Source organism: Musca autumnalis, unplaced genomic scaffold (genome assembly GCF_047663935.1).
Source record: "Musca autumnalis isolate F117 unplaced genomic scaffold, ASM4766393v1 scaffold_5, whole genome shotgun sequence".
Classification (NCBI taxonomy): domain Eukaryota; kingdom Metazoa; phylum Arthropoda; class Insecta; order Diptera; family Muscidae; genus Musca; species Musca autumnalis.
In genome coordinates, this window is record NW_027412088.1 from 74,972,600 (window position 1) to 75,084,405 (window position 111,806).

A 111,806-nucleotide genomic window follows, 5' to 3' on the forward strand; every position below is an offset into this window, starting at 1 on the left:
ATATTCCTCAGTTCCTCTGAGGACTGTTTTTCTATAGAAAAATATTCCTCAGTTCCTCTGAGGACTGTTTTTCTATAGAAAAATATTTCTCAGTTTCTACGAGGACTGTTTTTCTATAGAAAAATATTCCTCAGTTCCTCTGAGGACTTATTTTCTATAGAAAAATATTCCTCAGTTCCGCTGAGGACTGTTTTTCTATAGAAAAATATTCCTCAGTTCCGCTGAGGACTGTTTTTCTATAGAAAAATATTCCTCAGTTCCGCTGAGGACTGTTTTTCTATAGAAAAATATTCCTCAGTTCCGCTGAGGACTGTTTTTCTATAGAAAAATATTCCTCAGTTCCGCTGAGGACTGTTTTTCTATAGAAAAATATTCCTCAGTTCCGCTGAGGACTGTTTTTCTATAGAAAAATATTCCTCAGTTCCGCTGAGGACTGTTTTTCTATAGAAAAATATTCCTCAGTTCCGCTGAGGACTGTTTTTCTATAGAAAAATATTCCTCAGTTCCGCTGAGGACTGTTTTTCTATAGAAAAATATTCCTCAGTTCCGCTGAGGACTGTTTTTCTATAGAAAAATATTCCTCATTTCCGCTTAGGACTGTTTTTCTATAGAAAAATATTCCTCAGTTCCGCTGAGGACTGTTCTTCTATAGAAAAATATTCCTCAGTTCCGCTGAGGACTGTTTTTCTATAGAAAAATATTCCTCAGTTCCGCTGAGGACTGTTCTTCTATAGAAAAATATTCCTCAGTTCCGCTGAGGACTGTTTTTCTATAGAAAAATATTCCTCAGTTCCGCTGAGGACTGTTTTTCTATAGAAAAATATTCCTCAGTTCCGCTGAGGACTGTTTTTCTATAGAAAAATATTCCTCAGTTCCGCTGAGGACTGTTTTTCTATAGAAAAATATTCCTCAGTTCCGCTGAGGACTGTTTTTCTATAGAAAAATATTCCTCAGTTCCGCTGAGGACTGTTTTTCTATAGAAAAATATTCCTCAGTTCCGATGAGGACTGTTTTTCTATAGAAAAATATTCCTCAGTTCCGCTGAGGACTGTTTTTCTATAGAACAAGTAAGAAAAGAGTTAAGTTCGGCCGGGCCGAACTTTTTATTCCCTCCACCACAAATTTCAGCCATTTCGGTGGATTAATGTGACCACAACCTTCAAAAAACCGAAATCCGGAAGGTACCGTTCTATGGGGGCTATATGACGGCGTGGACCTATACCTAAAAATTTCTGGGGGAAAGTTGTATAAGCCTAAAGAAGACTAAATACCAAATTTCAGCCATCTCGGTGTGATAATGAGGCTAAAACATTCAAAATATCGAAAATCGGGAGATATCGTATTATGGGGGCTATATCAACACGTGGACCTATATAAAAATTTTATAGTAGAAATGTTTCTTAGTCTCTGGAAACACAAATACAAAGTTACAACCGACACTTTGGTCAAATGGGTCGGACACATTCAAAATATATTAAAATGACGCGTACTATAAAGGGGGCCTTATGTGGGGGCTATACCAAACCGTGGACCTATATAACCCAACTTTGGTAGGAATGTTTTCTGGCCTCTGAAGACACAAAGTACCAAATTACAACCAATTCCGCGGTCAAATGGGTCTAATACGTTCAAAATATACTAAAATGACGCGTACTTTATATGGTGCCTTATATGGGGGCTATACCAAAACGTGGACCTATATAACCCAACTTTGGTAGGAATGTTTTTTTGCCCTCTGGAGACACAAAATACCAAATTACAACCAATTCTGTGGTCAAATGGATCTAATACATTCAAAATATACTAAAATGACGCGTACTTTATATGGGGCCTTATATGGGGGCTATACCAAAACGTGGACCTATATAACCCAACTTTGGTAGGAATGTTTTTTGGCCTCTGGAGACACAAAGTACCAAATTACAACCAATTCGGTGGTAAAATGGGACAAATATCTTAAAAACTCCTTAAAACGACGACGCGTCACGCGTCATTTTGTATGGGGGCTATACGAAAGCGTGGACCTACATAGCCCGCTTTCAATACCAAAAGTACTACGTAAATATAACATATTTTCCCAAAGTTTCGTCAACCTACGTCAATCCGTTCGGACGCTAGAGTGATTTCCACAGACGGACAGACGGACAGACGGACAGACGGACGGACATGGCTATATCGATGTAGAATTGCACGCTGATCAAGAATATATATACTTTGTGGGGTCTACAATGATTATTTCGAGTAGTTACAAACGTAGTGACAAACTTAATATACCCCCATCCTATGGTGGAGGGTATAAAAATATTCCTCAGTCAGTTCCGCTGAGGACTGTTTTTCTATAGAAAAATATTCCTCTGTTCCGCTGAGGACTGTTTTTCTATAGAAAAATATTCCTCAGTTCCGCTGAGGACTGTTTTTCTATAGAAAAATATTCCTCAGTTCCTCTGAGGACTGTTTTTCTATAGAAAAATATTCCTCAGTTCCTCTGAGGACTGTTTTTCTATAGAAAAATATTCCTCAGTTCCTCTGAGGACTGTTTTTCTATAGAAAGATATTCCTCAGTTCCTCTGAGGACTGTTTTTCTATAGAAAGATATTCCTCAGTTCCTCTGAGGACTGTTTTTCTATAGAAAGATATTCCTCAGTTCCTCTGAGGACTGTTTTTCTATAGAAAGATATTCCTCAGTTCCTCTGAGGACTGTTTTTCTATAGAAAGATATTCCTCAGTTCCTCTGAGGACTGTTTTTCTATAGAAAGATATTCCTCAGTTCCTCTGAGGACTGTTTTTCTATAGAAAAATATTCCTCAGTTCCTCTGAGGACTGTTTTTCTATAGAAAGATATTCCTCAGTTCCTCTGAGGACTGTTTATCTATAGAAAAATATTCCTCAGTTCCTCTGAGGACTGTTTTTCTATAGAAAAATATTCCTCAGTTCCTCTAAGGACTGTTTTTCTATAGAAAAATATTCCTCAGTTCCTCTGAGGACTCTTTTTCTATAGAAAAATATTCCTCAGTTCCTCTGAGGACTGTTTTTCTATAGAAAAATATTCCTCAGTTCCTCTGAGGACTGTTTTTCTATAGAAAAATATTCCTCAGTTCCTCTGAGGACTGTTTTTCTATAGAAAAATATTCCTCAGTTCCTCTGAGGACTGTTTTTCTATAGAAAAATATTCCTCAGTTCCTCTGAGGACTGTTTTTCTATAGAAAAATATTCCTCAGTTCCTCTGAGGACTGTTTTTCTATAGAAAAATATTCCTCAGTTCCTCTGAGGACTGTTTTTCTATAGAAAAATATTCCTCAGTTCCTCTGAGGACTGTTTTTCTATAGAAAAATATTCCTCAGTTCCTCTGAGGACTGTTTTTCTATAGAAAAATATTCCTCAGTTCCTCTGAGGACTGTTTTTCTATAGAAAAATATTCCTCAGTTCCTCTGAGGACTGTTTTTCTATAGAAAAATATTCCTCAGTTCCTCTGAGGACTGTTTTTCTATAGAAAAATATTCCTCAGTTCCTCTGAGGACTGTTTTTCTATAGAAAAATATTCCTCAGTTCCTCTGAGGACTGTTTTTCTATAGAAAAATATTCCTCAGTTCCTCTGAGGACTGTTTTTCTATAGAAAAATATTCCTCAGTTCCTCTGAGGACTGTTTTTCTATAGAAAAATATTCCTCAGTTCCTCTGAGGACTGTTTTTCTATAGAAAAATATTCCTCAGTTCCTCTGAGGACCGCTTTTCTATAGAATATTCTTCAGGTCCTCTGAGGACTGTTTTTCCGCCGTAATATTCTGGATCATGGAAAAGCAGATTGGCAAGGGTTCAGAGAATTTACCAATCACTGCTTCAGAGAATTGCCGATTCCTTCAGACCCTCATGTAGCTGAGAGAATTTTCCGGGACAGCACCACTACACCAGACAAAAATTCTCAGCAGAGAATGAGAGTGATGAACTTCTTCGTAAGAACCCTGTAGACCCAAGAGTTAGAGAACTTGAAGCCAACAGGCTAGTAGGCGAACATTAGCGGAACAAATGGCTAGACCACCTGAAGCAATGTAACATTGGTGCAGGATTAAGTAAATTATGGGCAACGGTTAAATTACTCTCGAATCCGCGAAAGAAGGATGATAGAACGCTGTTACTTTTAACGGCGTGAAAGTGACAGATCAGAAGAGGAGCACGTGTTGATTTAACGGACAGTCCGAGCAAGAAGAGCCCTTCCAAGCTAGGTGGTACCACCACAATACGATGAGCGAGCTTGGAGATGTCTTCTGAAACGCGAAATCACCCAAAGTGATCTTGAATACAATAATCGATATCGAGTAAAATTATCGAGTTATTGAGCATACATTTGCGAGTAATTACTCATAGCTACATTGCCTATCGTAAACCAACAAAATGAAAGACTTCCTCTTGTCTTTTTGTTTAAAATGTAAAAATTGTTTTTTTGTTGTCGGTATATGGAAGAATAAAATTAGTAAATAAATCTCAGCATTTTTTACACTAATGCTTGGTTTACATTTACGAAATCCACTCGATTTCAACTGTCAATTCCTTTGGGTATACGTCAAATGAAAACTCATCTGAAATCCATTGGATTTCATTTGACGTTTAAGTAATGGAATTGGCAGTTGAAATCGAGTGGATTTCGTAAATGTAAACTTACTATAAATAACAAGAACAATTTGGAAAAGTCCTTTGCACTCGTTTGAAAAATCGTAATAAAATTTTTTCAAATAATTTTGATATATGTAAATGCTTCGACAATTTTGAAAAAAATTAAGACTTTTCGTTGTCTCCTCCTGTTGACCTTTGAAAGGACATTCAAATTCCAAAGGACAACATTTTCCAAAAAAATACACTTCATTTGTTTCTAGGATTTCGTAAAACGGAATCATTTAATGTGCATATGTAAATTGGACTTTACCGTTCTATGGGGGCTATATGATGGCGCGCGGACTCTACCTACAAATTTCTGGGGGGAAGTTTTATACCCCCAACGAAGACTACATACCAAATTTCAGCCATCTCGGTGTGATAATGAGGCCAAAACCTTCAAAATACCGAAAATCGGGAGATATCGTCCAATGGGGGCTATATCAAAACGTGGACCTATATAAACATTTTATAGTAGAAATGTTTCTACGCCTCTGGAAACACAAAATACAAAGTTGCAACTGATTCTGTTGTCAAATGGGACTTATACATTCAAAATATATTAAAAGTGACGCGTACTTTATATGGGGCGTTATATGGGGGCTATACCAAAACGTGGACCTATATAAACCAACTTTAGTAGGAATGTTTTTTGGCCTCTGGAGACACAAAATACTAAATTACAACTAATTCGGTGGTAAAATGGGACAAATGTCTTAAAAATTCCTTAAAACGACGACGCGTCACGAGTCATTTTGTATGGGGGCTATACGAAAGCGTTGACCTACATAGCCCGCTTTCAATACCAAAAGTTCTACGTACAAATAATAGATTTTCCCAAAATTTCATCCACCTACGTCAATCCGTTCGGACGCTAGAGTGATTTCCACAGACGGACAGACGGACGGACATGGCTACATCGATGTAGAATTGCACGCTGATCAAGAATATATATAGTTTGTGGGGTCTACAATGATTATTTCGAGTAGTTACAAACGTAGTGACAAACTTAATATACCCCCATCCTACACGCAGAGAAAAAATATTTTTCGCTTTTGTTGGAACAAAAATATATGTTTTGGTTCCAAAAATGTATTTGTTTTGTTCAAACATTGTAATCCAAATCCAAAAATACCATTTTTTGTTCCAAACATAGAAAACAAAAACAACTTTCGAATTTCCGCAATATTGTTAAAATCGTTAACAATACCGATTGTAGGAACTATCATAGGCCCGTTTTTACATGTTGTCTTTAAAGTCCATTTTTGTTATACCTTACTTTAAGAAAAGTAAGGAATAAAGTTCGCATTACAAGGGATTTGTTATTACATCTTCCATTTAAACTAAATATTATATTTTGTAAAAATATGGCAATATCAAGCAAAAAAATCTGTATACCTCAAGTTTTCTCAAACCTGATTGGTTGATTTGAATTTGCTGACAAGTTTTTCTTGCTCCTGGTGCAGCATACTCTCGGGCGCAGTTTAAATTTTAAAAGGAACACAAAGTTCCTTTTAATTTATCTGACACTTATTCTTAAAGTAAACATGTAAGAATAAAAAAGGGTTATCTGACCGATACCGGCCAATATTTAACTACAGAAAGGATGTAATAACGGGCCATAATCTAATTTTGTTTACAAAAAGTATTGTCAATACAGAAAACCAGCCCAGAAATTTTTGATTTGAGTGCATATACTTCTCATATACACATTTCGCATAACTTGGATATAAATGTCGCGTATAATATTGCAATCATTGATGAACACAATACATGGTTTGCTGCATTGGCTGACAACAAAGACAAACAAAAAGCCACAAGAACCCACCACAACATAAAGAATAATTAAACACCATAACAAAAACATGAAAAGGAAAGAAGAATGAAACAAAACAGAAACAAATAAAAACAAGAGTCTCACAAGTACATACACACAAAAACAAAGGTAAAGGCAGCATGTCATACAAACACACCACAACTCACCAAAATTGTTTTTTCAACACGGAATCGAATAGCGAGAGAAGAGAAACAAATTTTCGAAGAAAAGAGAGAAATATTGTTCAGTTGACACAAACTATTTTTGGATTTACAATACTACATGAGGAATCCAACAATATGTTAACAATACATATTTTGCTCTTGGAATATTGTTGGATCAAACATATTTTTTTCTCTGCGTGTATGGTGGAGGGTATAAAAAAGTATCAGTCGGCTTTGCCGACGGAGATATACCATCAGCCTGTGTGGATTAAAATACATTTTTCCCAAAAAATACTTAGGTATTTAGGGGGGGAACCGACCAAGTATGGATAGGATTAAATCTCACTATTCTACGAAAGACATAGTATCGCAGTAAACAGGCCACTAGGAAAACCTTCGGTAAAAATGTCCAAAGGATCCTCGAACAGACCCTTAACCACACAAAAATGTTGAACATTTGTGTGTGTGGTACCACAAGGATTGGACAGATAGGGCCCAAATTTGAACATAAACTAAGTTTTGACAATATTTAGATCCAACGTTTGGACCAAATCGGTTGCTACGTCTATGAGAAATTGCGCGTACCATTTTAGCGAATAGTTTCGAACTTTTGTGGGGGAGGTACTGAAAGGAGTGGACCTATGAGCACCACCTTCGAATTTCATCTAATATTAGAAGAAATATTACAATATCCAAAGTGTGAACCAACGCAGTATTCGATTCGAGCCCTCCAGCCAATACATATGGTGCCACAGGTGTTTTTTTACAAATGTCGGGCTGTTTTCTCAAGAAGTATGGACTTGCCCCTGAAGAAAACGTTTACTGTCGTAATTGAGACAGCGAATGTATGTTGCTTCAACAAAAAACAAAGTGATTCGAGAGCAGGTCTTAAAGTGAACTCATCCGAAATTTTGTGTGATAGGTACCAGAAGGAGTGGACAAATATAGTCCATATTAGAACCTGATCTATATCTGGTAGATATATTAGGATGTGTAAAGTATGGACCAAATTGGTCACTCCCATCAAGATTTATCATGCGCACAATTTTTCCGAACATTTTTGAGCTTTTGTGGGAGAGGTACCTGAAGGAGTGGACCGATATGGCTTATCTTCGAACTTAAACTAAGCTTGGACAAAATATTACCAAGGCCAAATGTTGGGCAGAATCGGCAGATGCGTTCAAGAATTATCTTGCGCTCCAACCACTACACACAGTGCCATAGGGTTTTTTTTTGCAACTTTCAGGTTATTTTCTCAGGAAGTATGGACTTGCCCCTGATGCAACTTATACCGTCGTATAGGTGGCAGTGAATACAAGTTGTTACAATAAAAATCAGAGCGATTCAAGAGCTGGTCCTAAACAGAACTTTTCCGAAACTTTGTGTGGAAGGTACCCGAAGGAGTGGACCGATTACGTCCATACTAGAACCTCATCTAAGTCTGATAGAAATTTCACGTTGTGCAATGTATGGACCAAATCGGTTACTCCCTTCAAGAGTTGTGGTGCGCACAAATTGTCCGAACATTTTCGAACTTTTGGGGGGGAGGTACCGGAAGGAGTGGACCGATATAACCCATCTTCGAACTTAAACTATGTTTGGACATAATATTACGAAAGCAAAATTTTGGACCAAATCGGTTCTAGAGTTATCGTGCGCACCATCCAGCCAGACAAACAGACGAACGAACATGGCTAAATCGACTCCAAATTGTCTGAAACGGATTTTGTCCAAACATACCCCATTAACCATTATTTCAATGAGTAACATTTTGCCCGTATGAAAGTGTATACACCCTCGTTAGCGTAAATGCTGAGGGTATAATTATAAGATTTTTGTATGGAGTCCAATCGAAGATATTTTAGAAAATGTGTTGGTGCAACTTATTTTCAAACATAGCAAAACCGTTAGAACCAACATTGTTGTCGTATCGAGCCTCAGAGCTTTTTTAACAATAAAGCTTTTTTGCTTTTCTAAACAACCACCTGCCTTCTTACAAAGTGGTCGTCACATTCCGTTGGCCGTTCTCCCAATTCTCTTTAGCATACTTATTATGATGCGGGGTATAACTGTCGATGTAGAAAAATTTCCCTTTTAGTGTCGTCTAAGCACCGAACGTGAAAAATACTGAATAGAGCCAAACGCTGGATGAGCATACGGGCGTCGTGAACTTGAAAAGTAAAGCAAAAAAGAAAGAATATTTCACACATCATAACATATAATGCTGATGATAATAATAAGAGCAGCAGCATACACATAAACTAGTTTGTGGTGAATCGAATCGACAAGCGAAAAATTAAATCAAAATTTATTTTGAATAAATGTGCGTTTTGAAAAATAAGGCATTTTAGTTTAAATGAAAAATATAGTGCATTGAATAATTAAGCTAACGACATATTATACCGAGTATATCAAAGAAAAAAACGGGTTTATACTATAGAAAAAGAAAATACGAATGCTGACCCGAAAAGTCTGTGTGAAAAGAAATCATAAAATTTTGCATGCGAAGAAAAAAAAAGAAATTATTTTAAATCAATTTTGTAATTTATTAATTTGTTTGTTATTGCAAATAAAAAAAGATTATTTTCTGTTCTGTGAGAAAGAAAAGTGTCAGAAAATTATTTGATATTTATGTGAGATTGTTTTTCTTGTTGCAAAATCAATGAAGTGAAACAAAAATTAGTTCAGTGGTTCACAGTGCTGCTTTTTTATGCTTTGCGCTGTGGACAACCAAAAAAGAATTTGTCACAAGTGTGAATGTGTGTGTGTTCGCGTGTATGGTGTTTTTGTTTTGTGTGCAGTGCTACTGTCTGTGGAAGCTCTGACTTTGTCTTATAACATTTGACCAAATTTACATTGTAACATTTACCTTTTTTAATCAGTAAAGAAAAATTATATTGATTTTTTTTTATTTTATCTTAAGCCACCTTAAAAATATTACCTTGACTGATTTTTAATATATTTTCATAATATATACCACTTTGTAAACATTGTGAGAAAAGTTTTAATAATTGTTAACAGTGAGGGCCTAAAAACTACCCTGTGTACATCCCTGATAGGTACCATACTTAACTTTAGGATACTTTTGGAAGATTTTATTGATTTATTGATGTTGTAGCAATAAACAAATATGTCCGTTCGTCTATCTATTCAGTTATATGCTTCCGGTTCCTCGGTTTCCGGATTCAACTATTCTGCAACATGGGCCGGATGCGTCTATAAAGAATGGGGTGACAGGTGAGAGGTTTGGCGGGGCAGTTAAACAAATGCATCGTGTCGTGCGGTCCCAAGCCACATGTGGGTCGTGTGTTTGGTATCACTTAGGGCCCAATACGAATTTGGCGGCTGCATCGTCCAAATCTTAATTGGGCTGAAACTACTCGTGTTTTTCTTGACAGCTAGCGGTCTTCTGCTGCGAACGCTCTCTTCTTCAGCTCTCTCTCTCTAGATCATGAAGATCTTTCCTGATGTGCTGGGTGTGGGATTCATAACCACTACACCATTTTCACATGTAATTCGAAGAATTTCAGTTGTAATTTGATTATTTCATTTGAAATTCGAAACATTTCACTTGTAATTTGAGAATTCCAATTGAATTTGGAACAAATGAAATAATGTAATATGAGAATTGCATTTGAAATTCGAATTATTTAATTTGTAATTTGAATTTTTTCATTTGTAATTCGAATTATTTCATTTGTAATTCGAATTTTTTCATTTGTAATTCGAATTATTTCATTTGTAATTCGAATTTATTTATTTGTAATTTGAATTTTTCTATTTGTAAATCGAAGTTCTCCATTTGTAATTTCAAATGAAAAAAAAAATCAAATTACAAATATGTACACCATTTTCACTATAATTCGAATAATTTCAGTTGTAATTTGAGAATTCCAAATGAAATAATTCAAATTTCAAATGAAATTCTCAAATTACAAATGAAATAATTCGAAATTCAATTGGAATTCTCAAATTACAAATTAAGGGTCTGTTTATGTATGTCGATAAGAAAACGAATGCGCAAGAAAAACTACCAAATTTGAGTGTGTTTTTCAAATTTGTTTTTTGTTTTGAAGCAAAAGCAAATGAAATAATATTTCAAAAACTAAAGTTTGGGTGTCTTTCATGCGCACACATTTTCGTTTCGAAATACATAAACTGGGGGTAAATGTTTCGAATTACAACTGAAATTTTTCGAATTACATGTGAAAATGGTGTAGATTGTGGCAGGGATTCTCACGGCGATAAGACCCAACATTGGAGTATTGTAGGTTTAACCGTTGCCCACAATTCACTCTCGAACCCTGGAATAAAGTAAGATATGGCCTCAGTCACGTTTGGCGACGTTACGCTGACTGATCCGAAGAGGTACACAATTCATTTTAATCGACAGTTTTTCTAGCACCCCGGGTTTGACAGGGCGAAGAGAAGAGTACTACATTGCATCAGATCTCTTCCTGCCGAGGATGAACCATCACAATTGTCAATGGATGATGTTTCGAATGTCATCAGGAACGTTAAATCATCCAAAGTGTTGGGTCCTGATGGAATCTCCATGGTAAAGCTGGATGTGCCGAGAGTCTAGTATCTCACTAAAGATCTCAAACTGTCACTACCCACCAACTTCGTTCCCGTAGTCTGGAAAATGGGCAGGATGGTCCTGCTACTGAAGCCAAGGATGCCGGCAAAGGTTAATCATACGGACACATTTCGACCTTCACAGCTTCAGAAATAGCTATGCAGCTGCCGATCATCAACATGGGTTCCGAAAGCAGCACAGCACCACAATAGCGCTGCACGCCAATATTAAAATAGGCCTTAACAAGAGCAAGCCGTGTGTAAGAAAAGTAATGGTAGCGCTTGACTTGTCAAAAGTAGTTGATGCCAGTCGTACGTAGAATTCAGGAACAAGAAGTCCAAGCTCCGTAGAGTGAAGCAGGGAGTTCCCTAAGGTGGTGCGAATCTCCCGAACTGTTTAACTACTACCTTTTCACTATCTCTCCACCCCCTCCAGATGGCATTGATATCGTAACGTATGCCGATGATTGTACGATCTTGACATTAGGTACCTTCCCTAATGTCATTTGTGAAAGGCTGAACTCCTATATGACTGATCCTGCTACCTTTTTCCAGACGAGAAATAGCCAATATCAGCCACAAAATCAACGGCCGAGCAGACTACCCCCGGCCAATTTTGAAATGTTGGCTAGTCAAATATATGTGTAGATGCCAGTCCTACGTGAAATTCAGGAAATCCAAGCCCCGTAGAGTGAAACAGGGAGTTCCCCAAGGTGGGATGATAGCTCCGGAACTGTTTAATCTCTAACTCTCCTGTATTCCACCCCCTTCAGATGCCATTGAGATCGTAAAGTATGTGGATGATTGCACGATCTTGACGTCAGGTACCTTCCCTGGTGTCATTTGTGAAAGGCTGAACTCCTATTTGACTGATCTAGTCACCTTTTTCCACACGAGGAATATGCAAATATCCGCCACTAAATCTACGGCCACTCCGTTCACCACATGGACGGCATAGGTGAGTACTGAGTTAAAGGTCATGGTCGATGGCAGCAGAATTCCCACCAACTTACCCAAGGGGTCACATTCGGTTGCATGTTCAAGTCGCCCGTGCATGCCTAAGCTATCTGCGACAAGCTGAGATGTCCTCAAGTCCCTTGCCGGCAGCCCTTGGCATGCAGATAAAGAAACCTTGTTGAGAACATATGTATAACGCCATAGGTCGAAATGTGGTAAGCTATGCGGCGCCAGTGTGGTCCGCGAATATAAATGCAACGCGATGGAAAAATATTCAGACATGCCAACCTTACAACTGCAACAGGGTGCCTTCTCATGTCTTCAGGGGACCATCTACATTAGGAGAAAAAGATTCTTTCAGTACAGCAACATAATGGCATGTTCTCGTTGCAGTACTTGCTTGGGTGTTACCGTGAGAGCCATCCGAGTCACCATATGGTGGTTTCACCCCCACCCAGGCATGTCAGAAGGTATCTTCATGATCTAGAATGCGTGGTCCAAAGTTACAAGAGAGAGCACCTAGATCAGTCTATAAAGCAGATTTAAATGGGATTCACACATAAACAACTATCCTGAGAATGCGCTCCTCCGAAACATCCCTCACCTATCGAGGCTTAGGAGCGTCAACTGCCACAACAAAACGGAGTAGTTTTGGCTCAACTAAGTTTCGGATGGTGCCGTCGACTAAATTCCAATAGGCCAAAGATCGAAGACGCCGTGCAAAACATTTGCCTAGCAAATACACACTACACCTCTTCAACTGCCTGCCAAACCTCTTCAACTAACTCTAGTAGCTTTGTGGTTACATCCCATCGAAGCAGCCACATTCCTAGGACTGGAGATAGACCCAGAGCCAAATTAACCAGAAAAACGAACATACAAACATATAAAATACTGTTACAACAACAACAAGAAGGTTCTACATTAACAACAACTTTGTGTGCTGATGAACCAGTAAAGTCTTCCTCTCCTAATGAAGATGGTGTTATGAAGAGGCACCCCGCACAGTCCTCAGAGGACCTGAGGAATATTTTTCTATAGAAAAACAGTCCTCAGAGGACCTGAGGAATATTTTCTATAGGAAAACAGTCCTCATAAGAACTGAGGAATATTTTTCTCTAGAAAAACAGTCCTCAGGAGACCTCCTCAGAGGACCTGAGGAATATTTTTCTATAGAAAAACAGTCCTCAGAGGACCTGAGGAATATTTTTCTATAGAAAAATAGTCCTCAGGAAACCTGAGGAATATTTTTTTATAGAAAAACAGTCCTCAGGAAACCTGAGGAATATTTTTCTATAGAAAAACAGTCCACAGGAAACCTGAGGAATATTTTTCTATAGAAAAACAGTCCTCAGAGGACCTGAGGAATATTTTTCTATAGAAAAACAGTCCTCAGAGGACCTGAGGAATATTTTTCTATAGAAAAACAGTCCTCAGAGGACCTGAGGAATATTTTTCTATAGAAAAACAGTCCTCAGAGGACCTGAGGAATATTTTTCTATAGAAAAACAGTCCTCAGAAGACCTGAGGAATATTTTTTCTATAGAAAAACAGTCCTCAGAGGACCTGAGGAATATTTTTCTATAGAAAAACAGTCCTCAGAGGACCTGAGGAATATTTTTCTATAGAAAAACAGTCCTCAGAGGACCTGAGGAATATTTTTCTATAGAAAAACAGTCCTCAGAGGACCTGAGGAATATTTTTCTATAGAAAAACAGTCCTCAGAGGACCTGAGGAATATTTTTCTATAGAAAAACAGTCCTCAGAGGACCTGAGGAATATTTTTCTATAGAAAAACAGTCCTCAGAGGACCTGAGGAATATTTTTCTATAGAAAAACAGTCCTCAGAGGACCTGAGGAATATTTTTCTATAGAAAAACAGTCCTCAGAGGACCTGAGGAATATTTTTCTATAGAAAAACAGTCCTCAGAGGACCTGAGGAATATTTTTCTATAGAAAAACAGTCCTCAGAGGACCTGAGGAATATTTTTCTATAGAAAAACAGTCCTCAGAGGACCTGAGGAATATTTTTCTATAGAAAAACAGTCCTCAGAGGACCTGAGGAATATTTTTCTATAGAAAAACAGTCCTCAGAGGACCTGAGGAATATTTTTCTATAGAAAAACAGTCCTCAGAAGACCTGAGGAATATTTTTTCTATAGAAAAACAGTCCTCAGAGGAACTGAGGAATATTTTTCTATAGAAAAACAGTCCTCAGAGGACCTGAGGAATATTTTTCTATAGAAAAACAGTCCTCAGAGGACCTGAGGAATATTTTTCTATAGAAAAACAGTCCTCAGAGGACCTGAGGAATATTTTTCTATAGAAAAACAGTCCTCAGAGGACCTGAGGAATATTTTTCTATAGAAAAACAGTCCTCAGAGGACCTGAGGAATATTTTTCTATAGAAAAACAGTCCTCAGAGGACCTGAGGAATATTTTTCTATAGAAAAACAGTCCTCAGAGGACCTGAGGAATATTTTTCTATAGAAAAACAGTCCTCAGAGGACCTGAGGAATATTTTTCTATAGAAAAACAGTCCTCAGAGGACCTGAGGAATATTTTTCTATAGAAAAACAGTCCTCAGAGGACCTGAGGAATATTTTTCTATAGAAAAACAGTCCTCAGAGGACCTGAGGAATATTTTTCTATAGAAAAACAGTCCTCAGAGGACCTGAGGAATATTTTTCTATAGAAAAACAGTCCTCAGAGGACCTGAGGAATATTTTTCTATAGAAAAACAGTCCTCAGAGGACCTGAGGAATATTTTTCTATAGAAAAACAGTCCTCAGAGGACCTGAGGAATATTTTTCTATAGAAAAACAGTCCTCAGAGGACCTGAGGAATATTTTTCTATAGAAAAACAGTCCTCAGAGGACCTGAGGAATATTTTTCTATAGAAAAACAGTCCTCAGAGGACCTGAGGAATATTTTTCTATAGAAAAACAGTCCTCAGAGGACCTGAGGAATATTTTTCTATAGAAAAACAGTCCTCAGAGGACCTGAGGAATATTTTTCTATAGAAAAACAGTCCTCAGAGGACCTGAGGAATATTTTTCTATAGAAAAACAGTCCTCAGAGGACCTGAGGAATATTTTTCTATAGAAAAACAGTCCTCAGAGGACCTGAGGAACATTTTTCTATAGAAAAACAGTCCTCAGAGGACCTGAGGAACATTTTTCTATAGAAAAACAGTCCTCAGAGGACCTGAGGAATATTTTTCTATAGAAAAACAGTCCTCAGAGGACCTGAGGAATATTTTTCTATAGAAAAACAGTCCTCAGAGGACCTGAGGAATATTTTTCTATAGAAAAACAGTCCTCAGAGGACGTGAGGAATATTTTTCTATAGAAAAACAGTCCTCAGAGGACCTGAGGAATATTTTTCTATAGAAAAACAGTCCTCAGAGGACCTGAGGAATATTTTTCTATAGAAAAACAGCCCTCAGAGGATTTGAGGAATATTTTTCGATAGAAAAACAGGAGAAATGAGGAATATTTTTCTATAGAAAACCAGTCCTCAGAGGACCTGATAAATATTTTTTTATAGAAAACCAGTCCTCAGAGGATCTGAGGAACAGTCCTCAGAGGACCTGAGGAAATTTTTCTATAGAAAAACAGTCCTCAGAGGAATTGAGGAACATTTTGCTATAGAAAAACAGTCCTCAGCAAAACTGAGGAATATTTTTCTATGGAAAAACAGTCCTCAGAGGACATGAGGAATATTTTTCTGTAGAAAAACAGTCCTCGGAGGACCCGCCTTTTAATCGACGAACAGGTCGAATATGTCGCCCCAATTTTCATAGCGTTTTTATTGGCCATTGTCTTCAGTGTTACACGCACCATTTTTTAAGCTGAGGTTACAATAAGTGGATATAGTTTGCTAACCTAAGTTGTGCTAATCAGATCAGGTATACTCCTTATTACATATATATATCCTTTAACGGTTCTGCATGAAGCCTAACAAAATTGTTGCATAATTTTGTCCATATTTAATACATTAGTTGCTTTAAGAATGACTCATGAAACATTGTTGTATGTTTCGCCTAGTTGGCATCATTTTGTTTACATAAGTAGGAAGTAGAGCCTTACAGGTAATAATGATGGAGCCTGTTTTTACTCCATTTTATTTTCAATATTTCTGTATTTTTTTTCTCATACATAAAATCCCATACTCCATTTGCTTTTTGCAGTCATTTAATTCCACCATCAAAATAAGTTGTCAGAGCTTTCGTGATACAAAGGAAAAAAGACATTCGTAATTCTCTTAATAAAAACCGGAAATAGAGAGTGTGTTTTGGTATATGTGAATGCCTGAGAGTTTTAGCATAAAGAGTGAATAAAAGTGCTTGAGAGTGTTGTATTTACAACAGTAAAATAGAGCAAAAATAAAACAACATTCATACAAACCCCCATCAAATAACAAAAAAAAAAACGAACGAAGGAAGGAACGAGCAAAGGAACAACAATAATGAAAACCTAAATAGGATATAAAAATCAAAACAAAAACAACAAAGTTGCCACAACAAAGTCAACATTCAACATCACCACTGTGTGACAGTAATAATAAGAAGAAGAACAAAACAACAACAACATTACATCAACTACTGTTGTCAACTCTACCCAGCAGCTGTGCTACTAAAGTAATAAAACCTAAATTAAACATTACCGTAATTCTTCTTTCTCTATTTTTCCGTTCATTTGTGTGTTTCCGTGTATCCTGCATCTAAGTGTGTGTGTCTTAATACTTTTAATTGATTTATATTTAGGTTAATTTGCTTCTGTTGGATTTATTTTTAACGCTATATTTAAATACATTGTATCAACACATATCTACATACATATAGACATGTACATATGTATGTATATTTTTTTATCGACGCGTTTTGATATACGAGTATCATTGGTTTTTTGCTTATATTTTGAATAGTTTCAGTTCCTTAGTTTGAAAGGTTCTTCCTCTTTTTTGCTTCTTAATGATTTAATTACAACCTAAGCGGCTTATTATCCTCTAGTTTACATCGTAAGAACGTTATTGACTTGTTGTGGTCTGTCATGCCATCGATAAGCATTTTAAAAGATGCTTATAAAACATGATATGTAATTATTTTACATTTACAAGGCTTCAATTAAAATATCACAAAGATTTTAAACGTTTATCGTCATTGTATGTAAGTACTAGGATGCATACATATGTATGTACTTGTGTCTGAAAAAGTTATCTGATTCACACTAGAAGGTCGAAAGAAAGCAAATATTAACAAAGAGTAAGGACTTTTCAGGATTAGATAAAAACACTTTTTATATTTTTGTCATAACAAGAAAGAAACAAACATCTGTGGGAAACGCATCTACAACATATTTTCACACGCCATAACACCAACTGATCTGGCCTGTGTGTATTTCAGTATTTTTAAAGTTGTCATTTCGTTTGTAACACATATACAGTGTCGGCCAAAACTAGAGCACCCCCTCAGTACATTTTTTTTAAATGATAATCTTTTTAAGAAAACAAAGTGATAAATTTATTTTTTAATTTTTCTTTTTATACCCTCCACCATAGTATGGAGGGTATATTAAGTTTGTTTTTCCGTTTGTAACGCATTGAAATACTCATTTGCGACCCTATAAAGTATATATATTCTTGATCAGGGTAAAATTCTAAGTCGATCTGAGCACGTCCGTCCGTCCGTCTGTGGTAATCACTCTAGCATCCACAAAAATGGAGATAGGACGCTGAAATTTTGGGAAAATGTGTATTTTGTTTGCAGGCAGGTCAAGTTCGATGATGGGCTATATCGGTCCACGTTTTGGTATAGCCCCCATATAACGGTACCCCCCGATTTACGGTATTTTGACGTTTCTAGCTACATTTTCAGACCAATTTAGCTATAATTTGACATTTAGGGTTCTTAAGTATCAATAAACTTATATAACAAAAGTTGTGGACATAGGTCCACGTTTTGGTATAGCCCCCATATAACGGTCCCCTTCGATATACGGTATTTTGACGTTTTTAGCTACATTATCAGACCGATGTATTTATAATTTGACATTTAGGGTTATTAGGTGTTAATAAAGTTATACATTAGAAGTTGTGGACATAGGTCCATGTTTTGGTATAGCCCCCATATAACGGTACCCCCCCGATTTGCGGTATTTTGACGTTTTTAGCTACATTTTCAGACCGATGCAGCTATAATTTGACATTTAGGGTTCTTAAATGTCAATAAACTTATATAACAAAAGTTGTGGACATAGGTCCACGTTTTGGTATAGCCCCCATATAACGGTACCCCCCGATTTACGGTATTTTGACGGTTTTTGCTGCATTTTCAGACCGACTTAGCTATATTTTGACATTTAGGGTTCTTAAGTGTCATTAAACTTATATAACAAAAGTTGTGGACATAGGTCCACGTTTTGGTATAGCCCCCATATAACGGTACCCCCCGATTTACGGTATTTTGACGTTTTTAGCTACATTTTCAGACCGATGAAGCTATAATTTGACATTTAAAGTTCTTAAATATCAACAAACTTATGTGACAAAACTTGTGGACATAGGTCCACGTTTTGGTATAGCCCCCATATAACGGTACTCCCCGATTTACGGTATTTTGACGTTTTTAGCTACATTTTCAGACCGATATAGCTATAATTTGACATTTAGTGTTCTTAAGTGTAACTATACTTACATAACAAAAGTTGTGGACCTAGGTCCACGTTTTGGTATAGCCCCCATATAACGGTACCCCCGATTTAGGGCATTTTGACGTTTTTATCTACATTTTCAGACCGATATAGCTATAATTTGACATTAAGGGTTCTTAAGTGTAACTAAACTTATATAGCAAAAGTTGTGGACGTTTTGGTATAGCCTCCATATAACGATAATGTTCGGATATAGCTTCCATGTAACGGTACCTCCCAATTTTCAGTAATTTGGCAATTTTAGCTACAATTTGTAACAGAACTAACTGTAATTTGACATTTAAAGGTTGTAGTGGTCACCACACATCTGCATCAACAATTTTCAACATAGCCCCAATATAACGATACTTCCCGATTTTCGGTACTTAAAATGTTAAAATGTTTAACAGAACGTAGGTCCATGTTTTTGTATAGCCTTAGCTTTATTTTTTGGACGAACTTTCTGTAATTTGTTCATTTAAGTTCATATTTTCGTATAGCCCAGATACCTCCGAACTAGCTGTTAATGACATTTGAAGTTCCCACGTTATGCACCGATTTTCGATATTTTGGGGATTCTAGCTAAATTTTTTAACCGAATTAGGACCTATTTGACATTAAAGGCTCCCATCAAAAACTGTCAACATAGGCCCATGTTTTATTATAACCCCTATATAACAGTACCTTCCAATTTCTAGCCCACCAAAAATTGTCAACAGTTAGATATAGGCACCATAAAAAAGGACCTCCCGAATGAAGCATTTTATGTACATTATCTGACATTTTAACGTACTCACTTAAAGTTGGGGACAGGAATGAATATTTTATGGTGGAGGGTATGAAAAGTTCGGCCCGGCCGAACTTAATACTTTTTTACTTGTTATTTATTTATTTATATCTTTATTGTTGGAAAACACAAAAATAAGTAATTCAAAACTTAATAAACAAAAGCTAAAATTAAACAAACACTTTAGGCCGGAAATATAGCAGACAAAACTAAAGCACTCCCCGATTTGAGGTACAACCATGGTAGAATGATAAAAGGAAACCCCGTGCTAACAGCTGATTAAAATTTTTTTCAATGTATTTATTGTGAAGTACGTTCATTGTCAAATTGAATCAATAAAGAGAAGTTCCGTGCGGTTTGCGACTGTTCTGTTGTTTTAATCAAGGACTTACGTGGTACTGCTTACACAAAGAATAATTGTTGAAAGGACTGGATGAACTGATTTCGCACAACAAAGAAAGTGATTTTATGTTTTGAAACATTTTTATTAATTAATAAAAATAAAACAAAACAACTAAAAAATAAGATTTTTTTATTCTGAGCCACAAAGAATCATCATCTATCAATTTATGTCCCTTCACCCTATTACTTCGGTGTCCGCGGAAATATTTAGAGGTTTCCTTTGGTTAGAAATGTTGATTAATCGACTGAAAGATTCGGCGCTAATATATCTGCCAGCAATAATACAAAAATGAATTGATTTGATTGTTCACAGAAAATATCTATGCATTTCAAAAACTAAACAAACTTGTTTTTTTTGTTATGACATGCTCCCGTACAGTGTAACGACACAAGTTCCCTTTGATTGCTTTCGGAGGGCCAGAGTCTGTCACAGAAATTTATAAAAGTGACCGAGAGAGAGAAAACACGGTTTGTTTGGGTTTTAACCAATTTGTGGCTTTATTGTTTAAGATTGATTGGCGGATTTTTGATCGTATATATATTGTTGAATAAATATATGTCGGCTACGTCTTCCAAGTCAGCACTATCGGAGCGACCTAGATAAGTACGCCCAGCTGATGGTCTTCTCGTCGTTCTCTGCCGTTGTGGGAGACCTGGATAAGTACTCCGGTAGATTGTTCCACGTAGCCCTGAATAGATACTCTTTCTCGTCGTTCCCTGCCGCTGTGGGAGACCTGGATAAGTACTCCAGTAGACTGTATAACGTAGCCCTGGATGGATACGATGGGATGCTCGCCGAAGAATGAGTACTCCTTGCCAAGACGTTAACTTTGCTGGCCCTGATGGAGACCTGGATAAGTACTCCCTTCTGTTTCGGAGATATGGCCTGCCGGAGACCCGGTCCGGTGGTTAATATGGGGTTGGGATTTGCTGGAGATCCACTGCCGATCCTAAGGTCAGACGAGGGTTTACGAAGGGGAACCCGAGAGTTACGAACACTACTCAGATTGGCACGAGGGAAGCGCGAGAGTTACGGACACTACCCAGGTTGACACGAGGGGAATCCGAGAGTTACGGACGCTACTCAGATTGGCACGAGGGAAGCCCGAGAGTTACGGACACTACTCAGATTGGCACGAGGGAAGCCCGAGAGTTACGGACACTACTCAGGTTGACTCGAGGGGAATCCGAGAGTTACGGACACTACTCAGATTGGCACGAGGGAAGCCCGAGAGTTACGGACACTACTCAGGTTGACACGAGGGGAATCCGAGAGTTACGGACACTACTCAGATTGTCACGAGGGAAGCCCGAGAGTTACGGACACTACTCAGATTGGCACGGGGGAAGCCCGAGAGTTACGGACACTACTCAAGTTGACACGAGGGGAATCCGAGAGTTACGGACACTACTCAGATTGGCACGAGGGAAGCCCGAGAGTTACGGACACTACTCAGGTTGGCACGAGGGAAGCCCGAGAGTTACGGACACTACTCAGGTTGACACGAGGGGGATCCGAGAGTTACGGACACTACTCAGATTAGCACGAAGGAAGCCCGAGAGTTACGGACACTACTCAGGTTGACACGAGAGGAATCCGAGAGTTACGGACACTACTCAGATTGGCACGACTGTAAAAAGAATAAATCACCACTCTGACTCACCTGGTTTTACTTCGACTGGACACTCGGGATATATTCGCGCACTGTACACTTCGACACTTGTTCACCGACTGATCCCCCTTGTAATTCCTCCTGCCCTTTTATAGGAAAAACTGGTGGTACCTATTACCTCTAATAAATTCATAAATTCATTTAAGGGTAGGGATAATCTTGGTGATAGGTTCACCTGTTACCAACTCAAGAAGTTCGCCAACACGTGGCCTTGACCCGATCGGTCAATGAACCTAACGGTTAACAGTGAAACTATACGAGGACTGTTAAAAGGAGAAATTCATTAATTTATTGTCAAAAAATATAATCCAACGTATGTATATTAACAACAAAACAAAATATAACATCAATGGTGGGGACGAAAACAAGTGTAACGACTTTCGTCGTCACAACAGACATACAGGGTTGTATTAACCCAAATTTGACAGATGCGACTACCTTTTATCATTCTACCATGGGTACAACCAAAACTATTGAAATCAATATTTCGTTGCGAATCATCTATTCTGGATAATACAAACACATTATTTAGGCATAGGGAATACTAAATAATTAATTGGAGGCGAAATAATTGATTTTCGGAAAATTTAGCTTAAATCCTCAAAATACTGAAAATCGGGAGGTACCATTATATGGGGGCTATACCCAAACGTGGACTAAGGTCCACAACTTTTGGTGGAAGTGGTTTGTGAGCACTAGGAACCCTAAGTACTAAATTACAGCTAATTTTGTAGGAGCATGTGGCTTAAATACTCAAAATACCGAAGATCGGAAGGCACCGCTGTAAAACATTAGCAGATATTGTTCATGTTCATCCAAAAATGATGCTACAGCAACTTCTGGTCAAATACAAAACCGCTTAGATTTAAAAATTAGCAAAATAACGATTCACAGAAGAAAGGTAGAATCCGGCTTATTCAATCGACGACCAGCAAAAAAACCTTTCATATCGACAAAAAATTAAGAAGCCAGACTGGAATTCGCCAGGACCCATTTGAACTGGTCTGTCAAAAATGGAGGATTGTACTGTTTTCCTATGAATCTATGTTTAATTTAAAGTATTCAGATGGCAAAAGGCGCGGACCAAATGGGCAACGGTTAAATCCCAAATATTGCAAAGACCCTGTGGTCACATGGGGAAGGAATATTATAGTCTGGGATTTTTTCTCAGGGCAAGGGATTGGACCAATTCATAAAATTAATGGAAGTATGGATTGTTTCAAGTATCGTAATGTATTAAAAGCGTGATATTGCGTTATGCTGAAGAAGAGATGCCACTTAGAGGACCTTCTAGGAAAATAATGAGCCAAATCATGTATCGAATGTGGTTAAGGAGTGATTCCAATCCCCTCATCTTAGCTCTCGATTGGGACTTGTGGGAGATCGTAACCTCAAAACTCAACCGAAAAAATTGCAAAACTAAATAATATTTATTTGAAGCTGAAAAGGTAGCCAGGGAAGCGATATCGCCTGCAATAATTAATAATTTTATATCCTCTATGCCTAAAAGATGTGCTTGTGTCATCCAGAATAAAGGATACACAACGAAATATTGATTTCAATACTTTTTGTTGTACCTCGAATTGGCGGGTGCTTTAGTTTTGTCCGCTTATATTTGCAACCTAAAATATTTTTTTTTTTTTAATTTTTACTTTGTTTGTTAATTTCTAAAGTCCTTATGTTTATATTTTCTAATCGTAAAGTTATACCGATAGCAACAAGTGGTGTCAACTTTTACTTGAACTTTTAATTCATAATTTTGCGTTTTAATTTTACCGATTTTTGTCAGTAACTCAAAAAATGATTGGCCTATTGGGCAGGCCTGAATAGCATTCAGACTGATACATTTGCGCAGGCTTTACAATGGTACAGTGTGAATGCCGTAATCGGAGACCATCTCCCATCTATCGCAGCAGAAGAACAATAGCTGCCAAAGCAAACACGTATGGTTTTTAGCACCGTATAGGCCATTTTCAATACCAAAGATCTTATCATTTATCAACATTTGCATTCATTTATCTTAAATATTGTTGACAGACATCTTTAAATCGACTTAGGATGGTATGCTGATAACAAATATATGCTTTACGAGTTCCAATCCAATCTTGGCACCTCGTAATATTTTGTCCAAACATAGACCAAGTTTGAATATATGTACGCCATTCGGGAAACTTTCCCACAAAAGTTCAAATTTAGCTAAAATGGTGCGCACTATAACCGATTTGGCTCAAACTTTCGTAATATTTCTTTCAGATATATTAAAGGCTCGAATATAAACTATATTGATCCACTACTTCGGGTACCTCTTCACAAAAGTTGAAAAATTTTCATATTTTTTGCGTTTTGAATTTTTTTACATTTTTTTTTTTGTTCACGAGGCTCTTACTACTACGGTGCAATTTTTTTCGGTGGCAAATCCATAAGGTCCAAAGCATAAAAACCCCTATAGTATCCGACTCTTTGACTTCGTAAAATTTCTCCCAAGTGAACTTCAAGTTCCAAAGAGTTCTATATCGGGCAACACATTAGGGCACATCTCTCACAAAAGTTCAAAGTTGTCGCTTATATGCAGTTAAAGGGCACGGTACTCTTGAAGCAACTCTAAATGAAAGTTGCTTACACTTGGGAAGTTTTTGCGGATTCTGAAACTACAATGTTCATAGATGAGAAAAATCAAAAAACAAAAAAATCGGCAGAGCGCTTTTTAAATAAATCGCGATTCGAGTTGACATTTTTAGGTTTCTTTAGGTTTTCACGATTTTGCTTGGAAACCGCAAGTTCTATCGGAATAAGACTAAAGAAAATAAGGTAAGGTATAAGGTAGCGATACAGTCAACGCATTGTCTCAATTTGAACTTCTATATCTCAATAACGGTAAAACCTACGAAATTATCATAGCTACAACATTTTCTTTAGTCCCATTTCGATAGGACTTGTGGTTTTCAAGCAAAATCTAAAAAACCCCTTATTTATTTTTCTCATAAATGAACATTGTAGTTACCGTGAGGGCTATTCGAAGTTTGTTTTGAAAATATTACTGTTGGGGTTCTCCCCTGTAAACATGACAGCGTGGTCAAGAGCACCGTGAGGGCTATTCGAAGATTGTTTTGAAAATATTAGTGTTGGTTCTCCCCTGTAAACAGGACAGCGTGGTCAAGTCTATGCTTTCGGATATAATGGTCCGAAATATCTAAAAAATCCTACGCTCACCAACTAAAATGGCTGGGGCAAGAAAGGAGTGACTGACATTGGTCGTACTCGTAAATTAAGTTCGACGATGAACGATATCGGACAAATTTTCGCTTAAGTGCAGTTTAAGTGCTGTTTGAGAATTCTTGTGAAATGTTCAATAAATGTTGTCCTTGAGATTTTGATTACAACGATATAATTTCTTTCGTGGGCAAGTCCGTTTTTCCTCACTTGATGATCTAAAGCTCTAAAAATCCTATGGTGTCCAACTAAAATTACTGGTTGGCACAATCACTACCGACATGAATGACTCCCACAATTAGATCGTGCTTCAAGATGGACAATTTCTTCAGGCACCTCCTCTGCAAAATTCCGTTCTCGGATCGTGTTTTAATAGCAGGTAGTATTTTTAACTGTGTTAAGCAAATGCTGCTTTAGATATAAGAGAGGAAACGTCCCAATATTTAGGGTCGCTCGCTCCTTCATACATAGCACAAAGTTTTTTGTAGTCTTTGTGGTCTTTTTACAACTCTATAGTTTTATTCTTCGTACTTCTCTTGACAATGGCCCGAATGTTCCAAAAACCCCACTCAAGTGGTATTCTTGCAACATAAGAAGGATTAGGAGTGGATACTGTGTTGATTGGGTCTGTTAGTGAAATAATAAGACCCAATTGTTTGGCCGGATCTACATCCACATATAAAAATATTCAACAAAATATTGCAATTTAACCCAAAACATTGTGCAATTAAGTAAAAAGACTGCGTACATTTACATTGCTACTATACATCGGCAGATGGTGCTGGAGGTCTAACATAATGTTATGTTCCAATATGGTGACATAAAATTATGTTATACTTGTTTTTGTTGCCGTCGTGTTTTGTTAGTTGTATGTTATACACAAACACCCTCTACACAGAAAAAAAATCCGGCGATAAAAAAAAATTATCATATTGACGAAATTCGATCAAATTATTTGATCACAAAGTAATAATACAACTGATAAAATATTTCACATATTGACTAAAATATTTATCGATTTTTTATATTGAACTGATAAAATGGAAATATTTGGAATATTTTGATAAATATTTTTGTCAATATGTGAAATATTTTATCAGTTGCATTTTTACTTTGTGACCAAATAATTTGATCGAATTTTGTCAATATGACAATTTTTTTATCGCCGGAAAATCGATAAATTTTTGATTGAATCTTTGAATTTTTTTATCAAATGCCGAAATTTTTTTTCTGTGTATGGTTTAATAGCAAAATTGAACTGCATTTGCACTATGTCCAATCTTTACAGTTCTATGTCTTTGTCTATGATTTAGGTGAACCAAGGTAAATTGAAGAAGGTAGAAGTTACTGTTAAAAATTCGAAATTTGCTACAAAAAAATGCTTGGTTTCATCCTAAACTTGTAATAAAAAGGACATACCACAGTTCCGAATGCTTTATTTTTACATCTTGATTCAAACCTGTTATATTTTAGAGGTATTTCGAAATATATTTATGTTTTTCCTCATAGTACAATCATTACAAGGTAGGACATAGGAAACATATGATTAAAATTTTTCCTTGAGGTCCTCCTATTGTGTCAAAACAGTTTTGACAAGGTTGACAAATGATAAAATAAATTTATTGAAAATTAGAAAAAAATAGATACGTATGTATATGCATGGTATAATGAGAAAGGTATGGCAGAGCTCACAGCTGATTACAATTTTTTTTGTCGGCGACCGACTTGTTTCAAACTCATTTTGATATGTTTTGATTTTTATGTTCCAATCAGGGCGAATTTAACAAGGTGACCCAATAGTTGACGTTAGGTTGTAGTCTTCATTTGCTGTCAAATTTTTTTTGCGCGAAATATCCACAAATGTTAGAAGAAAACGTTAAAATATTATTCGCGAAGCTTAAACAAAGATGTGGTACACAGATATTTTTTATAGAAGCGAAATATTTGTTATTTATTTTTGATTAAAAATTTGTTTTGACAGCAAATGAAGACATAGGTTGCTATTATTGTATCACCTTCTTTCTTAAGCCTTTACCTAATTAACTGCGTGTTGCGTGTGCGTTCAAAAATACAAAAACAAAATACATTTCAAATTGAAAACAAAAACAAATACATGTATTTTGTTTTTGTATTTTTGAACGCACACGCAACACGCAGTTAATTAGGTAAAGGCTTAACACCATGGTTCCAATTATGACAAATTTCAATTTCATAAACACACACATACACAATTTTTATCGTAATAATTTTTTTTGTATCCTTTATTTGCAATCTATTTTATAATATTAAGCAAATATGTTCATTTTTTACATAATATAACAGATGTCTCCATTCTTTCTTTAGAAAGGAGACTTTATACTTACATATACATATTACGAATATTTATGATATACGTAATAAAAATAAAATGAAAACAAAAGCCGTTGTATTTAAATAAAAATGAGAAGATGCCACGTGTGACACCCTCAGACGGCATTGAGGCTGTAATGTATGCGGATGATTGTACGATTTAGCGTCGGGTCCTATCGTCGGTGACATATGTGATAGGTTAAATGTTTACATAGATGACCGCCGCAAAATGCATTGTACAGTACTTTCATCTGAAAATATCCGCCACTAAATCCACCGCTACTCTGTTCAGCACATAGACGGCTGAAATGGGTTTCCCGAAAGATATTGGGCAATAATTCCGACCACAAACTCCCCTAAGATGTTGGGTTTAAATTTCCATAGCATGTTTAAGTCGTCCGTGCATGCCACAGATCAGAAGCAGAAACAAGGCCTCAGATCGATGGCCGGCAAAACAAAGAAACCTTGTAATTTCTTACAAAACAATCGACCGATCTGTGGTAAGTTATGCGGCGCCAGCGTTATATGCAAATGTTACGCTAGGCAGTAGAAGAATATTCAATCGTGCCAGAATACCGTCTTAAGAACTGCAACAGGGTGACTCCTCATGTCACTATTGGCCTAATTCGTAAGGAGACGAAGCTTTTATCCTAGTATCAGCACAACAAAATGTTGTCAATGCAGTACCTGATTGGGTTTTATCGCCTTGAGCATCATTGCCACGATATAGTGAACAGGCTTCCCTCGCTAAGGCACGTCAAGATCTTCAAGATCTATAGAGAAGTATAAACGATGACATCTGTGTCAATGAGACTATCAGGCAGACTTGAATAGCATTCATACTGATGCAGTTGAGCAGGATGCAGCCGTTTCAATTCGTATCGATACCCAACACATGTCTGGCATGTGAATTGGGACCACTACTACGCGCTGCATTTGTTTAGCTCACTCACCACTGTCTCCTGATTCTTTATGGACGCAACCAGTCCATGTTGCAGAATTTTTGAGTCTAAATACAGAGGAACCAGCACCAGATAACTGAAATATGTACATATTTGCGTTGCTATAACACAATAGCATCTATAGCAGCAACGTTTTCAGCATAAAAAAATATTTGTTTTTCTTTACAATGTTTCATTTATTTTTTATTCGTTTTATTAATTTGGAAAACAAAAAACAAAACTTGAAGTTTGTCACCATTGGCAATTTTGAAAGAAAGCGGGCATAGGTGTAGGTTTGATTTTATGGTTTTTTCGAACCTATTCTACCTTTCTTAAGGCCTGGGTACATAAGCTGCCTCGCTTGGCTGCCTTGCTTTCCTACTTCATTTCTGACATAATAAAAATAAAAGAATAAAGAAGGCCGAACGAATTTCGGACTGGGTTGCCCTTTTCTTTTTTATTCTTTTATCAGAAGCAAGCAAGGTAAGCAGGCGAGGCAGCCTGCAGGCCTTTATTCTACCATGTGTATATGTATGTATACATAAATATTCGACAGCAAGCACGACTTTCAACATTATGGAGGAGTTCTCGATGAGTGGAATATGATGAGTGGAATATGCTGTGTCTGTTGTGATTGCTGCTTACCGATGTCCAAGTTTCGTATCTGTCTGTTCCTGCAACAACATGGTGGTCCGGACGATATTTGCTTCTCGGGACGATCGTACACCCAACGCGCTAGATGAATGCCTTTCACATATCAACGTGATCAATTTTATTTCTTGTTTTTCGATCTGCTGACAGCCACGTTACCTTATGAAAGTCAAGATGCTTGTCGCTGCGAAGTCTCTCACCTCATTCCGTTGTATGATGTACCATTGTGGCGACTGCATTTTCCAACTGTTGTTCCGAAAATATTCTCTCATTCAATTTTGGCATTAGAGTCGCATAGAAAAGTTTTAATGTCATAGGCAGGACACCGGTCATACGTTTTTTCTAAGCACTTGTAAATAGATCTTTGGTGTGTTCCTCCTTGTCTTCTGTGGGAACATGAGCGTAAATAAAAATAAGGCAAAAAATAGCGTTTTTTTCGAATTGTAGCAGGTATTTTATACATCCTGGGGTGAATCTGGGGACCAGATGTTTTAACCTTCGACTAACTGCAAATAAACAACTTAAGCTTTATATCATCGCAGCTATAATACAGTGCGTCACCTTAAGAAGTTGTTGTGACCATTTCCCTATCTATTATATTTCCTTTATAGCTATAAATCGGTCTTGTACTTTGCAAACACATCTGCCAGTACGTAATGTGCATCTTCTCTATAGAGAGTCCAATCAGTCCTTGGACTAATATCGTATGTACCAAATTATAAAGTTCTTTCTAAAATATTGCTTTTTATTTCATGTAAACATTTAAATTAACGAAAATGGCCAATGGCTCTCAAGTCATGCTCTCCCGAGTGGTAGATCCTGAGGATGCTTGCACTTTGTAGTGAAGGCGAAGGAAGTTATCATCACCAATTTTCTTAATTTCAAAGTCCAGTACGGACATCCTTTGCAGTCAATTCTGACGGCTGTGCAAGCACGGCCAATGCACAAATTATCACTTTTGCGCAAATGTCTAATTGGGCTAATACAAATAATATTAAAAAAATGTAAACAATACGATAGTTCAAATGAACAAAACTTGTTGCATTTGTTATTATTTGAAGTTATAAGCAAACCAACTTCAGAGTGTTTTTTTTTTTTTTTTTGAAATTTTATGGACCTGCCCAACCTTATAATTGAACCATGGTTTTTCCTAAGAACATTTTAAAAACGATTCTATTATTGAATATTTTCTTTGACATTTTATTTTCAATAACAACAATTTTGTTTTTTATTTTTGCCTTATTAATTATTATGTTTGTTGTCAAAAACATTATTGTGATTTAAAATAAAAAGTTGTTAACAGGCATTGGCAACTACCTTGTATAAATATGACTTGAGGTGAGCTACCTTTTTTATACAGCTATAGGATGAGTGGTAAAGTATGACTGCAGGGTTGTTCTCTATACCAGGGGTGCTCAGAATAGTTGGTGTATTAGTAGTGGTAAGACACTCTCCCCATTGCTAAGCAATGGCAAATCAGAGATAAAGAGAGAATACGTGTGGTTTGTTTTTACGCTACCGTAAGGAAGCGAGCACCAATGCCCTGTACCGCCTTATTCTCTTCCAGTTCCATTGTAAGTTGGAAGACATTAGGTGTGTCTTTTTACGTGATAATTTGTAAAAATTATTACGAAATGTTACTAAATGCTGTCTTTTTACACAAAAGTTCAGTAAAAGAGAGCGAAATGAGGGAAAAGTTTTGACATTTGTTTGTTTGCTGAGAACTTGCTAAAGGTTGCTAGAAGAATTTTTCCCAGCAACATATAGCAAGGTCGATCAGCTGATTTTCAATCACTTGTTAATGGTCAGATTTCCAATGTTAATGTGATTTAGCTATATTTATTGATTATTTTATTAATCTATTAACTATTTTTTATTTATTTTACTTAAAATTGATTAAGTTTTTTACTGCTTTAGATTAAGTTTTTCTTTCATACATTGGCGCCAAAGTTTTTGTTTTGGTAATCGGCTGTTATCTTGCTAAATTTTACTAAATGCTGTCTTTTTACGTTTCCCTCTTTTTTCGTATAATTGTTTTTTACTCTCTGCAAACAAGTTACTGAGTAAATCTTACTGAACAAGTAAAAAAGACACAGCTATTATAGTTTACAAGAAAAAACAATTAATTCTATAAAAAATAACATTGACACTTCTTTTATTTGTTATCGATTTATTTGAAAAATTTGACATATCCCTGACCTGGTATATTTCGGTTTTCGACTAATTTGTATATTATTGCATCAAACACCCAAGTCTAAGCGCATTGATGTATGGGAACAAGTACATATCTATGTACATATGTATTTGTTTGTTTATTTTCTTAAATATATACAAACCTATTTCTCTCTCAGGTTAAAGATGTTATACTTGACGTTTTTATTGTACTTTTCTCAAATTGAAATTGTTGACAATTGTCATCGTTTGGTCTTTTCATTGTTTCCCCCCTCAACTTTTAAACAATATACAAACTACAAGTAGTAAAAAACATATCTCAAATAGCGCCTTGTTACCATTGTCAAGACACTCCAACAGAATGTGAAATGCAAGACAACAACAATTTACCGATTTAGAAATCACAAAGCAACAAACATCACATGAATGGCGACAATGCTGTCGAAACGACAAAATATTCACTTTGCTGTAGTTGGTGTGATTTTGTGTTGTCTTTAGTTTTTTTTTTTGTCTTTTTTGACATTTTGCCAAAGTTCAATGTGAACATTATTATGGCCACTTTTCGCAGTATATAAATTCGGCTAAAAGCGTTTTTCACATTTTTTTATAGTTTTATGCATACGTTCTATTTGTACATAAGCATATACGCGCATATGTATGTATGTATGTGTGTAGTAATTGTGTTAGGGTGTTTCGCTAGGGTTTAGCGAAAATTTTTCTCAAAAATGGTGCGCACGACAAGTTTTGAACGGATCAACCGCCAGACATTAATCAGTAGTGCTATTCTATAACTCATATTTTGAGTTATCGACAAAAGTCGGTAACATTAAAACGCAAAATTATGAATGAAAAGTTCAAATAAAACTTGACAACACTGTTGCTAACGGTATAAGACCCAATTTACATTAAGCCATTTTCCTTGCGGCAATTTTTCTCGTTCTCTTTTAAACTTGTCAAAAACGAAAAATATAAAAGGAATTGCCTGAGAATTGCCGATATGAGCAACTTGTTTCTTCTTCCATACCCCTTACATGTCTCTCCAACAAACCTAGACATGCCACAAGTAAACTTGCCTAATGTAAATTGGGACTAACTTTATGACAAATTTTTATTGGTCGCTACCAAGGTATATCGACCAGTAGTGCGATTCACTAACTCATTTTTTGAGTTAACGACAAATGTCGGTAAAATTAAAACGCAAAATTATGAATGACAAAATTATGTGTTTTCTGACTACTCGGTAATCCGGACAATTCGATAATCCGGACATCGCCGAAACATGTTGTTTCCGGATTATCGAGACTATACTATATTTACCGAAAAATAAGGTATTTTCATGGCACAATTACCCACGTAGTGCCATCGACATATTTGTAATATGTTATTTCGAAATGTTCTTTATGTTGTTGGGGAAATTACAACAAAAATATTTTTTTTATAAAGGGATTTGACTCTTAATATTCGAACAGCTGGTGTGATACCACTACCTTGGTAATTGTGCCATGGTCGCTACCTTACCGAATAACATCATTAATTACCGAAACGATAAGCATTTTAATTTTACCGATTTTTGTCGGTAGCTCAAAAAATGAGTAAAAAAATCGCACTACAGGTTCAAATCGGTTCAAACCTTCGGATATCTCGCACACAAAATTTTAAAATTTTTCGCACAAGTGCAGTTTCAGGACATATCTCAGATCGTTTTGAATTTTTTGCATCAGGTTGTCCTCGCGGACTCTACTACAACTAGTATCGGGGGAAAGACTATATTTCCTGAGATAATGGCCCAAAAGCATTAAAAGTCCTGCCGGCATCAACTAAAATGACGATTCTTCCGAACGTTTATGCAGGGACGTAGTCAGAAATGCATCTCGACACCATTTCGGAGGGGCCCAACGGACAGAATTTGATGATTTGTGAGTAAAATATACAAAAAATGTCTAAAAAAATTAACATTTCAGAGGGCCCCTGGCTACGTAGGTGGTTCAAGGAAGTTCCATATCGGACAAGACCTTCGGGTATCTCCCTCTGAATAGTTCAACATTTTCGCTTAGTAACACTTTAAGAGTAATTCGAAGATCGTTTTGAAAGCTGTACCGAATGCACTCTTTGGTGACCTGTTTATTGCGACATAATGAGTTTCGTGGGTAAGTCCATCCTTCCAAACATAATGGCCAAACAGCTCTAAAAATCCTTCGGTGATCAACTTAAATGGTCGGTGGTCACGATAATGGAAAGGAGTGGCTGACATTGGTACAACCCTTGCACTTCGTAATATTGCTCTTAAACTTAAATCAATTCAAAGAAGGCTTTATCGGACAACCACTTCGGGTACCTTCCTCATGAAAGTTCAAAATTTTACTTATGTGTAGTTTAAACGCAGTTTGAGGATAGTTTTGAAATTTTTATCAAATGTGTAATGTTTTGGTCCTATTTACAGCGTGTTTCGTGGTAAGGGCAAAAGAGGTTCAACAGCTCAAAAAATCCTTCGGTGAAAGGAGCGACTGATATTGGTCAAACCTTGCACATCGTAATATTACTCTCAAACCTACATCAAATTTCAATAAGGTCAATAGCGGACAACACTTTCGAGTACCACAGAAAAGTTCAAAGCGAAGTTAGTCCATGTGATTCTGATAAAAACGAAATATTTTTTTTTTTTTCGTGGAAAAGTCCTTCCTCACATAATGACCCGTGGTGCAATGGTATGCACATGCCTTGCACACCGATTCCCTGGCCAGACAACATCAAATTTTCAATGGTGGCAAAATACGCCTCAGTTTAATTTTGGCGGTATATCCTGACTATTTCTACCGTGTAAAACTTCTCTATAAGTGGTGTCTTAGCTAATATGAATCGGGGTGCCAAAATTGATAACGGGAGAAGCAGAACAATTATATATATATATATATATATATATATATATATATATATATATATATATATATATATATATATAAGAGAAGGTAATATTTCCTGAAATATGGGCCTTGAAATGACGCAATATTTATGGTCACTCCTTCATACATCTCTCGCATTAAAGTTTTTAGAAGTCTTTGTTTCAATACTACAATTTTCTCAACAATTTACACTGATAACTTCCAAAACATTTGCCAAACATTCGACAGTGATAGTAGTTTTCGAAAGTTGTGCCGAACATTCGAATAATATGCCTGTCCGTGAACTCGATAATAGGTCTGTACGATAACCCAAAAGTTTGTGCAAATTTGCACAAACTTTTACAAAATGCTGTTCGATAACAAACTTGCAAAGTAAAAAAGAGAGAATTTGGAGACAGGGTTTAAAAGCCAGCAACTAAAAACATTAGCATTATCTGTACACTTCATCTGCTACACAATATTCACACACACGGCTAAATAAGCAACCGAACGCATATTTATTTTTGTACATTTTTGCTTATTTCGTTTTTTACGCCTAATCTTTTTTTTCGTTAGGCATAATCGACAACCACGCTACATATTTAGCAGTCGGCTGACCATTCGTCGCAGCAAATTAGCCAGAGAGGGTGTTTTTTGTCATTAGAGTTGCCAACGAAGTAATAAAAAAGATGCAATTTAATGTCAAAATGCTCCCATCATATGGTAGAACTTAAAGAATACTAATTATTATTGTTTAAAAATAAAAAATATATTTTGAACGGCTTCACCAAAAATTCACATGTCCTTTGAACGAAAAAGTGGAATTAATTATATCGTGATTTTGAATGCATTACACTGGTAACCCTGATCTCAAAAACAATTGTTTGCTGAAAACATGGCTAAGCCGTTGAAACTTTGTTGCTTATTCTCTTTTCTGATATGTGTTGATCATGTGTGCTGCAAAATATGAATATGCGTGTCCGATGTTTTTTTATTAAAGCGACAATATCAAATAGCATCAGCATTGCTAGTAATATTTGGTCTGTTCCTTTACTTTTGAAAGTGGTAAAACCGGCAAAAGTGGCAAAAGTTGAAAACTGCTCCCATATGAATTGTATGGTGTCTGAAGTAAAGGAACGCTTTTCGAGTAAAAAGTGGTAAAACTTGAAGATTCTTGCACGTAAAGGAACAGAGCTATTTTTGTGAAATTTGTTGCTACATGTTGCCGTTGTTCATTGTTGCTAAACATATTTCGAAGAAATTTTAGCAGGCAAAGCTGCAAATATTCGGTGCTTTTGTAATATGGCGTTAGCATTTAAAATCCCTGTTTGGAGACAATTGTGAGAGAATATTGGAGAGTTTTGTTCACAAGTTTTTGCAAGGAAAATTTTTCTTGTAAGAATTTGCAAGTTTGATCAGCTGATTTAAATTCGATTGCTTTATGGCGGACTTCTTGGCAAAAACGTAAACAAACGTTTGGTTATTAAAATAAATAAAAATAAAAAAGGAAAAAGTATTAAATAAATTTTAAAAAACGATAATGTAAGTGAAATAAATTATTTTGTAGTTTGTGGTGACTATTTTTTTATTTTATTATTTATTTTATTTAATCTTTTCCACCAACTTCTTCTTCTTCTTGTTTATCAAATCAGCTGACTTCTTGCAAGTTTTTGCAAATTGCTGTTCGATAACAATCTGCAAATTTTTTGCTTCGAGAGAGTAAAATTGGTGGAGAGAGGTTACTGAGAACTTGCTGAGTGCTTGCAAGTACTTTTCACTTGCGAAGTTATCGTACACACCTAATTTGTAATAAGTATTACAAATGTTTCGAATTTTGACAGATGTATAAAGGAAAAGTTGCTGGAAAAAAGTGTTTCAACCACATCAAAGACATAAATACAACTAAGACTAGACAAAATGCATGCAACAAAAAATGTTTACGAAACTTTGTATAGAAACATTGCCCTTAACAGGTTTCAGTTTATTCAAAATCGCAACCAAGGAGGAACATTTCATGTAATGGTATCAGAAACGAAATTTATGCATTCAAGGATCTATTCAAGAATAATTCTATGTCAATTGGATCGGTAAATTCGGTTAAATACGTAAAAATGTATAAAAGAAAAAAATGTTATATCACCATATCGTAATATAACATTATGTTAAATTTAAAAGCCATTCACTGAAGAATGATAGCAAAAAATGTCTTATCTTGTTGTATTTATGTCTTTGATAATTACCTCTTATTTAGTATATCTCTGTTTCTTACTTTTGTAGGTGTTTTTAAATCAATACACCCTAATATTTGTATGCAACTATGTTTATTCGCTTGTACAAAATATTACGTCTATTGTGATCTTCACACCAAAACGGTTGTGTATAAATATGCACATACATATATTTGTTTGGGGTCCGTCCATCTGACTGACATATCTATCAATAAACGACAACGTCGTTGTCTTAAATATGTGTTTGTATGTAATTGAAAGTGTGTTGGTTGTTGTTGATGCGCTTAAGAATTTTCTTCTTTAGTTCATTATGGACTGCTACTACTGACCAACTTAAGTCTAATTATCAATAGAACAAGTCTAATAACCCCACAAACATATTTGTCTATAATATAAATAAATAATAATAGTGCTTACAAAATTGCATTTAAAATCAATATAATTTTACAGTAGTACAAATACATACAATATACATACGTTAAACAAATCGAGATAATGCACTTAATCATCGTATAAGTGTTTAGCCTAAACGACGTTCTAATCCCACAATAAAGTGCTAATCACAATTTCTGGGTATTCTGGCTATGAAAACCTACAGTACAAATAATCAAAGACATAGACTGGAAAAGGTGCATAATGCAAATATGTTTATGAAACAAAGTATATAAAATTTTTAACAAGAACAGGGGTATGTTAATGCTAAAAACCCCATTAAAGCGCAATTCGGCTTATATAAATTGTAGGAAGGTAAAGAGTTTGACTCAGGATAATATTCCATAGCAGTTTCCATTTCATTGAGTATGAACTTAGCGGTTAAAATCGGTTATGATATCGTAACAACAGAGCTTAACTCCATATACTGGCAAATGTTAACAATTGACTTTTCCCATCTTAGTATATTTAAATCTTTAAAATATGTAATGTCGAACAAATTTTCTGTCTTGTAAAAGTTGTTTTTTTTTTTTCATAAATTTAAGAATTTTCAAAACCATTTATTAAATGTTATGCAGAGTTTTTCATAATTTATTTTACAGATGTAAAACATATTTATCATGTTTTCCAGAGTCGACAGTTTCTGTTTGTTTTTGTTTTAATATTTTTCTGTTTTATTTATCTCCAATATTGATAAGAAATATTCGAAGTTGGAAATTTTCTTTCACCAAACAATCAAATTACACGTCTTTGTTTACTTCCTCCTTCAAATCATAACAACAAATATGATCAAAAGGAAATGATGCGTTTCTTATAAAAATGTTCGAGTGAATAATAATAATAAATTAGTAATTGTATAACTTTATTTTTAACGTATTGTTTATACATTCATATTTCTAATTGAGTCTTTAATTTGGTCAAAATTTTGCAGTACGAACGAAAATGACCCAAAATAGAATATCATATGAATATCTATGCTTGATCTCGAAGTTTACATATTAAAATAAAATGTTGAAAACTTGTGAATAGACCAAAATTCGTTTCGTCGAAAATTAAATCGGAAACCGTAAGGTTTGTAAGATTTTTGCGTGATTTTTGCATAAATTGTAGTCATACATACAGTTGCGTTCAAAATAATAGGAGTGTTCATGCACAAAAGGGAATGGTATAAAAAACATGGTTGGCTAAACTTCTCCATTTTGGCCAATTTTGTATTTGTTTAACATTGTTGACATCCCAACTGTTAATTCATTAACAGAAATGTGGCAATTTGTTTTAAATTATTTACTATTTACACCAACATAATAAATCGTCTTCAAATTTTTGTTTTAAAAAAAAATAGGAGTGTGGAAGAAAAAGGACAAAAAAAATTATTTTAGTCCAATTTACGACCAAAACTGTAAATACTTTGGTTAATAGTAGTAAATCCAATAGATATGAAGTTTGTTAAAAAAAAATCCGTTGGTGGTACCCAAAAACAGGATATTGTTTTTGCGGCGATTTTTCCCTTAAATTGAGCAATTATTGGGCATTTCAATGGATTTTATAGACGAAACCTTTACTGATTAGAGATGTTTAACACTCTGTCAGCTACATCGAACAATCTATAATGATTGATATCCCGTAAATGTGTGTATTTTTATCCTTGAGCCCAGGTTAAGTCAGTTTCCATTAGTCTGTATGTAAGGATCGACCAAAAAAGCGCATATATAATGCATGTATTAAAAAAACAAAAACTCTAGTAGGGTTTTGTCCTGTCAGATCCACTTCGGATTTTATGGCTTCATCTAAACCGGGCTAAAACTACAGTTTTTTCCATTTATCAGTCCTTTATCTCAGAAACGATTAGGAATTTGCCTTACTGTCTTTGGCAATAGTGTAGCCCTAAACTATTAGAAGTTGTCTTTTGAACAGACCACATAAGAAAAACTCCATCTAGGGCAGGGATGGCCAACAACAACAACTTTCCTATGCCCACGGGCATACGAAACACACGTACACTATAAACACTAGGGTTATGACTTTTTGACTTTTTTTCTCAAAAATGATTTCCTGTAGCAGGGGTGAATGAACTTTTGCCTAATAATCACTACGCTATCGTTTATTCCATTGAAATATAAAAAAAGTTCACGCACAAATCGATTTTAAAAATATAATTTTTTGAAAAAATGTATGAAATGAAATTTTTTTTTTTTCAAAAATTATTTTTTGTTGCACGAATGAATAAATATAAGCCTACTAATAAATATAATAATGTTCATTTCATTCAAATATTGAAAAAGGTCATGCACAAACCACTTTGAAAAAATTTTAAATTTTTTGCTTTTTTGTTAAAAATTATATCTTTAAATAAAAGCGTTTACGATATTTTTACGATTCTCAGAATTGAAGAAAATTAGTGAGAAATACATGTTATGTCAGTTTAATTATCTCATGTGACTCTAAAGTTTATTTTCAATTGTATATCTGCTTACAGTGACTTCAAAAAATTGTCCATAATTTTGATAAATTCAAATTTTAAAATCATTTTGTGCGTGAGGTTTTTTCACCGAATCACCTTATAATTATGATTTTATGTAATCTTATGGCAAAACTCATCACGCTATGATACAGGGATATGAGGTTGTAAAATAGTCATAACCCTAATAAAAACATTCGTTAGGTTGATGCATTGTTTACGTTTCCACTCACACTAGTGCAAGTTATAGTCTGCAAATCTAGGGCATCAAAATCGATAAAATATAGAAAATTTTAATTGCTGAAATTCTGGTCAGTATCCGCTAAACTCTTGGGAGTTGAACCAAGTAACCATTTGCAAAAATATTCCAAATAAAGTTCTTAGCAATTATTCAGAACATTCTGAAACTCTAAAACCTTGCTTCATGTTGTTTCAGCGATATTTTTTTGCATCATATCTTTTACAACACCTATTTCAAACACAGTTCACACCGACAGTTTATTCTCGCATTTCGGATTTCACCACATTATTGGCATATTTATTAAATGGTCATTGAAAAATACACAGAAAACAATGTAATAAAGGCATTTTACAACAATTACATGTTCCGAAGAGTTGTGTATTACATGCTAGCGAATATTTTCCAAAAGAAACATTCAGAAAAAATTAACAGTTTTGGAGATATGGTGCGAAATGAATACACATTATGGACATTTTCGATATTTTATAAAATTTGAGGCAGTTAATGTAGTTTTTCGAATTCATTTTTTCTCCAAAAATTTTATTCTTGCCCTTATCTACAAATTTGCTTCAGAGGTCAGATGAAAATTCACATAGATTTCAGAGATATAGCCCAGAATTGCTTTAAAAGTCAATATTTAACCATGTTTAGATGGGGCCATAAAATCCAAGCTGGATCTGACACAACAGAACACAACTAGGGTTTTTGTCGTTTGGGTCTGTACTTTAAAACAATCCTCAGCTCAAATTGTTTGCACAAGATTACCTTAAAAATGTTGCACAGTGTTACTAAAGAGAAACTAATTATTCAATTTTTTCCATAATTACAATGGTATAGTGACCCGCCCTACTTTGATTCTTTCCTTGCTGGTTTTATATTATTGTTAATTGGTATTGGTCATTTTCTAAAAGTAAACGATATTTACTAGGGTTATGACTTTTTTACAACCTCACATCCCTGTATCATAGCGTGATGAGTTTTGCCATAAGATTACATAAAATCTTAATTATAAGGTGATTCGGTGAAAAAACCTCACGCACAAAATGATTTTAAAATTTGAATTTATCAAAATTATGGAAAATTTTTTGAAGTCACTGAAAACAGATATATAATTGAAAATAAACTTTAGAGCCACATGAGATAATTAAAATGACATAAAATTTATTTCTCACTATTTTTCTTCAATTCTGAGAATCGTAAAAATGTCGTAAACGCTTTTATTCAAAAATATAATTTTTTAACAAAAAACAAAAAAATTTAAAATTTTTTCAAAGTGACTTTTTTTCGCGACTTTTTTAGTACTTGAATGAAATAAACGTTATTATAGTTATTAGTAGGCTTATATTTATTCATTCGTGCAACAAAAAATAATTTTTTGAAAAATTTTTTTTTTCATTTCATATATTTTTTCAAAAAAATATTTTTTAAAATCGATTTGTGCGTGAACTTTTTTTATATTTCAATGGAATAAACGATAGCATAGTGATTAATAGGCAAAAGTTCATTCATCCCTCCTACAGGAAATCATTTTTGAGGAAAAATGTCAAAAAGTCATAACCCTAATATTTACTCTATTTTTCACTGGGAGCATATTCCAAAACCACTGTATGCGCATACGTTTTATAAATAAATAAACACTTTTTATTGATCATACGCTTATGTGTCAACTACAAAAGTTCGCTGGGTGGCATGATTTATACCTTCGCAAACGACAAAAATAAGGTCTCAGTGAAATTAAGTGAATTATTAGCTTATTTATGTTTATTTTTCTACGCAACCAAAATCTAAACAAAAAGAAAACAACTAAATGCATTTCTTAAGATATTTTTGCTAAAAAAAATCACTTAAAATGTAACTAAAATTATTCTTCTTAACGCCTTTCCAACTGAAATAAATAATCTTATAAAGTAACTTAAGTTGAGATTAATTGTTCATGTAAAATTTATGTCTAAATTATTTTTAAAAATTTTAATTAGTAATAAATAACATAGAAGATGGATACATTGTGGTCTACCCACCAATGCATTTGTGTTAATTTGCCGAAACACACACATGCACACAAACAAACGCACATACAAATACGTCAACGTATTTTCTATAAATATCATTTTAGACAAGCAAATATTATGACTTAATTTTATACGAACATTTCGATGACATTTTGTCTACTTTATTCAAAAAAAAACCAAAAATGTTTATTTTTGGAAATAATTTTATTTTAATTGGAAATAAATACAAACACTCTTCTTCTATTGCTCATTGTTTTTTATTAATTTATGCGTTTCATTTTTAATCCCTACGTCAAATATTTTGTGTTTTTTCCTGTGGTCATGTTTATTTAGAGATTTATTTTTATGGTAGGCATCATTTTTTTCAGGGACAGGCAGTAGTTATATCGTTAATATGCCTACTGTATAGATACGGATTTATGGAAATTCAAGTTTTTTTATGTCATTTTAATTTATTTAATATATTTAAATTTAGACGAACAAATCTCTATCATTTAATGTTTAATAGCCTCATTAAAAACACTACTATTGCAACCCTTTCACATTTGTAAATCAATTGCCATTTCCAATTGAAATGAAACAAATCGCGATTTTGTGTTTTAAATGTGATTTCGGATATAACATTTTTGGATAATACGGACGCTTCAAGAGAGCCGTTGCGATAGGAAGTTGAATATTTCTGTAAAGGGGAGTACACACTAACAGTCAAAACTGACAGTCAACGTACTTTTAGGACAATTTTCCGGCAAATAACAACTTTTATTTAGCTAAAAATGTTTGAAATACAATATTTACGGTATTATTTAGAGATTAGAAAAGAAATTTTTCCGTTAGGCTTTGATATTCACGAAATAGACCTCGATGACTGTCAGTTTTGCTTGTCAATGTGTACTATACTTAAGTAGCGCCGGAAATTCGATACTGCCGTAAAATATTCATATTTCAATAAGAGTACATTTGAATGTTTTCAGCCAAGGCATATTTATATAAGGTGGATGCATGAATTACAACAACTAACATATTTACAAAAAGAATATTTTTGTTATTGAAAATTAAATCAAAGACATAAATCAAAGATTTAAATACATAAAGATTGGAAAACTTAATTGTTAACATTTGTCAATAGATGGAGTTAAGCTCTGTTGTTACGATATCATAACAACATTCTGTTAAGTAGTTAACCATTTCAGGCTGTTTTAACCGCCAAGTTCATATTCAATGAAGTGGAAATTGCTATGGAATACAATCCTGAGTCCAACTTGTTGCTTTCCTACAATTTTTATAAGCCTAATTGCGCTTAAATGGGATTTTTATCATTAACATTCCCCTGTTGTTGTTAAAATGTTTATATACTTTGTTTCATAAACATTTATGCATTATGCATCTTTACCAGTCTTTAAAGATCTATGTCTTTGCATAAATATAGCAATATCAATCTTCAGTGAATGAGTTTCAAATTCAAAGACATAAATACAACTAAGACTAGATAAAATGCATGCAACAAAAAAATGTTTACGAAACTTTGTATAGAAACATTACCCTTAACAGGTTGCAGTTAATTCAAAATCGCAACCAAGGAGGAATATATCATGTAATGGTATCAGAAACGAAACTTATGAATTCAAGGATCTATTCAAGAATAATTCCGTGTCAATTGGATCGGTAAATTCGGTTAAATACGTAAAAATGTATAAAAGAAAAAAATGTTATATCACCATATCGTAACATAACATTATGTTAAATTCAAAACCCATTCACTGAAGAATGATAGCAAACGAAATGTCTTATCGTGTTGTATTTATGTCTTTGAATTTGAAACTCATTCACTGAAGATTGACTGCAAACAAAATGTCCTATTTTGTTATATTTAGCTTTGTTCCAGAACTAAAAAGTTTTTACAATTTTTACGACTTTTACACATTTTACCCGAAAAACCGTTCCCGTACACAAAAAAGTTGTAAAAGGTTCACTTCTCTTTGAACAAAAATGGCGCTGAATGGCGCTCTTTTAAAAAACTTTTTACTCGACAAATTTGAGCGTGTAAAAAATAGTAACATGGTTGCCGGCGTCTGATTGGCTGATACGGCGACTTTGACATTTGTGCCAGTTTTTTTGACGTATTTTCCATTTTTCCGTTCCCGAACTTATTCAAAAAACTTGTGTGTGAGAACAAATTTTTTGCAGTTCTCTCTTTTACGAGTTTTACCATTAAAAAGTACAGGAACGAAGCTTATATTTAGCTTTGTTCCAGAACTAAAAAGTTTTTAAAATTTTTACGACTTTTACACATTTTACCCGAAAAATCGTTCTAGCACACAAAAAAAGTTGTAAAATGTTCACTTCTCTTTGAACAAAAAAGGCACTGAATGGCGCTCTCTTTAAAAATTTTTTACTCGACAAATTTGAGCGTGTAAAAAATAGTAACATGGTTGCCGGCGTCTGATTGGCTGATACACCGACTTTGACATTTGTTCCAGTTTTATTTTACGTATTTTCGATTTTTCCGTTCCCGAACTATTCCAAAAAAACTTTTGTGTGAGAAAAGAAATGTTTACAGTTCTCTCTTTTACGAGTTTTACTATTAAAAAGTACGGGAACGAAGCTTTTATGTCTTTGTCTAATGTAATTTTACGATATGGTTTAATTTTCTTTTATACGTTTTGTACGTATTTAACCGAATTTAACAATCCAATTGACATGGAATTCTCCTGGAATTGATCCTTGAATTCATAAACTTCTTTTCTGATACCATTACATGAAATTTTCCTTCTTGGTTGCGATTTTAAATTACCTGCAATCTACATTGTTTCTGTTAAAGGTAATGTTTCTATACATTGTTTCATAAACATTTTTTGTTGCATGCATTTTGTCTAGTCTTATTTGTTCTATGTATTTGACCAAATTTACATGAAAAGTAAAAATGCAGCTGATTGTCACTTCTACCTTCTATAAATGTGCCTTGTTTTCAGCTTTACCGACGTATGCGAAAAAAGAAACATTGAAAGGTTTCAGCGTAAATTTTTAGGCGTCTGTGGGGTATGTATGATAAACAATGGGCCTAACTAATCCCCTGACAGACCCAATCAATACAATCTTCACAGAAAAAAAAAACAAAGCATTGTTACAAAGACTACTTAAAACTTTAGTGGAACAGATGTATGATGGAGTGGCCCTAACTATTGTGTCATTTCTGGCCCCATATCTCAGGATGTACTGTCTTCCTCTAGCATGAAATAAGCTGTTGTAGTTATGATAAAAATTACTACACTATATTAAAATTTTCCCACGCCATTAGAGTTGTGCCAACTGACTATATCCCATAAAAAATCCTAAATAACGGGTTTTTATAGTACTTTTTGGTAGCCGTAACTACTTCGCATTGGATTTGGTCATGGGAACTTCTAATTTGTAGCAGAACACACTACACACTCGGCCACGCGTACCAACATTAAGGGTTGTTTAAACTCTTACATGTGCACCACTATCTGTTTTTATACCCTCCATCATGATATGGAGGGTATAATTAAATTTGTCATTCAGTTTGTAACACATATTCTTCTAAGTCGATATAACCATGTCTGTCCGTCCGTCTGTTAAATTAAGATACAGCTCGCAATTTTTAAGATAGAGCTTTGAAATTCGGTATAGAAGTTTCTATTACTACTAGGATTTTTGGTATTGCAAATGGGTTATATCGGTCCACGTTTTGATATAGCCCCCATATAACTGTACCACCCGATTTTCGGTATTTTTTAGGTCAACGGTATAGGTCAACGCCTTCATATAGCCCCTATAGAACGGTACCTCCCGATTTTCGGTATTTTGAAGGTTGTGACCTCAATATGACTGAAATGACTGAAATTTGGTATTTAGTCTTCGCTGGGGGTATAAAACTTTCCCCCAGAATTATGTCGGAATAGTTCCACGCCGTCATATAGCCCCCATAGAACGCTACCTCCCGATTTTCGGTATTTTGAAGGTTGATGCCTCAATATTCCACCGAAATGGCTGAAATTTGGTATTTAGTGTTCATTTGGAGTATAAAACATCCGCCCAGAATTTTGTTGGTATAGGTCCACGTCTTCATATAGCCCCCATAGAACGGCATCTCCCGATTTTCGGCATTTGGAAGGTTGTGGCTCCTCCGAAATGGCTAAATTTTGGTATTTGGTTTTCGTTGGGGGTATTCAATTTTCCCCCAGAATTTTGTTCGTATAGGTCCACGCCTTCATATAGCCCCCATAGAACGGTTACTCCCGATTTTCGGTATTTTGAAGGTTGTGGCTTCAATATTCCTCCGAAATGACTAACATTTTTTCGTTGGGGGTATTCAACTTTCCCCTCTAATTTTGTCGGTATAGGTCCACGCCTTAATATAGCCCCCATAGAACGGTACCTCCCGATTTTCGGAATTTTGAAGGTTGTGGCCTCAATATTCCTCCGAATTTGCTGAAATTTGAATTTTTTTTTGTCTAGAGCTTTTGCACCATTATCTCAGAAAGACCATATCGGCTTTCCATCGAAAAATTTTACCGTTGTAATGGGACCCGCAAGGACACTTGTGTAAAAATATCTTATTTGTTGTCAGGATATACTGCTAGCACACGTATATGGTATCGGCCTACTACAAAGCTCGTCGGAGGGATAGACTCGATGACTAACTTCTAATTTGCTACTTTTTTGAGGGAGGTACCGGAAGGGCTCCAAAGACGTATACCTTTGTTAGCCTAAAGCCTGAGGGTATAAAAATACATTAACTGTATTTCTGTGAAATTATTTGATCTTTATCTAAAATTCGCTAAAATATTACGATATGTAAAATTTGGACCAACACAGTATCCGTTTCGAAAGTTTACCTGTGTACCAGCCACTACACATGATGACCGTATGAAAAATGATATTCGAACCTGATGTATGTTTGGTAGAAAAATTATGATGTGCAAAGTGTGGACTATATCGGTTACCTTCTTTGAGTGTTATCGTGTCATTATCAAGGAGGTACACGAGGGAGTGTACCCAATTACAAAATAAATAACTCGAATTACAAATGGACAAATTCGAGTTACAAGTGGAATAAGTCGAATTAGAATTGAAATGGTTGAAATTACAAATAAAGTGTTAAGAATTAGAAATGGAATTTTCGAATTACAACTAAAATGATTCGAATTACATCTGAAAAAGGTCCAGTCGATTCCGCAGCCAAGCTCATAATTTTTCATTTTCTAGCTCGCTTTGTCGCCTATCTTATATCAAAGGATTCTCGGATGCAGTGCTCTAAGTATTAAAATGCGCGAAGTTATTTTTGTTCTTGGCGGATTTGCAGTGCTCAGTTCTTCCCGAGATCTGATCCTGTTTGTCGCTTCCGGGGAATTTCATGTTCATGACGTTCTTCTGACACATAGGGGCAACCTGCTGTTTAATCGTGCCTGGTTCATTTGAATTTGCATCGTTGCGTCCCAGACTACTGTTTTTCGTTGAACTGAGCTTTGCAATGTTCTCGCTCACATAAGCTTCGTTCCAGTACTTTTTTAATGGTAAAAGTGTCAAAAGAGAAAACCGTCGAAAACGAGCTCCACATACACATTTTTCCAAATGTCAAAGTCGGCGTGTCAGCCAATCGGAAGCCGGCAAACATGTTGCACATTTTTGCTCGCTCAAATTTGTCGTGTAAAATGTTTCTAAAGAGAGAGCCATTCAGCGCCATTTTTGTTCAAAGAGAAGTGAACATTTTTGGTCTGTTCCTTTACTTTTGAAAATGGTAAAACCGGCAAAAGTAGCAAAAGTTGTAATCTGCTTCTATATGAATTGTATGGTGTCTGAAGTAAAGGAACGCTTTTAGAGTAAAAAGTTGTAAAACTTGAAGATTCTTGAACGTAAAGGAACAGAGCTTTTGCAACTTTTTTGGTGTACGGGAACGCATTTTGGGCAAAAATGTGCAAAATGTGTTAAATGTGTAAAAACTTTTTAGTTCTGGAACGAAGCTATAATCTGCCATTTTGTGACTTTCACAACAGTTGTGTTGTTATTGCTATCGAATTCAGTGTCTTTAATGCAGACAACGAAGCCGACCCCGTTTTTCGACTCGCTCGCTCAGTTCATATGGTAGTCAATCGGCGGCGGCGCGCTGTCTAATTTACCGACTGGCGGCTAATTTTAGCATATTTTGTAGTACAAAATTTGTCGTACAGAAAAGTGGGGGTTTGAGAGATAGTGGAGTGGATATACTCTTGATGTTGTTGCTGTACTATTAAAGAATCTAAACATTTTATTGCTTTTAAAATTTTAAAGGAACAAATGGTGGCAATTTGATTTATACAGGGCAATTATCTCAGACACTATGGACTTAAACGCGATTATTATACTGTCGTAATATCAGCCGCACGGGCCCGTTGTAAATATTTAAAAGACCCTAGACATGTCTCTAAAATGTACTTAAGCAAAAATGTTGAACTTTTATGAATGTGGTACCTTGCGAACTCTTGAAACTTGTTGTATGTTTGCAAGAAATTTTTCAATATATATAGAGTTTCGGCTATATCGGATAAGTTTTATTGCTCAGCATTCATTTGGGTTGTGCCGGTACGTGTAAATAATGGCGGAGCAAGAAGGCTTTGCATCAGTTGCTCAAAATCGGTCTAAAAGGCAAATTTTGTTAAAAATAACGCATTACCGTGAATTTCTCGTTTAGGTTTTGTCATGGTGGAATAAGAAGGTGTTACATTAAATCATACCAAACGTCAAAATTGTTCACAATAACGCATTACTGTGCATTGCTTGTTTACCTCCTGTATGTGATTTTATTCACAATAATGCATTTTGACAACTAGCGTGAGAATCAGCTGTTTTCCCGTTGTATTTGTATTATTATGCCATGGGTTTTGTATGTGATTTTATTCACAATAATGCATTTTGACAACTAGAATGATAATCAGCTCTTTTTCCGTTAAATCGATTAAAAAATATCGGCGCGCGCCATCTCCAGTCGATTTGACGGCGGCGGCTATAACCTTAAAAAAAGAGAAGAGGTGGAGCGCCGCCGACCGAAAGTTGACTCTCTTCCACCTCTGCTTTATAGCCCGTTTAGACTATACCCTTATACGATGATTAAGGGCATTATCTCGATTTAAGTGCTTAATCCACCGAAATCCACCCTGATTTACCATACAAAATTAAATCAACTCAAAACTTGGATTTCTTTTAAATCAAATCTTAAATTGAAATATTTTTATATACAACACTGCTTTTTGCTCCTAAAAATGCAACTATTGCAGTCTGTACGAAAATTGGCAACTATGTTCATGTGTCGTTTATTTACTAGGGTTATGACTTTTTGACCTTTTTTCTCAAAAATGATTTCCTGTAGCGAGAGTGAATGAACTTTTGCCTATTAAAAAATTTTAAAAATTTGCTCCAAAATTTTTTTCCTGTTGCACGAATAAGTGAAATTTTGCCTATTAATGACTAATATAATTTTTATACCATTTAAATATTGAACAAGTAAGAAAAGCGTTATGTTCGGTCGGGCCGAACTTTTTATACCCTCCACCACAAATTTCAGCCATTTCGGTGGATTAATGTGGCCACAAACTTCAAAATACCGAAATTCGGAAGGTACCGTTCTATGGGGCCTATATGATGGCGTAGACCTATACCTACAAATTTCTGGGGGAAAGTTGTATACGCCTAAAGAAGACTAAATACCAAATTTCAGCCATCTCGGTGTGATAATGAGGCTAAAACGTTAAAAATATCGAAAATCGGGAGATATTGTATTATGGGGGCTATATCAACACGTGGACCTATGTAAACATTTTATGGTAGAAATGTTTCTTAGCCTCTGGAAACACAAAATACAAAGTTACAACCGATTCTTTGGTCAAATGGGTCTAATACATTCAAAATATATTAAAATGACGCGTACTTTATGAGGGGCTTATGTGGGGGCTATACCAAAACGTGGACCTATATAACCCAACATTGGTAGGAATGTTTTCTGGCCTCTGAAGACACAAAATACCAAATTACAACCAATTCTGTGGTCAAATGGGTCTAATACATTCAAAATATATTAAAATGACGCGTACTTTATATGGGACCTTATATGGGGGCTATACCAAAACGTGGACCTATATAACCCAACTTTGGTACGAATGTTTTGTGGCCTCCGGAGACACAAAGTACCAAATTACAACCAATTCGGTGTTAAAATGAGCCAAATATCTTAAAAATTCCTTAAAACGACGACGCGTCACGCGTCATTTTGTATGGGGGCTATACGAAAGCGTGGACCTACATAGCCCGCTTTCAATACCAAAAGTCCTACGTAAATATAACATATTTTCCCAAAATTTCATCAACCTACGTCAATCCGTTCGGACGCTAGAGTGATTTCCACAGACGGACGGACATGGCTATATCGATGTAAAATTGCACGCTGATCAAGAATATATATACTTTGCTATATATGATATAAAATGATATATATGTAATAATATGACGATAAAATTGGTGAGGAACAAAAGCTTATGTCATTCTGGATATGTCCTGTGGCTTTAACGATTGTTTTGAGTTATTTATGTGCTTAAAGTGACTCCAAAATTTTTTTCCAAAAAGCTCATCTATAAAAACTTTAAAAGCCTTTTGTGCGAGAACTTTTTCTATTGGATCACCTTGTAATTAAGATTTTATCTTATGCAAAAGCTCCTCAAAATATGACACAGGGATGTGAGGTTGTAAAAAAGTCATAACCCTATTATTTAGATTTTTCAAATAACTGTAAACACAAACACACAAAAACAAACAGAAGCGGAAAAATAGAAAAAAAATTAAATAAAAATAAAATGGATGTAGATTTAATTTAATATAAATTCTAAATAACATATTTAATAGCAATTTGTCAGATTATAGCTCTGTTCCTTTACGTTCAAGAATCTTCAAGTTTTACAACTTTTTACTCGAAAAGCGTTCCTTTACTTCAGACACAATACAATTCATATGAGAGCAGTTTTCAACTTTTACTACTATTGCCGGTTTTACCATTTTCAAGAGTAAAGGAACAGACCATATTTTTTGCAGTATTCCATTCCATTTTTAATTTTCAAGCAATTCTGTTTGCAAATTCGCGTATGTATACGTAAACAAAGATCAGCTGACTGGCATCTTATATCATTTTGGACTAGTCTAAACAACTAGGATTTGAAAGTTGGATTTAGAAATCGAGTCGATTTAAAATGACTAGTCTAAACGGGCTATTAATGTACGTTTACACGTTTAAATGGATTTCAAGGGTCAAAGAAGTTTAATCCCAGCCTTTGAAGGCTGCTTGGAGCTTTAACTTCAACTAAGTTTCTCATACCTGTAATTTCCCTTGTAGACTGTGTGCATTAGAGTTGTGCCAAAGGAACTATATGGAACTATCTCGTTCACTTCGCAGTTCCAATGGCCCACCTTTTTTCTTTGAACAAACTGCGTATACTTACTATCACACGTTATATTTAATGATGTTACTCATACGATTTGGAACTAGTACCAGGAACTAGGAACTAGATGGCCCAACTCTAGTGTGCATGTAGCGATACCGTCGATTACAGATGATAAGTAACTCACCGTAACTCAACATCTGTGTGAGAAATTTTAAGTAAACGAACACACATCATCTATAGATAGGTAAATGATTTCGGAAAATCGAGTGAATTTCTAAGCATGAGTGTAAACATGTTTTAATTGAAATAAACTATATATTTTGCCGCGTATAAATTATAAAACATAAGCTTTGTTCCAGAACTAAAAAGTGTTTACAACGTTTACCACCTTTGCACATTTTTCCCCAAAAACCTTTCACGAAAAATTTACAAAATGTTTACTCTCGTTAAAAAATGGCGCGTTCTCTTTAGAAACTGTTTACACGACACATTTGCGGGAGCAAGAAGTTGTTTTTACGTTTCTGTTTTCCGTTCCCGTACTTTTTGAAAAAATGTGTATGTCCATCTCATTTTCTACAGTTTGCTTTTTTAATACTTTTACCATTAAAATGTACAGGAACGGAGCTATAGCTAAGGTCATTTGGTGAATCAATAAATAATAATGCGTTTACATTAAGCCAATCTTTTTATTTAGTTCTTTGTTTTCTCCTTGATATCATTTAGTTGACTGACAATATTCATTTTACTTGGTTTTTATAGTTTTTTCCCTATATGTATAACTGCAGGAGTTGTGGACATTTCTTCCCGTCTTCATTCATCACTAAATACATGTTTTGTTTATTTATTATTGCCTTAATATATTTGTATTTAGAATGTATATTTGCCAATTATATAATGTAAATATATTAAATGTATATGTTTAAGTTTATTATTCATTATTATTTACAAAACTCTATATCCCCTCCCACATGTAACTATTATTAACCTTAAATGTTTTTCTTGTTTCTTTCCAATTGTCCATTAAATTACCCCCCAGTGAAATGAAATGTGATACACGTCAATCAAGTGAATGAGCGAATATGACAAGACATGAAGGAATGAATGGCAGAGACAAGCAGAATCAACTACAAAACCATCATCATTAACGATAAACTATTAAATTTCCAATCGTAAATACTACAAGGAAACATACCTAACGATAGCAATTAAGACAAAGAAGATAAATTCAAATACTTCTAACGAGAGCTCTTGATTTAATGAAGAGTTAAAGTTCACCACAATATTTCAAAACAGTAAAAGAGGACGAAACCCCCAAAAAGGTACGCAATTTTTTCCTTATAATAACTAACAATTTCTTCTGCTGCCTAACACTTTCTTGGAAATCAATCAACAGCGTAAAATATATGTAAATATACTTAACTTTTTGATCATACTTCTTTGTTGAAATAAAAAAGTAGATTTCTTCCTTCTTTTATTTGCATTTAAGAAGTCTTCGTCAACAACAAATTGAAACTTCTTTATACTCTTTGTAAAAAATTCAATTCAATTTGAATTAGAAAAAAAAGAAAACAAAAAAGCCCATCTCAACATCATTAAACATGGCATATTCAATACAAAACCAATTACCGACACACAGATGGTTAATAACAATAACAGGTAAGTTGAAATTAATTAATTATTAATTATAGAATATCATAATAAATATAACAAAAACTCATTAACATTAATAAACATATATACATATAGAAAATTTGCGCTAATAATTGTCAGTTTCAATAAACATAACGGAATAAACACAACACACAATAGGCGGCCGAGTAAAGTCTTTCAATTTTGTTTATAACATATAACAACAATATATATCATCAACTATGAGCGGCATTACTTTATTCTATTATATTTTTTGTTAAATTGTTCTGCTCTGTTTTTTCTTAAGCACACAAACAATATTTTTTATAGGGGTAATTTAAGGAGTGATAACAGTGTTTGGAAATTTGAATACGAATAATAAATTATATTTTATTCTACAAAAATTCAAACCCAGGCAAATTTAACATCAGTTGGTACTATTGTATCACCTTCTTTCATGCACCATGATTCAAACTAAACGCCTACATTTGATTTAACTTTGTTTACCTTTTGTATCTGATATCATTCACAATAAAGACAGCTAGTATGATGAACAGCTGTTTTTGACGTAAACGTTGTATCTGTTTTCAGCTTAACACCTTCTATGGCGCCATGGCCCAAGGCACATTTATATAAGGTAGAAGTGACAATCACCTGTATTTTAACTTTTATTGTAAATTTGGTTTTCAAAATGTAATAGGGTCTACTCATGAAATTTGGAACTTCGAAATTTGCTGCCATAAAATACTTCTTTTCATCCAAAACGTGTAATAAAAATGACTTACGACAGTTCTGAATGCGTTATATTTACATTTTGATTCAAGTTTGTTGTTTGTTTTCAAAATGTATTTATGTTTTCCTTGGGAAAATGTTTAGAACGACCCTATTATTCAATATTTTCTTTAACATTTAATTTTCAATAACAACAATGTTGTTTTTGTAAATTTGTTAGTTGTTGTAATTCATGCAACTACCATATATAAATATGCCTTGCCATGGCCTATATCATGATGCAATTAATATGGTGAACCCATGGTGGAATAAGAAGGTGTTACATCAAATCATACAAAACGTCAAATTAGCTCACAATAATGCTTTAATGTGAATTGCTTGTTTATATTTTGTATTGTGATTTTATTCACAATAATGAATTTTGACAACTGGTATGAAGATCAGCTGTTTTTGCCGCTGTACCTATATTATTGTACCATGGGTGAAACTACAACAACAAGACTATTTTGATTGAAAGTAATTTAAGCTGTCATAATTTTTGTTTTTGTTTCCATACAATTAATTCATAATAACAATGAATTTGACAGATTGGGTGAAATCAGCTGTCCTTTCTATTCCTCCTTATATATTGCATAATGTCTGCCATGGTATGAAGCAACCATGGTACAATAATACAGGTACAGCGGCAAAAACAGCTGATCTTCATACCATTGGTCAAAATGCATTATTGTGAATAAAATCACATACAAAATATAAACAAGCAATTCACATTAATGCATTATTGTGAGCAAATTTGACATTTTGTATGATTTGATGTAACACCTTATTCCACAATGGACGCAACTAGAGGACGTTCCATCAAAATCAGTTGACCATCTGCCAAAATGTCTTATTGTGCATGAAATCACATGCCTTTGGTCTGGATTTATAATTTTTAACAGAAATAACAAATATAATATAATAAACAATCTCTATACCAAGGCCTACAGAAGGTCGGCCATTCAGAGTACTGTTAACAACATTTGACAACAAACATGATAGATTTTACATTATTGTGATTTTAGTTTCTTTGTATTTTAAATCACAATAATGTTTTTGACATCAAACATAATAATCAGCTGGGCTTATTGGCCGCCCTTATGTAGGCCTTGATCTCTACAATAGTTGAAAATATTAATAATAAAATTTCCAAACACTGTGACTTATTCACTTTTGTGCACTTGTGTTTATTGAAAGCAGCTGATTATTATTAAACATATATGTAATCAAATATAATAGGTGTTCCACAAACATCCCAGAAGGGACAAGGGAGACTTCTCTCAAATACAATAAATTATTTTTTCATAAAATACAAAATATTATTTAAACAACAATAAAACATTAAAGAGTAGGTGTTATAATTTCGTCATGTTAGAATTATTAACAATTTTTATTGCAAATTGTTTTAAATGGAATTTAACAATTAACAAACTTAATAATGTTGCTGGGCTTATTAAAATTGATCGATCATATTTGTTAATTTCAAATTTGAAATTACCTTGTTTTTTATTTCTTTTTTGTTTTTCATGTTAAACGCAAAAATCTGATGTTTTTTTGTCTAAATCGATTGGTTCCAAATCAAAACAAAATTGAAACAAACAAACAAAAAAATAGTTTTGAGCGCCTTTATAAAAATCATCTATGCGGATAATTGTTTTCCATGTAAGTCAAGATTTAAAAATTGCGATCAAAACATTGCCGGTGTCTGCTTTAAAAAATAGAGTTCCCAAAGTCAGGTGAAATGCAATCTTAAAAGAATAGATTTTGTGGGGGTGTTATGAGAGAACTTTTTTCATTTAATGCACGTAATTTCTACGCGTAAGTTCATAGATATCTCCCGTGTAAGCAAAGTTTTATAATTTCAACCCATAGGAAACGTTACCGGGTCGAAAACGGCCTTACACCAAGGATTTTGCCTTGTTGATCGTTGTCAATGTGTTAAAAATTCTAAAACACTTATATGTGGCAATGTTTTTGCTAAATCATGAATGAATGTCACCAATGTTACCACATATTTTCAAAAATTACACGCCTCGCTAAATGGCACGTAGAAATTACCAAACGCGTAGGTAAAGATAACCAATGAGTAACCTACCCGGTTACTAGGGCGTTGAAAATACGGGCACAAGGAGGCGCCGAATTATCGGATATTTTTAAGAAGATCCCAAATATTTTCAAAAATTTGGCGGAAATTTGGTTTTGAACTAGGAATATTGCCGATATTTTACTTGTCTACGATATTTTTACTGATAAATCTCGGCTTTCCACGGCAAACTGTGAAAAATGTAACTGTGGAAAATTGCTGTAAAACTGAATTATTGAGAATGAAATCACATTCAAAAAGTATACAAACAGACTGTTTCTGTATGTCGAAACGAAAATGTGTACGAATAAAACACGCCCAAACTTTAGATTTCGAAATATTTTTACCTTTGATTTTGTTTCAAAACAAAACACAAATTAAAAATACACACAAGTTTGGAAGTATTTCGTACACATTCATTTTCTTATCGACATTGAGAAACAGGCTGAAAGAGTACATAAAAAGTAAATAATTCGGACTAAACCATGGTGGAATAAGAAGGTGTTGCATTAAATCATGTCAAACATCAAATTTGCTCACAATAATGCATTACTGCGAATTGCTTGTTTACATTTTGTATGTGATTTTATTCACAATAACGCATTTTGACAACTGGTATGAAGAGCAGCTGTTTTTGGCGTTACACCTGTCAAAAAAGTAGTTGTAATTGAAAACACCAAATTAAAAAACAAAAATTTAAAAGAAAAATTGTGAATTTTTGATGGTTTTTTGTAATATTCCGTATTAATACCTGCCTAACAAAATTTTGTTGAACAAATTTTGTGAATCGCTTTATTTTTATAAACATTTTTGACATTTCACAGTACTGAACTGGTTTTTGTTGTAGTTGTTAGCTGATGCATATACCTGGTAATTGTGCCATGGTAATACCTAAACAAGTGCTCTGTTCCATAACCTGCAAGAAGCTACTACTTTTTACTACGATAACATTTTTTCCTTTATGTTATCGGAAAAAATAGTAAAAATTAGTAGATTCTTGCAGTACTGGAACAGACCAAAGATCAACTTATCTGGTCAAGTAACAACTCTATTTTGGCCGAAAATTCTTCAAAATGTCAAAATGTATTAATTAATAATTAATAGGGCGAACCAGAAACTACAACAACAAGACTATTTTGAGTACTTCAAGCTGTCATAATTTTTTTTTACGTTTTCATACGATTAATTCACAATAACAATGAATTTCACATGTTTGTTGAAAGCAGCTGGTGCTCATTTCTGTTTCTATGAAAATGTGAAATGAAAAAAATTATAAAAGAAATAAAAGTCAAGTGAAATAAATTATAAAGAAAATTTTTCTCATTTCAAATTTTCATAGAACAAGCCCCTGGTTTTACAGTTCCATCTTATGTATTGCATCATGGAGGCACCTGTTAATTGTTCCATGGTGCCTTGGCGGAACTTTGGTTTTCAACTAGGGATATCGCCGATATTTTACTTGTCTCTTGAATACGATATTTTTCGTATCAGTCTCGGCTTTACACGACAAACTGTGAAAAATTTTTCTGTGAAAAATTGCTGTAAAACTGCATTATTGTGAATGAAATCACATTCAAAAGGAATACAAAGAGTACATAAAAGTAAATAATTTGGACTAAACGATTAATAAGGTGAACAAGAACCTACAACAACAAGACTATTTTGAGTACTTCAAGGAATCATCATTTTTATTTACGTTTTCATATGATTAATTCACAATAACAATGAGTTTCACAGGTTTGGTGAAATTAGCTGAGGCTCAATTCTCTTTCTATGAAAATGTGAAATGAAAAAAATTATAAAGGAAATAAACGTCAAATGAAATGACAAAAATATAAAGAACATATTTTTCTATTCAAATTTTTCTTATTCTATGAAAATTTGAAATGAAAAATATTTCCTTTACAATTTTTTTTCATTTGACAGTTTTTCCTTTATAAAAGTTTTCATTTCACATTTTCATACAAACAGAATTGAGCTGAGCCCCTGGTCTTACAGTTGGGACCTGTTAATTGCGCCATGTGTGATCAGATATTTTTTATGGAACACCTTTTTATTGCGTCATGGTTAAATTTTAACAGAATTTTCAAACTCCACTGAAACCTAATTCTAGGTTTACATTCACAAAATTGTTCAACAAAATTTTGTTAGGCAGGTATTAATAAACGGAATATTACAAAAAACCATCAAAAATTCACAATTTATCTTTTAAATTTTTGTTTTTTAATTTGGTGTTTTCAATTACAACAACTTTTTTGACAGCTCGCAGTACATCAGCTGGGCTGATGCGGGTACCTGTATGATTGTGCCATGGGTATTACAATATGCGTGACCTTATTGAATCATGGTGGAATAATAAGGTGTAACGCAAAAACAGCTGATCTTCATTCCAGTTGTCAAAATGCGTTATTGTGAATAAAATCACATACAAAATGTAAACAAGCAATTCACAGTAATGCATTATTTTAAGCAAATTTGACGTTTGACATGATTTAATGTAACACCTTCTTATTCCACCATGTATTGAATAGACCTTGGTTGGCATTTTTACTGTTGTTGATATTATGCAAGATGCTTCGGTTAATTGTTTCAACAAAATAACGGGAACACTATTCTAGCAAAAATTATTGCTCCATGCCATTTGACGCTGTAAGCCATATCAACAGGGTTATATTTTTCTACAATGTTAAATCATATTTTGAGTTACCAATAATTTTGCATTTTAATGTTTTGCATTTTAATATTACTATTTTTGTCGGTAACTCAAAATATGAGATAGAGAAACGCACTGCTGGCCTACCTTAACATTTTTGTACCATGCTATAAATTTAGCAACAGTCTATATGAAACTGTCGATTCATAGATGTTGAGTTTGTACAATGACGAGACATGAAGTGCTTTTCTTTACCAGGTAATTAATTTGAGCGAATTAGGCTTTTGCTATCAGTAGACATAACAGTTTAACGACGACGTTGTGAAGGACGTTTAGCTTCTAATTTCACTCAACTGGGAACTCTATCAACGGGCAATACCACCGCAAAATAAAACTTTTTTTATTTTTTAATTGCAAATTAACATTATTAAGAAATTTAATTAAAAATAAACAACGCCAATTTATTAACCCTCAATGTAAAAAATTGTCTATATACCATTTGTTTATCTGTTGTTAAATTATTCTTATAATTTATTTACAAAAAAGTAGCACAAAAAAGCATTTATTGTACAAAACCAAATTGTTAATAATTTTCCTTCAAAATTAGGTTAAAAAGTTTAGATTTTTTGGAAACCATTTTCACAACGTTAGCTAATGATCCTTGTAAAAAGAAACGCCAAATTAAAATCCTTGTAGGACTTGTTTGAATTAGTAATGAAAACATTTTCTCCATCATATACTCTCTTGTCTCTCTATCTTTGTGCAATCTCTCATACAATCACCCACCCCCAACTCTCTATAAACAGTCTTGGTCATTGTATTGTTGTTCGTTTGTTTTTCTCTCTTCTTCTTCTTCACTCACCTCTCTTTCTCTTGCAGCCTTATTTGGAGTAATATTATTCGCTTGGATACCACAAGTGTCAGCTGAATGTCAAAGTATGAATATTATTGAAAACTTTTTTCTTTAATGACTTCTTTTTAATTCATTCATAAGAAAAACAATGCATATTTGAATTGGATAAGAAATTAATATTTAAAAAAAAAATATTCATTATTCAATACAAAGAGAAATAAAAAGCAAGCCACTCTCTTTTTGTTATTTTATTTTAAAATTATGTATTTTTTTAAATGTGTAACCGAATAAAATCTAATTAAAATAGATTTCAATTTTTTGGTGTTAATTGTAAAAAAAAATAATTTATGAAACAGAGTTTGTGGCAACAAGAAACAAAGGAAAAAAATGCCAAATTGAATGAAATGTTTACTTATTTTTTATAATTTGCTAAGAATTTTATCACAGAAGATTTCAAATGAAATCTATAAAAATATTTTCATTAAGAAAAAAAAAACAACTTTTCAAACTTAAAAGAACACATACAGGTTTCAGCTTTGTAATTCCAATATAAAATTATAATAATTTAAAATAATATTTTACTTTTAATTCCCTTTTCTTACCCTGCTTTAAGAGACAAACTTTCTGTTATTTCCAATTTATTATCCAATGCATCTACCTACCTCTTTTGTATTATATTTGCAAAATATATAATTTTTATTGAAGCCTGTTTTCTTACATATTTTCTCTCAGTGTAGACATTTAGTTTCTGTTACATATTAGTTGTTGGCGTTACAGAAGTTTTGCATTACCCTTGAAGTTTTCAAAGTATTCGCTGCACACATTTAAATGTAGATTACAATGAAAAACAATGAACACGCAGGGTTTAACCAAGGACTATAGAAGGTCGGCCATTCAGAGTTTTGTTAACAAATTATGACAACAAACATAATAGATTTTTTATTATTGTGATTTGAGTTTCTTTGTATTTTAAATCACAATAATGTTTTTGACAACAAACCATGGCACAATTACCCAGGTAGTGGCATCGTAAAATTTTGAATATGTTATGTCAAAACTTTCTTTATGTTGTTGGGGAAATTACAACAAAAATAATTTTTTTATAAAGGGATTTGACTTTTCATATTCGATCAGCTGGTGTGATACCACTACCTGGTAGTTCTGCCATGCAACAAACATAACAATCAGGTGGGCTTATACCCCGGTTACACTTAACCGGATTAACCCAGTGGGTTTGGATTTCAAATGTCAATTCCATAGCGCAAACGTCAAATAAATCATCTCGAAGTGGGTTAACCCGGCAAAAAACTCTAGTGTAACCACACTATTAGTGTCCAACTGTATAAACTGTGGGTTTAGCCATGATGGAATTAGAGTTGTTAAATCTAGTGAACTAGTTCAGTACCATAGTTCGTTTGCGTATGATTTATTTTATTAAAACAAAGAGATAATATAACTCATTCGCAGTTCGTTCATGGAAACAACCGGTGTCCACTGAAATATATTTTGAACTAGGTCGTTCAAACGAACTAGATTTTAACAACTCTAGATGGAATAATAAAATAACTCATTACTGTGAATCGCTTGTTTACCTTTTGTATGTGATTTTATTCACAATAATATATTTTGACTAGTTGGTTATCAGCTGTTTTTGGCTTTATTACGCCTGATTTACATTATTTATATCCTTTGCTATATTTAATAAATCCAGTACAAATCTTACGGCATTTATAATGCCTTTCAATATAACCATTTAATAAACCCACTGGGGTTAAAATGTCAATTCCATTGCGTATACGTCAAAACAAATCGTCATTAAAAAAGGTTAAACTGGCAGTAAACTGCAACACAAGCAGCGTTTTAGATATACCCAAGGTACTCCTTGTGTTTTAAATCACAAAAATGTGTTTGACAACAAACCTAAAACACCTGTTAGACTATGAACTTATACTATGATTTAACCTGTCAATCTCATAGAATATACGTCAAAAAAAAAATACAGTGGACTTAGAACTACGATTTATTTGACGTATATATTATGGAATTGACATTATAAATCGAGTGGATTTATAAGTCTAAACGTACTATAACAATCAGTTGGGCTTATTGGATATACCTTTGGAGGATTTAAATTGCAGATTTTTGTTTATGTAGAAATACACAACAGCAAACAAAAAAGTACATTGCATTCTTTTACCATCGTCACTATAGACGTTTGCGGAACTATAAACAAATATCGAAACATAGAACAAACGTTCAAGAACTTCTTACAGTACGTTTAGACCAAGGCCTATAGAAGGTCGGCCATTCAGAGTTCTGTTAACAACATTGTTGTGATTTGAATTTCTTTGTATTTTAAATCACAATAATGTTTTTGACAACAAACATAACAATCAGGTGGGCTTAGTGTCCAACTGAATAAACTGTAGTTTAGACTATTATGGATTTAGGAAATCCAGTGGATTAAAGTTTTCATTTTCATACCCTAGACAGACGGCAGAGTTAATTTGCATTAAAAATTTCTTAATTTGAATTAATTGTTCACCCTGACAGACGATATTTTCTGCATTTATGAAACAGCTGTTTGTGTTGTTTGTTTGTACCCAGCAGACCATTTCATAAACTTTTACAAAAGTTCGCCAAAATATGCGAAACAAATATACTTTCTATCATTGACATTTTCACCACGATAAAGCAAAAATAAATTTAATTTATTTGCGATATGTTTGAGTCTTTTTAATATAATAAAAATGTTGCAAAACTGCAAAGAAACATTTGAAGAAGATATTATTTTCGATAGAATTGGTATGGTGGGTAATGAAATGTTTGTGAAAATAACAATTTTAAAAATAGTCGCGAAAAACGATTAGTTGCTATGCTATACGCGAAAGACCACAACTTATTTGAAAGAAACGCGAAAATTGCTGATTTGTTTTCCGTTTTTATTTTCATAAACATGGAAATTTGACAAAATACAATTGATTTTCAACATCATTGCCATATTTAAATTGTTAAATTCAATATAAATTCAATTTGATTTTGTGCATTAAAAATTAATTTGAATTAAGGCTGTTAATGCAAATTTAGAATGCAGTCCGTCTAGGCTATTACTCATTGTATAAGTGCATAGTCTAAAATGCGTTTTATTTAATAATTTTCTATTTCCTGAGAAACCCATATTACATTTAGATATATGTAAGCAAACTGTGAGAATACTTTTGGTACTTTTCTAGCAACATTTTGCAACAGTAGATTTTTTTGGTACAAACTGAGTTGAATACGAGGATTTAAGCCGGGTTAAAAACAAAACCCATTCAAAACTAGTATTTGTTTTTGTATGATAAAACTGGTAGAAAATGGTCGGAATTCGCAAAAAAAAAATCCCATCTAAAACAGGTGTCTTGGGAATTTACGTCATTTATTTGACAGATATGCTATGGAATTGACAACTTAAATGACGCATGTTTTATAAAACATGTTAGATGTAAACACCGCTTAATGAACTCATATCTAATGCGTCGTTTACATTTACGAAATCCACTCGATTTCAACTGCGTATACGTCAAATGAAAACTCATCTGAAATCAATTGGATTTCATTTGACGTTTAAGCAATGAATTTGACAGTTGAAATCGAGTGGATTTCGTAAATATAAACGTAGCATAATACCCTAGACAGACGCCAACGTTAATTTGCATTAAGATGGACATTTAATTTTAAAGGGGTGTTTACACTAGCCATTATTGTCATATGATCCGAAATAAAAAGATTCCATATCTGCCCACACAGACAATGTGGAGACGTAATTTCACTGCATTTTTGCTGGTGTGGACGCAAAAAATAAATGGCGCAAGAAAAATCCCCAATATTGCGCACATTAGCGACTGTATAACGATGGAAAATTGCATGTCGTGTGACATTGATGGCTAGTGTAAACAACCCTTACCCTGGCAAACGACAGTTTCCGCATTTACGAAACAGCTGTTTGCTGGTAAACAACTGTTTTGTTGTTGTTTGTAATGCAAATTGTGTCTCAGAGCTCTCTCTCCTACATGAATATGGGCCATATTGAAATACCTAAATTCAGTTTAAATTCCCTTTGATTTTGTGCATTAAGAATGTGGATAATGCACGAATTAATTTAAATTAAGGCAGTTAATGCAAATTAACGCTGCCGTCTGTCTAGAGTATAAATGGCCTATTATTCTGCCATGGCCCATGGTCCCTTGACTAATTACAAAGTCCTCCAGTAAAAGCAGTCCATTAAATTTTTCACTTTAAATGTCAAAATTTGTATTTGTTTTATTAATGATTCAATCACAGTCAATTACTAGAGTGTATTTTGACAGCACATATAAGGTGTGTTCGTTTACCCAATAATTTGTGCAAATTTGTACAAGTCCAGTTACTTCATGTAAACGACTAAGGGGTTTTGCATTGTACTGTAGAGTAAACGAACAATATCCAGTATACATTTACACGAGCGGTTATTATGAAAAATGATTTATTTATCATAAATGGCATCAAAGTAAAACTTGGTTAGACTATACACTTATAAGATATCGGTTTATTTGACATATGCTGTATGAAAATGGAAAGTAAAATCCACTGTACTTGCCAAATCAAGCATAGTCTAAACGAGCTGGTAAATAAATCAGCAAGTGGTGTTTTTTTGTCGATTTCTTCTCAGCGTGTGGTTATATCGAAATGACTATGTTTTCACCTTCTAATCGAATTTTTTTCCTGTGTGCAATAATTGTTTATACACTGTGCAACCGATTTTCTCTTAAAAAATTTGATTTGGATTGAACAGTTCTACATCTGAGCATGCAGCCTATTTATCTGCACTAGGCATGATTCACCATACGTAATATTATTTATACTTGGAACCCATGAACATTGTTAGATACTTAAATAAGTGTCTTAGCTTTGCAGCCGAACTTAGCACAGTCTTTTAAGCATCTCGCCATTCGCTAATCCATGTTTTATCTAGGCATACGTAATTTAGATCAAATTTGTGCAAAGTTAATGACAAATTATAACGATTTCTCGATCTTTTCAACTAGATAGAAATCACGAATTATGATTTATTGAGTTTTTGATCTTGTCCATAAGTCGAGATGTACATTATGCAATTTTCCTTGCGGCAATTGCCAACCCTCTCTAGGTGTTAGATGTAAACAGGGTTTTATAAGTAGGGTAAGTCGAATTTTGTGTGGAAAAGTAAAATTAACGAAGTCGAATTTTGGTTAGTTCAGATTTACTTTAGTAAAGCTGAAAACACATCCAACGTTTGAGTAAAGTTTTGTGCTGGACGTTGAGGAAACAACAACAGGGCGACGCCGACACCAAAGTCCATCGTTGATCTGTTTACCGGTATATATTTCAAATGAATTTGAATTTTCGGCATCATAAAAACTGCCAAAACGACACAAAACTTACTTAACTTACCCAAACGTTGGATGTGTTTTCATCCTAAGTCCTTGGGTACACTAGGGCGGTTCCATTGAAACAATTTCATGAAACCATGCGTCCCTAGTCCTTGGCCACACTAGAGTGGTTTCATTGAAACTTTTAGGTGTTCTTACTTATAAAGCTCTATTTCCATCTAACAGGTTTTATGAAACATGCGTCATTTAAGTTGTCAATTCCATTAACTCAAAAAAGTTGTACATGTATATGTATATTTATTGTGTGTATAAATTCATAGTGTACAATAATTTAACATTTCTATGTAAGAGTTTAGTTTTTACAAACTTTTCTACTTAATCATATAAACGAATAATAATAAAACAATACATGAGTATAACAATTACAGTTAAAGAGAAAAATTTACAAAAAAAAACCGTAAATTAAAATTTGTACAAATTTGTAAAAACTTTTACAAAATGCTGTTCGATATCAAACTTGTTCAGTACAAGAGAACAAGTTTTACAAGTACTTTTTACTTGCGAATTTACCGAACAGACACAATTACGTATTTGCCCCAAATGCTGGTTTGTTGTGCAAGTGTAAATCAGGTGAACACCATGTTTTGGCATGTGCACCTTCAGATGAGCTTTCCATCTAACTTATTTGCAGTGGCACCTTAAACAATGGTTTTGGACAAATACATCATTTATTTAACAGATACTCAATGGAACTGATAGCTTAAATAACGTATTTTACGACACTCGTTTCTTTAAATCTCGTGAGTTTTCTCCTTTAAGACGAAACGACAGAACGACAAAACTCACAGGGAGTTTGTATTCAGAATAACCCTCAATAAGAGCTAGTATAAACGTACTTTAAGAAATTAATAACTTAGGATGACAAACACCACTGTGAATGATAATTAATTGTAATTGCGAATTAATGGTATGAACATGTAAACAAATATTTTGACAGTTTGTAGGCATTTCAAAAACAATACTCATGTACAATGATGTCTTTTCAGATAATTAAATTGTTTCGTTTGTTTTTCTAACAATGTATGTTTGTCTGCATGCAATGTTCAATCTTATAAATTATATAAAAAAAGCACAAAGGCTTCTTAAAGTTTGGTTATGTAGATTTTGTTGTAGTGAATTCTTTACATGTTGCTTTTTGTTTAGTCCAGAAAAGTATAATTTATTTTTAATTAAATTTTTTATATTTAATACTAATATTTTCATTTACAATGGCATTTTTCACACGGCGATTTTCATCAATATAGCACGTTCCATATACTGCTATGAATGTGATTCGTGGACAGATGCCCGTTGCAAGGATCCATTCAATTATACAGCATTGCCTAGAGATCAGCCACCGTTGATGACATGTAACGGCTGTTGTGTTAAAATGGTGCGACACTCGAAATCACGTAAGTTTTATTTTAAGAGAATTAATTTAATCTCCAAATATAGAAAAAATACTTCACAAGAGCTAATTATCATGATAAACTGTGCAATACATAATGTGGAGCAAAAAGGCCAATTGATTTCCAATTCATTGTTATTGTGAATTAATCGTATACTATGTTTACATTTACGAAATCCACTCGACTTCAACTGTCAATTCCTTTGCGTATACGTCAAATGAAAACTCATTTGAAATCGATTGGATTTCATTTGACGTTTGAGCAATGGAATTGACAGTTGAAATCAAGTGGATTTCGTAAATGTAAACATAGTATTAATCCAAATAGTAGGTCTGTTCGATAACTCAACAAATTTGTACAAATTTGTACAAAATTTTACAAAATGCTGTTCGATAACAAACATGTTCAATTAAAGAGAAATGAGAAGCAGTTGCAAGAACTTGCAAATATTTTTTACTTGCTAAGTTATCGAACATACCTAGTCTTGTTGTAGTTACTAGCGCAGCTTCTTTATTGCATCATGGTACATATATACGTAATAGTCCGGTCAAAATAGACATGCGTATAAAGGGGAAATAGCAAAAATTCCCACAAAGCTGAATTTTGGTGGAGAGCTAGGGTTGGCCATTAGAAGCAACGTCCTAAAAGTCCCCATCGATCCCATGTGTGCAAAACAAGTTATTCGGGGTCAAAGGTCATTTTTGGAGGCATTATTCAGTTTTTTTAATTTTTCTCAAAAACGGTAAGACTTAGCAAAAGCCGGCTAAAGTAAAAGTTGTAGATTTAATAATTGTCTACAAGAGTGGTCTTTATGGTTCATAAAAAAGACTTACCATTTTCGAGATATCGCGATCTAAAGGTCAAATAAAAAATTAGCCGCCTAAGTGCATTATGAGTCGAACCGGTTAAAGTAACGACACTATGTGTTAGATACTTCCGTAAGCTTTCAAACGATATCCACTTTGCAGTAATCGGTTCTGTAGAACCGGGTCTAACCCGGTTTTTAAATTTGCCCTTTCGGGTCGAATAACCGGCGAACCGGATCAGCAACCGTTGAAAATTATACATTTCCGTAATCAGCGCAACACACCCTATCTTCGGACAAAACGTGAAAAAAATCGGAGAGTTTTCGTTGGGGTCGTTCCCGTTGGGCTTTCGATTATGCATGTGGGTTAATAGGCTATTTTTGCATAAAATGACTCTAACATTGAATAACTCTACTAAACACGCTCCGATTTTGTTGGAATTTTTTTTAGAAGATAGCTATAATTTCGCTCTTCAAGAAAATATATATTTTTTTGGGGGACAGACCCGATTATTTCGCTTATTTTAGCCGGTTTGTCTTAATATGTGCATATTTCCCTTATAAGTGCATAAAAATCATGTGTTTTTTAGAACAGCTATATCTCAAGAACGGTTCCTTCTAAGAAAAAATTATAAAGGTCAAACTTGTAGATAATTTTTCTGTCTACAATATTTACTTTAGTCATATTTTGATCAGATCAACCGTTATTAAAAAAATAAATCCAAAAACCTAAAAACCCTTAAAATTTGACCTTTGACCCCGAATAATTTTTTTTGCACACATGGGATCGATGGGGACTTTTAAGACGTTTATTCTTATGGCAAACCCTAGCTCTCCACCAAAATTCAGCTTTGTGGGAATTTTTGCTATTTCAATGTCTATTTTGACCGGACTATAACCTTTCTTCCGCTATATGCTCTTACATCTAATGCTTTGTTTACATTTACGAAATCCACTCGATTTCAACTGTCAATTCCTTTACGTATACGTCAAATGGAAACTCATCTGAAATCAATTGGATTTCATTTGACGTTTAAGCAATGGATTTTACAGTTGAAATCGAGTGGATTTCGTAAATGTAAACTTACATCTAATGCTTTGTTTACATTTACGAAATCCACTCGATTTCAACTGTCAATTCCTTTACGTATACGTCAAATGGAAACTCATCTGAAATCAATTGGATTTCATTTGACGTTTAAGCATTAGATGTAAGATGCAATAAAGAAGCTGCGCTAGTAACTACAACAAGACTAGGTCTGTTCGATAACTTAGCAAGTAAAAAATATTTGCAAGTTCTTGCAACTGCTTCTCATTTCTCTTTAATTGAACATGTTTGTTATCGAACAGCATTTTGTAAAATTTTGTACAAATTTGTTGAGTTATCGAACAGACCTACTATTTGGATTAATACTATGTTTACATTTACGAAATCCACTCGACTTCAACTGTCAATTCCTTTGCGTATACGTCAAATGAAAACTCATTTGAAATCGATTAGATTTCATTTGACGTTTGAGCAATGGAATTGACAGTTGAAATCGAGTGGATTTCGTAAATGTAAACATAGTATTAATCCAAATAGTAGGTCTGTTCGATAACTCAACAAATTTGTACAAAATTTTACAAAATGCTGTTCGATAACAAACATGTTCAATTAAAGAGAAATGAGAAGCAGTTGCAAGAACTTGCAAATATTTTTTACTTGCTAAGTTATCGAACAGACCTAGTCTTGTTGTAGTTACTAGCGCAGCTTCTTTATTGCATCATGGTACATATATACGTAACCTTTCTTCCGCTATATGCTCTTACATCTAATGCTTTGTTTACATTTACGAAATCCACTCGATTTCAACTGTCAATTCCTTTACGTATACGTCAAATAGAAACTCATCTGAAATCAATTGGATTTCATTTGACGTTTAAGCAATGGATTTTACAGTTGAAATCGAGTGGATTTCGTAAATGTAAACTTACATCTAATGCTTTGTTTACATTTACGAAATCCACTCGATTTCAACTGTCAATTCCTTTACGTATACGTCAAATGGAAACTCATCTGAAATCAATTGGATTTCATTTGACGTTTAAGCAATGGATTTTACAGTTGAAATCGAGTGGATTTCGTAAATGTAAACTTATATAACAGTTAAAAATGCGAAATTTAAGTTAGTAATTTCAGTGAATATCTGTCAAATAAATGACATATTTGTCCCAAATACTTAATTTATTCAACAGATATTTAATGGGATTGACAGATTGCTTAACAACAGTGCAAGCATGGCGGAATAAGAAGGTGTTACATCGATAACAATAATCGGACCATTTGCCACACCAAACGTCAAAATAACGCATTGCTGTGAATTGCTTGTTTACCTTTTGTATGTAATTTTATTCACAATAATTAATTTTGACAACTAATGCTTGGTTTACATTTACGAAATCCACTCGATTTCAACTGTCAATTCCATAACTCAAACTTCAAATGAAATCCAATCGATTTCAGATGAGTTTTCATTTGACGTATACGCAAAGGAACTGACAGTTGAAATCGAGTGGATTTCGTAAATGTAAACATAGTATAATGTGATAATCAGCTGTTTTTCCCGTTGTACCTGTATTATAGTGCCATGAATGCAAGTGTAAATTATGTTTAATAGTACGTTTACACTGTACTGGTTTCAGTAAATCCAGTTGTTTAAATTGTCATTGTGGTTAATCCGGCAAAAAGCTCTAATGTAAACATACTATAAAAACGCATTTAAATCAAAGTAGAGTTGCGTAGTTCCGGAACGAACTAGTTTCAAGGAACTATTCCGGACAAGGAAGCATTGGAAATATATCCAGCTCTTGCGTTTATATAGTTACTTTAGTTCATATAGTTCCTTTCGTTCTTCTTGTTCCTTTAATTTTACGCCTACGTCGATCTTCCTTCGTTGCTGGCAAGATCTATTTAACAGGTCACGTAAGTAGCACAACAACAACTCTATTTTGGCCGAAAACTCTTCAACATGTCAAAATGTTTGTTTACGTTTTCATACAATTTATTCACAATAACAAAATATTTGACAGATTGAAACCAATCAGCTGGCCGTTTTACGCCACCTTATAATTTCATCATGGTTGCTGGTTATTCACTGCAATTTATTTATTTTTAATTTTAATTCATCCACCAAACCATGAAAACATTTCGGTCTCGGAACTATTTGGAACGTAAATAAGGATGAAAAAGAAAGATTCGTTGAACTATATCTGTCTCGGAACTATGGAACTATATTACGAAACTAATTGCTTTTGAGAGAAGGATCTAGAAAGATCGTCTTGCTCCTGGAACTAGATTGCCCAATTCTAAATCAAAGTGATTCGTACAATTATCATGATAATGAGCGCTAATATAAACGTAGCTTAAATATATGACAATAAACATAATTCTACTTTAAATATTTTTAAAATAATTAAACCTTTATTACCATATATTTTATTTTACAGCCTACGAAGTTGTTAGACGCATGTGTACGTCACAACTACAAATAAATTTATTTATGGTCGATCATGTGTGCATGATGGAAAGTTCAGGCAATGGACATATGTGCTTTTGTGAGGAAGATATGTGCAATTCTAGTAAAAATTTATACACATCATCTAACATACCCTACATTATCGCCACATTAATGACATTCTTAGTAGTGCTAAATACACATTTAGGAAATTCACAATTCCTTCTCCTACTATCATCATCAATCTCTACTATTTTTCAAACATTATGGTCGTCATCATGGTTAATAATCTCCTTCTTGTTATCAACATCATTTACATCGTTTTTGAATAAAATTAAAACAGCAACAACAACAACCACCACTACTACTACTACCAATAGAACAACATCTACAACTATTACTACTACTTCAACATCCTTTTATGATCCTCCTCTTCCTGTTAATCACAGATAAATATGTAGTTTGAAAACCGAAAAGAACAACAAAATTAGTACATATTTACTAACTAACTTAATTAATTGCAATTGCATACATTCATATTAATCAAATGTAGTTGTATTTTGAATTCTTAGTTAAAAAAACAAATACATAGTACATTCATTATCACACTTACACTGAACACACATATATTACACAAGACACACGTAATACTTAAACCTAGTTTTAGCTATTAATGCTAAATATTAATTTATTTTAATTGGAAACTAAAACAACATTTTTCAAATGAAATTCATTCATTTAGATTTTTTAATTGTTTTTAAAAAATGTGATTTTTAATTTATCGTCAAAAATTTTATTATTAGAAATCGATTTTCATCTAATCTAAAAATATTTTTTTTTCTAAATTTCAAATGTTAAACTGAATTTTATTTGAAAAATGTTGCATTTATAAATCTAAATTCTTAAAAAGAATTTTAATTTTTTTATTTAGTTATAACTTCCCCCCCATTTTTGTAGACTTTGTAGTAATACTAAAGACATAAAATACCATAAACACCTGAATACTGTTAAATCTTGAAAAAGTTAAAGCAAATATTTGTTATTTATTGTGTATTTTGTATAAATAATTTTTAATTTCCTATTGTCTATTTTGTTTTCTTTACTATGTAGTGAATTGTTTTTACTAAAATCCGCTCCTCTTGTTTGCTTCTGAAAATTACGTATATGATTAGCTTTACACATATAAAATGTCTTAGAGAATATTTAAAAACAACTAATAATTTGCCCACTTCTGAATATACATAAATAAATCATTACGTATGTTCCTTTTCTTTGAAGGATATTTCCATAAGATATTTTTGAAATACGAATCAGTTTAAAAATATATTGTGGGAAGCTAATAATCTCTTTGACATTTCACTTTCTCCCTATCACACAGTTTTTTTTTTCAAAATAAAAATTCCTTCCACTTAAATTATTTCAATTAAAAGAACAAAACACCAACGTGTTATTGAAAAACAAGAAGCTATATAACAAAATAGCAAAACAAACTTCTATACAAAGAAACTTGCTAAAAATTATAAGAATTAAATATTATTATTTTATAATTTTTTATATTTTTCTTATTAAAAATAAAAAAGAAACTATTTGATATTAAAAAAAAAAACAAAACAAAATAATTATATTTAAAAACGAAAACAAACAGAGGCTTTAAAAGTTTTGTGCATGTATTTGTAATTTGTTAATTACTATTTTTTAATTTACTTATTAACTATAAGGCATGTATAAATAGATCATTACAAAAAAAGAAAAATAAATTATATAATTTATGCATAAATTATAAAAAAATTAAATAATTTTTTGCTTGTATAAAAAACATAAAACTACTGATATTGATAAAGGCACATAATACATTATGTAGTGGAAAGAAAAATACATATAATATTGCTCATTTAAATTATGTTTTAATTTTTGTTTTGTTTTCATTTCATATCATCTGAATACTATAAATTTAATTATAAGAAGCGTATAATATGTTTTAAAAGAAAGAAATTGTTTTCTTTTTCTATACTATTGTTAATAAGAAAACATATTACTTTACTTTTCCATATGATAAAAATTAAATATTTTCCCTTTGAAAAATCATTGTCACATGTTTCAGAATCAATGTTAACATGGCGTTTACAACCGACAGTTTTGGGCAGACAATAGCAAAAATACAAACCTTCTTACCAATACATTTATAAACTTATAAGTATATATTGAGAAATGTATCTGTTCAAATTTGGCTGTGTGTAAACGCCAAGTTAGCTGTGTACATAATTTAACAAAAAGAAAAATTGCTATGTTTCTTATAAGAAAAGTTGTTACATTTTTATAAAATAGTTGCCGCTTTTCTACACGAAATATTTACCTTCGTTTATAAAAAAGTTTTATTTTTTTCTGCAACTTTCGAAGTAGAAAAATGTGACTACTTGTCAGAATAATAGCTAAAACAAAATTGCTCTGTTCCAGAACATACAAGAATCTACTACTTTTTCATTTTCTTAAAAATTCATAAAAGAAAAAATTTTCAAAATTTAAAAAATAGTGGACTCTTGCTGATTCTGCGACACAGGAAATGTTTCACATTTCTACATCAAATTTTACAATATTTTTAAAAGAAAAGCAGTAGGAAAAGACATTTTAGCGGTCCTAATTTGTGAAATAGAGGTCAGGAAATACTCAAACAACTATTTATTCGATCGATTTCATTTTATATGCATAGCCCTGTTCCTTTACGTTCAAGAATCTTCAAGTTTTACAACTTTTTACTCGAAAAGCGTTCCTTTACTTCAGACACAATACAATTCATATGGGAGCAGTTTTCAACTTTTACTACTTTTGCCGGTTTTACCATTTTCAGAAGTAAAGGAACAGACCACATAATGACAGTAACATAAACTATGTTTACACTAAATAAGCTTGTCATTTCTTTGACCTGTAAGTTATTAAAAACTTGAAAACTGTTCATTTTTTAAATCGTTTGATGTAAACATAGCTTTAAACAGAAATTAAGCCCCCATGGCACACGGCGAAATAAATTTCATGAAATTCTGAGATTTTATATCGAGTTACATAAGTGCCACACTAGAGTGATTTCATTGAAAAATCCCATGAAATTATTCGTTCTTAGCAGTGGAATAAGAAGGACTTACATCAAATCATACCAAACGTCAAGATTGTTTACAATAACGCATCACTGTGAATTACTTGTTGACCAGCTGTATGTGATTTTATTCACAATAATGCATTTTGACAACTAGTGTGATAATCAGCTGGTTTTTCCCGTTGTTCCTGTATTATTGTGCCATGGTTCTTAGTCTAGACCCAAACAACAGTGGTTTTATTGAAATATTTTAATGAAATTAGGCGTTCTTAGATCGAGTTCCCCACTACAGCAATTTCATGATATTACTGTAGTACGATTTCATGAAATGTTTTTCAATGAAATCAATGTAGTGTGGAGCGGGACTTATTATTGGTTTACATTCGGCGTCTTTTCGTGATTTCGAAGGCGTTTCGTAATTTCGCGCGGAATCAAGCAAAATTTATCATGATTTTGCATACAAAAACGAAATCATCTCATTTCACTTTTTACATATCAGAATAAACAAAAAAAAAAAAAAATAGTACCAAAATTTGTAAACATGTGAAAAAAAAATAATAAATTACTTTGATACAATGCTATTTTTCATTGTGTTCCCGTAATTTTTTAATGGTAATGTTAGAAAAAAGAGCGAATTGTCAAAATTGCTTCCCCATAAAAATGTCTTAAAAAATAAGGGAACGGAAAATTACTGAAATTGCAAACACTGCAGCAGAAATGTCAAAATTAACGTATCAGCTATCGTATTTAAATGTCAATGAACATGCTTCTAGTTTCTACTAGGCCAAAATTGTATGGCAGAAAACAGGAGAAGAGGGAGTTATTCGGGGCTATTTTTGTTTAAAGTGCAAGTCTTGCTAGATTTCGGAGTACGGCAACACATTTTTAGCACTGAACGGGAAAACTGCTGCAAGTAGTAATAGTTTGCAAGTTCTGAACACAACTTTTATCGATTAAAATTTATTATTATGATGTCTCAACGATAAAATCATGTTTCATTTGTTAGAACCATACATAATTAATACGATATATAGATAATTTTACGATAATTTTCGAAATAAAGTTGTAAAGTTCTATATTGTCGTATATTTTTGATGACTAATACAATCTACAACAACTTGTTTTGAAAATTCATTCATGCGCATATGCATCTACCTTGATTATTGTGATATGTTTGAAATCAACAAAAAATAAGTCAGGATTTCGTGAAATCCAGTGGATTTTACAGCGCAAGTGTAAACTTGGCATTAGATCGAGTTCCGCACTAAAGTAATTTTATGAAACTGCTGTTGTGGGGAACTCGATCTACAAACGCTTTATTTCATGAAATTTGTTCATTGAAATCACTCTAGTGTGGACCGGGACTACTAGAGTAATTTAATTAAACTGCTGTAGTGGGTAACTCGATCTAAGAACCCCTATAAATGGGAAAGTTTTTCAATCCTTCATGCTTGAATATCAAGCAAGAGATCGAAAGGAGATATAAAGCTGAAAACACAATAATCTTTTGAGATTATTAAGTTTTGCCTTAAGCGTTGACAAAAGAACAACAAACTTAAGCTGAAAACACATCCAACGTTTGGGTAAAGATTTGTGTCGTTTTTGGCCGTTTTTACACTGGGCATAATGCCGAAAAATTCAAATTCATTTGAAATATATGCCGGCAAACAGATCAACGCTAGACTTTGGTGACGGCGTCGCCATGTTGTTGTTGCTTTTTTCTCAACGCCCAACACAAAATTTTACTCAAACGTTGCATGTGTTTTGAGCTTTAACAAACTTAAGCTGAAAACACATCCAACGTTTGGGTAAAGTTTTGTGTCGTTTTTGGCCGTTTTTACACTGGGCATAATGCCGAAAAATTCAAATTCATTTGAAATATATGCCGGCAAACAGATCAACGTTAGACTTTGGTGACGGCGTCGCCATGTTGTTGTTGCTTTTTTCTCAACGCCCAACACAAAACTTTACTCAAACGTTGCATGTGTTTTCAGCTTTAAGAAGACAATGTTTGGCAGCATGGAATTCAAAACAATTGAGCTGTTTCATGGTGGAAATAATGCAAAACGTCAAATTTGCTCACAATAATGCATTAGTGTGAATTGCTTGTTTACATTTTGTATGAGATTTTATTCACAATAATGCATTTTGACAACTGGTATGAAGATCAGCTGTTTTTGCCAATGTATCTGTATTATTGTGCCATGAGCTGTTCGTCATCAACGTTGAACACTGTAACAACGGCCCAAACGTTTATGCACTCATTGATATAGGAAAAGTCTACCTTGTCCCTTCGGAGATGTTGTTGGAGCATATATTTATGTATGCATAAGCTCTTTTCCTTTACGTGCAAGAATCTTCAAGTTTGGCCACTTTTTACTCGAAAAGCGTTCCTTTACTTCTGACACCATACAATTCATATGTGAGCAGTTTAAAAATTTTACTACTTTTGCCTGTTTTACCATTTTCAAAAGTAAAGGAACAGACCAATAAGGTGTAAATAACAACCATGGTACAATAATACAGGTAGCATTATCATGCCAGCTGATGGTAACATAATGTGTCAATTGCATTGAATTGATGTCAAATTTTGACATCTTATGTTGCCAACAATTGCCGATGCGGCTACCTGTGTATTTGTACCATGATAACAACAAACCAAACTTATGCCTGATTTACACTATTCGTAAATCCTCCACCGGATTTAATAAATAAAGAATAAATCTCACGGCATTTAGATATACCTTTGAAGGATTTAAATGACAGTCAGCTGATTATGGAATGCATTATTTTTCCATCGCCACTATAGGCACGGTTGTGTATCTCTGAACAAATATAGAAACATGCTATTTTTGTTTAATTATTTCTGTTTATATTTTCTAAATAGCCGAAAGCATTTGACATTTAGCAAAATGTAAACAAACTACACGTGAGAATACATATAACATTTGATACTTTTCTAGTAACAGTTTGCTTCATTTGGTACTAACAGCGTTATAGCTCCTGTTACTGCGAGCTGTCAAAAACACACAAATTAGTAATGCGTGTATTTATACCTGCCTAATGAAATTTTGTTGAAAAATTATGTGAATCGCTTTATTTTTGGAAAACATTTTTGACATTTCACAGTACTGAACTGGTTTTTGTTGATGATGCATCTACCTTGGTAATTGTGCCATGAACCGGATTTAATAAAACCACTGGATTTCAAATGTCAATTCCATTGCGCGCACCTTAAATAAATCTTTATAAAGACGCTTTAAAAACAACAACCACATGAAAAATATGTAAGTGATGCCAAGTTTGTTCTTGATGTATACATGTGGTTACTGTAACGCGGCACTCAACGGACCGTATGTGCCAAGTCCTTAATGCAAACGGCGTTGTATACTTCTATCTGCATCCCTCTAATGGGTACTTTACACGGTATGGTTTTTACATATGAGTTGTCACTTCTCCCATACATAATGTATATGCAAAGTGACAACTCATATGTAAAAAACATATCGTGTAAAGTACCCATAAGATTCCGAAAACTTTTCTTATGTAAAAACTCAGTCGTTTTTATTTTAAGACTGTCACCTGATACCCACCACTTAATGCATATAAAATGTCTTCGTCCGAATAGTAGCAGGACGCGTTTTACCATTCAAAAAAATCATATCATTATTTCATAACTCATAAAAGAATTGTATAAAAAATGACAATTAAAAAGGCAAAGTTTTTCATAATCATATTTTACTTTAAATATGTAAAATATTCATAATATACATATATTAAGTTATACACATTAATTTTTGTTATAAACATTTATTAAACACATTGGCTAAAAACAAAATTTAATTTTTATAAATCTAAAATTTCCAAAAAATAAACAAAACATATTTATAGTTTTAATTTCGTTATTTGTTTAATTCTTTATAGTAGAGTTGTAACCCTTAAAACACCAGTTGCATTAAAGCTTGTTATCGTAATAAACTGCTCTATTTTGATTTATTTGAAGTAGAATGTATCTATATAAAAAATAAATCAACGTAGAGCATATATCATAGATTAATGTTAATGATAACGAGCGAAAGTGTGAACGTAGCCTAAGCTTGACTTACGATGTTGGCATATGGCAAATTGTTCAAAGCTAGCTGGGTACACTTTTAATTTCATAAACTCATTCAAAGTGTGACCAATTAGCTTCGAAGAATTAAGCGCTCGGCACATACGGTGCGTTGTGCGTTGCGTTACAACAACCACATGAAAAAAGTGAAAGTGAAGCCAAGTTTTTCGAAAAACAACAATATGGCCGACGCATTAAAGTTAAACATAATTTAACTGTTTTGGGACAACGCGTGTCCCAACGTGTCACTAAACGGACCGTATGTGCCGAGGGCTTTAGTCAGTTGACAGTTGTCGTGTAAACGTAGTACTAGTTATCCCAGTAGAAAAACCAAATAAGCTTATTGACTGTTATTAATTGTTTAAGTTTTATTATTAAATGATTTCGAAGCTGCTGTTCTGTAATTTTGTTCCTTTTTATTAGTATAAAAATTGAAAAAAAAACTTCTTACAGACAAATCACACACACCACTCACCCACAACACAAAGTAATTAAAGCATGTTCCCTGTTACACCCATTTTGGTATTTACAGGTTATTAACAACAACATAAAAATTCTTAGGAAACAATTATAAGTTTTGTAGTGTTCTATTCGGAAAATATGTGTTAAAGTTGGATTTGCACTTGGTAAAAAAATCTTTAAGCCACTATTGCAAATATTGCACATTTTCTTGCACTCTGTTTAGACAAAAACTAAAGATATGTGTAAAATAGTTGCTCACATAGCATGTACATACCTTTTTTAAAACAATACAGAAAAGTAACACTTTATTATATACTTTAGAATCTTAAAAATATTATACAAAACAAAACACAAAAACAGAATATATATTTCCAATGAAGGTCCATGTCATGGCATGATTAATAGATACCATTTCTTGTACTATACATTTTATGTGAAACTTGTTAAATTTTATGAAATATGGCTGTTTAAATAAATAAATCGAATTATTTCATTAAAAATATCCTCACAATATATTTGTATGAACGGAGTCTTAGGGACACCTGTACATATATGAAGAAGACCGAAAGAAGATAGTCCATATCTACTTTAGGCAATTTTCCTTGCGGTAATTATCAGTATGTCGGTGAAAGACGCCTCATATCTCTCTCCATCAAACTGATAATTGCCACAAGGAAAAATTGCCTAATGCAGATATGGACAAATTCTATAGAATACCAACAAATGACCTTCTGTCTAAAAAAGACAAATAGAAGAAGCTTCTGACAAATTTACAATAAATTTTGTTTCTACCTTAATACTACGGTTACACTAGAGTTTTTTGCCGGGTTAACCCACTTCGAGAGGATTTATTTGACGTTTGCGCTATGGAATTGACATTTTAAATCCGAACCAACTGGGTTAATCCGGTTAAGTGTAACCGGGGTATAACAGTACGATTACATAAAACTGGCTTTAGTAAATCCAGTGGATTTAAATTTTCAAATCCATTGAATGAATTCTTATAATACCCCGTTTGCACTTAACCGGATTTAATAAACCCACTGGGTTGTCAATTCCATAGCGCAAACGTCAAATGAATCGCCATAAAGAAGTTTAACCCGCCAAAAAGCTCTAGTGTAAACGGCGTTATCATGATAATGACGCTATCTTGATTTGGTTTGACGTAAAATATGCGAAAAAATCCCTTTAACAGATGCTATATAAACTTACTCTTAGGCCATGTTTATATTATAGCCTTTTGCAGGGTTAACCTTCTTAGTGAGGATTTGTTTGACGTAAAGCGGGGTACACACGATCAGTTTTGACTGTCGATTTTTTGGAAATATCGATAAATGTCAAACTGTCCAGAAACCACAAAATATTTTGTGGTTGCCTGATGACTGACAAAAATTAGCGGCCACACTGGCAAGCAACCGATTATTTGAGCAAAACTGATCGTGTGTACCCCACTTAAAGGAATTGACATTTGAAACCCAGTCGGTTTGTTAAATCCGATTATATTTAAACGTACTATTATTTGACATAAAAATCATATTAATGTCATAGTATGTTTACATATAACCAGATTTAATACATTTACTGGATTTCAAATGTCAATTCCATTGCCTATACGTCAAATAAATACTCATAAGAAGGTTAACCTGGCAAATAACTGGTTATGTGTTATTAATTCGGATAATGAATGCTAAACAAATGCAGTTTTTAATTTTCTTGATATCTTATCAGTAGATCCGCAATAAAATATTCCAAATAAATAATTTTGTTAAAACAGCCATATTATGTTTTTAATATATTTTATCTAAAATGTATACGTGCAAAAAAATCCAATAAAATACATCTTCTATTTACAGTCATTAGTTCTGTTCCTCATATAACTAGAAAATTTAACTAAGCATCTTTTCAAAGCCCCTCCCTCTCTCTATGTATGTATCTCTTTCAACAAATATCCTCTACCAACAACATCATTACATAAAGTCAGTCATGGTAGAATTTTCTCTCTCTCCACAAACAAAATATAACGTCGTTATAACGGACGAAAAAAATTCGAATGTTAGAAAAAAACTCAACAATAATAAAAGTAAATTTTTACTATGCCACACACACGTATTGTGACATTTTCCAAATTTTGTTGAAAATCTATAGAAAGAACAGCAAGAAGGAAAAAGGAAAACAAATTATTTTGTAGTAAAGGCTATAGTAATAAATAATAAAACAGAGTATTTAGAATTTATGGCAAGTAAAAGGCGTAACAAAATATCCATAGATTCCTCACAATATAAAAAGCACTGTAATCTTCAAAATAAGCTTACAAAGCTGAGTAAACAAGCTAATATTTTTCATATTTAAAACGCTAAGAAATAACAACTATGTGTATTTTTTAGAGTTTTTTCTTAAGTTAATTTAACATTTTTTGTTTATTTTTTTATTATTTCAAAAACCACTCGCCTCTGTCACCCTTTTATATAAATTATCAAAAAACTATTACAACGCTTAACAATTTAGTGGCCTTTTATCACCAAATAAAATAAACATGATTACCACTCCAACTATTCACTTTCAACTTATATTGAAACGTAAAACACTTTGTTTGAAACAGAATTCATCAATCATATTTCACCAATTCACACAAATTATCACTGTGCATATATTTTTTTTTTTTTTGTTTTGATCATTACATTTCATTACTTTCTCTCTATCTCTAACTTTCTCTATGTCTCTCTCTCACTCTCTTGGAGTAACTTTACTTTCTATCATAAGATATCAACTAGTTGTCCATGTAAAGTTGTGGTGTAAAAACGGCCATACCTCTATTGTTTTGGTCATTATTACAGAGACCTTAACGTCAATTTATAAGATGAAGTTTACATCAATTTCATAGCTCAAACGTCAAATGAAATCTCATCTGGATTTCATTTGACGTTTAACCTATGTATTTGACAGTTGAAATCGAGTGAATTTCGTAAATGTAAACCAAGCTTTACATTGCGTGTTTACCTCATTTCCAAGCATGATTAGTTGACCAGTATTAATTTACTTTTAAATTACAAAGGATCAAATAATCAAGCTTAAAAGTGTTTACACCAAACATGATTTATGGTTGCTACAAACTTTACTTTGGCCACTAGACAGATAACATATCTTCTATTAAAATTTGTTTTGATTATGATTATGTTTTTTTCTGTCATTCCCTCCCAAATAAAAAGAACAATAAAAAGTACGCAAAGCTTATGAGAATCCATAAATCACGCCATCACAAGTGGGACCGTACTTTGATAGTTTTTGTTTTGAAAACCACTAACAAATATTCCCAAAAAACTACTCCCTCCTTTACTAATATTATGTGTGTTCGTTTACTCAAAATTTGTACAAATTGTTACTGGATGTTGTTCGTTTACTCTGCAGTACAATGCGAAAGACCTTAGTCGGTTGCAAGAAGTTACTGGACTTGTACAAATTATTGAGTAAACGAACACACCTATTATGTGAACTACAAACTACAGTACCACTTGACGATGTGTTGTCAGGATTTCTTTCCATTGTTTTTTTGTCACAATAAAATTCAATGAAAGAAATTAACAAAAGTGCTTTTTCACATACGATACCAGTGGTCTGATACAAATTTTTTCATCATGTACCACCAAATCGCACCAACTGAAATCAAACCAAATAACGAAAACGTAAAATATGACCTTTCCTACAATAAGAATGAACAAGAAAAAAACTCCCCCCATCAATCAAGCAAAACGGCCAACATGAAATGAAAAGCTTTACGTCCCGATTGTTGAAAGCTTCCACCAAACGTTTTAATAAAAAATAAATATTAAAAAAGAGATTTAAAAATGAATTTGACAAAACATATGTTTTTTATGGAGCTAGCCATAAACAACATAGTTTGTTAAAATCATTCTTAAATACACAACCAATACGAAACGCTACTTAAAGCAATCAATACACACAAGTCTACAAATTTTAACAAGAGGCGGTAAACAATTTTCAAGTGTCGCTTAAAAGCTTTGTTTTATCCCCATCTGCAACAACTACAAGGATTTTGAACCTTTCTTCCAAAACAACCTTAATTTCAATCAACAAAAAAGAAAGCTTATTTTATTTTCAAAACCAAAAAACAACAACAGAACAACCACACACAACAGCAGCATTTTCGAAAATAAAGTAATAAAAGAAGAAAGCAAAACTTATTTTTAAGAAAACAACCTTTTTTAATAAAAAGAAAACAAATATTCTTCATGTACCTTAAAAATATTGATATTACATTAAAAATAAATATTAAGCTAAGTTTTATTTATAAATATAAAAAAGCTTCTCATTTGTTTAATAATTACACAATTTCATATGCAAAGTACTTTATATTTTGATTACCGAAAATAATTTGAAATTATTAAATAATCGTATCACAATGATAAACCATTTTTAAAAATAAACAATACAGACATCTTTAGTATTTTTGGGCAATTATTTATTGTAATTAAACATCATGTTGTATGTAAAATATTACAGAAGCCTTTTTTAATTCACAATAGCTACCAAATTTATCTTTGAGTAAGTGTATGCTAGTACATACTTAACGTAACGTTATCTGTCTCAATTTAAAGTCCATTTAGACTACGCTGGATTTAGCAATTATCTGGATTTATTTGACATATGTTGTATGAAAATGACAACTTAAATCCACTGGATTTGCTAAATCCAGCATAGTCTAAATCAGGCATTATTTAATGTAATATGTTTAAAAACAACTGTTAAATAAATCAAGTTATAATACGTTTACATTTACGAAATCGAGTGGAATTCACCTGTCAATTCCTTTGGGTATACGTCAAATTAAATCACATCTGAAATCCATTGGATTTCTTTTGACGTTTAAGCAATGGAATTGACAGATCAAATCGAGTGGATTTCGTAAATGTAAACCTATCATTAGTGTTAAATTATGTTAATAAGCGCTAGAACACATTTTACATTTAATATGTTTTATAAAACATGCATCATTTAAGTTGTCAATTCCATACAATATCTGTCAAAACAATGACGTAAACTTCCAAAACACCTGTGCAAGTGTAAAATGCGTTTAGTTTATCTTTTCCGGGCCAATGCAAGATATGTAAAAACCACCCAAACATTCATGGTATCTCGGCCAAAATTTAAGTATAGAATACTGTTTCTTCTGCTAAGTTTACATTTACGAAATCCACTCGATTTCAACTGTCAATTCCATAGCTCAAACGTCAAATAAAATCTCATCTGAAATCCATTGGATTTCATTTGACGTTTAACCTATGGATTTGACAGTTGAAATCGAGTGGATTTCGTAAATGTAAACCAAGCATTCGTGTCATTGAATGACATTACGTTTGTTTTACAAAATGCTGTTCGATAACAAACTTGTTCAGTAAAGGGTATTTTACATGATATGTTATTTTACATATGTGTTGTCACTTTGCATATACATTTTGTATATAAAAAGTGAAAACAAATATGTAAAAAACATATCATGTAAAATACCATTAACGAGAAATGAGATGTAGTTGGAAGTACTTGTAAAAACATTCAAGTAATTCTTACATGCGAAGTAATCGAACAGATCTATTGAAACATCTCGACTAATGTGTTAAAGCAAGTCTTTATTAACTTGGCGTTTACTCAAGAAAGGCTGTCTGCAAACATGGACATTTTTGAATAAATGAAAACAAAACTATTTGAAATAACAAAAAAAAAACAGAACTGGGATGCAATAAAACAAAAATATGTGAACGGAAAACAAAAAGAAATCGATGATTTTCATGCATAATTTTACAACTGTTTTTACAGTTGTCTGGACACCTACGTCACACAGGCAAGTTTTGGGGTTTCGATAATCAATACTTGAGTACATATCCTGTCATGTGTAAACACAGGGTAACCAATAAAAGTCCTGTAGTGTGATTCTCCAACTCATTTTTGGTTATCAACAAAAATCGGTAAAATTTTATTTAACGAAAATTTTCGTTAAGATACCGACCTACTACTATTTTTTACTACGATAACATTTTTCCTTTATGTTATCGACAAAAATAGTAAGAATTAGTAGATTCTTGCAGTACTGAAACAGACCAATAAAGTTGTGGCTAAGTCCATGGTGGAATAAGAAGGTGTTACATCAAATCATACCAAACGTCAAATTTGGTCACAATAATGTATTATTGTGAATTGCTTGTTTAAATTTTGTATGTGATTTTATTCACAATAATCAATGTTGACAACTAATGTGATAACCGCTGTACCTGTATTATTGTGGCATTGCTAAGTCCTAGCGGCAGCAATGCCGTTATCAAAGACATAAATACAACAAGATAAGACATTTTGTTTGCCATCATTCTTCAGTGAATGGCTTTTGAATTTAACATAATGTTATATCACGATATGGTGATATAACATTGTTTTCTTTTATACATTTTTACGTATTTAACCGAATTTACCGATCCAATTGACATAGAATTATTCTTGAATAGATCCTTGAATTCATAAATTTCGTTTCTGATACCATTACATGAAATGTTCCTCCTTGGTTGCGATTTTGAATTAACTGCAACCTGTTAAGGGTAATGTTTCTATGCAAAGTTTCGTAAACATTTTTTTGTTGCATGCATTTTGTCTAGTCTTAGTTGTATTTATGTCTTTGCCGTTATTAACTTTTATTGGTACTGTTCATTCATAATTTTGCGTTTTAATTCTCAATTCAATTTGTATCGGTAAACAGAAAATGAGTTCAATAATTCCAATACTGGTATTCATAGGATTTTTTTTTTAATTTTATGACTGCAACGAGGGATAAGGACTCGTCTCATAGGATGTTGTCGCTGTACAATTCATTTAAAGAGTTAAGCTGAAATCACAATAAAAGTTTGGGTAACGTTTTGCAACAACCACAAGAAGGCAATGACATCGACGCTGAGTGTTGATGTGTTTTAAAGCATAAAATGCCAAATAGTCAACCAACCTTCTGACAACACTGCAGCAGAAGACAAATTCAAAAAAATGCCAAATAATTAAAATGTTCACCAGTGTAAAAACGGCCTAAACGTTTGTCTGTTGTTGGCTTAATTTAATAGTACGTTTACATTAACGAAATCGATTGGATTTCAACTGTAGATTGATTACGAGCCAAAAAGTAGAAAAACAATTATGTAGTGTATATACAGTCTGTCGCAAAAGTTAGTATACACCGTTGAAACCAAAATGTATCAGGGATAAAAAGCACAATAACTTGTTGAAAACAACAGACAATTAGTTTTATTCGATAGACATGAAGGTTGTCTACCGTAATAACAATTAAAAGTGCGCAATATTTGCATACATTAGCAAATGTACGGTTCGAATCCCAAAAAGACCAAAATTTATGTCGCAAAAGTTAGTATACAGCGGAAAATCCTCGTGGAACTGTGTAAACAATTCTTGATATTTTTGAACAAAATGAAACTAAATCTGTACTTAAGATCATAAAGAGTATATTTATTGGTTTTAAAGGCAGTTATAGTACTTATAGTGACAAGTCTAACGTACACTGGTTCGTAAAATCCACAAAATTGGTCATCTACAAATACAACAACTGCAGCGACAAAATTCCGAGTGTTTTGTCCTTTTTATGAATTCTAAAGCCATGAAATGCTCAGAAAAGCTCTAAAGTTTCAATATGGGGTGATCTTGATAGAGTTTTGACTTGTCCTGTTTGAAAAAACGGGAAATTCTTGAAGGAAACCCATACTTTTGATGTCATTGTCCTTTTGAAACATGTATTAATCCTTAATCCTTACACATAAGGACTTTCCTTTTCAGTTAATTTTCTCACAAATTATGTCCCTTTTCACATTCCCACCAAAAATAAATAGTGGGAGAACCTCAAGTTCTGGTGTAAGCCCTACAGTGATACTCCACCACCACAGAAGGATATGATAACTAATTTAAAATTTTAATACAGAGCTTTTTCTGCTGTTATAACGCATGGATTGTGCAAAAACGTTCTGAAAAGCTGTGTTCGCTTCACTTAGGACCAAAATACAACTAACTGGATCAGTTAGAAGTAGTTCATTAGACATTAGTAGTACATTAGACACTAGGGACACGAGAAGAATGTCCGATACTGCTACAAGGCCGGTAGGACAGTATAACTGTAGGGCTTACAACGGACGTTGAGGTTCTCCTACTATTTACTTTTGGTGGGAATATGAAAAGGGGCAACATTTGTGAGAAAATTAACTCAAAAGGAAAGTCCTTATGTGTAAGGATTAAGGATTACTACATTTTTCAAAAGGACAATGGCCTCAAAAGTACGGGTTTCCTTCAAGAAAATCCTGTTTTTTTCAAACAGGACAAGTGGAAACTCGATCAAGATCACCCCATATTGAAACTTTAGGGCTTTTCTGAGCATTTCATGGCTTTAGAATTCATAAACAGGACATAACACTCGAAATTTTGTCGCTACAGTTTTTGTATTTGTAGATGACCAATTTTTGTGGATTTTACGATCCAGCGTACGTTGGACTTGTCACTGTAAGTACTATAACTGTCATTAAAACCAATAAATATGCTCTTTATGATCTTAAGTACAGATTTAGTTTCATTTTGTTCAAAAATATCAAGAATTTTTTACACAGTTCCACGAGGATTCTCCGCTGTATACTAACTTTTGCGACATAAATTTTGGTCTTTTTGGGATTCGAACCGTACATTTGCTAATGTTTGCAAATTTTGCGCACTTTTAATTGTTATTACGAAAGACAACCTTCTTGTCTATCAAATAAAACTAATTGTTTGTTGTTTTCAATAAGTTATAGTGATATTTATCCCTAATACATTTTGGTTTCAACGGTGTATACTAACTTTTGCGACAGACTGTAGGTCCACTTCTGGGTGTAGCCCCAATATAAAGGTACCGCCCGATTTTTGGTATTTTGATTTTAGCCAAACTTTTTAACCGATTTGTCTTTTTTGGTGGCGTTTAAACGACCAAGCCAAATTTTCCTACCGATTTGATTGTAATTTTACATTTTGAGTTCTGACTGAACAAAATACCTCCTTGCAAAAAATGTAGGTATAGCCCCATAAAAAGGTACCGCCCGATTTTCGATATTTTGACGATGTTAGCCAATTTGTTTATGTCACTCGAAAACTTGCGGATGTTTTTTAATGCACCGCATACAAATCACAACTTTGCATATTATTGCGGTAAATTGAAAAAAATTAAACTGGAAACATATATGCTCTGTTCCAGAACCTGCAAGAAGCCACTATTTTTTACTACGATAACAGTTTTTCCTTTATGTTATCGGAAAAAATAGTACAAGTTAGTAGATTCTTGCAGTTCTGGAACAGGCCAATAATTTGATGTGTTTAGAGAATATTAGCTCTGTTCCTTTACGTTCAAGAATCTTCAAGTTTTACCACCTTTTACTCGAAAAGCGTTTTTTTACTTCAGACACCATACAATTCATATGGTTTGCAACTTTTGCCGGTTTTACCATTTTCAGAAGTAAAGGAACAGACCAAGAAATTTCATTCACAATCACATCTGTCGCCATAATTTTTTCAATTTTTACGGAAACACTTTGCATCAGTGTATCAACAGCCTAAACCATATGTTATGTTTTCGGCTTAATTTAAATTTTCGATACAACCGTCCAAAAGTGTAACAACGGTCTAAACATTTATTTCGGTTTCCGGTGTTTTGAATGAGTTAAGCTGAAAACACATTCGACCATAGACTACTGAACACATAGACTTCGGAGTATGTTCGAATTGAGTGTGGTAACTAAGAAACTCAATATAAAATGCCAAAAAAATACAACTTAATAAATATTTTGTTGACAAAAGACTACATAGGGTTAGCATTTAATGGGAACTACATCCTCAGATAAAAATATCCAAGAAAATATTGCAATTTTCCCCAAAAATCGTCTTCGAACTTTTTTGAGTTTTCGGGTTTGAGTGACCTGATTCAACGAATAAGTAAGGTTTTGTGTTGGGCGTTGAGAAAAAAACAACAACAGGGCGACGCCGACACCAAAGTCCAGCGTTAATATGTTTGCCGGCATATATGTATTTCAAATGAATTTGAATTTTTCGGCATCATGCCGAACAGTGTAAAAACGGCCAAAACGACACAAAACTTTACCCAAACGTTGGATGTGTTTTCAGCTTTACTCTTTTTTACAATGCTTCAACGTCTCAAGCTGAAAATGCAATAAAAGTTTGAGTAAAGTATTTCCTTAAATGTTAATAAAACACAACAGCATCCAGGAGAAAACAACAATGCTGAGCGTTGTTGTATTTTGTAGCATGGAATTAAAATTAATTCAATTTTTTTTGACATTAACGCCCAACAGTGTAACAACAGCCTAAAGCTGAAAACACATACAACGTTTGAGTAAAGTTTTGCGTTGGGCGTTGACAAAAAAAAACAACAACAACAACAGGGCGACGCCGACATCAAAGACCGGCGTTGATGTGTTTGACGGCATATATTTGAAATGAATTTGAATTTTTCGGTATCATGCCCAACAGTGTAAAAACGCCAAAACGACAGAAAACTTTACCCAAACGTTGTATGTGTTTTCAGCTTAAATGTGTGAGCAGAATGAAATACGCCGCTTTTTCACGCTCAGTTTCTTGTCATAGATTAAAGGCCAAGTACTACCCGCATCAAATGATGCCTGATTCATTTGAATTAGGTAGTACTGGGTCTTTAGTATTTTACATGAAACTGAGCGTGATAAAGCGGCGTATTTCATTGTGTTTCTACCTTAAACGTTTATGGGCACTTTACACGATATGTTTTTTGCATATGAGTTGTCACTTCTCCATACAAAATGTATATACAAATTGACAACTCATATGTAAAAAACATATCGTGTAAAGTACACATTATTGTACTTTCGGGTTTGTTTTCCAGTCATCAGCCCTGATGGATGATGAAAGTAGTCGATGTTCGACATTAATTAATTTTGGTTGATAAAAGCCCTGTTCCCTGCCAAAATTTTCCAGTTTTCACCACTTTTTACTCGGAAAGTGTTCCCTTACTTAAAAAAGCTTACAATTTTATGAGAGCATTTTACAACTTTTACCATTTTTTGCACTTTTACCATATTAAAAAGTAAAGGAACAGACCAAATGAGTGTGTTCCCGTACACAAAAACATGTAAATCTTTCTAAATTTACTTCTGGAACAGTTGAAGATTTTTTAATAAGACTTGTATAATTTCAATAAAAATAAATGGGTATCAACTCATGTTTTTCAGATAAAATGTTTATAAATGAATGTACATATGTGTTATATTAAAGAAGACATGCTTGCATCCCGGCGTTAATACGAACATATCTAATAACGAGATATATTGGTCTGTTCCAGAACTACAAAAATCTACTAATTTTTACAATTTTTTTCGGTAACATAAAAGAAAGTTTGTAATATGTATGACATCAGTAGGCCAATTCTGTAACTTTTTAACAACTTTACTCATTGTTTATTTTACAGCAATTTCATTTGATTGTTTTGTAGTTGTTACAAAAACAAAAGAAATTTTAACAACTTCTGAATCGATAAAAGTTACAGAATTCCTATACAGATGGTCTGTATATTAGTATGCCCAATATGACTACATACATATAATTATTAATGCTTCCAAAATGGCTTTTTAATAACAGATTTATTGTAAAATACAATTGTACAAGAATGAAATGAGAGCAAATAATTTTTTAGGCATGTATTGATTTAAATTGTGTAATTTTTACTATATTGCATAACAACATAATAAAGTAAGGATAATTACATAATTATTGTATGCAATTTAATAAAAAAGAATATTATTAATATTTCGAATAAAAATAAAAGACATAAAACACAAAAAAGCAAGCAACAACAATGCTCTGTCCCAAAACATGCAAGAATCTGAGATTTTAGAATATTTTGACCAATTTATAAATGAACAAATTGTCAAAATTAAAAAATTTAGGCTCTTGCAAGTTTTGGAACGGAGCAACAAATATTAATATATTATGTATCTCAATCATTATAAAAAAATAAGCAAAAAAATAAAAAAAATAATGCAAATGTGAAACATTTCATACGTATTCCAAATTATCCTAAATTCAATTATTATTAAAAAAGAATACAGAAAATGATAAAGATCCGTTAAGTTTTGAAATTAAAAATAATAAAAAAGATATTAAGTTGAAATGAAAAGCTTTTTCTATTGATAGAAAAAATGAAATAATGCAAAGCAAAAAAAAAATAATTGCTAATTGAAAGTATTCTAAACATATTGAAAATAATTTATCTTATCAGTATAAAGACAATTATTGTTACAATACATACTTACATACATATAAATATAAATAAATCAAACGAAATGTAAAAGAATTATGAAGAAAAAAGAAAGACCGCAATATTGTTTTAATTTCTTTTTTGTGAAAATACATAATTTTTCGGGTAAGTAAGTAAACAATATTCTGAAAAGCCAAATATTATATCTTGGGCCTACTTACAAAGTATTGACTGTCGATTTTTCGGAAATATCGATAAATGACAAACTGTCCAGCAAACATAAACTATTTTGAGGTTGTCTGATGACTGACAATAATTAGCAGCCACACTGGCAAGCAATCGATTATTTGAGCAAAACTGATCGTGTGTACTTTAGTATTAATTAGTATTAATTTTATTATTTTATATTGTCGTATTTTCCAATTTACAGCAGCTTATTTTGAAAATTCATGTTCGATCAGCTGCGCATATGCATCTACCTTGATTATTGTGATATGTTTGAAATAAAAAAAAATAAGTGTAAACACCGGGGTGTTTCAGGATTTCGTGAAATCCAGTGGATTTTGAGCGTAAGTGTAAACTTGGCATAATATTAAGTTCACATTTACGAAATCCACTCGATTTCAACTGTCAATTCCATTGACTAAACGTCAAATGAAATCCAATGGATTTCAGATTAGTTTTCAGTTTCGCAAAGGAATTGACAGTTGAAATCGAGTGAATTTCGTAAATGCATGCAAAGCAGTGTTTTATTTATAAATGCACTCATGAAGAATATACTACTTCATGCTAAGCGAAAAATTAGCTGTGTTCCTTTACTTACCTGAGGTTACCATTTCTTACCATTTTTAACCTGCAAAGCGTTCCTTAACCCCGAAAAGTGGCAAAACTGGAAGCAATTTTTAAGAGAGTGAGAGTGGAGAGAGACCGAAAATGGCTTTATCTTCTACCACAGGCTACCAGCAAAATTTCTGCAGGTAAAAAATGGCAGAACTGATTTTTCGACTTTTGTTTGACGATTATTTCACAATGAAAATGGACGAAAAACAGAAGAAGAAGTCGAACTATGACAAAACTAAATTAAAAACTGTGAAATAAAAGACGAAAATTGATTTTTTATGTTTCTTTTTGACATTGCTGCCAGATCTACCATTTTTCCGTTCCTTTACTTTTCTGGTAAAAATGTTCATGAGAGAGCAATTTTGAGCAATTTTGCAACTTTTCTCTTTTACCACCCTTACCATTAAACAAGTAAAGGAACAAAGCTATTATGTTCTAGCTTTTAGTGCATTTATAAATAAAACAAAGTAGCTTAATTTTTATACCCTCCACCATATGGAGGGTATAATTAAATTTGTCATTCAGTTTGTAACACATCGTAATATTCGTCGGAGACCCTATAAAGTATATATATTATTGATCAGCATAAAATTCTTGTCGATTTAACCATGTCCGTCTGTCCGTCCGTCTGTCCGTCCGTCTGTCTGTTGAAATCAAGATACAGCTCGCAATTTTACAGATAGAGAGTCAATATTTGGTACAGAAGTTTTTATTACTTGCAGGATGGTTGGTATTGAAAATGGGATATATCGGTTCACGTTTTGATATAGGTCCCATAGAATGGTACCTCCCGATTTTCGGTATTTTTAAGGGTTTAGCTTCATTATCCTACCAAAATGGTTGAAATTTGGTACGTAGTCTTCTCTAGGGGTATAAAACTTTTCCCCAGAATTTTGTCGGTATCGGTCCACGCCTTCATATAGCCCTCATAGATCGGTACCTCCCGATTTTCGGTATTTTGAAGGTTTTAGCTTCATTATCACACCGAAATGGCTGATATTTGGTACTTAGTCTACGTTGGTGGTATAAAACTTTCCCCCAGAATTTTGCCGGTATCGGTTCACACCTTCATATAGCCCCCATAGAACGGTACCTCCCGATTTTCGGTATTTTAAAGGTTTCAGCTTCATTATCACACCGAAATGGCAGAAATTTGGTACTTAGTCTATGTTGGTGGTATAAAACTTTCCCCCAGAACTTTGTCGGTATCGGTCTATGTCCTCTTATAGCCCTCATAGAACGGTACCTCCCGATTTTCGGTATTTTGAACGTTGTGGCCTCAATACTCCACCGAAATGGCTGAAATTTGGTATTTAGACTTCGTTGGGGGTACTCAAACTTCTCCTTTAAGTTTGTCGGTATGGGTCGCCTTCATATAGCCCCCCTTTCCATGGGGGCAATATGAAAGCGACCTCCCGATTTTTCGTATTTTGAAGGTTGTGTCTTCAATATTCCAGCAAAATGGCTGAAATTTGGTATTTAATCTTCAATGTGATATAAAACTGTTCCCAGAAATATGTCTGTACGGGTCCACGCTTTCATATTTCTCCATTTCTGACTAAACGTCGTCGGTATAGGTCCACGTTTCAATATAGCCCCCATAGAACGATACCTCACGATTTTCGTAATACTGAAGATTGTGAAGTCGATATCCAAGCGAAAGGGCTGAAATTCGTTATTTCGTCTACCAAGAGTTATAAAATATTCCAGAAGAGTATTATCAGTATAGGTCCACGTCTTCCTATATCCCCATAGAAGCGTACTTCTTGATTTTCGGTATTTTTAAGTTTTAGCCACATTCTCTTACAGAAATATAGGAAATTTGGTATATAGTCTTCTTTGAGCGTAAAAATTTTATTCATAATTTTTTTTTCATTTTATTTTTATTTACTTTTTTAAAAAAAACTTTAAGAATAAATTTAATGTGGGCCACATTAATGCAAGGAGTTTCAAATTGCAGCATAGTACTTTTAAAATTCATGAGATTCGGAGCATTCTTGAGGGTAATAATTTGGACGTATTTGGTGTCACGGGGAATTGGCTAAAGTCTTCTGTACATACCAACGCCGTCCAAATCCCTGGTTAAATTTGCCACAGGTGTGATCTTCCGGATATAAACGCAGGTGGCTTTGCGTTATATGTCTCCCAGACTATTAGGCATAAAGTTTTATGTAGGGGTAGTTCGTTTGGTGTTGCGGAGTATACCTTTTGTGAGTTGTATGTTAATGAATGCCGTTTTTTGGTAGGTGTTGTATATCTTCCCCATGGGGATATAAATGTATTGGAAGAAGAAATTTGTGATATTGTTGTGAGATATGCTAATTTTGTCCTAATGGGGGACTTCAACAATAACATGTTTGATTAGAGCTGGCAAACCATCGATGGAAATATCGATATTTAATTTTTTACGCCAATATCGATGAATAGTTTTTCATATCGATATTATCGACAATTTTGACATCAGTAAAAAACGGCCGTAGAAATAAGCCAGAAATTTGTTAAACAACAAATTGCAGAAACAGGTGCGATTGACTCTATATACATACATATAAGATTTTTGTGTAAACGAATAAAAATATTCCATAAAGTTTTATACAAGCTTAAAAAAATGCCGTGGATGGTATTGAAACGTATGGAATAGGAGCGAGATGGGCCGCCACCACCAACATCAGCCCAAACACCGAGGAGGTTAATGAAGAAGTTACCTTGAAATTCAACGGCCAACTTTTGTGCAAGATAATGGGAATGTTTGAGGTGTACAACAATTTGATGGGATAGCTGCTGTATTGAACGCAATAACGTGCGGATTTGATAGACAAATCAACACGGAAACATTGGAAGTAGATTGCAACGACTAAGACGAGAACGGTGGCCAACAAGTTCATAAAGTTTGGCAAGTTTTGACGGTAGAGGGTTTTACGTACGAACCTTATCGTTATTCAAGTGGCAAAACGGCCTTTTCCGTGGAATTCAGTACCACATCCTGTTGTAACGATGGGGGAGGGGGAGAGAGGGCCTTCCATACAAAGGTTTCGCAAATGTTGGTGGAGGGGAGCTCATGATACCGAATAGAAGGATTGAACAGCATACCAAGAATATGAAGAGCGTTATGGCGGTCCATATCACTTTCTCTCGGAATTGGATCTTGCGTTCGGGTTTGGCAGTTTCTGGAAGTGTACTGAAGAATTAAGAATTATTAAAACTGTTTCTTTAATTTTTAACTATTCTCCGCAATCGCAAACTTGAACTACAGACGTTTTAAAATTTATTTTACAACTATATTTGTAGGCCATTTCGAAATCTAAATAAATAGGAGTGGCAAATCCACGATAGTATCGATTTTATCGATATTTTGAAAAGAAAATATCGAAAAAATCGAATGAGGCCGATATCGATAGTTTGCCAGCTCTATGTTTGATGTGTCGAAGAGCCTGCTGGTTAGAAATATTTGTAACAGACTGAATTTAAGTATCGTGTATAATTCCATTCCAAAGCATTATGACGTAGCTCATAATTCTACGCCTTTGTTGGATTACTTTTTGTTATCGTGTCCGGATTTATTAAAGTTTAATAGTCAATTTGGGTGTCCTAGAGTGTCTGATCATGCGTTCATTTTTGTTTCTCTTGAAATTCGTTGTCCTCGTGTAAAAGCATTTTATGAATATGTTGATTATGATGCCCTGGATTCTGACACTTTGCTTGAAGTTATAACTCAGTGTAACTTCAATGATGTTTTTAATACAGCTGATGTGAATTCGCAGCTAGAAATTTTGAATTATAAAAAAAGCGTTCACTTAAGTTAAGTAATGATGACTGGTACAAGTCGCCTGAAATACGCTACAGTTTATTCCTAAGGTATCTTGCCTATGAGGCTTTTTTTAATTGACAGAAGTGATACTAATTGGAAAAGCATCTGTAAGAGTGCATAAGAATATTTTTTGTAGTGAGTCAGCTAAACAAGAAGTAATGGGGTGGCTTATGATTCTGATATTATGTGTGTTCGTTTACTCAAAATTCGTACAAATTGTTACTGGATGTTGTTCGTTTACTCTACAGTATAATGCAAAAGACCTTAGCCGATTACAAGAAGTTACTGAACTTGTACAAATTTGTACAAATTGTTGAGTAAACGAACACACCTAATGTTGTTGATTGTAGTGATGTTGATCGTCTCAATTGTGAATTTGTGCGTAATCAGTCTCATAGTAGTTTACGTCTACCTTGTATCCCCGAGGGAATATGTGAAGGCTTTAGCTTTCGCACTGTAAGTGTTAATGAAATTGTTGGAACCATTAAATCCAAAGCGGTTGGTTCTGATGGGTTTAAATTAATAACATATAACATATGTATTTTATTTCTAATTTTTATCACAATTTCCCAAAACGACCGCAAAGGACTTTTCTCAATGGTACAGAAAAAATTGTGCTCAAAGATCTAGGTTTTGGTATAGCCTAATTAGGGGCCTAATTATGTGATTCGATCCAGAATTTGCTCGTAAATAAGTTTTCGACACGATAAAAAACGGCATGATAAAACTCTATCGAAATCGTTCAAGCAATGTTATCGATTTTTTCGATAGTAACCGGTAATCGAACTATGGAAACCTGTGTGTTCTTCAAAAATATTTCTAAGGCCAAATTTTGGACCCAATCGGCATATCCGTTAGAGAGTTATCTTGCGCTCCAATCACCTCACACCGTGTCATAGGGGTTTTGTGCAACTTTCAGGCTATTTTCTCAGAAAGTATGGACTTGCCCCTGATGAAACTTGTACCGTTGTATGGGGGCATTGAATACAAGTTGCTAAACCAAAAATCAAAGCGATTCGATAGCAGGTCCTAAACTGAACATATCCGAAATTTTGTGTGGGAGGTACCCGAAGGAGTGGACAGATTGCGTTCATATTGGAACCTCATCTAAGTCTGGTAGACATTTCACGATTTGCAAAGTATGGACCAAATCGGATTCTTACTTCAAGAGTTATCGTACGTACAAATTTTTCGAACTTTTGTGGGGGAGGTACCGGAAGGAGTGGACCGATATAACCCATCTTCGAACTTAAACAAACAAATACAAAATATTACGAAAGCCAAATTTTGGACCGAATCGGTTCATCCGCTCGAGAGTTATCGTGCGCTCCAGCCAGACAGACGGACGGACATGGCTAAATCAACTCCAAATTGCATGGTAGAACAAATACAAGGTAAAGTTAATACTACAACAAATACAACTCGAACAACAACCACAAAGGAATTTGTTTTTGTTTGTAAACCTTAGTGTCAACGTAAATGTAAACAAAACAAGGAAATGTCTATAAATTATTGGAATTTAAAAAACTAATAATTTTTCACATTTGATTGAATATTTTGGAAAACATGAATGAAAACTCGTCGCTGGTAATTCATTGAAAAAGAGAAGATGTTTCAATCATTTGCTTTTGAAAACAAAAAAGCACATGTTTATTAGGGCTTTATTCTTTTCAAGTTTAACAAAATACCACACATATTAACAAATATTGTACCGCCTCTATAAGCGGTGTTTTAGTGTGCGGCATGTCGTTCGGACCTGGAGGAGGTTACATGTCAATGATAGGGAAATAGTTTTTTTTTCTGATGAATAAATTTGTTCTTCAAAAATATATATCCCTAATATACATCGAAAATAGAAATAAATACATAAAATGTCGAATGGAATTTGACACTAACACTACAACCCAGTTCAGTCAGCTGGGTATTGCTGCTACCTTTTCTTGTTCTACCATGTCCAAATTGTCTGAAACACATTTCGTCAAAACATACTTGGGGTCTAAAACACATTTTGCCCGTATGAAAGTGTATATGGTAAATTTCAAAATTCCTTTTCAATACCATTGAAAAAAATTAAATTTTTTTTGCGAGCACATCCGCGATTTTTGGTTCTTACGTTAAGAAAAAAATTGTGGTTTCAAATATGTTCGTGTTCACAAAATTGGATGCTGCACCCAAAAGTTATAGGGGGTTTTGTTTCCTTATAAAGAAAAAAATATTTAAAAATTCCCTTTGGGTTGTAATAAAAAAAATGTACACATAAATCGTTAACAGAATTTGATATCTATCCATAGATGCTAAAATATTTGCAAATTTTATTTTTATTTTCGCGGAAAATAAAAAAATAATGAAGAAATGTTTATTCTAATTCAGAGTCCATAAAAATCTAAAAAATAAATTAAAAATACGTACAGAATGTAGACAACGCATAGACAAATGTGAGACCAAAATTATAAAGATTGGGTTCATTGCATGCATATTACAGCAACAACAAAAGACGAAAACTTATTGTTGAAATTTATTCCAAAAATATATGTCTTTTTCATTTCAAAAAAATCAAAAAAAAAATTTTGATACTACATCAATGATTTTTGGTACATAGATTAAGAAAAAAATCAGCATTCCAAATCTGTCTTCGTTACTAACTTTGAGCGCAAAAGATATGACTGTTTTAATTATGATAATTAGAAAAAATTCTAAAAAAATCGCGGCTTACTATAGTTAGCTGTTATATCCTATTATCGTGAACGGAATTCGTAACCTTTGCGATGATGCAAAAAATAATCTCAAAGTCTCAATGGATTCGCGAAAAACCAAATTTGTTAAATAATTTCACGTATTTACAAACATATTTTTGAAACTTACGAAAAATATATAAAAAAATTATAACAGCATCCAGCCATTTTGAGGAGTAAAATGAAACCTAAGTTGTGAAGGTTGGAGCTATAGTATTCATGTTATTTGCAAAAATACGAAGAAAATATTACGAAAAAATAAAAATCATATTATTCTAATTTTATTTTTTTATGGTTTTATAGGAAAAGTTGGAGAAAAAATGTTTGAGTTCTTCGGCATTTTCGTCAAAATTTCACGCAATAATGATGATATTCCGTTGTAACAAATTGTTCGCTTATAGTTTTCCTATTGGATAATATTATTAGAACCTTAAAGAAGAACAAAACAACAAAATTAATTTAAGATGGTACTTGACTCTCCATTTAGCTATTATTTCCAGCAAAACATATAGGTCCATCAACTTGGGCAAGCGTGGTATTGATGTTAAGCCTTCAACTCTAGCTAAAGAATGAGAGCGATTTTATTGAAATTTTGATTTACTTAAGTACTTAGGATGAGACGCGAATAGTATTAGTCGTACAAAATGGTATTAAGATCAAAGATGTAATTAATAGTAGTATTTACAAAATATGTACATGGTTGCATTTTTAGCTGTTAAATTCAAATATTTAAGCATATGTTTCGTAATATTAATTAAATTAGTGAAAACGTATACGTAAAGTATTAAAATAAAATATGTACATAAGATAAATTCTAATAAAAAAAAGTTGATCCGCTTCAGTCTCCCCCTTCTGATGCTCCAATCGTCCCGATTAAGCATCAGAAACAATGAGTTAAATCAGCTGCGGTAAACTGCATTATTATTATGGGTTAAAGAATCTGCAAAGTTGCATATAACACTGCTATAATATAGCAAGCTTTCATCGAAACCTCCCCCTGGAGTAAAGCTGCGCAAGTCTTGCTGGTTCTCCAAACAAGCTGGTAAACTCCTCATAATCTCCTTCTAGAGTTATTTGCTCCCCGAATTGTTGGTTCTCCAAACAACCTGGTAAAACTCGCCGGAAAAAGCTATGATAGGTTAAAGTCATCGGTTGGCAGTCATCAGAATCTGGAATAACAACTGCGAATCTTCTGGCTGCTAAGGTTGTCCAAATACAGCGATAATCTCTTCAACAGTAAGCACACAGTTACAATTGTCACAAATTGCCTGGATAAACATCTTTCTGCTGGGAGCTTCTAATGTCCGCGTTATTGATGTTCTGCTTGTAAACACAATATGCGCGACAAACACAGCAAGCGTTGATTTTCTCGGCAGAACGTTACGCACATTTTAAGCTGATGTGTGCGGACGTTGTTGTTCTTGCTTGATGTGCGTCGGTTCACCATTGTGCGTTTTCTTCTTGATGTTTTGTGTGTGGTTGTTGTAGTACATCATCACAATGTTGTTTTTCATCCCTGATTTTCATACAGATGAATGTGTTTTTGATCAATGCCCCTGCTTGATCGAAGGAGTTGACGTTCTTTTGTACATCAATCCACTAATTTACTGCGTAATCCGGATGATTGTCGATGGAAGTTGTTCAAAACTGATACACAACAGAGACATTTCTATGTTTCTGGGATCGCCGAGTACAAAACGCATGGGATTGCCATCATAACGCATTGCCTGGATAAGTTTTGTAAACTGTGCCAAGCGATCTTCACCAGATACGTACGCTTCGTATTCAATGTTGTTGTTGTCCTCGGCTGTTGATGATAGAGTGGTCGTGTTACATGGCCACGAGTTGGGCGTCAATAAAGAAGGACAAAACAACAAAATTAATTTAAAATTATACTTGACTCTCCATTTAGCTATTATTTCCAGCAAAACATCTAGGTCCATCAACTTGGGCAAGCGTGGTATTGATGTTAAGCCTTCAACTCTAGCTAAAGAATGAGAGCGATTTTATTGAAATTTTGATATACTTAAGTACTTAGGACAATGGTGCACAAGAAGAGAATGCTATTTTGGGTTTTTGTATGGGAAAGAGAGTTGTAGTTAACTTTTTCGTAAAGAAGCGTGCATGGCTGACTTAGGATGAGACGCGAATAGTATTAGTCGTACAAAATGGTATTAAGATCATGATGAAATAATAAGGTGGCGTAAAACGGCCAGCTGATTGGTTTCAATCTGTCAAATTTTTTGTTATTGTGAATAAATTGTATGAAAACGTAAACAAACATTTTGACATATTGAAGAATTTTTGGCCAAAACAGAGTTGTATTTGTGCTACTTACGTGACCTGTTAAATAGATCTTGATTAAGATCAAAGATGTAATTAATAGTAGTATTTACAAAATATGTACATGGTTGCATTTTTAGCTGTTAAATTCAAATATTTAAGCATATGTTTCGTAATATTAATTAAATTAGTGAAAACGTATACGTAAAGTATTAAAATAAGATATGTACATAAGATATATTCTAATAATAAAAGTTGATCCGCTTCAACCTTATATTAAATCACAAGGAATTCCAATGGTGGCATAACGTTAAAATAATGTTATATTGAATATTACAACATTTGAGATGCATATAAACCGCGTAATTATGAAAATGACATGATGCGCATCCAATTTTCCAACACAGCGAATCAATCCCTCTTATTTGATGTACAGTTTGTCAAATTCTATTTGGCGACCACGATGTAGCATCTGCTACATATTAGGGTGCAAAATACAGTAAAATGGTCATAATTTGCGCGAAGTTCATTTACATTTTATGCGCATCCGATTTCAATAATCACCATTAAAAAAAATACATCATTCTATGCCGTTTCAATGCTATCCATCAAGAACCGTGGATGTAGCATCGCACTCAATTTTTAGAAAAAATCTATTATATCTGTGGATTTACGAGAGTTTTTAAATATCTGTTTTCGCACAGTTTAAACACGCGTATCGATCTATTTATTTAAGTAGAACTGACACATCCAAAACGCGTTTTATTATGCGATATTTTAAAAATAATTTTTTGCAAATTTTTGAAATTTGAGGGGTATCATATCCGCCGATCTAGTGGGTGGATTTTTACGCGTCGTGGCTTGTTAGATTCAGAACGTAAAAAAAACTAAATTTACGCGGGTTTCCACGGAAATCGATTAACGTTTGTAAATTTTAAACCAAAAAAATAGGTTTTTGAGAAAACTTTACGCACAAAAATTTCGTGTTTGGGCGCAGATTACTGTGATCCTGTGAGGGCTACACCCTCATGTTATACATTAAAAATGCGAAATCGCGAGTACTATAATCAAATAATAAGCTTTTAGGGAAATCCAGCTGCGCGTCCCGATTAGAGCAAAAATTCAAAAATCCCATTTTTCTGGTTTCAAAATGTCAGCATCCGTTTGAGGTAGATACAGTGGATATATTAAAAAATTATACAGTATAAACTTCAACTCTGAAGTGTACTCTTCAACTTCTCCTTTGAGCATTAAGCTCTACATTGTGTTGTAAAACCACTAATTGGAAAATAACATAATGAAACTCGTTCTCTTCAACGATATTTTCCGATTTTTTTACATTAGTACGACCACAGCTTCCGCTCAAATTATTATTTTAAGAAACCCCTCGGTGAATCGGGCTAAAACAGTTTATATTACCGAAATGCGGTCAAAAGTTATGGTATAGTAAAACTGATCGCGAGTTACAATACCCCATACCTCAGTTTCAACATAAGTTAATTTTCTACAAAAAGCTTGATACATATTTTGGTTTAATGAGAAAAATTGGAGAAATATTTTTGGGAGTTATTCTACTATTTCGCAAATTTCCATACAAAATCTGAAGTATTTTGCTAAAACTATTACAAGGAAAATAATTTGTCATCGTGAAAGTATGTTTGCTTTTTGCGATAAGCAATATAAATAAGTAGTAGAGAGTAATAATGAAATTACAACCAAAGAAAAAACACAAAAATTAAAAAGCGTGTAATTCGGGAATCCGTTTAAATCAGTTAAGGTGCATGCGCTTTTCGGATACAGGGAGTCCATGTCTATCAATATGCATGGATTTTCCCATGTTTTATTCAGCGGCCAAAGTGGCCATAAGTTGCATCTTACTATTCAAAAAACCTTCAAGTGGGCAAAAATTACGCGATGTGCATATGATTATAAGGTGCATCCGATTTCAATGGCCGCCTATTAAAAATACGTCAATATAAATTATTTTAGACAGATTCATCAAGAACTGCGGATGTGCCACCACATTCTATTTTGGGATAAATAGGGATATTACTCCCGAATCTTTGTAATTTGTGACACACCTTTTTGGCAAATATTGTAATCGCGTATAAAGGATTACATTTATGTAAAAATAATCAAAGAAAATCGCGGTTCAATTCGCGGAATTGTCAACATATATTTTTGCAGATTTTCCTACTTTCAAAGTATCTATATCCGGCGTTTTAGTGGATGGATTCGAACGCGGAAGGGCTTATTAGATCCGGCACGTAAAAAAACTAAAATCACGCGGGGTTCAGGGGTACCTGTACGACAGTTGTAAATTTTAAAGCAAAACAAGTAAAAAGTCGGCCAGGCCGAACTTTTTATACCCTCCACCATAAAATAGTCTTAATTAAAATGGAATAAGTAGGGCCCTTTCACAATTTTAAGCGGAACAACTTTTCGACAATGGATAGACTCCTACTGCCTCCCACTATTGCTCAAATTACACTGTGAACACAAATGTTGGGGCAGAGATAATTCCTTTTGGAGATGTGTGTATATTAAAAATCCCGAAGGACAGATGAAGTTTTTGCAAGTGACCCTATAAGCCATCATGAATTAGCATTTTATATTTGTTTGTTGTTTTTGTAGGGCACTTAAGCAACAGTGAACAAAGATATAACGCTAATTCCTGATGGCCCACAGAGTCTCTAACAAAATTTTCATCACGCCATAACGCGGAAGTTCGACTCACGGCGGATCTGTCCTTAGGGGTTCATAATATACTCACCAAGGCCTTTCTTCCCCAAGAGGAGTTTTCCGTGCCCCAGACTTTCACCTCCATTTTGTTGCACATTGTCTAATCTAAAAAAATGTGTTCAGCTAGGTGAAAGGTACCACCTACGGGGCTATATCAAAGAGTCAACCTATCTTTAAATCTTTTGGCGGAAAAGTTTTATAGCTGCAGGAAACTTCAAGAGTCAAATTGAAGGTAGTTTCATCAAAACTTGACCCAAAAAAAATGGACCCATGTTGAGGAATTTTAGTGAAGAAATTTCGTGACCACTGAAAATTCCCGAAAATCGGGAGGTACAGTTATATGGGGGGATATACCAAAACATGGACCTATATTAACGATTATGTTTGAATAGACAAAATTTTAGCTAATATTCGCAAAATACCGATCATTACAGCTAGTTCGGTTAAAAATTGCAGTCAAAATTCTCAAAATACCGAAAATCGGGAGATACCCCTATATGGGGTAGAGTTGGGTAATCTAGTTCCTAGTTCCTTGTACTAGTTCCAAAACGTATGAGTAACATCATCAAATATAACGTGTGCTGTTAAGTATACGCAGTTTGTTCAAAGAAAAAAGGTGGGCCATTGGAACTGCGAAGTGAACTAGATAGTTCCATATAGTTCCTTTGGCACAACTCTAATATGGGGGCTATACCAAAACATGGACCTATGTTTTGGTTTTGTTGGAGATGTTTTATGACCACTGAGAATTTCAAATGTCAAATTACAGCTATTTCGGTTAAAAACTCTAGCTAAAATTCTCAAAATACCGAAAATCGGGAGGTACCGCTATATGGGGGCTATACCAAAACATGGACCTATGTTGACGATGTTTAGTGGAGATGTTTCATGACCACTGAGAACCTCAAATGTCGAATAACAGCTAATTCGGTTAAAAATTGTAACTAAAATGCTCAAAATACCGAAAATCGGGAGGTACCGATATATGGGGGCTATACCAAAACATGGACCTATGTTGACGATGTTTCGTGGAGCTATTTCATGACCACTGAGAACCTCAAATGTCAAATAACAGCTAATTCGGTTAAAAATTGTAACTAAAATGCTCAAAATACCGAAAATCGGGAGGTACGGTTATAAGGAGGCCATACCAAAACATGGACCTATGTTGACGATGTTTAATGGAGATGTTTCATGACCACTGAGAACCTCAAATGTCAAATTGCAGATAGTTCGGTTAAAAATTGTGGCTAAAATTCTCCAAATACCGAAAATCGGGAGGTACCGTTATATGGGGAATATACCAAAACATGGACCTATGCCCATATCCTTTGGGATATAAGTTTGTTGATCACTAGGAACCCTAAGTGTCAAATTATAGCTTATTCGGTCTGCAAATGTGGCGAAGAATGTCAAAATACGTCAAATCTGGAGGTACCGTTATATGGGGGCTATACCAAAGAGTGGACCGATATAGCCCATCTTCGAACTTGACCTGCCTATGGAAAAAGACCCTCGGGTGCAAAATTTCAGCACTCTATCTCAATTATTGCGGACGCTAGAGTGATTACAACAGACGGACAGACGGACATGGCTAGATCGTCTTAGAATTTTATCCTGATCAAGAATATATATACTTTATAGGGTCGCAAATGATTAGTTCGATGTGTTACAAACGGAATGACAAACTTAATATACCCTCCATACTATGGTGGAGGGCATGGTAGAATAAATACAAGGTAAAGTTAATACTACAACAAATACAACTCGAACAACAACCACAAAGGAATTTGTTTTTGTTTGGAACGTTAGTGTCAAATATAAATGTAAACAAAATAAGGAAATGTCTATAAATTATTGGAATTTAAAAAACTAATAATTTTTCACATTTGATTGAATATTTTGAAAAACATGAATGAAAACTGGTTAGATTTTCAGTTTGAATGTTTCCGTATCATTCCACTAAATACACAATATCACGCAGGAAGTAGAATTCTTGCCAAAATGTTTGGGGTCGCTAGAAATTCATTGAAAAAAGAGAAGCTGTTTCAATCTTTTGTTTTTGAAAACAAAAAGGACATGTTTATTAGGGCTTTATTATTTTCAAGTTTAATAAAATACCACACATATTAACAAATATTGTACCGCCTCTATAAGTGGTGTTTTAGTGTGCGACATGTCGTTCGGACCTGGAGGAGGTTACATGTCATTGATATGAAGGAGTCTTTATGGGAAATTGTTTTTATTTCAGATGAATAATTTTTTTCTTCAAAAAATATATATCCCTATTATACATCGAACATAGAAATAAATATATAAAATGTCGTATGGAATTTGACACTAACACTACAGCCCAGTTCAGTCAGCTGGGTATTGCTGCTACCTTTTCTTGTTCTACCATGGGTGGAGGGTATAAAAATAGGTTTTTTCAGAAAATTTACGCACCAAATTTTTGCCTTTGGACTCCTATTACTAGGAAGCTAAATGGAGCACACTCATGAGATATACATCGAACGACGTGGAATCGCGAGTTCTACAATCCTATATACTAGTTTCGATTATTATCTAGTTGCACCCTCTAATTATAAGAGAAATTCGAAAAACACTGAAATCAAAACTTCAAAATGTCAGCATCGATTTTAGGGGGATGCAGTGTATATATCGAAAAGTCATACACTAGAACCATGTTGCCCATGGGGTATTCTTTAGTTCTCTTTTTGAGCACAGGTTTGAGTTTTGCGTGGTTTGGCCAGAAATCAAGAAAGAACACAAAAAAACTTGTTTACTTCAACACATTTTCCCATTTTTTTATATTACCACCAACGCAGCTTCCACGAAAATTATTTGTTATGGTCCATATTATGAGATCGTGGCTAAAACACTTCAATTAATATAAATATATTCAATTAATATAAATATATTCATATTTTATAAAATATATTAACAGTTCGCGACTTATTAAATGGTGAACCTCAACTTCAACGATTGTAAAACTTTTTTGAATATTAACATATACCCTCGTTAGCATAAATGCTGATGGTATAACAAGTAAAAAAGTATAAGTCGGCTTTGCCGACAGAGATATACCCTCAGCCTGTGTACATTAAAACATTTTTTTCGCAAAAAAACGTATGTGTTTAGGGGCGTATGAACCTACAAAAATGTTGATTTGGATTAAAGATCAAAAGTTGTGCGAAGAAGATACTTAAAGGAATAGATCGACATAGACCATTATGGAGGTGGATCTCCAGCCACTACATATGGTGCAATAGGGGTTTTTTACAACCTTCGGGCTTTTTTCTCAAGAAGTACGGACTTGTCCTGAAAAAAGATGTACCATCGTAATAGAGGCAGCGAATGCAAGTTGCTTCAACAAAAAACAAAGTGATTCGATGGCAGGTTTTAAAGTAAACTTATCCGAAAACTTGTGTGGGAGGTACCGAATGGAGCGGACAAACATAGTCCATATTTGAACCTGATCTATATCTGGTAGATATATTAGGATGTGTAAAGTATGGACCAATTGGGCAACTCCCTTCAAGAGTTACCGTACGAACAATTTTTCCGAACAATTTTGAACTTTTGTGGGGGAGGCACCTGAAGGAGTGGGCCGATATGGCTTATCTTCGAACTTGAACTATGCTCGGACAAAATATTACTAAGGCCAAATTTTGGACCGAATCGTCAAACCCGTTCGAGAGTTATCTTGCGTTCCAACCACCTCACATGGTGTCATAGGGCTTTTTTGCAACTTTCAGGCTATTTTCTCAGGAAGTATGGACTTACCCCTGATGAAACTTATACCGTCGTATGGGCGGCAGTGAATACAAGTTCCTACAACAAAAATCAAAGCAATTCGAGAGATGGCCCTAAACTGAACTTTTCCGAAATTTTGTGTGGGAGGTACCCGAAGGAGTGGACCGATTGAGACCATATTAAAACCTCATCTAAGCCTGGTAGACATTTCACGATGGACAAAGTATGGACCAAATCGGTTCATCCGTTCGAGAGTTATCGTGCGCTCCAGCCAGACAGACGGACGGACATTGCTCAATCGACTCCAAATTGTCTTAAACACATTTCGTCCAAACATACTTGGGGTCTAAAACCATTATTTCGATGAGGCACATTTTGCCCGTATGAAAGTGTATATACCCTCGTTAGCATAAATGCTGAGGGTATAAATATGTCATTAGTAGACTTCGGATTTTGCATATTCGTATATGATACAAAAACCTGCAAGAATCTAATGCCTTGTTCAGACTGACGGTAATTCGCTCTCTATTCGTTGTTCGACCCCAAATTACGATGTAATTACTTCATTTTCCATACCAAATTTTGAGAACGAACAACGATTTGTGCATTGTTCAATTTAAATTACTCTCAGAATGACGATAAAATATGTCCCATCCCTAACAAATGAGAGAATTTATCGAAAAAAATAATTATGACATGTCTAAATTCAAAATTCAAAAATTTGTTGAACACACAAAAATTTTTAGAAAAAAGGAAAAAGATGAATGAAAATTAATGAACTAAACATTTTATATAGATGCAGAAGCATGGCGGAACTACCAGGTAGTGGTATCACACCAGCTGATCGAATATGAAAAGTCAAATCCCATTATAAAAAATTTATTTTTGTTGTAATTCCTCCAACAACATAAAGGAAGTTTTGACATAACATATTCAAAATTTTACGATGCCACTACCTGGGTAATTGTGCCATGTGCAGAAGGAAGATGGTTGTGTTCAGTGTGGCCATTTTAGCATTTTCGCAGCTAAATTTAGCATTATTTTTTTGTATTTAGCCGCAAAATTTCCATTTAGCATTTAGCATTTTTCAATATTAATTTAGCATTATTCTATCCACGAAATCAGAGATATTGTAGTACTTTTTTTATAAAAAATCTGATAAATGTTGGTTGAATTGAGAAGAATTGATATTGTATAGTTAGTTTTTCTTCTTGTTACGAAAGTACCAATGTCACTATTTTAGGTGGAAAAGTTTTTTGACCACTGGCATCCCCAAATACTAATAATTCAGTCTTCTAAAAACTTGAAACTACATGAAATCGGGCGATACCGTTATATGGGGGCTCTAGCACAACATGGGAATATGTACTAAATTTTCGATGGGGAAGTTATTACCTACTACGAACTTTAAATACCAAATGACATCCAATTTTGCCCGAAAATGTAAAAAATAAACTAAATCCGATGGTGCCTAAAAATGTGCATGTGACTGTGATTAATGTGAAGAAGTTGCTTAACTACTTTGAACCAAAATGACACCCAAAAATAATTTAAATCAGTCGGTACCTTTTTATGGGGCCTATTCCAAAACATTGACCTATGTCCCCAATTTTTAATGGAGACGTTTTTTGACAACCCTAAATTCTATGTTACGGCTAGTTCGGTCTGAAAATGTAGCTAAAAACATAAAAGATACCCGAAATCGGTTGGTTCCGGTATATGGGACTATTCCAAAAACATGAACCTATGTCCGCATTTTTTGGTAGATAGGTTTTTAATACCAAACTATAACTAAATCGGTCTGAAGATGTAGCTAAAAAAATATTCCAAAACGTGGACTCTGTGTCCACAACTTTTGGTGGAGAAGGTTTTTGGAACCTTAAATACCAAATCATTGCCAGTTCAGCCTGAAAATGTAGCCAATAATATCATTATACCTGAAATCGGCCGGTACCGTTTTATAGGGTCTGTATCAAAATATGGAATAATATAGTCCATCTTCGAACTTGACCTGCCTGCAAACAAAAGACGGATCTTTCCAAAAATTCTGTGTCGTATCTCAATTTTTGTGGATGCCAGAATGATTACCACAGACGGACGGACATGCATAGATCGACTAAGAATTTTACTCTTGTTATGAATATAGGGCCGCAAATAATTATTTCAATGCGCTGCAAACGGAAAAACAAACTTAATATACCCACTATACAATGGTGGAAGGTATATTTTATTAAAAAATAACGTTTTTAAATTTAGCATTATTTTTTAGCATTTAAATATTTATTTTAGCATTTTTTAGCATTATTTTCATGCTGATTTAGCTGCAACACTTTTTTAAATCTGGTCACACTGGTTGTGTTTCCTTCTTAATTCCACACACATTTCTTGTCCATTAGTTCAAAATCGCGTAAAAAATGAGAAACAAAAAGGAAACAAATAACTGAAAGTCTGTATACACAAACATTGTTTTGACATGTCTCTCTCTCTCTCTTTAATTTTGAAAATAGAAACATTTAAAAATATATTGAAAATACAAAATTATTCAGAATTTATGGAAAAAATTAATGAAATGTGTGTAGTTAAATATAGAAGATACATTTGAAGAAAAGTCTATTGCTTTTCCTATTAATTTAATGTATATTTTATGTTTTCGGTTCAAATTTTCGTGAAAACAACGAAACAAAAATGAAAGAAATTTTGTTTATGTTTTTGTTAATTACGAATGGTATAGTGGAAACGGGTTAATTCGTTTACGTCGTTCAACAGACGAACAACGTAATTGAAACGCTCGTGTGAACATGACATAACATGTTTTACACCGATAAAAAATTGTCCTTTATGTTATCGAACAAAACAAAAAAAAGTAGTAAACATTAGTAGATTTTTGCAGTTCTGGAACAGAACATATGCATTGAAATACGAGAAAAAGAGTCATGGTTGATTCTATCAACGCAGCACAGCAAGTAAAAACAAATCAATTTTAAAAGAATTTTTGCCAATAATTATTAAAATATATTGGAAAATAACCATAATGTATACAATCTTTAAAACTTTTATTCATTTTCGTAATATAACCTTCGGGTTTTTTTTAAATCAGACGATTAACGTTCTATTGAAAACGTGTTAGTCTCCTTCAACGACACGACAACGATCACACAAACGTACATACACATATGCCAAATTATTGCAATGCTATTACATTTTCCGAAATGCCTTTTCTTGGATAGGATCGTTATTTTTGAACGCAGAAATTTTGCAAGGGCATGTGTTTTAGTTTTAGATTCAATCAAAAACGTATTTTTTTTTTTTTTTTTTTTTTGAGATACGTCTTCGGAAATTTATGGTGACGATATGTAATAACACGCAAAAATATGTAATAATAGAGAAAAATATCCGAATTTATCTTTTTGAATTTTTTTAAAAATATGCAAAATACGAGTTCTAGCGATCATTAGCAATAAGTAAAACTAGCGATATACTCGGTAAACCCCTAACTAAAATTATTCCAAATCAACATACAATTTTTAAATTCGTTACAAACTTGAAAAGTTCCTATTACTTTATACACAAAAATTATGTTTGCCTACTAAGTCCCGGTCCACACTATCGTGAATTTCACTAATAAATTTCATGAAATTAGATGTTCTTAAATCGAATTCCCCACTACAGCAATTTTATGATTTTACTCTACTATGGACGTCGATCTAGAGACGCATAATTTCATATCAAAATTTCAGTGAAATTACTGTAGTGTGGCCCGGGACTAATTAAAAAAATGCTTACACCAATTCGCACATTCTGAAGAAAATGGTCTTATTAGAAAAACACCACAAATCTGGTCTGTTCCTTTACTTTTAAAAATGGTAACAGTGGCAAAAATGGTAAAAGTGGTAAACTGCTCTAATATAAATTGTATGCTTTTTAAAGTAAAGGAACACTTTGCAGGTTAAAAATGGTGAGAAATGGTAACCTCTGGCACGTAAAGGAACAGAGCAATCGTTGACTACATTCACATAAAAAAAAACCATAAATCAATGCATGGTTGTTGAATTAAGTGAGTTGTGCTTTTGCTAATCTAATTCAATAACCGCGAATTCAATGCAAATAAGCATTTTGTAATACAAAACAAAATAACAGCCCCCAAAAGTATGCTATAATAATTTGGTGTAACTAATTCCGAATTTCGAAATTTCAGCTTCCATGTTTTGCTGTTCCCACGTCGTTGAGAATATGAAAAACGTGGGAATGGGAAATTTCGCTCCCATGGGAAACAGTTCCCATGGGAATGTTCAGAATAGGGCTGGATATGTTTTTAACCTATGGGTTGTCACTTTTTGTAAAAAACAGATCGTGTAAAATATCCATAACTTCTTGTATACGACTAAAGTCTTTTGCATTGTACTGTAGAGTAAACGAACACACACATAATAATAATCACGAGCAAATTCTCGATCGAATCGAATCACATAATTAGGCCCTGCTTTTACTTAAGCCATGTTTATATTATAGCCTTTTGCAGGGTTAATCTTCTTAATGAGGATTTATTTGACGTATACGCAAAGGAATTGACATTTGAAACCCAGTGGCTTTGTTAAATCCGGTTATATATAATCGTACTATTATAGGCCGTTTATATATAACAAGGTTAACCCAGTGGGTCTGGGTTTCAAATGTCATTTCCATTGTATATACTTCAAACAAATCCTCATAAAGAAGGTTAACCCGGCAAAAAACTATAATATAAACGCCGTATTACTCGCCTATTATAAATAAACAGATATAAACCGAAATAGGAAAGACAACAATTTGTTTTATGATCTGGGGTTCAATTCTTGTTCTATGAAAATTTGAAATGAAAATTTTTATAAAGGAAATAAATGTCAAATGAAAAATTTTATATGGCAAATATTTTTCATTTCAAATTTTCATAGAACAAGAATCCAGCCCCTGGTTCTCTAAGACTATTCGAATTCAAATTCGTACGAATTACTACCAAACTCCTGTTGTTGTAGAAAATGTTTGTTTAATTGAAAATAAAAACAATTCAAATATTTTTAAAAACGGATGTTTGGTAGTAGTTCGAACGAATTTGTATTCAAATCGACTTATTGAAACAGGCCATTATTTTTTTATTTTTTTGTTTTAAACATGGTGCAAGAAAGGTGATACAGTAAGTGTGTCTGCGTACTCGATAATTTGTAATAATTATTACAAATTATTACTGAATGTTGTTTTTTTACACAAATGTTCAGTAAAAGAGAATGAAGTGAGAAACTTGTTTTGAAATTTTTATTACTGAGAACTTATAATTTTTACTGAAGGAATTTTGTTCAGTAACAATTTGTAGCTTTAGGCAGTTGTCAAAAGTTTAAAATATTCAAATATCATAAACGTAAATATTAATCAAATTGAAATTTTTTACTGAATGTTGTCTTTTTACTTTTTTCCTTTGAAAGAGTATAAAATGCTTTACTCTCTAAAAAGAAGTTACTGAGTAATATTTACTGAGAAAGTACAAGGACAAACCTAGTAATACCACCTGATGTCTTAATTTGCTGTCAAAACATATTCAGCCCAATTATGAATATCAACTCCCCGTGAATTTTCTCACTTTCTGCTTTAAGTTGGAACGGCAGAAAGACAAATGGTCTGTTCCAGTGCTGCAAGAATCTACTAATTTTCGATAACATAAAGGAAAAAAATGTTCTCGTAGTAAAAAATAGTAGCTTCTTGCAGGTCTGGAACAGAGCAATTACTCACGGGGAGTTTACATTCATAATCACCCTGATTTTTAATCAAAATAAAAAATAACAAATACTTCGCTTCGATAAA

The 111,806-nt window shown here is 33.6% G+C and overlaps 1 protein-coding gene across 29 annotated transcripts; it reads left to right on the plus strand.

Moving 5' to 3' along the window:
- The first annotated feature begins 8,635 nt into the window (after window positions 1-8,635).
- qvr (glycosylphosphatidylinositol-anchored protein quiver) lies at window positions 8,636-71,314 on the plus strand. 29 transcript variants are annotated; one of them, XM_073990346.1, is made up of 7 exons: window positions 8,636-8,949; window positions 16,542-16,803; window positions 51,744-52,112; window positions 52,197-52,363; window positions 58,723-58,779; window positions 65,391-65,537; window positions 69,829-71,314. In XM_073990346.1, the coding sequence occupies exons 4-7, from the start codon at window positions 52,306-52,308 to the stop codon at window positions 70,287-70,289; spliced, it is 723 nt and encodes a 240-aa protein (XP_073846447.1). In that variant the 5' UTR covers window positions 8,636-8,949; window positions 16,542-16,803; window positions 51,744-52,112; window positions 52,197-52,305; the 3' UTR covers window positions 70,290-71,314. The 29 variants fall into 29 exon arrangements, with proteins under 29 accessions (XP_073846447.1, XP_073846436.1, XP_073846444.1 ...); XM_073990335.1 differs by having other exon boundaries at window positions 51,744-52,026; window positions 52,194-52,363; XM_073990343.1 differs by having other exon boundaries at window positions 8,694-9,096; window positions 51,744-52,026.
- Window positions 71,315-111,806: the final 40,492 nt, after the last annotated feature.

Excerpts from the sequence above, each read along its gene's own strand:
- qvr (XM_073990346.1), top strand. The coding sequence starts at position 52,306 with ATGGCATATTCAATACAAAACCAATTACCGACACACAGATGGTTAATA. Across the intron at positions 52,364-58,722 it reads ATGGTTAATAACAATAACAG|CCTTATTTGGAGTAATATTA; the intron begins GTAAGTTGAAAT and ends TTTCTCTTGCAG. Across the intron at positions 65,538-69,828 it reads GGTGCGACACTCGAAATCAC|CCTACGAAGTTGTTAGACGC; the intron begins GTAAGTTTTATT and ends TTTATTTTACAG.